This window comes from Pelodiscus sinensis, unplaced genomic scaffold (assembly GCF_049634645.1).
Source record: "Pelodiscus sinensis isolate JC-2024 unplaced genomic scaffold, ASM4963464v1 ctg34, whole genome shotgun sequence".
Classification (NCBI taxonomy): Eukaryota; Metazoa; Chordata; order Testudines; family Trionychidae; genus Pelodiscus; species Pelodiscus sinensis.
In genome coordinates this window covers 1,051,103-1,156,367 of record NW_027465849.1, presented here as the reverse complement: position 1 = coordinate 1,156,367, position 105,265 = coordinate 1,051,103, and the positions used below count along the sequence as shown (strand labels likewise).

The 105,265-nt window shown below is 46.8% G+C and overlaps 1 protein-coding gene across 1 annotated transcript; it reads left to right on the top strand.

The window, feature by feature from the left end:
- Window positions 1–7,535: 7,535 nt before the first annotated feature.
- LOC102457443 (uncharacterized) lies at window positions 7,536–94,714 on the top strand. The gene is made up of 31 exons (XM_075915351.1): window positions 7,536–7,655; window positions 19,963–20,053; window positions 20,716–21,063; window positions 23,031–23,315; window positions 29,751–29,852; window positions 30,397–30,438; window positions 32,161–32,184; window positions 35,880–35,906; window positions 36,613–36,639; window positions 37,205–37,231; window positions 38,040–38,075; window positions 41,001–41,027; window positions 41,824–41,859; window positions 44,386–44,412; window positions 45,119–45,145; window positions 45,711–45,737; window positions 46,546–46,578; window positions 49,505–49,531; window positions 50,327–50,362; window positions 52,886–52,912; window positions 53,619–53,645; window positions 54,212–54,238; window positions 55,048–55,080; window positions 56,203–56,229; window positions 59,832–59,858; window positions 66,003–66,029; window positions 66,686–66,721; window positions 82,734–82,769; window positions 83,990–84,013; window positions 93,400–93,426; window positions 94,053–94,714. Exons 2-31 carry the CDS (start codon window positions 19,984–19,986, stop codon window positions 94,097–94,099), a joined length of 1,593 nt encoding a protein of 530 aa, XP_075771466.1. The 5' UTR covers window positions 7,536–7,655; window positions 19,963–19,983; the 3' UTR covers window positions 94,100–94,714.
- Window positions 94,715–105,265: the final 10,551 nt, after the last annotated feature.

Here is a 105,265-nt window from a genome sequence, read left to right as displayed (position 1 = left end):
CCCACAGCTATTGAGATGCCCCTCATGTGATAATTGGGGTCCCCCCCTTCTCCCACAGGTAACAGTTGGGCTCCCCCCATTCTACCAGGTGGCAGTTAGGCACTCCAATCCTCCGTCAGGTGACAGTTGGGGTCTGTCCATCCCCCCAGGCAGCAGTTGGCCATTTCTCCCCTTGAGGGGCCTATCACGGACTGGGCTTGCCAGGCCCCTCTCCCAAATCACTGCCGGCGGCTCTGGCCCATCCCCCGCACTTGCCACATCCAGGGCTGGGGGGTTCGGCCCGTCCCAGCAGGGCTCCCCCAGTCTCCAGCCCACAGAGCAAAGGGCCACGGAGCCCCTGACTGTTTGCTTCCTTAGTGACATCCCTGTGCCCTGCAATGGCCAGACACCTGAGCAAGTGTGGAGATGAGATGGATGCCAGATTAACAGATCCTAACTCAGCTCTGTCAAGCACTCAGCTGCCCCCAGTCAGGGCTGGCCTTACCATGAGGTGAACTCAGGTGGCCACCTTAGGTGCCAGACTCTGGGGGGCATTACTAGGACCCAGAGTGTAGAAAATTGTGTCTGCTGCTGGTGCATATGTAGGTAGCAGAGCAGTCCCATGAGAGGAGTAGAACAGGAAGGAGGCATAATTGAGACCTTTCAAAGTGTTGGCCCAAGCAAGTGGGAATGGGCGCGTAATTTAAGCTCCCCGATCTGCCCCCAATCTGAGACAGCCCCCAATCTGAGACAGCCACTCCAACATTTACAACGCAGAGTATCAGCTGACAGTGGGTCCACACACCTTCTCACTGTGGTTCACTGTACCATGTAGTGGCACTTAGATCACTTTCAGAGAGAGAATGAATGTGTGCTACAGCCTTAGCGGTGAGCCAGCTGGCTTTGAGTTCAAGCAACAGAGGCTTATGCACTCATCTCCAAAGGCCCCCAGCTTCACTTCTACCTGTCAGTTACACTTGCACCAGCAGCCCCAGCTGCAAACCTGTGCTGGGCTCAAAACTTATGCTGTCAGCACAGGGGTGTGAGGGGTCCAGCTATCAGTGGGCTGACCAATAACAGGTGATGTAAGTAATATGCTGTCTACACAAACACTGGGTTGTCCTAACTGCATCAGAATAAGTGCTGTGCCTCTCCGGGAGGTAGAGCTCTTGTGCTGGTGAAGTTAGGGACTTAGAATAGCAGAAGCAGAATTCTAGCAAAGACACATAGGCTATGTCTACAGTATGCCGAAGTCTGGAAAGAGGATAAGAAAATTCTGTAGGATGTGGGTTTTTTTGGCAAGCTCTCCTTTTTCAAAAAGTCATTCTTCCTCAAAAAATGAGGCTTACGTGGCTTTTCGAAAAAGGGGTGGGGGTGCCAAAAAACCTGTGTCCCAACTACTTTCACTTTCACTCTGCTTTCAAGAGTGAGATCGGAAGAAGATATGCAAATTCCTGCAGAATTTGCACATCCTCTTTCGAAACTTCGGTGTAGGCAAGACAAGCCCTGACATAATTACATTGACATAAGCCATCTTGCATGGATATAACTGTGTTGTGTAGACCAGGCCCCAGATCTGTCATAATCCCTCCATAACCTGGCTGCACTGAAATAAGAGCCTGCTTCAGAGACATTGCACAGACCTCCTTGCCCTTTGGCAGGCAGAACTCCTCTTGCTCTGCACCCTGATGCTGCCCCATGACACAGCCCTGAGCATGGACCCTGCAAGCCCAAATGATCTGACACCAGCCAGCTGTGGGGTTTTGATTGCAATGCCAACATACTACTAGCAGCTGCAGGCTGCTTCCACAGCAACCAACTTGGACAAAATGCTCCCTGGTTTCCCCCTAAGGCAAAAGTGTCCAACAGTCCCGCTAAGGGTGCTGACTCCCTCCCAGGTGCTTTCCCTATCCCCACTCTCTATTTGAGCTAAAGGTCAGCCTGGCCAGGTGTTTCCATTCAGCTCCAGTGCTCCATGTTCTCCCATCTGCCTGCCACGGACATCATCTATAAGGATTAGAAAGTTTTCATCCTTGATGGGCTTGGAGGAGAAGGTTACTTCCAACCACGACCACAACATGTCCAGGAGCAGCACTGGGTATTATGCCTGTGAGTACAAAAAAAATCAAGGAAAGTGACAAACAGATGAACAAATCCCAGTCTGGCCTTTCCCAGTCAGACTGATGGAGCAAGGACAATCATCCAAGAAGTGGCAGAAAGGGATTCCAGTTGTGGGTAGCTCAGTGACAGGGGTACCAGACAAAATTAAATTTGTATGCTCCATATGTACCAGTCCCTAGATGGAGATGTGACCCACCATCACAGCAGGTTTCATATGGTTGTTAGTCTGCCAGAAGTGGGAGTTTCATTCCCAAGTTTTCTTCATGGCTTCTGGAGGAGACTGTAGGTTCAGCACTAAGGCTTTGTCTACCCTGCAGGGTTTTTGCACAAGAAGCACTTTGCAGAACAGTTCTTGCACAAAATCTTCTTGTGCAAAGGTGCATCCACACCTCAAAGTGCATCACAAAATTGATGCGATTTTGTGCAAGACAGCATTCACACTGCAAGGACATTCTTGTGCAAGAAAGCTCTGATGGCCATTCACGGAGTGGCCAACGGAGCACCTGTGCTTTTTTAGATAGTCTCTTATCGCACAAGAAACCCCTGCGAAGCATCCACACATGCCTTTTTGTGCAAGAGCTGTTGCACAAAAAGGAGTTATGCCTCGCAGAAGAAGGTATACCTACACCACAAAAAGCCCTGTTCTGTGATTAACTGTAGATTTTCTAGTGCAAAAACGAGCTTGAGGTGTGGATGCTCTGTGGGGTTTTGTGTAAAAACCTTGTAGTGTAGACATAGCCTAAGAGCTTGAATGTAGGCCAGGAGGTGCAGGTTATAACCAGCCTACTGACTTTAAAGGAGGCAGCATTGTGAAGGTGCATCTCTGCTCTGACTGGGGTCACAAGCAGGGCTTAGAATCTGGGCTTTTCAACACTACAGCATAGGCCTCTGCAATTTCAGCTAACAAATTCCATTCATTATGCTTCTTTTCTTCTGTGACGGACCGGGCCATGTCTGGGCACAGCTGAGGGCGTCCGCTCAGGGCGAATTGCTCAAATCCGGGGCTCCTTACAGCCCCCAAACTGGTGACCTCTCCAAACAGGCCATAAACCAGTCCCACAGAGTGCTTCAGCTGCCTGCCTGAAGCCTCACGAGCAAAACCCCTCCGACACCCCAGCAATATCTGTGCCCCAGATGGCCCTGGGCCTCATACACAGGTGGGGGGGTCCTAGCACCCAATCCCACCTACCCCGAACAAGTTCTGTCCGGTTCCAAGAAACCAGCCACAGATCCCTGGTCAATTTACCCTCTGGATCTTACCCACAAATCACGCTGGGCCAATCCTTTAGAATCTATATCTAAAGGTTTATTATTACAATAAAGAAAAGCATGAGAGTAAGGTTGTTAAAGAATAGTACGTTACATGCACCGAATCTCCCAGTCCTCGATGCAGGCTCTAGCAGAGATGTTACAGCTGCTGGTTTGAAAGTTCTTGTTGCACAGCCTATCATCAGGATGGGTTCACAGGTCTTCCAGGCTCTTCGATCCCTGCAGTGCTGCCTCTGGGATGAAGTGCTGAGCTGAGAACAAAACGGCATCGACCACATGGCCTCTTTATACCCCCTTCCTGGCCTCTTCTGGTCTCAGCCGGTCACCTGGTCCTCAGCCTCTCTCTGCTGGCAGCTCTTGGGTCTCCGCCCTCCTGCTTTAGGTGTGTGCTTGGGCCATCAAGTGCCATTGTTCCACAGGGCTTCGCTACTCAGCCTGTCCATAGCAATGCTTAACCACATTCAGAGAAATATTCAGCTTCCACACAGATTACAGATTCCTATCTACTCACACAGACATTATACACTCACATAAATAGCGTACACAGGATCAGCAAACAACAAGCTCCCATTAAATACCCCACATGGCTCCCTTTTATACCAATTTCTGGGGCCAACACCCCCACCTAGGGGTGCAGCAGCGATCTGGCTGCTTCCCTCCAATTCGGTAATGTGACATCTTCTCATTAGGGTAATCCTGGTAGGGTAGGTGTAGGGATCCAGAGTTAGGCCAGTGCACAGCCCAGAGACTAAGTGTCCTGCTGGAACCATGTACACCTGCCCCGATCCATATTTGACTCCAGGAAATTAATTTCAGGCTCTTCCAAGGTGTCACTGGGGATCACAGTCTCCTAGCCAGAGAGGAAAATGCTCATAGCCCATCACCACAATACTCATTAACCCTTAGGAGGCTGAAGGGGCAGGATGTCATGTCAGAAAAAGGGCAGGATGGAGGATTGGGAGATTCCACCAGTGAGGATTTAAACATGGAGAACTCTGGGGCAGCCAGAAGATAATTTTTTTTTTTTTTTTGGCCTGGGAAAAACTAAGTTGAATTTCCACTGAAACTTTCAACAAGAACATTTTCTAAAAAACTGAAAAATTGAAATGTAGGGGAAATTTCCAAATGTCCAAATAATGAAATATTTGGGAGGAAGGGAAAGGGAGGGGAGGGGTGGTTTTCCAGTGAACATTTGAACATATCCAAGGAAAAAAGACATTTTATATGCACACACACACAAGTGTTTAGTGAAATAGCTTGTTGTCTGTCAAAAATAGCCTTGATGTAAAACCACACTCAGATAGGGGGTTGCTTAGTGCAAGATACAGCTTTCACCAAATAGTGTCCCCAGATAATGAAATGTTTCAGATTTTACCTCAGGAAGAGGGGACCCTAATATCTGCACTGCTGGATACATATGACACCACAGCCAAACCCACCCCACACACATAAGGAGAATGAGGATCAAGTGCTCTTAGTGCTCATTGGAGGTAGGACAAGAAGCAATGGGCTTAATTTGCAGCAAGGGATGTTTAGCTGAGATGTTAGGAAAAACTTTACAGCAAGAAGGGGTATGTCTACACTAGCTCGTTAGTTTGTGAAATGAAAAGAGGCCTTGCAGGCTTCACTTGGTGGGGGACCATAACCCTAAGGTTGCCAAGTGTCCAGTATTGACCCAGATAGTCTGGTATTTTCGCCTCCAGTCCAGTAAAAAAAATCCAGAAAACACCAGACACCTAACATGTCCAGTATTTTCTGATTTGTTTTCCCCGTCCAAGAGGCAAAAATACCAGACACCTGGCCACCCTACGAAACACTCAGCACTCGGGCCCAGCCCCCGGACTGCCCCAGGCCCTGATGCCCCCTCCTCCATGCTTACCTGGTTTCACAGAGAAGCTAAGTTCTGGCTTGAACAAGAACACAAAATGGCCTCTGGCAAAAACCCTAAAGACCAAGGGGAAGCAGTGCCTTCCCTGGGTCTTAGTGCTCAACCGTTCCCCTGTTCCTATCCCTGTTCTGACTCTGCACTCACTGAAAGGGGCCATGTGGTTTTAATGCTGTTTTATTATTTCTTTTTTTTTTTTTTACTTAATAAGTCTCTGAGTCTTTTTGCTCAACAACTTTGGTCTCCCCCTCCCCCTTTTTTTTTTCTCAATAGAATTTTTCCCCCAGTGTTTTGTTGTTGTTTTTTTGCGGGGTGGGAGAGTGGAGGGTGGCGGGGGGAGGGGAGGGAGTGGAATCAGTACTTTTGCTTCAACCATCTAGAAACCATACATAATCCCGCTGCAGGGGAATGACACTGGGAAGAAGGACCCTGCACCCCTGAGTCTAAGGAAGTGTGGCCAGGGCAAGTGCCCAACTTGCAGCATCGCTACAGCACAGCCAAGGCCTGAGAGGGAGGCCGGGCCAGGCACTGTGAACCAACCTTACGTTTATGTGGTGTCTGTTTGTGCCAGTAAGGGAGGTTATCTGTTTTCCTTTAACCTTTCCCATTTTTCCTCACTTTTAAATCAATAGCTGTATAATCAATTGTATTTGCTTGAGCTGTATGTAATGACCAGTGCGTCAGGAATGTATTCAGTGCAGAGAGAGCATCCTGGAGTAGGGACGCCCTAGCCCGTGTCCTAAGTGACTACAACAGGAGTGGGGTTGAGCCTCCTTGGGACCAGCTTTAACAGGGTTACGAGGACTCTGCCATGCAGGAGAGTAGATGGGGAGCCCTCAGGTCAGAAAGGCCTCTGGGTAAAGGCAGTGGGAGCGAGGACTTAGAGATCCTTTCTCTAGCCAGTCGCATCAGGGCAGCGCATAGGGGGGACTATTCCTCCGCTTTCATACAGAGTCCTTGGGCCTCCTCCTTCCTCTCTCTGCAACTCAACTCTCATCTCTGAAATGGGGACAATAATTCTGCCTTGTCCAAGGGGAGAGTTCTCAAAGCCCTTAAGAGATTTAGGAGCATAAGAGTGTGACTGATCTATGCCCGGTGCCCTGTGACCCTAAACCCCTCAGGCATTTTCTGATATCTCCTCCTTCTGATATCTCTACCAGATAAGGCCTGTCTCTTACTAAGGGTTTGTCTGCACAGAGAAATCAGCCAGGAGAACTACACAGGTGAAATTAACCACAACAGTCTTCCTGTTATAATTGGTGATTTCCCCCCTACACACTAGCCATTAATGTTGGTGCAGCACCAGCACAAAGGGGCCTTAACCTTGGTCAGCATCTCTAGAGGGTCCAGTTATATAATTAATAATAGCAAAACAGTCGGGGCTTGGTGGCCTGGGTCTGGACAAGGGGCCAAGGAATAAAGTCTCTGTTCCTGTTTCAATATTCTGGATCCAAGTTGGGTGTTCTTCTGTCTCCAGTGGAGCTTTAGGATTCAGGTGTTAGACTGTGAGTGTCACCCATGTATATAAGAGGGAGCCATCGCTATAAAAGATTAAGAGAAGTGTTTCTTAAACTTTTTAGGACCAAAGAACACCAAACATTTTTTTTTTATGATGAACACCAAGGATTTTTTGTTGAGGAAAAAAAAAAGTTGGCGGGGGGGGGGGGGGAAGGGTCAGGAGAAAGTTATTAAGGGGAAAAAGGGAGGGTCAGGAAAAAGTTATTGATAAAAAAAAAGTCACCCCTTTAAGGGTGACCATTTTGAATTCTGTTGTTCTCCGTGGCACACACTTTCAACTGCCTTGCGGCACACTGGCATGCCCTAGAGCACAGTTTAAGAAACACTGATCTAGAGAAAAGCAAGGAGAGGAATAAGTTACGTAAGTGTCTTCAGCTAAGCGGCGGCTGCTTCAGGTCATGTCCTAGGGCCTCCCCCACCTGCAGTAACTGGACTTTTGGGGTCTGTTTAGTTGATCTGACCACACAGTTTTAGACTTCACTTTTTGACTTCACTTTCCTATGGAAAACCAGGCACCTGGCCACCCTTGGATGAGAGTGAGAAGTGGAGCCAGAGGAGGGTGTAACAGTGCTCAGAAGTGACCTGCCATGGGCCTCCTTAGAAATGGGAGGATAAATCGAAACCTATTAGTGTACAAACTCCTCCCTCCTCCCCATGTCTCCACAGGTAACTGAACACCATGCTGGCTCCTGGCTAGATTGCACCACTGCCAGGTTAATGTGTGACAAACACCCAGGTGCTTTCACTTTCCCCGATCAGAGTTCACACACAGCTCCGGGATCCATTTCCCCACCTGCCCCAGCACATCCATTGGGAGCTCTGGGTGGGGCTAGGACCCCTAGCTCTCTACATACTCTCTCCTGAGACATGCTGAGTCCTTAAGGTAGGTCCCTCCTTGTTATTACACTTTTTCTTTTGGTCTTGGGGGTTGCTCACTCTCCTGCCCCTTGAGAGCATGCCCCACTGTCATGACCCATTCCCAGCTCCCTCATGGTTAGGCAGCCCTTAATGGTGGGTGTGAGCCACTGCTCAGACCTTTATTCCTTCACTGCACAGTGTGGCCAGCAGGAGTTCCCAGTGGCCTTTCCCTGGAGGGTGGGATGGGGTGTACAGGCTGCACAGCTCTACTCTGCCCTGCTCCACTGATGCCTCTAGGAGGAGAGGCTACCAGGCCGGGTGTGGGGGATGTTTCACTTCACTGGGTGTTGTTATTATCTGTATACCTGTAACAACTACAGGCCCCAGCTAAGGGGCCCCCATTGTGCCAAGTGCTGCAGAGACCCCAGCAGCGATTAGCCTCCACTATTCTGGGCATTGCACAGACCCTGACAGAACTCTGGGACCCACTCTGCTGGGTGCGTCACATATTGACTCTGAGAGACCAACCCTGCCCCACAGACTCTCAGCCTGGCACTGGCTGGAGCTGAGCCTAAGCTGGGCTCAGACCTTCCATGCTGTGTCTGATGGGACATGATGCTGTGGTAGAGCAGGTGTGCACCCGGCACAGGCCTGGTCTGTGCAGGAGGGACGTGAGCGGTTAGATCCCGTATCGTCTGTCAGACCCAGCAGTGCCTCAAGCCGCCAGCTCTCGCTCTGCCAACCATGGCAGCCTGGAATATTGGCTTGTCCTCTTTCGTGCCCCCGCATTTTTCCATGCTCAGCTACAGGGTACAAGTGCTCTACCCACCCACTTACGAATTACACTGCAGGGCAACACCAACTTGTTCCAGTCCCAGACTTTCCCCCAGAAATGTATATCTTCAACTGTCGAGCACCCCTCTGTACTATACAAGGTCATATAAAGTCTGTCAGTTCATTAATAGGAAATGATATGCAGAAATCCTGTTATCTCCACTGGTGTTTCCCAAACGCTTCTATGCAAATGCACACTGCTCTAGATAAAGCACTAAACAAGTTTATAAGTACAGAAAAATAGATTTTAACTGATTCAAAGCATGCAAATCAGAATTGTCTACAAGAAAATGAAGGCTAACACACAATAATAGCTAGCCTTCAAACCTAAATGATTTTAAAGCAAAGGTTTCTCTCATCATATACTTCGGCATTTTACTGGCTGGAATCCTTCCAGACAAGACCTCTCCCCCATTAATTTCCTTGCCCTTCAGGTTTTTGCTTGTGCCATGGGGAGAAAGAAAGGGAAGAGTATTTTAGAGTCATCTGTTCTTTCTCATAGCTTTCTTTTCATCTGCATCAGGAGACAGAAGATGGGGCAGGAGGAGTGAGATGGGAATCTCCAGTTGTTTCTTTATTAAAATATGGATTTACCACTCCCACTGACCTTATCCAGCCCCCGTTCAGCCTGATACCTGCTGCACTCCTAATAAGGTAGAGATGGGTGCCCGGCAGCTCTTGGCCACTTTATCAGGTGATAGTCCCTTTAATTTTGGTAGACTCCTTGCTGAGGCATCAGTTTGCCTTTTGTCTTTGAGGAAATGGTTTTGCCTACTTGTCTAAACTTGGAACATGCCTCAATAATGACAAACTCGAATCCTTTAATTTTAAAACCATATTTTAACAGGACAATAATGATCAGCAAATTATGAGTCTGCAAATGATCCCTCACAAGACATACTTACCCCAAAATCCATTACATTTTGGTAAAAAGTGAGAACACTATGGGTGTGTCTAAACTACATGGCTTCATCGATGGAGCCATGTAGATTAGGCTGATCAGCAAAGGGAAATGAAGCCGTGATTTAAATAATCACAGCTTCATTTAAATTTAAATGGCTGCCGCGCTGAGCCGACAAACAGCTGATCAGCTGTTTGTTGGCTCAGCACGCTAGTCTGAATGCTCCCGCGCCAACTTGAAAGCCTTTTATCGACCTCCCCGTTATGCCTCGTAGGATGAGGTTTACCGGGGAGGTCGACAAAGGGCTTTCATGTTGGCAGGGGAGTGTCCAGAATGCCCCAATCTGCCGACAAACAGCTGATCGGTAGAGCGGGGCAGCCATTTAAATTTAAATGAAACTGCGATTATTTAAATCACAGCTTCATTCCCCTTTGCCAAACAAACAAATCTATATGGCTCTGTTGAGGGAGCCATGTAGTTTAGACGTACTTTCTGATACAAATCATAAAAAAGTCCTTCCGTAACTATTTAATTACTTTTGCAAAGTGGGACAGCTCCAACAGGATAGATTCGCTGCACAGCCTGTTACTAGGAGATTCACCCAGGATGAGAAAAGACATCCAATACCTACCCCAAACCAGGAGTGTAGGAGGAAATCAAACTTGGTTCTTCAATACCCCAATCAAGAGCTCCAGCCAAAGATATTAGGTATTTTGGCTACAGGTCCACATTCTCTGTCTCTAATTCTTGCCTCCAGCTATCCTTAAAGCAGGGCCTGAGCTGGTAGTCCCCGTCAGATCAGTGAGGCGTTGTTTATACTAATCCCAGACATTTATCTAATCTATATCACTTCAGCTATGCAAATAGCGCAGCTGAAGTCGATGTATTTACCACAGTGTCTTATGTGTAGTAAGGTGGGTGGGGGCTGCTCTCCCATTGATGCCAGCTACTCTTCTCCTCCTGGTGGAGTACCAGCATTAATGGGAGAACACTTAGATCTATTTATCGCATCCAAGCAGACATGATAAATCAATGACTGGTGGATTGGTTAGTGTTGCATCAATCCCCAGGAAAGTTGAGACAATCCCTCAGTCGTTAACCTTTCTATATGCTTTTTGTGGATCTGAGGGCTTGTCTCATAAGAACATAAGAACATAAGAACGGCCGTACTGGGTCAGACCAAAGGTCCTTCTAGCCCAGTACCCTGTCTGCCGACAGTGGCCAGCACCAGGTGCCCCAGAGAGGGTGGACCGAAGACAATGATCAAGCAATTTGTCTCCTGCCATCTCTCTCCAGCCTCTGACAAACAGAGGCCAAGGACACCATTTTATCGCCTGGCTAATAGCCTTTTATGGACCTAACCTCCAGGAAATTATCTAGCTTCTCTTTAAACTCTATTATAGTCCTAGCCTTCACAGCCTCCTCTGGCAAAGAGTTCCATAGGTTGACTACACGCTGTGTGAAGAAGAACTTTCTTTTATTAGTTTTAAATCTGCTCCCCATTAATTTCATTTGGTGTCCTCTAGTTCTTCTATTTAGGGAACTAATAAATAACTTTTCTTTATCGGCCCTCTCCACACCACTCATGATTTTATAGACCTCTATCATATCCCCCCTCAGTCGCCTCTTTTCTAAACTGAAAAGTCCCAGTCGCTTTAACCTCTCCTCGTATGGGACCCGTTCCAAACCCCTAATCATTTTTGTTGCCCTTTTCTGAACCCTTTCCAAGCCCAAAATATCTTTTTTGAGGTGAGGAGACCACATCTGAACACAGTATTCAACATGTGGGCGTACCATAGTTTTATACAGGGGCAGTAAGATATTCTGGGTCTTATTTTCTATCCCTTTCCTAATAATTCCTAGCATCCTATTTGCCCTTTTGACCGCCGCTGCACACTGTGTGGAAGTTTTCAGAGAACTGTCCACGATAACTCCAAGATCCCTTTCCTGATTTGTTGTAGCCAATTAGCCCCCATCATACTGTACTTATAGTTGGGGTTATTTTTCCCGATGTGCATTACTTTACACTTATCCACATTAAATTTCATTTGCCATTTTGTTGCCCAATCACTCAGTTTGGTGAGATCTTCTTGGAGTCCCTCACAGTATGCTTCTATCTTGACTATCCTAAACAGTTTGGTATCATCTGCAAACTTTACTACCTCACTGATTACCCCTTTCTCCAGATCATTTATGAATAAGTTGAAGAGGATTGGTCCCAGGACTGACCCTTGGGGGACACCACTAGTTACCCCTCTCCAATCTGAAAATTTACCATTTATTCCTACCCTTTGTTTCCTGTCTTTTAACCAGTTCTCAGTCCAAGAAAGGACCTTCCCTCTTATCCCATGGCCATGTAATTTACACAAGAGCCTTTGGTGAGGGACCTTGTCAAAGGCTTTCTGAAAATCCAAGTATACTATATCTACTGGATCCCCCTTGTCTGCATGTTTGTTAACCCCTTCAAAGAACTCTAATAGATTAGTAAGACAGGATTTCCCTTTACAGAAGCCATGTTGACTTTTGTCCAACAAATTATGTTCTTCTACATGCTTCACAATTTTATTCTTTACTATTGTTTCGACTAATTTGCCCGGTACTGAAGTTAGACTTACTGTTCTATAATTGCCAGGATCGCCTCTAGAGCCCTTTTTAAATATTGGTGTCACGTTGGCTACCTTCCAGTCATTAGGTATGGAAGCGGATTTAAAGGATAGGTTACAAACCACAGATAATAGCTCAGGAATTTCCCATTTGAGTTCTTTTAGAACCCTTGGATGAATGCCATCCGGTCCCAGAGATTTGTTAACATTAAGTTTTTCTATTTGTTCCAAAACCTCCTCTAATGACACTTCAATCCAGGACAGTTCCTCAGATTCATCACCCTTAAAGGACGGTGCAGATTCGGGAATCTCCCCAACGTCCTCAGCCGTGAAGACTGAAGCAAAGAAATCATTTAGTTTCTGTGCAATGGCTTTATCATCCATGTTTGCTCCTTTTATAGCTCGATCATCTAGGGGACCCACAGGTTTTTTAGCAGGCTTCCTGTTTCTAATGTACTTAAAAACATTTTGTTATTTCTTTTTGAGTTTTTGGCTAGCTGTTCCTCAAAATCTCTCTTTGCTTTTCTTATTACAGTTTTACACTTATTTGACAGTGTTTAAGTTCCTTTCTATTTATCTCACTAGGATTGGACTTCCACTTCTTAAAAGATGCCTTTTTGTCCCTCACTGCTTCTTTTACATGGTGGTTAAGCCACAGTGACACTTTTTTAGGTCTCTTGCTATGTTTTTTAATTTGGGGTATACATTTAAATTGGGCCTCTATTATGGTGTCTTTAAAAAGTTTCCATGCAGCTTTCAGAGATTTGGCTCTAGTCACGGTGCCTTTTAATTTTTGTTTAACTAACCTCCTCATTTTTGTGTAATTCCCCTTTTTGAAATTAAATGCCAGGGTGCTGGACTGCTGAGGTGTTCTTCCCACCACAGGAATATTGAATGTTATGATATCATGGTCACTATTCCCAAGCGGTCCTATAACGGTTATTTCCTGCACCTGATCCTGCACTCCACTCAGGACTAAATCGAGAATTGCCTCTCCCCTTGTGGGTTCCTGCACCAGCTGCTCAAAGAAGCAGTCATTTAAGCCATTGAGAAATTTTATCTCTGGTTCTCTTCCTGAGGTGACATGTATCCAGTCAATATGGGGGTAATTAAAATCCCCCATTATTATAGAGTTCTCTATTTTGGTAGCCTCTCTAATCTCCCTTAGCATTTCAATATCAGTATCGCTGTCCTGGTCAGGTGGTCGGTAATATATCCCTACTGCTAATTTCTTATTATTGGAGCATGGAATTACTATCCATAGCGATTCTATGGAACATCTTGATTCACTTAATATTTTTATTTCATTTGATTCTACATTATCTGTCACATATAGTGCCACTCAGCCACCCACTCGGCCTGCTCTATCCTTTCTATATATTTTATATCCCGATATGATTGTGTCCCACAGATTTTCCTCATTCCACCAGGTTTCAGTGATGCCTATTATGTTAATCTCCTCATTTAATACGAGGTACTCTAGTTCACCCATCTTATTAGTCAGACTCCTAGCATTTGTGTAGAAGCACTTTAAAAATGTGTGTCTGCTTATTTGTCTGCCCTTCCCTGATGCATGGGATTCCTTTGTATGCGGTTGTTTGTCTGCTCTGGCCCATGGTTTGCCCTCTCCCCTCCTCTCTTTCTGACTACAGCTTAAAGAATCTCTATCAATGGATTCTCCTCTAAGAGAAGTCTCCATCCGATTTACGTGCATCTCCGCACCAATCGGCTTTCCCCCATCTCTTAGTTTAAAAACTGCTCTACGGCCTTTTTAATGTTTAGTGCCAGCAGTCTGGTTCCACCCTGGTTTAGGTGGAGCCCATCCTTCCTGTATAGGCTCCCCCTCTCCCAAAAGTGTCCCCAGTTCCTAATAAATCTAAACCCCTCTTCCCTACACCATCGTCTCATCCACGCATTGAGACTCTGAAGCTCTGCCTGCCTACCTGACCCTGCACGCAGAACTGGAAGCATTTCCGAGAATGCCACCATAGAGGTCCTGGATTTCAGTCTCTTTCCTAGCAGCCTAAATTTGGCCTCCAGGACATCTCTTCTACCCTTCCCTATGTCATTGGTACCTACATGTACCACGACCACCGGCTCGTTGAGACAATCCCTCAGTCGTTAATCTTTCTATATGCTTTTTGTGGATCTGAGGGCTTGTCTCCACTATGCGGTGGAGCCATTGATTTATCGCATCTGCTTAGACATGATAAATTGATCTCTGAGTGCTCTCCCATCAGTCCCAGTGCTCCATCAGGACGAGAAGAGTAACTGGCATCGATGGGAAATCAGCCCCCACTTACCTTACTGCACACATGACACCACAGGAAGTAGAATGACTTCAGCTACACTATTTCTGTAGCTGAAGAGACATAGATTAGGTTGATGGCAGGCATTAGTATAGACAAGACCTTACTCTTCAAGCTTATTGAAAGCCATTTAGACTTAGGTGCTTTTTCCAATATTTTACTTTGTGGTATTAGAATGAACAAGAGCCCTGTAAATACCCTGGAAACTAGAACTGGTCAAGAACATTTCACCCATAAAGTTTCTAATGGAGAATGGTAATTTTATTTTCTTTAAAAGTTTCAAATGAAACAATTCACAACAAAAGGTTTCCTTTTGATTCCAGTCTAAGGGAATTAGAATGAAAAATGTGTGTAATTTAAAGAGGAAAAACTAAGATCTGAAATGTTTTAAAAAATATGATTGAATTTTCAATTTATTCTAAATCATTATTGCTGTATTTTGAGTTGTTTTCTCAGACTACTGGGAGATTGCAGGAAAATTTTTCAATGAAAAAAAATCCTTAAAAATTAATTTTAAAAAAATGTCACCAGTTTCCCAGAGCCTATTATATCCCAGCTCCGTGGTTCTCAAAGCCCTGCTTTTTACAGGGACATACACACAATAAAATAGCCTCAGAAACCTATGTTCACCCTTTGCTCTGGGGCTGGGCTGGAGATACACTGATAACAGAGAGCAGTTGGCTGTGGACCAAACTACAATCCTTCCTTCTCAGGCCAGTAGCAGTAGGGAGCTCTGCAAAGGGTGAGCCTAGATTCAGGCAATGTCCTGCCCTAGCTTCACCCCGTTATGAGGCACACCATAGATTTGCCCACTACTACTTGGAGTGAAAGAGTCCACCCTTTTCCTCTTCTGGAGAGACAGGCCTACAACTGGTCTCCCTCTCCTTGAGAAAAGTAAGGATTTTCCCCTTAGTTCCTACTTCTTCCTTCAGCAGCAGAGTGTCAATTTTAGAAATATATTTGTGCAAGCTTATAAACCAGACAGTCACCTTTGAAAGGGCAGTATTATGAAGATTGGAATTTTGAGCTACTCAGTTCACCACAGACACTCTCTAGTTTGGGTTGAATGAAAGTTTGATTCTTTTCTCACTCACTGGCTGTGTCTAGACTGGCAAGTTTTTCTGCAAAATCATCTGCTTTTGTGGAAAAACTTGCCAGCTGTCTACACTGGCCACTTGAATTTCCGCAAAAGCACTGATGATCTCATGTAAAATTGTCAGTGCTTTTGCGGAAATACTATGCTGCTCCCGTTCGGGCAAAAGTCTTTTTCCGAAAATGGCGATCGGGGCTTTTTTGCGGAAAAGCACGTCTAGATTGGCCACGGACGCTTTTCCGCAAAAAGTGCTTTTGCGGAAAAGCATCCTGCCAATCTAGATGTGCTTTTCTGAAAGTGCTTTTAACGGAAAACTTTTCCATTAAAAGCATTTCCGGAAAATCATGCCAGTGTAGACGTAGCCACTGAGTTGTTGTCTAATGAACTTCAAGAACATCCCATGGTGTCTCAATGGTTGAATGAGAAAGAGACTGACAAAATCATTTTGAGGTTAATTCCTGCGTTTGAAACTGAAAGCAGAGGCAAGGGGAGATGGTGCAGCAGCAACCCAGAGAACCCAACAAAAGCTTTCATTTGTGTTATGAGCACGATGATAGGTTAACTAGCTGAAGAAGGGAAGAACACCAAATATGGATGTGCCACATGTTGTTGCACAGAACTGGAAGAAATTCCAGCAAAGATCTGAACTGTATTTAGCAAATATGGAGCAAAAGAGAAAAATGAGAAAGTGAAATCATCCGTCTTTTTACAGATTGTTGAGAAGGAAGCATTGGATAATTATAACAACTTTAAATTTGAAGTAGGTGAAAACATGAAGTTATGTAAAATACTGAATAAATTTCAGAAACACTACATTGCAAAAAAGAATGAAACCTTTGAGAGAGAAAGTTTGTAGGTGTAAAGTCAACAGACCCAGGTTGTTAACAGTGGGATTGACTACATAACCTTATAGGCTAGCCAGGTGCCTCTATTGCACAAGCTACACACCCAGGCTACGGCTACACTACGAGCTTTGAGGGAAGAAGCAATGCAAATAAAGTGCGGATTAGCATTTTCTTGTGCTTCGTTTGCATAATCTCTTTCCGTCCATTTTTGCACAAGGGTTTTTTGTGCAAAAATAAGCAGTGTAGACATTTTTCCTTTTTGCACAAAACCCCCTTTTTGCACAAGATACTTATGCTTCTCAGGAACTAGCTTACAGCTTAGGCTATAGAGCACATGTCACTCTTCTGCTATGACTGTGTGGGGGTTATATATGCATGCAAAAACAGATGTCACCTGATAGGTCACCAAATTAGGTCAAATCAAAGAGGAGAACCATTCTTCATGAAAAGCACTGCTAGTGGGGCAACAGGCCACAGATAGCTTTATACAAGGTATGGATCATGCATGGCTGCAGTGTTTTGCCTTTGGGAAATTCTGACCAATATGTGGGGAAAAAAACATTTTGCAAAATGCTGCAGATCCTAATTGCACAAAAATGTCAAGTGCCTGCAGCTAAAGACAATCTGTTTGAAGAGATGGGCTAGGATCTATAAAATATGATGAGAAGGACTGGATACTGTCTATGAAAATGAATGAAACAATTACAGAGAGTACTCAGATTTATGTCACAAACCAATTGTAAAACTCCAATTGTCCGGCATCCAGTGGTCCGGCACTCCCAATAGTCCAGCACCAACTGGAACCCGGAAGTGCTCTGGCCAGCCGGACAATTGGAGCTGCCCTGCTGCTGGCTTGCAACCGGCGGCAGCGTAGAAGGGGTGAGAGGCAGGCAGCTGTTTAAGGCAGGTGGGCAGGCGGATGGCGGGGGGGGGCGGTGTCGGCAGAGAACGGTGCAGCGAGGAGCGAATCCTCTGCCGTGTTGCGGGGAGACAGTGGAAGCCCCATGCAGCCGGCTTGCAAGTGGGGAAAACCAGACGCCAGTTTGTAAGCTGCAGCGGCGGCGAAGAGGGGGTGAGAGACATGCCTGCCTTAAACAGCTGCCTGCCTCTCGCCCACTCTCCGCCACCGCTGCTTGCAAGCCGGCAGCTGGGTTTCCCCACTTGCAAGCCAGATGCGTAGGTCTTCCACCACTTCCCCGCAACACGGCGGAAGTTTCGCCCCTCGCTGCGCCGTTTCCTGCCAACCCACCCTATGCAGTGCGGGTCCCAGCAGACCCAGCATAGCACCCTGCCAAAGTACCTCCCAATACTCTGGCATATCCAATAATCCAGCACCTCCTGGGTCCCAAGGGTGTCGGATTATCGGAAGTCTACTGTATTTGATAAACAGTATTCAAATAAACATCTAAAATCACATATTTGATGTTCCAGAAGACAGCTGGAAGCAGATTCTTCGAGATAGCTTGTCTGATTGGGCTCCATGGCCAGGATAACTTGTTGATGGGTTGCCTTGCGACTTGTTTTTGATTGGCTCCCATCCCCAGAGTCAGCCAATCAGAAAGCCTGAACAATAAAATCAATGACTGACTGAGGCTCATCATGTGAATCTGTTGTTTTCCCTGCCGACTTTTATCATAAGGGTGAAACAACCATCATAGGGGCAAAACGGGCAGTCCACTGAAAAGCATTTTAAGTGGCATCTGATGTAAGTCAGGCACTGTGAATTTGAGGGCTCCCAGTGTTCAAGTCAAACTGGACGTTAGATCTCAGGTGAATATTCTGTCTTAACAAGAATATGTAAGACATAAATAAATAAATAAATAAAAGTCACTGGGTTTTTTTCTGGTATTAATATACCAATGAAGGTATAACACACATACCTGCTGAACTTGATTCACTGTCCCATGAGTGACCCTTAGACCACATGGGTATAGACACTACAGTCGTGGTTCCCAACACGGTACCCGCGGGCGCCATGGCGCCAGCGGGGGCATTTGCATGCGCCCGCCAGGTGCTCGGGGCTGGCCTGGCCCCGGGCACATGGTGCATGGTGAGCGCCGGCCCCGGGCGCGCGGTGCTTGGCAGGGGGGGCACCGGCCCCGGGTGCGTGGCGCTTGCGGGGGGGGTGCTGGCCCCGGGCACGCGGCGCTTGAGGGTGGGGGCGCCGGCCCCGGGCGTGCAGCCGTTGGAGGGGGCACCGGTCCCGGGCGCATGACTATGGGGGGGCCTCGCCCCCGGGCATGCGGCTATGGGGGGGGCTGCCCCCGGGCGCGCAAGTGTCCCCACCCCCTGGTGCCTGGCGGGCGAATGGCCACGCCCCCTGGCGCCCGACAACCTCAAAAGGTTGGGGACCACTGCACTACAGAGAAGTCCAGGGTTTGAATTATCAGGTCTAGTGAACATATAGGTCTAATTCAAACTGAGAGGGACACTCCAGTAATCCTGCTATCATGAGGAGTAAGGAAGTCAAAGAGAGAGTGTCCTTCCTTCAACTTCCTGCAGTGTGGACAAATTCAAATTAAGGTACTTCAACTTCAGCTACTCAATAAATGGCCAGACAGTGGGGCTACGTCTACACTGGCCCCTTTACCGAAAGGGGCATGTTAATTTCACAGGTCGTAATAAGGAAATCCGCGGGGGATTTAAATATCCCCAGCGGCATTTAAATAAAAATGTCCGCCGCTTTTTTCTGGCTTTTAGAAAAGCCGGAAAAGAGCGTCTACACTGGCCCCGATCCTCCGGAAAAAAAGCCCTTTTCCGGAGGATCATATTCCTACTTCAAAGTAGGAATAAGATCCTCCAGAAAAGAGCTTTTTTCCTGGAGGATCGGGGCCAGTGTAGACGCTCTTTTCCGGCTTTTCTAAAAGCCAGAAAAAAGCGGCGGACATTTTTATTTAAATGCCGCGGGGGATATTTAAATCCCCCGCGGATTTCCTTATTACGACCTGTGAAATTAACATGCCCCTTTCGGAAAAGGGGACAGTGTAGACGTAGCCTGGATGTTGAAATGGATCACAAGGCTCTGATGGTATTTTTTCACAAATCTCTAAATGACTGTATCCATCATTTAAAGAAGAAAGCTGATGAAGCATGATTTGATTGTGACCCACATGCCTGGTAAATTTATATTCACTGCAAATGCACTTTCAGAGCAATAATTCCCATTAAAAACTAGAGAAGACCTTAGAAGCAGAGATGAAAGCCTAAGTGGATCTAATGGTAAAGTCAATTTGTGGAGCTAACAAGGTAACAAGAGGAGACTGGAGAAAGATGAATTGTTGAGGATTCTAAAAGAAGTGATAATCAAAGGCTAGCCAGGGAAAATAACTCACTGCTGTCCAAGTATAATGGGAACTGTAGATATAAACTTAGGAGAGACAGATAATTGCAAAAGACATCATGGTTCTAACACAAATGAGCCTTCAGAAAAAATGCTACAGAATATCCACAAGGGTCACCATGCACTGAAATCTGGGGCACTTGCACCAATGAGCAGTCAGAGAACAGACAAAGGGAGGAAATGCGGGTAGATACACAGCACAGCCCAGAGGTATAAATTCCCAGGCCAGGCTAGGGGGCAGAGCAGCCTAGGAGGGGTGAATCCTTTCCTGTGCCTGGGGAGATGCTCTGCCTGGGAACAGAGCGAGTGGGGTCAGACAGATGTTCCCTGAATGGGGCATGTTCCCTGCACTGCCGGCCTCTCACTCAGGCTGTGGGGTATTAACCATCCCTGCTCTCTCCTGACAGGTCTCTGCCTGAAGTGATCCCATGGCAACACAATGGTGGCTCTGTGTGTGCAGCCTGGGGATCCTCCTCCTGGTGCCCTGTGCTCTCTCTGGTAATGTTTGAATCCCTGTTATTACTGTTCAAGTACCTTTGTATGAATGCTATTGTGCCTCCAGGGCTATGGCAACTCCTGCATGGCTGCTTGCAATACAGGTCCTCGCTCTTTCACAGTCATGGAAGACTGAGCTGTGCTACTCTGTTTGGGTATGACTAGACTGTGGGGGGAGGGAGGGGGCAGGTTTTGTGATACCAGAGGTATCCCCAAAAAACTTTGCCCCGTTCAGGGAACTTGTTTGCTTTCACACTTTTTTTTGGAGAAGAGCAGATGCGCTCTTTCAGAAGCCCTTTCTTCCTCCTTGTACAAGAGTTCTTCCGAAAGAGGGTTGTTTTTTTTTCAAAATTTGGCCCAGTGTAGACGGGTCAAATTTCAGAAAAGTCTCTTCCAAAAAAAGTGGGAAAAGGTATGCAAAATGTAGAGAGCATTTTGTGTATCTTTTTCAGGAAAAAAAAACCCCTTGTAATCTAAACATACCCTTTTATACTAAGTTAGGTTAAAGTTGGAGCATGCCCAGCAGGGGGCAAAAGGGTATGGCTACCTCTACCCACAGTATGGGGTTAACCTCTTCCCATCCTTTGTAGGGCAGATATACCCCAGGACAGATGCCCTCTCCTCTTTGCTCACACTGAATCTGTTTGTGACTTTGTCTGTTCCAGATAAGTTCTCCCTGGATGGGTCCCTGCACCCCGTGGTGGGGGTAGTTGGTCAGGATGTGGTCTTACCCTGCCAGCTCTCACCCCGGGCCCGACTGGCCAACATGGGCGTGTTGTGGAGGAAAATTGACACAGGATTTATCCCAGTTCATGAGTACTCAGATCAGGGTCCCAAGAATCAGCCAGGAGAGGGTTACCAGAGCCGGACAGAGCTGTTCCCACAGGAGTTCAGCAATGGGAACGTCTCCCTGAAGCTGAAACAGCTTCAAGAGTCAGATGCTGGGACATACCACTGCTTTGTGAGCGACCCAGATTGGAGCCAGGAAGCCACCACTGAGCTGCGGATTGCAGGTGAGAGAGACACACAGCACTAGGGGGCGCTGTGTCTTCCCAGCCAGAGTCTCCTGTCCCACTGAGAGGGCCCCAACACTGAGCCCAGCAGGGCAGCAGTGTCCTGTGCTCAGGGAGTGATGTGCAGGACTCAGTAGGGGGCATTCTTCTGTCACTCAGTGCTGACCCCCTTGGGGTGCTTACAGGGTCAATGCTGCATTAAACAGCCTCTTTTCAACAAAATGTAAAGCTACGTCCCTCAGCTTTCAAGCTCAGGTCAGTGTTGTGTGAGAGAGTAGGACCTTATCCCATTTTCTGCCCAAATTCCAGCTGGGGTGATAATTATATTTATGTTCCCTGGAACTCCCCTGCAGGGTCCCAGAGCTGGGATATCCTTTGTTATTCCCTGGGTGCTAACTCCATATCCAGTGCTACACAAGGGCAGTGAAAGGGGCAGTTTCTGCTCATTGAACTCACTGAGTAACCCAGTCCCAGACAATGCAATCATCTCCGATGTTCAGTGGCTCCTAGTCCAAAGGCCCTGCCGGGGACATGTGCTTTGGGGAGTGATTTAAATGAAAGCAGGGTGGTTGCATGCTGCACAGGAGAAATCCAAGCATGGAGGAGGAGGGGCATGGCCAGACGCATCATTACCAGAGTGGGAGAAGAACACCAGAGGGGACAATATTCAGGAGGGTAGCTGAGGAGGAGTAACAGGAGTGCTATAGGCAGTCACAATCCCTCACCTCCTGCTTTGTACTGAAGTGCCATGATCCTGACAGCTGCTGAGCTCCACCCCAGAAGTGACTGCATTTCAGCAGCAGTTTCAGTGATCTGTGTAGCAGTTTCATTCTATGGGTGTGTCTAGACTACATGGCTTCCTCGATGGAGCCATGTAGATGAGTTTACTAGACATAACAAAATGAAGTGGTGATTTAAATAATCACCGGTTCATTTATATCAAATGGCTGCCACACTGTGCCGGTCAGCTGATTGTCGGCACAGCGCGGCAGTCTAGATGGGATCAGCTGACTCCAGAACCCTTTGTCGTCAGATCCTTTATGTCTTGTGAAATGAGGCTTACAGGATCTGAAGGCAAAGGGTTCTGGGGTTGGCTGATCGCTGTCTAGTCTACCGCGCTGTGCTGACAATCAGCTGATCGACACAATGCGGGGGCCATTTTTATGTAAATGAAGCAGAGATTATTTGAATCGCCGCTTCATTTTGCTATGTCTAGTAAACTCATCTACATGGCTCCATCAACAGAGCCATATAGTCTAGACACACCCTTAGCATTCCCCATTGAGCCTGCAGGCTGAAGTGCTCTGTAGAAATACAAGCAGGTATTATTTAATATACCCAGCTGTCAAGATGAGGGATCCCAAGGAAGCTGCACTCAAAGGAATGGAGCTTTATAGTCATAGCCTCCTATACTCCAGGGGTAGCTGGTATATCTGAGCCCTGGTCTACACTAGGGAGTTATTTCCAAATTAGGGTACATCTACACTTGCTCCCTATCTCAAGATAGGGATCAAGTGTAGACATAACCTAAGAAAATAACTCCCCTTATTTTGAATTAACAAATGGGGCATCCACACTACCAAGTCCATTATTTCAAAATAATAGGCTGGTTATTTTGAAATAATAACTCCCATTTTCCTTGAGGAATAACGCATATTTTGAAATAGTGTTAGTGGGAATGCTCCATTGCTGCTATTTAGAAATAACTACTCCCCAGAGTCATTGAAAGTAATTACTCCCCAGTGCTTCTTGGGCTCTATATCAAGGTAGCACATTCACAATAAGGCAGCCTACCTCAGACTAATTTCAAGGCTTCCCTGTAATGTGGAAGCTACTTCAAAATAGTTATTTTGGAAGTTATTATTTAAATGAGTTATTTTGAAATAGTTTCCTAGTGTAGATATGCCTACATGGTGCTACTGAAGAACTGATTCCCTGACACACATGCCCTATGTCTCTCTCTGCAGCTGTGGCTCCAGTGTTCATAGATGTGCTGGGCCCCCAGGGCCAGGGAATTGGGTTAGCCTGTAAATCCTCAGGTTGGTTCCCCAAACCCGAAGTGCAGTGGGTTGGGAAGAATCGGCAGAACCTTGCAACAGAGATTGTGACTGACATGACTCAGGATGGGGAGAACCTGTACAGTGTTGTGAGTCAAGTCACTGTCACTGAAGGAAAAGACACTGGATACATCATCTGCATCCTGCGGAATAGCATCCTGGAGAAGGAGCAACAATCGGCCATTCACCTCTCCGGTGAGTGCCCTAGAACAGAAGAGGGTCACTGTGGGACTGGAGGGTAGAAGAGTCACTTGGGAGTTTCACTGAGCTAGACCCTGTACTGAGACAGGAAATATCCTTCTTGTGTGATTTGTGGGGATGTTAGTAGTGGAGATTTCAGTGATCTAAAAAAATTGCTGGTCAGGAGCTGTGCTGAATCTTGTGAAATGAACTTGACATTGATATTTGAGGAGATGAAGTGTTTGATTGATAAAAGTAATTGTACTAAAGTATTACACTCAGGCTGTGTCTACACTGACATGATTTAGTGCAAATACTTTTAATGAAAAAATTTTTCCGTTAAAAGTATTTGCGCAAGAGAGCATCTATACTGGCATGTGCCTTTGCACAAAAGATTTGCTTTTGAGCAAAAGCATCCATGCCAGTGTAGATGCTCTCTTGTGCAAGAAAGCTCCAATGACCATTTTAGCCATCAGGCTTTCCTGCGCAAGAAATTAACTTGCTGTCTACACTGGCCCTCTTGCACAAGAATACTTGCGCAAGAGGGCTTATCCCTGAGCGGGAGCATCAGAGTATTTGTGCAAGAAGCACTGATTTTGTACGTTACAATGTCAGTGTTCTTGCGCAAATACTCGCGGCCAGTGTAGACAGGTAGCAAGATTTTGTACAAAAGTGGCTGCATTTGCACAAAATCTTGCCAATGTAGACAAAGCCTCAGGTTTTATATACAACAGAAAGGCTACAGCAGCAACACTATAGTGACAGAAATGGTTCTTCTTTGAGGTAATAAATTCACCTCTCAACAGGCAGTAGTTAGGTTGATGGAAGAAAAGTTACATTGCCTAAGTGGTGTCTAACATAAGAACATAAGAACAGTCATATTGAGTCAGACCAAAGGCTGATCTATCTCAGTATCCTGTCTGCTGACAATGGCCAATACAGGATGCCCCAAAGGGAATGGTCACAACAGGTAATTATCATGTGTCAGGGAAACAGAGGCTAGGAACACCATTCCTACTCATCCTGGCTCATAGCTATTTATGGACCTAACCTCCATGAATCTGTCTAGCTCTTTTTTTAACCCTGTTAAAGTCCTATCCTTCACTACATCTTCTGGCAAGGAGTTCCAGAGGTTGACTGTGTGCTGAGTGAAGAAAAACTTCCTTTTGTTTGTTTTAAACATAGAATCATAGAATAATAGGACTGGAAGGGACCTCGAGAGGTCATCGAGTCCAGCCCCCCGCCCTCAAGGCAGGATCAAGCTCCGTCTACACCATCCCTGACAGATGTCTATCTAACCTGTTCTTAAATATCTCCAGAGAGGGAGATTCCACCACCTCCCTTGGCAATTTATTCCAATATTTGACCACCCTGACAGTTAGGAATTTTTTCCTAATGTCCAATCTAAACCTCCCCTGCTGCACTTTAAGCCCATTACTCCTTGTCCTGTCCTCAGAAACCAAGAGGAACAAATTTTCGCCTTCCTCCTTGTGACACCCTTTTAGATATTTGAAAACCGCTATCATGTCCCCCCTTAATCTTCTTTTTTCCAAACTAAACAAGCCCAGTTCATGAAGCCTGGCTTCATAGGTCATGTTCTCTAAACCTTTAATCATTCTTGTCGCTCTTCTCTGTACCCTTTCCAATTTCTCCACATCTTTCTTGAAATGTGGCGCCCAGAACTGGACACAGTACTCCAGCTGAGGCCTAACTAGTGCAGAATAGAGCGGCAGAATGACTTCACGAGTTTTGCTTACAACACACCTGTTGATACAACCTAGAATCATATTTGCTTTTTTGGCAACAGCATCACACTGTTGACTCATATTCAACTTGTGGTCCACTATGACCCCTAGATCCCTTTCCGCCATGCTCCTTCCTAGACAGTCGCTTCCCATCTTGTATGTATGGAACTGATTGTTCCTTCCTAAGTGGAGCACTTTGCATTTCTCTTTATTAAACCTCATCCTGTTTACCTCTGACCATTTCTCTAACTTGCTAAGGTCATTTTGAATTATGTCCCTATCCTCCAAAGAAGTCGCAACCCCACCCAGTTTGGTATCATCTGCAAACTTAATAAGAGTACTCTCTATCCCAATGCTGCCTATTGATTTTATTTGATGACCCCTAGTTCTTCTGTTGTGGGAGTAAGTAAATAACTTTTCCTTATTCACTTTTTCCATACCAGTCATGATTTTATAGACCACTAAATGGTCTACATGAAAATTAGATTGGCTTAAATACATTCCTTATCCACCTCTCAATTTCCATATTAATCCCTATCTTTTCCAATTTAACCAATAATTCCCCATGTGGTACTGTATCAAATGCCTTACTGAAATCGAGGTATATTAGATCCACTGCATTTCCTTTATCTAAAAAATCTGTTACTTTCTCAAAAAAGGAGATCAGGTTGGTTTGGCCCCATAAGATGGGGACACATCAGTTGAATGTAATGGAAGACGAGAAGGACCTCGGAGTACTGGTTGATCACAGGATGACTATGAGCCGTCAATGTGACAAGGCCATAAAAAAGGCTAATATGGTTTTGGGATGTATTAGGCGAGGTATTTCCAGTAGAGATAAGGAGGTGTTAGTGCCGTTATATAAGGCATTGGTGAGACCTCATTTGGAATACTGTGTGCAGTTCAGGTCTCCCATGTTTAAGACAGAAGAATTCAAACTGGAACAGGTACAAAGAAGGGCCACTGGGATGATCCGAGGAATGGAAAATCTGCTTTATGAAAGGAGACTCAAGGAACTTGGCTTGTTTACCTTAACCAAAAGAAGGCTGAGGGGGGACATGATTGCTCTTTTAAAATATATTAGAGGGATAAATACCAGGGAGGGAGAGGAATTATTTAAGCTCAATACCAGTGTGGACACAAGAACAAATGGATATAAGCTGGCTAGTAGGAAGTTTAGACTTGAGATTAGACGAAGGTTTCTAACCATCAGAGGAGTGAAGTTCTGGAACAGCCTTCCAAGGGAAGCAGTGGGGGCAAAAGACCTATCTGACTTCAAGATTAAGCTAGATGGATTTATGAAGGGAATGCTTTGATGGGATAACATGATCTTGGCAATTAATTGACCTTTCAGTGGTAAATAGGTCAATGTTGGGATGATAGGAGTTACTATAGAGAACTTTTTTCAAGGTGTCTGGCTGGTGAGTCTTGCCCACATGCTCAGGGTTTAGCTGATTTCCATATTTGGGGTCGGGAAGGAATTTTCCTCCAGGGTAGATTGGCAGAGGTGCTGGAGGTTTTTTGCCTTCCTCTATAGCATTGGGCATGGGTCACTTGCCGGAGGATTCTCTGCATTTTGGGGTCTTTAAACCATCGTTTGAGGACTTCAATATCTGAGATATAGGTGAGAGAATTATTCCAGGAGTGGGTGAGTGAGATTATGTAGCCTGCATTGTGCAGGGGGTCAGACTAGATGATCATAATGGTCCCTTCTGACCTTGGAGTCTATGAATCTATGAGTCTATGAGGTCCCATTTTTCTCCAAGGAAGCCTCACAGCATCACCACCTTATTAGATTGGACCTCTGGTCCTTCAGCCTCCCTGTTTTACATCATAAGCTTCCCTGAATGAGTCTTACTGAGACAGATCCCTGATGGGACTGATACAGTCTAGAAGGTCTGTGCATCTCCTTCCTCAGCATTTGCAGTGATACTCAGGATATGTCTAGACTACGGAGTTTTGTCGGAAAAATGGCTGTTTTGCCAACAAAATCTGAGTTACATCCACACAGCAAGTGCATTCTTTCAACAGTAAAACAAAAGAACAGAGGGAGTTTTGAGGCATCAATAATCCTGTTTTTACAAGGAAGAAGCCTTTTTGCAAAAGAGCTCTTTAGCAAAAAGATGTGTGAAGACAGGGAAGAGGGAGTTCTTTCAGAAGAAGAGGAAAGAGAAAAAAGCACAGGTGCTCTGGTGGCCATTCCACCCATAGTAATCAATTCTTACATTCAGTCTGGATGCTCTTTTGAAAAAGCTCATTGCTTTTTCGATGCACTTTTGCAGTGTGAATGTTCTCTTTTGGAAGATTTTTCAGAAGAGCTCTTCCAAAAAAGGTGTCTTGCTCAAGAAGCCTGCAGTCTAGATGTAGTCCAGCCAGTGTTGTAAAACAAAAGAGGTTATTAGTTGACTGACACTCAGCACAGGAAGATTACAGAAAATTGTCCATCTTGGTCCACGTTGAGATCAGTGCCCTGTCCCTGTGACCTCACTGTCCCGGTTCAGGTGGACACCAGCTGCTTCCTGTAGCCCACACTTAGCTTTCACCTCACACCTCTCAATCTTTTGTTCCCCAGCAGGGAAAATGCTGACTGGCTTTTTGATGAAAGGTGGCCATTCTTGGTCATTGTTTGCTAAGTATCAAAGCCCCCGTGACTGGATTGGCCATTGTCTTCTCAAAGACCTGGGACCCCAGACAGCCAGGCATCATCCACAACTATGTTCTAGCCTGCCCAGAAAGCATATGGGACTCCCCTACCTGGAAGGAAACAATGCAGCACATAGGGGAAACTGAGGCACTCATAATCTTCATAAAATATTGCAACATTTTTTATGAAGATTAAAAAGGGGGGAGGGAGGGCAGTCAGTTGGAATCAAGGCTGGTCGGAGGGGGGGTCATGAGCAGCGTGTCTGGCCAGAGGTTATGGGAGGGGGCAGCTGGCGGGAAGCAGGACTGGTTGGGGAGGGGAGGTCGGGAGCAGCAGGTCTGGCTGGGTGAGATGGGGGGAGTGTGGGTGGTGGGAAGCAGAGCTGGGTGGAGGGATGTCGGGGGCAGTGGGGCTGGCCGGGGGAGATTGGGGGAGGGGTTGGGGGAGTACGACTAGCCGGGGGAGATCGGGAGGAGGAAAACCGGCCAGCAGGAAGCAGGACTGGCTGAGAGAGGGTCAGGGGGAGCAGGGCTGGCCATAGGAGGGAGTGTGGGGGGGGGGAGGGAGAGAATCGGCCGAGGAGTGGGACTGACCCAGGCACATACAGATCCCAGGGCACTGCCTGTGCTGTGCATGGTCCCGGCAAAGCACAAGTGAGTCCAGCTATGGCTCCATGACGTGCTTGAACAGCGCTTGGGAGCATGGACAGGACTTCTCCTCCTCCCCAAGGTGCCGCTCCTGCATCAGACGCAACTAGAGGCTCCCAGCACTGATCACGCCCCACCTCCCAGCCACCCCCCTGCCCCCGCCAGGCTTCGGTTGGGTGCCCAGCCGGAAAAGCAGAAAATACCAGACAGTGCACATGTCCGGTATTTTCTGAATTTTTTACCAGGCAGGACCCAAAAACTGGACTGGCCGGCTTCTTTTCCAAATATGATTTGTACAAACTGGTAATGTTATGAACAAGAAATAGGTTATAAAAATTAAAAGTTTATTAACTGCAAATGGTAGATTTGAAGTGATTATAAGGGACAGCAAATAGGACAAAGCATATTATCGACCAAATAAAACAAAACATGAACCAAGTTTATACACTAAAGAAACTTGTTACAAAATGTAATTTCCCACCCTAAATGTTGTTTTAGGCACATTGCATTCCCCCCCGCCCCCAATCTTTCCTTCCAGGAATCTTTAGAAGTCTCTTTTTTGGGGCAGAGAGGCAATGGGGAGCCCAGACTGCCTTGCTTCCCAGCCTTAAATAGAATTTACATAAAATGGAAACCCTTTCATTCCAGTGGAATATTAACTGCATTATCAAAGATGGTGATATGAGGTGACCCTCCAGTGTCAAAGCAGCATCCCAAGAAGCTCCTGAGGATGGTGGGAGATCAGTATCTTCAAAGTTCTATTGTCCTTCTTAAGTGACTCATTTGGGCTGATTGACCAGTATGTACTGGGCATTCCCCCCAATACACACAAAAAGTGTAATTGCTACAATGTCAGTATTCCTAATTTCAGATACAGCAATGATATACACATACAGATTGGATAAGCATATTAAGTAGATCATAACCTTTCCAATGAAATCTCACATAACCCATCTTTCACAAAACATTTCTTAGTTATGCCATATTCATTTCAACACAATAGTTCTATGACAAATACAGGTGTAATGTTACTGGTAGTCAGACTAGATAATCATAATAACATCTATTAATCCATTAACTCGTAACACAATGGGACCATCTTTAAAAACAATAACTGGATTTAAAGGTGCAAGCAGGACTGGGCTCTGAGCCACTGGCTGTTGGCTTATAATGGAAAGAGAGATTTGGGTAGGGTAGAGTCTTGGTTCTTGTGCCTGATGATGCACCAGCTTTTCTGGTGTCAATGGCTCCCATTTGTGGCTGTGATTAGAGCCCAGAGGAGATGTTCCCTTCATTACCATGAACTACTGGGGATCTCTGAGTCAGGGCTCAGTTGTCAACCTAAGAGGCAAACCCCATTCTCCAGCTCCAGGATGTGCTGTGCTCCTCACACCCTGAGCTCTTTGTTTTCCAGGTGATGTTTTCCCCCGGGTGTCTCCCTGGTTGGCTGCATTCTGGGCATTGCTTGCTGTGGTTATCATTGCTGCTGGAGTTTATGCATATTGTAAATACACAGGTAAGGAGCTGTGTTATTGGCATGTTTAGATCCCGACCCTAGGCCTAGACTATGGGGTTTTACTGGAAAAAGGTATGCAAATTGTGTTCCGCAATTTGCATACCTTTTTCCAATAGTTTTGTCAGAAGGGGCTATTCTAAAATTTGGCCTGTCTACACAGGGCCAAATTTTGAAAAAACCTCCTCTTTTGGAAGAGCCCTTCTTCCTCGTAGAAGTAGGAAGACAGAGTTTCTGAAAGAGTGCATATGCTCTTCTGCAAAAAAAAAAAAGCGGAATGGCAGATGCTTTCCCTGGACATGGCAGAGTTTTTCCAGGATATCTCCAGTATTCCGGAAAAACCCCGTAGTCTAGACATAGCCCTGGAGGGCACCGGGCTAGGGCAAGGAAGCCTCTTATTGTTCAGTTATTGACCTTGGGTTGCTTTTAGAAAATAAACCAAATTAGCAAACACACTGAGGTCCCAGCCCCATCTGAATTAGTGAATAGCTCAGTGCATCCCCTTCCTTCCCTCACTCACAACAATGTCTGATTCTCTGTCCCACAGCGAAACAAAAGAAGAAACGCACCGAAGAAGAAGCTCCACTTAGTAGGTCTCCTGCTCTGAGTGTTGAGATGTGTGAGCTCTGTGACTGCCTTGTGCTATATGTGGGGCTCAGTGCAATGAATGGGATGGTGCCAGCATGTCTCTGCCTAGTGACTCCCTGCTTCTCAAATATTCCCACACATTCCTATGATAACAGGTTGGCACATGTGTGTTTTGCAATGGATACCAAAGGATCCGTGCATGTGAGATTCCCTGCATGTGGGTGCAGCAGGCAGGTGGTCAGGCAGTTACAACTCTGGGTCAGATTCTGTCCCATTAGCACTGGGCAATTGCTCTGTGGCTCCTTAAAGAAAATGCCATGGCAATGCCAGTGATGCTCTGTGAGGTGATTCCATTCCTGTGACTCTCAAATGCCCAGGGCACAAGGGTTACCAGCCATTGGCACATATTCCCAGGGCTGTGGTGAATTCACCATCTCCTGATGGTGTCAGATCCAAACTGGGCACCTTTCTGGGAGCTGCTGCAATCCAGCCTGAGTTACTGGGCTCGGTGCAGGGGGAATGGGGTAAGATTATCTGGCCTGTATGACATAGATGGTCAAAGCAGATGATCAAATGTTCCTTTCTGGACTGAAACTCTGTGAATCTGTGACCTTCGCTCTCTTGAGATGTGCTCATCGACACAGCAGAGGCATATTTTTTTAAGTCCACGTGTCTAATTTATTTCATTGTGAGTGTTTCTACATTTAAGAGCAGTGCAGCTTTGTCTTGTGATGGTACTGAGTGGTTCTGACCATTCTGCTGGGCACTGCGCACACATGCAGGGAAATAAAGATGAAAGGCAGAGAGAATGGATACAACATGCCAGTGTAGTGACTGGGGTTCACACAGCAAACAGAAACCAGAAGGGCCGTGGGGTTCCCCCTCTTTCCTCTCCTTTGCTTTCTGAGGTGCTCCCTTGCAACCACCATTCCTCCAGCTGGGGAAGCTCTAGATGGGGCTCCCCTAGCAATCTGTGCAGTTCTGTAATTAGCCAGAAGGGGTGCTGTGGAGTAACTGACTCTGTCCCATGACTCTACTAGCTCTGCTGCATATGACCAGGCCTGCTCCACACATGCCCCTGCCCCAGTTCATGATTTGTAATCAAATTAGATAAACTGATTCAGGTGGACAAAGGCTAAGGAGTGAGACACTCCCTGGATACGTCTAGACTGGCAAGATTTTGCGCTTTTCACAAAAACTTGCCAGCTGTCTACACTGGCTGCTTGAATTTGCGCAAGAACACTGACGTTCTAATGTAAGAATTCAGTGCTTCTTGCGCAAATACTTTGATGCTCCCGCTCAGGTAGGCCAGTGTAGACAGGCACCTTAATTTTTTGTGCAAGAAAGCCCGATGGCTAAAATGGCCTTTCGGAGCTTTCTTGTGCAAAAGTGCATCTATACTGGGCATGGATGCTTTTGCGCAAAAGCACTTTTTGCGCAAAAGCATCTGTGCCAATCTAAACGCTCTTTTGCAGAAATACTTTTAATGGAAAAACTTTTCTGTTAAAAGTATTTCCGCAAAATCATGCCAGTCTAGATGCAGCCCCTGGGTTTAGTGTATTTTGGTGCATGTCACTAACCACCAGCCCAGCTTCTGACAAACCTGTTGGCTCCTGCACTGGGGGAGGGAGTGGGTTTTTAACAAATCCCAGCCATAAGGGAGTGCATTGCTCCACACAGTGTGCATCTCTAAATCTAACTCTTTTTCTTTTCCTCATTTCAGAGGATCAGAAGACTTTGGAAGCAGGTACTTGGTAAAACCCCTAGTAAACATGTTTTTCTGTTGTCACATTAGAATGTCAGAAAAATCAATATACACACTGTATGGACATCAGTCACCTTCATGACCATCTCCTCTTACTCTGGAAATAAACAAACATGACAGTGTTTGCATAATGTAATTCACATGTAATGGCAGGACTCAGGCTAGCTCTATCCTGTCCAATGGTTCCCATGAGAAGGGTGTGAAATGTGATACAAGTGCTACATTGTAACAAACTTGTGTGGACGCTATGGGAGTAAACTAAAAAGTTCCTATAAAAAACAACTTTAAAAAAAAACAACAAGTGGTCCAGTGTGACCTTAGGGTATGTCTACACAGCAGCATTATTTTGCAATAACTTATGTTATTGCAAAACTATGTAGTGTATGTCTACAGTGCAAGCAGTTATTTCGACATAATGTTGAGCTAGAGGACTCCTTACTCTGAATCCTGTGACCCTCATTTCATGAACAAGTGTTCTTCCTTTGACTTCCTGCTGTGCAGGCAGCACCCAAAGCCAAGTTCAGCTATTTAGACGGTAGCTAAATAGCTGAAGTTGTGTAGCTTATTTTGGCTTTTGCCCTGCAGTGTGGACATGCCTTTACAGACTAAGGCAAATATATGTATAGTATCAGGAGCTCTTGTGGGCACAATCTAGTCCTTCAGAGGAGATGATTTTGAGTGCAAAGAAAAGGGAGGGGGCTCAGAATAAGAAAGGAGAGGAAAAAATAACTGTCAATTGTAGTCCCAGTGCCAATGAGGCTAATTGAATGGGCTGGAAGTGTCCCATACAAGCTTTTGATGTCAATAGGGTGTTGAATGTATGGAGATCAGGTGTTATATTATGTTAACCAGTTCAGGTCTTTGATCAAACCATGTGAGAAAGTGTCTAATTTGCACATGAAAGTCAATTCTGCACTATTTCTATGTAAAAATTTAAAAAACAATAAATAGTCTAGCAACACCTTAAAACTAACAAAACACTAAGATGGGATCATGATATTTCGGGGGCACAACCTACTTCTTCAGATGACTGGCATATTAGAAGTCCAGATCCAAGAATAAATATGGGAAGAGGGGAGGAGGAAAAAAGAGAGGTGGTGAGTAGATAGTTCAAGTAGTTACAAGAGGTTGATAAGAACAATTAGCACATCCATTTGGTTGGTTGGTTGGTTGGTTGGTTGGTTGGTTGGTTGGTTGGCTAAGTCATTAGGATGTCTTAGGATAAGAAGTGGGCGGAAAGCTCATCATATCCTCTATATGATTTGTTAGTCTTTAAGGTGATACTAGTTTATTTGTTGTTTTTGATGTTTTTCCTGTTACAGATTAACATGGCTACCCCCTCTGAAACTTTTAAAAGGTTCCTAGTTTAGAGTTACATAGTCACACTTGAAGAAATATCACAGGGGTAGCCATGTTACTCTGAATCTGCAAAAGCGGCGAGGAGTCGTGTGGCACCTTATAGACTAACAGAAGTGTTGGAGCATAAGCTTTCGTGGACAAAGACCTACTACGTCAGATACATACATGCATCTGACGAAGTAGGTCTTTGTCCATGAAAGCTTATGCTCCTACACTTCAGTTAGTCTATAAGGAGCTACAGGACTCCTCACCAACACTTGAAAAAGACTCTGTCAATGTGATCAAGGTACCATTTAATGTGCACTAACAGCATCCACTCAGGCCTGCTACACCTGTTCCTGCCAAACCAGGTACCATGTAGTGGGTAGTTACAGAGCAGCACTTTGGTATCTGTAGCAAATCGCAGCCGTGTAGGCTGAATTACAGAGCTGCTCAGACAAACCCTGAGCCAGGACTGGGCTAACTTCCACTACGCAGCTCCGTGGACACAACTCCATTCTTGCCTGCAAAATGGAGGTCACACCAGTGCTGGAGTCCCCACTAGTACAGAGCTGTGCATGCACGATCACTGCCCTCTGTCGTACTACCCTAAGTTCTCCAGAGCACCACCAGTGTCCCACAATCCTCACCCACTGCCTCCCTGTTATGCAGAGCTGAGCTCCACAGTCCTGTCCAGTCCTGTTTCATTCCATGCCCCATCTTCTCACACACCACACATGCGAGGTCTCTGGAAGAAGCCAGTTATGCAGAGGGCTGCAGAGGGACAAACACCTCCACTGCTCATAGCCCTTCCTATCCCAGCCCTGGGCTTCTTACCCCCAGTCCCATCTCTGTTGGCTTCCTTCAGTCCCCACCCTCAGCTTCCCTGCCATCCCAGCCCTCAGCTCCTCACTTGTGTTCTGTCCCCCTCCTCCTAATGTAGACCTGACTCAGCTGAACAGAGCCTACTTTGCTTTGTGTGGGATCTCTGCAGTGCACTATGGTGGAATCCATTTTTTGACATCATTCTCAAAAGTGCAAAAATTGCAGGACCCCACATTGCTAGGGATGGATGGTAACTCGAAAGCGATCCAGCCCCACAGAGCCCTTCCCAAGCTAAGTTCCTGCCATCACAGACCGTAGAGCTACACACTTGTGCAAGTCAGCACCACACAGGGATTGCACGGCACAGAAATAGGAGGCCTGAGGCAGGGTGACAGGCTACAGCAGTGCAGGCATCTCTCTGAGGGACACAGGTCCTGGTGTGATGCACCCATCCCCCACTCCTGGCAATGGCATCAACTGGGGGTGCTACCCTGCCTCCAGAGCAATCTGTGAGCTCTATGTAGGGATTGCTCTGGGATCTTTCTCACAGAGGTAGCTGAGTTAGTCTGTGTCTACAAAAACAACAAGGAGACCTGTGGCACCTGAAAGACATAGGCTATGTCCATACCATATCGGTTTTCCACAAGAAATATGCAAATGAGATGAAGCATAGAATATTGCCATGCCTCACTGGCATAATTAATGAAGCTCTGTTTTTGTATAAGCAGCTTATGTGCAAAAAGTAGCTGTGTAAACGGTTCCTTTTTGTGCAAAAATCCCATCTTGTGGAAGAGCCTAATTAATTATGCAAATGAGGCATGGTGATATTCCATGCTTCACATCATTTGCATATTGTTTTGTGCAAGAGGGGGCAGTATAGACATAGGCATTGGGTTTGTCTACATCCCTAGTGGGAGTGAGCTTCCCAGCTCAGGTAGGCAGACTCACCAAGTCGACAGAATCAAGGTGCTGAGAATAACAGTGTGACTGGGTGTAACAAGGGCAGCAGCTCAGCGAATTTTCTGGAGTATGTACCCAGAGAGTCTGGGCACATTTGTTCTCGAGCTGCCAGCCTAAGCAGCTGCGCATGCTGCACACGGCTACCCTGCTGCTCTTGATGCACTGGTTCCAGCAGACCAAGCCTGTGTCTGCTGCCCAGAGTGGGAAACTCACTCCCAGGCACAGTGTGGATGTACCCAGTGTCGGGGGTGGGAGAGGGCACAATGGCTAGACCTCTGGGCAAGGTGGAAGTACAGGCCTGGCGCCCTACTCATTGGTGGGGCAGGCCCTCAGGCAGAAGGAGCAGGTCTGGGGCTGCCAGCCCTCAGCACTGGCCAGACCTGTAGCAGCAACTGTCTGGAGCCCCAGCCCCTTGTGAATCACTGGGTGCCAGAGCAGTTGCCCCTTTTGCTACTCCCTTGTGGGCAGATCTGCCCAGAGTTCGAAATAGCCCCACATCACCGTGTGGAGAACACCACAGAACTCATGCTGGTCTCCTTTTCTTCTCTCCCCAGAATGCCAGGACCTGCAAGAGAAGCTGAGTAAGATCATCCACCATCATACAGCCCCTGGGAAGAAGCTCCCAGCCACACATGGTGCTGAGCACCCACACCACATGACAGGGCAGAGGGGATAATTTGGGTCAAAATCTGAGTCACCTGAAGCCCACAGCAGCACTGACAGCACTCAGCAGCCAACGCAGGATTACCTGCTCTCTTGTCTGGTTGTGCCAATCACATTGTGCTAATGCGGGCAAAGGCAGTGGGGAGCCACTTTCCATAGCTGACTGCTGCAGTGCACTGCCGGATCTGCTGGGCCATTTCTAAGAATGTGAAGATGAGCTTGAGATCAGAGTCAGGTTCCCGTTTCCACGCTTTGTTGGCCAAGGCCAGATCCCACACACAAGACCCAGTCTTCCGTACGCCCACCCCCCCAGTCACACCTGGAGTGCAGAGCTCTGATGTGCCAGAGGGTTGTTAGTAACATCAAACGGATTTTCCCTGAGAAGGAAGGACTGAGAATGTCAGCGCTGTATCAGAATTTGAACTCACCTCTTCTGTCAGTCTGAGTTTTGCTAATCCCAGGGCTTCTGCGTGTTGATATGTATCATTCCTACCAAAGCTGAAGTATCCAAAATGGTAGTAGGGAGTGTGGCTGTGGGTGTCTGTAACTAACTCAGTTACTATGGGGCACAAGGCATCATACAGAGCAACTCTGTGTCTAACTCTTCTATCCTCCCATTTTCAGAAATGAAGGACAAGGCCCGTGACACAGGTACTTGTTTGATCCTGTAGTAAATGTGAATCTGTGCTTTTACACTGAGTGAGACAGAAAAATCCTCACGTACAGTTTATGTGTTAGCATCTTCTTCGCCATGATCTCATCCTGCCCTGGAAATGAGCAAACATGGCAGCATTGACAGCTCACATCTCAGTGTTGTCCTTAATAACAGAGAGTGAATTTCATGCATATGGAATGGCAGGACTCAGGGTAGATCGACATTGAAAGGGCTTCACATTACAGGGGTTTGAATAGCAGCAGAGACCAAAATGCTGCCCTGTAACTCTCTGTGGGTATTTCTACACTGCCACCCTAGTTCGAACTAGGGTGGCTAATGTAGGCATTCGAACTTGCAAATGAAGCCCGGGATTTAAATATCCTGTACTTTATTTGCAAGTTCCCGTGCGCCGCCATTTTAAAATGCCCCATAGCTCTCACACTCTGACCGCGGATACACATGGCACGGACTAGGTTGTCGACTGAAAGCTCCTGATTCGAACTACCATTAAATCTCCTGCAAGGACCAACTCATGCTGGTCTCCTTTTCTTCTCTCACCAGAATGCCAGGAGCTGCGAGAAAAGCAGGGTAAGATCATCCACCATCATACAGCCCCTGGGAAAAAGCTCCCAGCCACACATGGTGCTGAGCACCAACACCACATGACAGGGTAGAGGAGACAATTTGGGTCAAAATCTGAGTCACCAGAGGCCCACGGCAGCACTGGTTTACCCGCTCTTGTGTCCGGTTACACAGCTGGGTGTCACCTGCCTTTGGCCATCCAGTACCAAGCATCTTGTGCTGATACAGGAGAAGGAGAGTGGGGAGCCGCTTTCTATAGATGAGTGCTGCATCAGAGAACATCAAAGCTATATCGGAATCCAGACCTGCATCTTCCATGAACACAGGATACTTTGCATATCCCAGGGATGTTGCATGTTCAGGCCCATAAGCAGGAGTTTCTGTGGAGAGTGGGTGCTTTTTTTGTTCATGTAGACTGCAAGAGAGTGAATGCACCCTCATGGTCCCCTTATTGTCATTGAAAGAACGAAGGGATTTACAAAGAAGAGTGAAAAGAATCATTCTCCTTAACCTCTGAGAAAAAGACAAGAAACAATGGACTTAAATTGCATCAAAGGCATTTTAGGTTGGACATTAGAAAAAACTTCCTAAGTATCAGGGTAGTTAAGGCCTGCAATAAATTTCCTCAGGAAGTGATAGAAACTTCCATCATTGGAGACTTCTAAGACTATATTAGAAAAACACCTGTCAGGAATGGTTTATATAATATTTAGTTCTGACTTGAGCACAGGTGATGGGATTAGATGATCTCTTGACATTCCATGAAATCCTACATTTCTATGATTCTAGTATTCTTTTCTCTTCCCCATTTCAGAGGCTGTGGAGAAGGAGAAGAAGGTCCTGAAGTCAGGTAATTGGAAAAATGATTTTAAACTGTGTCTGTTCTTTCGCACTTATAACAAGTCATTAGGATATCTTAACCAACCAACCAACCAATGGAGGTTGTAATTGTTCTTATCTGCTGCTTGTAACTACTTGAACCATCTACCCTGTGTCTGTCTGTCTTTCTCTCTCTCTGTTTTTTTCTCCTCCTCTCCTCCCTTATTTATTTTTGGCTCTTGTCTTCTAATAGGGTATGTCTACACTACCACCCTTGTTCGAACTAGGGTGGTTAATGTAGGCAACCGAAGTTGCAAATGAAGCCCGGGATTTGATTTTCCCGGGCTTCATTTGCATCTTGCCGGGCGCCGCCATTTTTAAATCCCCGCTAGTTCGGACTCCGTGCCCGCGGCTACACGCGGCACGGACTAGGTAGTTCCGCGGAACGAGGAGTAACAGTAGTTCGGAATAGGAAGCCTACTCTGAACTACCTACTCCGTGCCGCGTGTAGCCGCGGGCATGGACGCCGAAGTAGTGGGGATTTAAAAATGGCGGCGCCCGGCAAGATGCAAATGAAGCCCAGGAAATTCAAATCCCGGGCTTCATTTGCAACTTCGGTTGCCTACATTAACCACCCTAGTTCGAACTAGGATGGTAGTGTAGACATACCCATACTCCAGTCACATAAAGAAGTGGGCTTTTCCCATGAAAGCTCATCATACCATCTACATGATTTGTTAGTCTTTAAGGTGATACTAGACTATTTGTTGTTTTGACATTTTCCCTGTTACAGATTAACACAGCTAACCCTCTGAAACTTTTAAAAGGTTCCTAGTTTATAGTTACATGGTCACACTTGAAGAAGGCTGTCAGAGTGATCAAGGTACCATTTAGCATGCATTAACAGCATCCACTCAGGCCTGTTACACCCCGCCCTGCCAAACAGGTACCATGTAGTGGGTAGTTACAGAGCAGCATTTTGGTATCTGTAGCAAATCGCAGCCCTGTAGGCCGAATTGCAGAGCTGCTCAGACGAACCCTGAGTGAGGGCTGGGCTAACTTCCACTACGCAGCTCCGTGGACACAACTCCATTCTTGCCTGCAAAATGGCTGTTACACTAATGCTGGAGTCCCCACTAGTACAGAGCTGTGCATGCACCCTCACTGCCCTCTGTTGTACTACCCTAAATTCTCCAGAGCACCACCAGTGTCCCACAATCCTCACCCTGTTATGCAGAGCTGAGCTCCACAGTCCTGTCCAGTCCCGTTTCATTCCATGCCCCATCTTCTCACTCACCACACATGCGAGGTCTCTGGTAAAAGCCAGTTATGCAGAGGGCTGCAGAGGGACAAGCACCTCCACTGCCCATAACCCTTCCTATCCCAGCCCTGGGCTTCTTACCCCCAGTCCCAGCTCTGTTGGCTTCCTTCAGTCCCCACCCTCAGCTTCCCTGCCATCCCAGCCCTCAGCTCCTCACTCGTGTTCTGTCCCCCTCCTCCTAATGTAGACCTGACTCAGCTGAACAGAGCCTACTTTGCTTTGTGTGGGATCTCTGCAGTGCACTATGGTGGAATCCATTATTTGACATCATTCTCAAAAGTGCCAAAATTGCAGGACCCCACATTGCTAGGGATGGATGGTAACTCGAAAGCGATCCAGCCCCACAGAGCCCTTCCCAAGCTAAGTTCCTGCCATCACAGACCGTAGAGCTACACACTTGTGCAAGTCAGCACCACACAGGGATTGCACGGCACAGAAATAGGAGGCCTGAGGCAGGATGACAGGCTACAGCAGTGCAGGCATCTCTCTGAGGGACACAGGTCCTGGTGTGATGCACCCATCCCTCACTCCTGGCAATGGCATCAACTGGGGGTGCTACCCTGCCTCCAGAGCAATCTGTGAGCTCTATTTAGGGATTGCTCTGGGACCTTTCTCACAGAGGTAGCTGAGTTAGTCTGTGTCTACAAAAACAACAAGGAGACCTGTGGCACCTGAAAGACATAGGCTATGTCCATACCATATCGGTTTTCCACAAGAAATATGCAAATGAGATGAAGCATAGAATATTGCCATGCCTCACTGGCATAATTAATGAAGCTCTGTTTTTGTATAAGCAGCTTATGTGCAAAAGTAGCTGTGTAAACGGTTCCTTTTTGTGCAAAAATCCCATCTTGTGGAAGAGCCTAATTAATTATGCAAATGAGGCATGGTGATATTCCATGCTTCACATCATTTGCATATTGTTTTGTGCAAGAGGGGGCAGTATAGACATAGGCATTGTGTTTGTCTACATCCCTGGTGGGAGTGAGCTTCCCAGCTCAGGTAGGCAAACACACCAGGTCGACAGAATCAAGGTGCTGAGAATAACAGTGTGACTGGGTGTAACAAGGGCAGCAGCTCAGGGAATTGGCTGGAGTATGTACCCAGGGAGTCTGGGCAAGTTTGTACTTGAGCCGCCGGCCCAAGCTGCTGCGCATGCTGCACACGGCTGCCCTGCTGCTCTTGGTGCACTGGCTCCAGCAGACCAAGCCTGTGTCTGCTGCCCAGAGTGGGAAACTCACTCCCAGGCATAGTGTGGATGTACCCAGTGTCGGGGGTGGGAGAGGGCACAATGGCTAGACCTCTGGGCAAGGTGGAAGTACAGGCCTGGCGCCCTACTCATTGGTGGGGCAGGCCCTCAGGCAGAAGGAGCAGGTCTGGGGCTGCCAGCCTTCAGCACGGCCCAGAACCAGCCACCTCTCCCCACATCACCCTTCAGCCAGCCCTCAGCACTGGCCAGACCTGTAGCAGCAACTGTCTGGAGCCCCAGCCCCTTGTGAATCACTGGGTGCCAGAGCAGTTGCCCCTTTTGCTATTCCCTTGTGGGCAGACCTGCCCAGAGTTCGAAATAGCCCCACATCACCGTGTGGAGAACACCACAGAACTCATGCTGGTCTCCTTTTCTTCTCTCCCCAGAATGCCAGGACCTGCAAGAGAAGTGGGGTAAGATCATCCACCATCATACAGCCCCTGGGAAGAAGCTCCCAGCCACACATAGTGCTGAGCATCCACACCACACAGCAGGGCAGAGGGGACAATTTGGGTCAAAATCTGAGTCACCAGAGGCCTCAGGCAGCACTGGCTTAACCGCTCTTGTGTCTGGTTAAACAGCTGGGTGTCACCTGCCTTTGGCCATCCAGTACCAAGCACATTGTGCTGATGCAGGAGAAGGAGAGTGGGGAGCCACTTTATATAGGTGACTGCTGCATTAGAGAAAATAAAAACTATATCGGGATCCAGACCTGCATCTTCCATGAACACAGGATACTTTGCATATCCCAGGGATGTTGCATGTTCAGGCCCATAAGCAGGAGTTTCTGTGGAGAGTGGGTGCTTTTTTTGTTCATGTAGTGAATGCACCCTCATGGTCCCCTTATTGTCGTTGAAAGTACAAAGGGATTTACAAAGAAGAGTAAAAGGAATCATTCTCCTTAACCTCTGAGAAAAATACAAGAAACAATGGACTTACATTTCATCAAAGGCATTTTAGGTTGGACATTAGAAAAAACTTCCTTAGTATCAGGATAGTTAAGTCCTGCAATACATTTCCTCGGGAAGTGATAGAAACTTCCATCATTGGAGACTTCTAAGACTAGATTAGAAAAACACCTGTCAGGAATGGTTTATATAATATTTAGTTCTGACTTGAGCACAGGTGATGGGATTAGATGATCTCTTGACATTCCATGAAATCCTACATTTCTATGATTCTAGTATTCTTTTCTCTTCCCCATTTCAGAGGCTGTGCAGAAGGAGAAGGAGGCCCTGAAGTCAGGTAATTGGAAAAATGATTTTAAACTGTGTCTGTTCTTTCGCACTTATAACAAGTCATTAGGATATCTTAACCAACCAATCAACCAATGGAGGTTGTAATTGTTCTTATCTGCTGCTTGTAACTACTTGAACCATCTACCCCGTGTCTGTCTGTCTTTCTCTCTCTCTTTCTCTCTCTCTGTTTTTTTCTCCTCCTCTCCTCCCTTATTTATTTTTGGCTCTTGTCTTCTAATACTCCAGTCCTGTAAAGAAGTGGGCTTTGCCCATGAAAGCTCATCATACCATCTACATGATTTGTTAGTCTTTAAGGTGATACTGGACTTTTTGTTGTTTTGACATTTTCCCTGTTACAGATTAACACAGCTACCCCTCTGAAACTTTTAAAAGGTTCCTAGTTTAGAGTTACATGGTCACACTTGAAGAAGGCTGTCAGAGTGATCAAGGTACCATTTAGCATGCATTAACAGCATCCACTCAGGCCTGCTACACCCCGTCCTGCCAAAAAGGTACCATGTAGTGGGTAGTTACAGAGCAGCATTTTGGTATCTGTAGCAAATCGCAGCCGTGTAGGCCGAATTGCCGAGCTGTTCAGAGAAACCCTGAGTGAGGGCTGGGCTAACTTCCACTACACAGCTCCGTGGATACAACTCCATTCTTGCCTGCAAAATGGCTGTCACACCAATACTGGAGTCCCCAGTAGTACAGAGCTGTGCATGCGCCCTCACTGCCCTCTGTCGTACTACCCTAAGATCTCCAGAGCACCACCAGTGTCCCACAATCCTCACCCACTGCCTCCCTGTTATGCAGAGCTGAGCTCCACAGTCCTGTCCAGTCCTGTTTCATTCCATGCCCCATCTTCTCACACACCACAAATGCGAGGTCTCTGGAAGAAGCCAGTTATGCAGGGGACCGCAGAGGGACAAATACCTGCACTGCCCATAACCCTTCCTATCCTAGCCCTGGGCTTCTTACCCCCAGTCCCAGCTCTGTTGGCTTCCTTCAGTCCCCACCCTCAGCTTCCCTGCCATCCCAGCCCTCAGCTCCTCACTTGTGTTCTGTCCCCCTCCTCCTAATGTAGACCTGACTCAGCTGAACAGAGCCTACTTTGCTTTGTGTGGGATCTCTGCAGTGCACTATGGTGGAATCCATTATTTGACATCATTCTCAAAAGTGCCAAAATTGCAGGACCCCACATTGCTAGGGATGGATGGTAACTCGAAAGCGATCCAGCCCCACAGAGCCCTTCCCAAGCTAAGTTCCTGCCATCACAGACCGTAGAGCTACACACTTGTGCAAGTCAGCACCACACAGGGATTGCACGGCACAGAAATAGGAGGCCTAAGGCAGGGTGACAGGCTACAGCAGTGCAGGCATCTCTCTGAGGGACACAGGCCCTGGTGTGATGCACCCATCCCCCACTCCTGGCAATGGCATCAACTGGGGGTGCTACTCTGCCTCCAGAGCAATCTGTGAGCTCTATTTAGGGATTGCTCTGGGATCTTTCTTACAGAGGTAGCTGAGTTAGTCTGTGTCTACAAAAACAACAAGGAGACCTGTGGCACCTGAAAGACATAGGCTATGTCTATACCATATCGGTTTTCCACAAGAAATATGCAAATGAGATGAAGCATAGAATATTGCCATGCCTCACTGGCATAATTAATGAAGCTCTGTTTTTGTATAAGCAGCTTATGTGCAAAAAGTAGCTGTGTAAACGGTTCCTTTTTGTGCAAAAATCCCATCTTGTGGAAGAGCCTAATTAATTATGCAAATGAGGCATGGTGATATTCCATGCTTCACATCATTTGCATATTATTTTGTGCAAGAGGGGGCAATATAGACATAGGCATTGGGTTTGTCTACATCCCTGGTGGGAGTGAGCTTCCCAGCTCAGGTAGGCAGACTCACCAAGTCGACAGAATCAAGGTGCTGAGAATAACAGTGTGACTGGGTGTAACAAGGGCAGCAGCTCAGGGAATTGGCTGGAGTATGTACCCAGGGAGTCTGGGCACATTTGTACTTGAGCCGCCGGCCCAAGCTGCTGCGCATGCTGCACACGGCTGCCCTGCTGCTCTTGGTGCACTGGCTCCAGCAGACCAAGCCTGTGTCTGCTGCCCAGAGTGGGAAACTCACTCCCAGGCACAGTGTGGATGTACCCAGTGTCGGGGGTGGGAGAGGGCACAATGGCTAGACCTCTGGGCAAGGTGGAAGTACAGGCCTGGCGCCCTACTCATTGGTGGGGCAGGCCCTCAGGCAGAAGGAGCAGGTCTGGGGCTGCCAGCCTTCAGCACGGCCCAGAACCAGCCACCTCTCCCCACATCACCCTGCAGCCAGCCCTCAGCACTGGCCAGACCTGTAGCAGCAACTGTCTGGAGCCCCAGCCCCTTGTGAATCACTGAGTGCCAGAGCAGTTGCCCCTTTTGCTACTCCCTTGTGGGCAGACCTGCCCAGAGTTCGAAATAGCCCCACATCACCGTGTGGAGAACACCACAGAACTCATGCTGGTCTCCTTTTCTTCTCTCCCCAGAATGCCAGGACCTGCAAGAGAAGCTGAGTAAGATCATCCACCATCATACAGCCCCTGGGAAGAAGCTCCCAGCCACACATGGTGCTGAGCACCCACACCACATGACAGGGCAGAGGGGATAATTTGGGTCAAAATCTGAGTCACCTGAAGCCCACAGCAGCACTGACAGCACTCAGCAGCCAACGCAGGATTACCTGCTCTCTTGTCTGGTTGTGCCAATCACATTGTGCTAATGCGGGCAAAGGCAGTGGGGAGCCACTTTCCATAGCTGACTGCTGCAGTGCACTGCCGGATCTGCTGGGCCATTTCTAAGAATGTGAAGATGAGCTTGAGATCAGAGTCAGGTTCCCGTTTCCACGCTTTGTTGGCCAAGGCCAGATCCCACACACAAGACCCAGTCTTCCGTACGCCCACCCCCCCAGTCACACCTGGAGTGCAGAGCTCTGATGTGCCAGAGGGTTGTTAGTAACATCAAACGGATTTTCCCTGAGAAGGAAGGACTGAGAATGTCAGCGCTGTATCAGAATTTGAACTCAGCTCTTCTGTCAGTCTGAGTTTTGCTAATCCCAGGGCTTCTGCGTGTTGATATGTATCATTCCTACCAAAGCTGAAGTATCCAAAATGGTAGTAGGGAGTGTGGCTGTGGGTGTCTGTAACTAACTCAGTTACTATGGGGCACAAGGCATCATACAGAGCAACTCTGTGTCTAACTCTTCTATCCTCCCATTTTCAGAAATGAAGGACAAGGCCCGTGACACAGGTACTTGTTTGATCCTGTAGTAAATGTGAATCTGTGCTTTTACACTGAGTGAGACAGAAAAATCCTCACGTACAGTTTATGTGTTAGCATCTTCTTCGCCATGATCTCATCCTGCCCTGGAAATGAGCAAACATGGCAGCATTGACAGCTCACATCTCAGTGTTGTCCTTAATAACAGAGAGTGAATTTCATGCATATGGAATGGCAGGACTCAGGGTAGATCGACATTGAAAGGGCTTCACATTACAGGGGTTTGAATAGCAGCAGAGACCAAAATGCTGCCCTGTAACTCTCTGTGGGTATTTCTACACTGCCACCCTAGTTCGAACTAGGGTGGCTAATGTAGGCATTCGAACTTGCAAATGAAGCCCGGGATTTAAATATCCTGTACTTTATTTGCAAGTTCCCGTGCGCCGCCATTTTAAAATGCCCCATAGCTCTCACACTCTGACCGCGGATACACATGGCACGGACTAGGTTGTCGACTGAAAGCTCCTGATTCGAACTACCATTAAATCTCCTGCAAGGACCAACTCATGCTGGTCTCCTTTTCTTCTCTCACCAGAATGCCAGGAGCTGCGAGAAAAGCAGGGTAAGATCATCCACCATCATACAGCCCCTGGGAAAAAGCTCCCAGCCACACATGGTGCTGAGCACCAACACCACATGACAGGGTAGAGGAGACAATTTGGGTCAAAATCTGAGTCACCAGAGGCCCACGGCAGCACTGGTTTACCCGCTCTTGTGTCCGGTTACACAGCTGGGTGTCACCTGCCTTTGGCCATCCAGTACCAAGCATCTTGTGCTGATACAGGAGAAGGAGAGTGGGGAGCCGCTTTCTATAGATGAGTGCTGCATCAGAGAACATCAAAGCTATATCGGAATCCAGACCTGCATCTTCCATGAACACAGGATACTTTGCATATCCCAGGGATGTTGCATGTTCAGGCCCATAAGCAGGAGTTTCTGTGGAGAGTGGGTGCTTTTTTTGTTCATGTAGACTGCAAGGGAGTGAATGCACCCTCATGGTCCCCTTATTGTCATTGAAAGTACGAAGGGATTTACAAAGAAGAGTGAAAAGAATCATTCTCCTTAACCTCTGAGAAAAAGACAAGAAACAATGGACTTAAATTGAATCAAAGGCATTTTAGGTTGGACATTAGAAAAAACTTCCTAAGTATCAGGGTAGTTAAGTCCTGCAATACATTTCCTCAGGAAGTAATGGAATCTTCTATCATTGGAGACTTCTAAGAGTACGTTAGATAAACACCTGTCAGGAATGGTTTATATAATATATAGTTCTGACTTGAGCACAGGTGATGGGACTAGATGATCTCTTCACATTCCTTGAAATCCTACAATTCTATAATTCTAGTATTCTTTTCTCTTCTCCATTTCAGATGTTGTGAAGGAGAAGGAGGCCCTGCAGTCAGGTAATTGGAATTATGATTTTAAACTGTGTCTGTTCTTTCGCACTTATAACAAGTCATTAGGATATCTTAACCAACCAACCAACCAATGGAGGTTGTAATTGTTCTTATCTGCTGCTTGTAACTACTTGAACCATCTACCCCGTGTCTGTCTGTCTTTCTCTCTCTCTGTTTTTTTCTCCTCCTCTCCTCGCTTATTTATTTTTGGCTCTTGTCTTCTAATAGGGTATGTCTACACTACCACCCTAGTTCGAACTAGGGTGGTTAATGTAGGCAACCGAAGTTACAAATGAAGCCCGGGATTTGATTTTCCCGGGCTTTATTTGCATCTTGCCGGGCGCCGCCATTTTTAAATCCCCGCTAGTTCGGACTCCGTGCCCGCGGCTACACGCGGCACGGACTAGGTAGTTCCGCGGAACGAGGAGTAACGGTAGTTCAGAATAGGAAGCCTACTCCGAACTACCTACTCCGTGCCGCGTGTAGCCGCGGGCATGGACGCCGAAGTAGTGGGGATTTAAAAATGGCGGCGCCCGGCAAGATGCAAATGAAGCCCGGGAAATTCAAATCCCGGGCTTCATTTGCAACTTCGGTTGCCTACATTAACCACCCTAGTTCGAACTAGGATGGTAGTGTAGACATACCCATACTCCAGTCACGTAAAGAAGTGGGCTTTTCCCATGAAAGCTCATCATACCATCTACATGATTTGTTAGTCTTTAAGGTGATACTGGACTTTTTGTTGTTTTGACATTTTCCCTGTTACAGATTAACACAGCTAACCCTCTGAAACTTTTAAAAGGTTCCTAGTTTAGAGTTACATGGTCACACTTGAAGAAGGCTGTCAGAGTGATCAAGGTACCATTTAGCATGCATTAACAGCATCCACTCAGGCCTGTTACACCCCGCCCTGCCAAACAGGTACCATGTAGTGGGTAGTTACAGAGCAGCATTTTGGTATCTGTAGCAAATCGCAGCCCTGTAGGCCGAATTGCAGAGCTGCTCAGACGAACCCTGAGTGAGGGCTGGGCTAACTTCCACTACGCAGCTCCGTGGACACAACTCCATTCTTGCCTGCAAAATGGCTGTTACACTAATGCTGGAGTCCCCACTAGTACAGAGCTGTGCATGCACCCTCACTGCCCTCTGTTGTACTACCCTAAATTCTCCAGAGCACCACCAGTGTCCCACAATCCTCACCCTGTTATGCAGAGCTGAGCTCCACAGTCCTGTCCAGTCCCGTTTCATTCCATGCCCCATCTTCTCACTCACCACACATGCGAGGTCTCTGGTAAAAGCCAGTTATGCAGAGGGCTGCAGAGGGACAAGCACCTCCACTGCCCATAGCCCTTCCTATCCCAGCCCTGGGCTTCTTACCCCCAGTCCCAGCTCTGTTGGCTTTCTTCAGTCCCCACCCTCAGCTTCCCTGCCATCCCAGCCCTCAGCTCCTCACTCGTGTTCTGTCCCCCTCCTCCTAATGTAGACCTGACTCAGCTGAACAGAGCCTACTTTGCTTTGTGTGGGATCTCTGCAGTGCACTATGGTGGAATCCATTATTTGACATCATTCTCAAAAGTGCCAAAATTGCAGGACCCCACATTGCTAGGGATGGATGGTAACTCGAAAGCGATCCAGCCCCACAGAGCCCTTCCCAAGCTAAGTTCCTGCCATCACAGACCGTAGAGCTACACACTTGTGCAAGTCAGCACCACACAGGGATTGCACGGCACAGAAATAGGAGGCCTGAGGCAGGATGACAGGCTACAGTAGTGCAGGCATCTCTCTGAGGGACACAGGTCCTGGTGTGATGCACCCATCCCTCACTCCTGGCAAGGGCATCAACTGGGGGTGCTACCCTGCCTCCAGAGCAATCTGTGAGCTCTATTTAGGGATTGCTCTGGGATCTTTCTCACAGAGGTAGCTGAGTTAGTCTGTGTCTACAAAAACAACAAGGAGACCTGTGGCACCTGAAAGACATAGGCTATGTCTATACCATATCGGTTTTCCACAAGAAATATGCAAACGATGTGAAGCAGGGAATATTGCCATGCCTCACTGGCATAATTAATGAAGCTCTGTTTTTGTATAAGCAGCTTATGTGCAAAAAGTAGCTGTGTAAACGGTTCCTTTTTGTGCAAAAATCCCATCTTGTGGAAGAGCCTAATTAATTATGCAAATGAGGCATGGTGATATTCCATGCTTCACATCATTTGCATATTGTTTTGTGGAAGAGGGGGCAATATAGACATAGGCATTGGGTTTGTCTACATCCCTGGTGGGAGTGAGCTTCCCAGCTCAGGTAGGCAGACACACGAAGTCGACAGAATCAAGGTGCTGAGAATAACAGTGTGACTGGGTGTAACAAGGGCAGCAGCTCAGGGAATTGGCTGGAGTATGTACCCAGGGAGTCTGGGCAAGTTTGTACTTGAGCCGCCGGCCCAAGCTGCTGCGCATGCTGCACACGGCTGCCCTGCTGCTCTTGGTGCACTGGCTCCAGCAGACCAAGCCTGTGTCTGCTGCCCAGAGTGGGAAACTCACTCCCAGGCATAGTGTGGATGTACCCAGTGTCGGGGGTGGGAGAGGGCACAATGGCTAGACCTCTGGGCAAGGTGGAAGTACAGGCCTGGCGCCCTACTCATTGGTGGGGCAGGCCCTCAGGCAGAAGGAGCAGGTCTGGGGCTGCCAGCCTTCAGCATGGCCCAGAACCAGCCACCTCTCCCCACATCACCCTGCAGCCAGCCCTCAGCACTGGCCAGACCAGTAGCAGCAACTGTCTGGAGCCCCAGCCCCTTGTGAATCACTGGGTGCCAGAGCAGTTGCCCCTTTTGCTACTCCCTTGTGGGCAGACCTGCCCAGAGTTCGAAATAGCCCCACATCACCGTGTGGAGAACACCACAGAACTCATGCTGGTCTCCTTTTCTTCTCTCCCCAGAATGCCAGGACCTGCAAGAGAAGCTGAGTAAGATCATCCACCATCATACAGCCCCTGGGAAGAAGCTCCCAGCCACACATGGTGCTGAGCACCCACAGCACGTGACAGGGCAGAGGGGATAATTTGGGTCAAAATCTGAGTCACCAGAGGCCCCAGGCAGCACTGGCTTACCCGCTCTTGTGTCTGGTTAAACAGCTGGGTGTCACCTGCCTTTGGCCATCCAGTACCAAGCACATTGTGCTGATGCAGAAGAAGGAGAGTGGGGAGCCACTTTATATAGGTGACTGCTGAATTAGAGAACATAAAAACTATGTCGGGATCCAGACCTGCATCTTCCATGAACACAGGATACTTTGCATATCCCAGGGATGTTGCATGTTCAGGCCCATAAGCAGGAGTTTCTGTGGAGAGTGGGTGCTTTTTTTGTTCATGTACTGAATGCACCCTCATGGTCCCCTTATTGTCGTTGAAATTACAAAGGGATTTACAAAGAAGAGTAAATGGAATCATTCTCCTTAACCTCTGAGAAAAATACAAGAAACAATGGACTTACATTTCATCAAAGGCATTTTAGGTTGGACATTAGAAAAAACTTCCTTAGTGTCAGGATAGTTAAGTCCTGCAATACATTTCCTCGGAAGTGATAGAAACTTCCATAATTGGAGACTTCTAAGACTAGATTAGAAAAACACCTGTCAGGAATGGTTTATATAATATTTAGTTCTGACTTGAGCACAGGTGATGGGATTAGATGATCTCTTGACATTCCATGAAATCCTACATTTCTATGATTCTAGTATTCTTTTCTCTTCCCCATTTCAGAGGCTGTGGAGAAGGAGAAGAAGGTCCTGAAGTCAGGTAATTGGAAAAATGATTTTAAACTGTGTCTGTTCTTTCGCACTTATAACAAGTCATTAGGATATCTTAACCAACCAACCAACCAATGGAGGTTGTAATTGTTCTTATCTGCTGCTTGTAACTACTTGAACCATCTATACAGTCTCTGTCTGTCTTTCTCTGTCTCTTTCTCTCTCTCTGTTTTTTCTCCTCCTCTCCTCCCTTATTTATTTTTGGCTCTTGTCTTCTAATACTCCAGTCCTGTAAAGAAGTGGGCTTTGCCCATGAAAGCTCATCATACCATCTACATGATTTGTTAGTCTTTAAGGTGATACTGGACTTTTTGTTGTTTTGACATTTTCCCTGTTACAGATTAACACAGCTACCCCTGTGAAACTTTTAAAAGGTTCCTAGTTTAGAGTTACATGGTCACACTTGAAGAAGGCTGTCAGAGTGATCATTACCATTTAGCATGCATTAACAGCATCCACTCAGGCCTGCTACACCCCGTCCTGCCAAAAAGGTACCATGTAGTGGGTAGTTACAGAGCAGCATTTTGGTATCTGTAGCAAATCGCAGCCGTGTAGGCCGAATTGCCGAGCAGTTCAGACAAACCCTGAGAGAGGGCTGGGCTAACTTCCACTACACAGCTCCGTGGATACAACTCCATTCTTGCCTGCAAAATGGCTGTCACACCAATACTGGAGTCCCCACTAGTACAGAGCTGTGCATGCACCCTCACTGCCCTCTGTCGTACTACCCTAAATTCTCCAGAGCACCACCAGTGTCCCACAGTCCTCACCCACTGCCTCCCTGTTATGCAGAGCTGAGCTCCACAGTCCTGTCCAGTCCTGTTTCATTCCATGCCCCATCTTCTCACACACCACAAATGCGAGGTCTCTGGAAGAAGCCAGTTATGCAGGGGACCGCAGAGGGACAAATACCTCCACTGCCCATAACCCTTCCTATCCCAGCCCTGGGCTTCTTACCCCCAGTCCCAGCTCTGTTGGCTTCCTTCAGTCCCCACCCTCAGCTTCCCTGCCATCCCAGCCCTCAGCTCCTCACTCGTGTTCTGTCCCCCTCCTCCTAATGTAGTCCTGACTCAGCTGAACAGAGCCTACTTTGCTTTGTGTGGGATCTCTGCAGTGCACTATGGTGGAATCCATTATTTGACATCATTCTCAAAAGTGCCAAAATTGCAGGACCCCACATTGCTAGGGATGGATGGTAACTTGAAAGCGATCCAGCCCCACAGAGCCCTTCCCAAGCTAAGTTCCTGCCATCACAGACCGTAGAGCTACACACTTGTGCAAGTCAGCACCACACAGGGATTGCACGGCACAGAAATAGGAGGCCTGAGGCAGGGTGACAGGCTACAGCAGTGCAGGCATCTCTCTGAGGGACACAGGTCCTGGTGTGATGCACCCATCCCCCACTCCAGGCAATGGCATCAACTGGGGGTGCTACCCTGCCTCCAGAGCAATCTGTGAGCTCTATGTAGGGGTTGCTCTGGGACCTTTCTCACAGAGGTAGCTGAGTTAGTCTCGGTCTACAAAAACAACAAGGAGACCTGTGGCACCTGAAAGACATAGGCTATGTCTATACCATATCGGTTTTCCACAAGAAATATGAAAATGAGATGAAGCATAGAATATTGCCATGCCTCACTGGCATAATTAATGAAGCTCTGTTTTTGTATAAGCAGCTTATGTGCAAAAAGTAGCTGTGTAAACGGTTCCTTTTTGTGCAAAAATCCCATCTTGTGGAAGAGCCTAATTAATTATGCAAATGAGGCATGGTGATATTCCATGCTTCACATCATTTGCATATTATTTTGTGCAAGAGGGGGCAATATAGACATAGGCATTGGGTTTGTCTACATCCCTAGTGGGAGTGAGCTTCCCAGCTCAGGTAGGCAGACTCACCAAGTCGACAGAATCAAGGTGCTGAGAATAACAGTGTGACTGGGTGTAACAAGGGCAGCAGCTCAGGGAATTGGCTGGAGTATGTACCCAGGGAGTCTGGGCACATTTGTACTTGAGCCGCCGGCCCAAGCTGCTGCGCATGCTGCACACGGCTGCCCTGCTGCTCTTGATGCACTGGCTCCAGCAGACCAAGCCTGTGTCTGCTGCCCAGAGTGGGAAACTCACTCCCAGGCACAGTGTGGATGTACCCAGTGTCGGGGGTGGGAGAGGGCACAATGGCTAGACCTCTGGGCAAGGTGGAAGTACAGGCCTGGCGCCCTACTCATTGGTGGGGCAGGCCCTCAGGCAGAAGGAGCAGGTCTGGGGCTGCCAGCCTTCAGCATGGCCCAGAACCAGCCACCTCTCCCCACATCACCCTGCAGCCAGCCCTCAGCACTGGCCAGACCTGTAGTAGCAACTGTCTGGAGCCCCAGCCCCTTGTGAATCACTGGGTGCCAGAGCAGTTGCCCCTTTTGCTACTCCCTTGTGGGCAGGCCTGCCCAGAGTTCGAAATAGCCCCACATCACCGTGTGGAGAACACCACAGAACTCATGCTGGTCTCCTTTTCTTCTCTCCCCAGAATGCCAGGAGCTGCGAGAGAAGCTGGGTAAGATCATCTACCATCATACAGCCCCTGGGAAGAAGCTCCCAGCCACACATAGTGCTGAGCATCCACACCACACAGCAGGGCAGAGGGGATAATTTGGGTCAAAATCTGATTCACCTGAAGTCCACAGCAGCACTGAGAGCACTCTGCAGCCAACGCAGGATTACCTGCTCTCTTGTCTGGTTGTGCCAATCACATTGTGCTAATGCGGGCAAAGGCAGTGGGGAGCCACTTTCCATAGCTGACTGCTGCAGTGCACTGCCGGATCTGCTGGGCCATTTCTAAGAATGTGAAGATGAGCTTGAGATCAGAGTCAGGTTCCTGTTTCCACGCTTTGTTGGCCAAGGCCAGATCCCACACACAAGACCCAGTCTTCTGTTCGCCCACCCCCCCAGTCACACCTGGAGTGCAGAGCTCTGATGTGCCAGAGGGTTGTTAGTAACATCAAACGGATTTTCCCTGAGAAGGAAGGACTGAGAATGTCAGCGCTGTATCAGAATTTGAACTCACCTCTTCTGTCAGTCTGAGTTTTGCTAATCCCAGGGCTTCTGCGTGTTGATATGTATCATTCCTTCCAAAGCTGAAGGATCCAACATGGTAGTAGGGAGTGTGGCTGTGGGTGTCTGTAACTAACTCAGTTACTATGGTGCACAAGGCATCATACAGAGCAACTCTGTGTCTAACTCTTCTATCCTCCCATTTTCAGAAATGAAGGACAAGGCCCGTGACACAGGTATTTGTTTGATCCTGTAGTAAATGTGAATCTGTAGTTTTACACTGAGTGAGACAGAAAAATCCTCACGTACAGTTTATGTGTTAACATCTTCTTCGCCGTGATCTCATCCTGCCCTGGAAATGAGCAAACATGGCAGCATTGACAGCTCACATCTCAGTGTTGTCCTTAATAACAGAAAGTGAATTTCATGCATATGGAATGGCAGGACTCAGGGTAGGTCGACATTGAAAGGGCTTCACATTACAGGGGTTTGAATAGCAGCAGAGACCAAAATGCTGCCCTGTAACTCTCTGTGGGTATTTCTACACTGCCACCCTAGTTCGAACTAGGGTGGCTAATGTAGGCATTCAAACTTGCAAATGAAGCCCGGGATTTAAATATCCCGGGCTTTATTTGCAACTTCCCGTGCGCCGCCATTTTAAAATGCCCCATAGCTCTAACACTCTGCCCGTGGATACATGTGGTATGGACAAGGGAGTTTGAATGAAAGCTCCTAATTCGAACTACCATTAAACCTCCTGCAAGGACCAACTCATGCTTGTCTCCTTTTCTTCTTTCACCAGAATGCCAGGAGCTGCGAGAAAAGCAGGGTAAGATCATCCACCATCATACAGCCCCTGGGAAAAAGCTCCCAGCCACACATGGTGCTGAGCACCAACACCACATGACAGGGTAGAGGAGACAATTTGGGTCAAAATCTGAGTCACCAGAGGCCCACGGCAGCACTGGTTTACCCGCTTTTGTGTCCGGTTACACAGCTGGATGTCACCTGCCTTTGGCCATCGATTACCAAGCATCTTGTGCTGATACAGGAGAAGGAGAGTGGGGAGCCGCTTTCTATAGATGAGTGCTGCATCAGAGAACATCAAAGCTATATCAGAATCCAGACCTGCATCTTCCATGAACACAGGATACTTTGCACATCCCATGGATGTTGCATGTTCAGGCCCATAAGCAGGAGTTGCTGTGGAGAGTGGGTGCTTTTTTTGTTCATGTAGACTGCAAGGGAGTGAATGCACCCTCATGGTCCCCTTATTGTCGTTGAAAGTACAAAGGGATTTACAAAGAAGAGTGAAAAGAATCATTCTCCTTAACCTCTGAGAAAAAGACAAGAAACAATGGACTTAAATTGCATCAAAGGCATTTTAGGTTGGACATTAGAAAAAACTTCCTAAGTATCAGGGTAGTTAAGTCCTGCAATACATTTCCTCAGGAAGTGATGGAATCTTCTATCATTGGAGACTTCTAAGAGTACGTTAGATAAACACCTGTCAGGAATGGTTTATATAATATATAGTTCTGACTTTAAGCACAGGTGATGGGACTAGATGATCTCTTCACATTCCTTGAAATCCTACAATTCTATAATTCTAGTATTCTTTTCTCTTCTCCATTTCAGATGTTGTGAAGGAGAAGGAGGCCCTGCAGTCAGGTAATTGGAATAATGATTTTAAACTGTGTGTTCTTTTGCCCTTATAACAAGTCATAAGGGTATCTTAACCAACTAACCAATGCACCAACCAACCAATGGAGGTGGTAATTGTTCTTACCTTCCTCTTGGAACTACTTGTGCTATCTACTCAGTGTCTCTCTCTCTTTTTTTTATTTATCTTTTTTCCTTCTCCTCCCATCCCTTACTTATTATTGGATCTGTACTCCAAATTCTCCAGTCATTATTCAGGTGCCTGACTAGGGGGAGAAAGGGAAGGTCCACTAGGACCAGAGTTTGGAAAATTCTGTCTGTTGATGTTGCATATGCAGGTAGCAGACCAGAACCATGAGAAGAGTAGAAGAGGAAGAAGGAACAATTGAGACCTATCACAGTTTTGGCCCAAGTGATGGGGCATCCGGGCGGGCGGGGGGGGCGGCGGGGGGAGATTTGAGCTTCCCTCCTCAGGTGCCAAATATTGTGGGCTGGCCCTAGTCATCTGAATAAGTGGGCTGTGGCCATGAAAGCTCATCATACCATCTACATAATTTGTTAGTCTTTAAGACGATACTAGACTATTTGTTGTTTTTGATGGTTTTCCTGGTACAAATTAAGATTCCAAGTTTACAGTTACACAGTCACATTTGAAGAAGACTCCGGGTAAAGACTCTAACAAAGACTCTAATTATCTTACCCATTACAAAGATAGCTTCCCCGGTTATCATCTCTAATATCATTAACTCACAGACATTTACCTTCCCCCCTCCGCCCCCATCCCCCTTCTGTTCTGAAATTTGATTTGTCCTTTTCATGTGTGTTCATTTTTTTAATTGTATCCTTTGGTATATATGGTTGTGACTATTTTCTTCCATTATTTGATCTGAGGAAGTGGGTCTGGCCCACGAAAGCTCATCATCTAATAAACCATCTTGTTAGTCTTTAAAGTGCTACATAGTCCTGTTTTTTGTTTCAGCTACACCAGACTAACACGGCTACATTTCTATCACTATTCTACATGGGGAAGAGGGGCATTCCCAGCTGCAATTTAAATGTATACAAAATGTGTAACTGCCCCATGTTACCCCATGCTGATCCTATGCTGGTCTCCTTTTCTTCTCTCCTTAGGAAATCAAGAACTGCAAAAAAAGCTTGGTAAGTTCTTCCATCTCCCCCATTAGAGCCCTTGGGCAGAGGCTCCCAGCCACACATACTGCTGAGCTGATCCAGAAGCACTGAAACCCCAGGGCAGGGCTGAGTGAACAGATCTAGCCTGAAATCAGTCACGTTAGAGTTACCCCAGTCCCACTATAGTTCTGAGTACTCTGCAGTAGCTTGGGTTCTTTAATTGCTTCCATGGCTACATTCCACTCCTGATGTGTGTGTGTTTCCCTGTCTACACTTGTCTTCCCAGAAATGGTACTGTTTGGGTCAGCTCAAGTGCTACATGTGGCCACATGCCAGTAATGCCATTATAGAGTGCCCAAACAACCCCACAGCCTCTCAGTTCTTTCTTACAGCCTTCAACCATTATTAACATGGCTCTTCTTGCATTCACAATCATTCATCATAGACTTAGTTTTCTATATATTGTCAATAGTAAAATTATTAGTGTTTAGCTAGCTAGTTAGCTGTTTGGTTCTGTGTTAATCTGCTTTTCCATCCATCCATCCCTCGTACTGAGATATGATTTGGTCACTGGGTTACAAGCTCTGTGGGTCTAGTTCTAAGGCTCTGCCCCAAGGCTACATCTAGACTGCAGGCTTCTTGTGCAAGGAGTTTTATCAGAAGAAATCTTCAGCAAAAATTTCTTGCACACTGCATGGACTCTCTCTCTAAAGTAAGATGTGATTGCTATGCATAGAATGGCCACCAGGACACATGTGCTTTTTCCTCTTTCCAAGAGAAAAAACCCTCTTCCCCGTCCACACACACCTTTTTGCAAAGGAGCTCTTTCACAAACAGGCTTCTTCCTTGTAGAATGAGGAATACCTATACCGGAAAAACCCCTCTGCTCTTTCAATATTTTTGCTCAAAAATGTGCTTGAGGTGTGGCTCTTTTTCTGAAAAAAAATTCTATAGTGTAGACATACCTTGAGTGACCTGCATTCATGTTGGTTGGCAGGCCTCAAGGAAGCTCGTATCAGGTACAGTTGCCAAATTTACAAGAACTTTAAGTATTGCAGGAATAAAGATCAGGCAGCTCAGCTATAATTTTTGCTCATGGAGGTGGTCCTGAGACTTCCATGTGAACCAGGTCAGTCAGAGTCAGACCCGAGAACCCTGACAAAACTAAGAAATGCTCCTCCTACTGTGCCAGAGTCCTGGCACCAATCACTATCCCTTATGCTGAGGGAAGAACATAAACGACTGTGAAAGGGGGAGATCCCTGGCACAGAGGTCTTCCAGGTATGGGATCAGAACAGAGCACAGCCTAAACTCAAACACTTCTCTGCCTCAGTACCTCAGAACTTGGCACTATTCACTCTAGTAGCTTTGTAGGTGCCATTGAGTCTTGAAACAGAATTGGAACTTCAGCATACTGACACTATCTCAGTACCTACTATACCGGAGTCATCTGTAGCTGCCAGATATCTCCCTTTGCTGTTGGTACCAATATTTCCAGCATTACAATGAGGCCATTATGGACCCAGTTAAGGGGCTGTAGCAGACCATTGCATCTCTTACCCCCACTTCATAAAAGGTTAAAGGAAAGTACTATGTACCTGTGGGAGGTTAGGAGCTCCTTTGTACCTCCTCTTCTCCCTCCCCTCAGGTCCCTAGGAGTATCTGCCTCTGATGTGAGAGAAAAGCAGGGACTTTTCTTGCCACTAGTAACAAATGACTGCATTATGGGACACCTCTGTGGACACCAAAGGAATGAGATATTAATTGTTGACTCTTAACGCTTCTCAAGAAAAATCTTGGCATAGTTGCAGGGCCACACCTGTTGCTGCAGCTGGAGATGGGGTACAAAGATGCCTTCTCAAACCTGCTTGACCCTTCCTGAGAGTTCTGCAGTTCTTTGTTGATAATGACTTGTTCCACAAGCTGTGCTAAGAATATTATGGGAAAGGACATCAGCCTTACTGGGGGTATGTCTACCCTAACCCCCTAGATCGATCTAGGGAGGCTAATGAGGGTGACCGAAATTGCAAATGAAGCGCAGGATTTAAACATCCCATGCTTGATTTGCATGTTCCCGGCCGATCGCTGTTTTAGAAATTGACTAGCCCGAAGTAACTGCCCGCGTCTACACGCGGCAGTGAAACGGGATTCTGAATTAAAGCCCTAAATTGAATTAGATGGTATTCCTCCTGCAACGAGGTTTAGCAGATAATTTGATTTAGGGCTTTAATTTGGAATCTTGTTTCACTGCTGCGTGTAGACATGGGCAGTTACTTTGGGCTAGTCAATTTCTAAAATGGCGACCGGCTGGGAACATGCAAATCAAGCATGGGATATTTAAATCCCATGCTTCATTTGCAATTTTGGTTGCCCTTATAAGCCTCCCTAGATCGATCTAGGGGGCTAGTGTAGACATACTCTCGCAGGTGGTTTAAAACTTTTTCCCATAAAAAATACTCCAGGTTTTTATGATCAGTGCATTCTCCATTCAAACCAGCCCTAGTGGGAGCTTTCTTAGGACAGACTCTGCCATTTCAACTCTGTGCCGATAATCAAATAGAACTGATATGACTTGGAAGAAAACCTCCGTGTCTTACAGCATTGGGCTGTCTCACTCTGGAAAGGGGACACCCAGCCTCAAGATTCTCCTGACAGCAGGCTGATAACCAGATTCACCTTTGCACAATGTGTAGGAGAGGCTGAGGATGCATCATGAACAGAAGGCCACACTGGTTATTGAATCTCAGAAACATTGGTAGTTGCTGTCAAACTGTTCAGGCAGATGAACTGGAGAACAAGACTCTGTGGGCCATGCTGGTGAGCCTCCTTTTCTGCACTCAAATGTCTTACCTCCGCCTGAAATAACTGGTTCTCTGAGGTCAGCTGAACAGCCTGGGTCTGTGCTGCTCGACTGTCTGCCTCAAAGCAGGCTGCTGATTCAGGCATTTCTGGTGCTCCAGAGAGCAGCAGTCTGGCAGATCAAGCTACCAAGAATCAGAGGCCTAGATTGTGCCAAAGGGCAGAGGCAGAGTGAGGAGTGAGAAGGCAGCAGGTCAAGTTACTAGGAGATTGGAATCAGGCAGCAGGAGCAGGTAGCACAGGGGAGCCAGCACTAAGCAGAGGAAATCCAGTTGCACAGGTGACTTCCTTGTTGGTTTCCTGCATTTATTGAAAATAATCAGGACTCTCGGACTCCACCAATCAGATGCCAGGGGTGGAATCTTCTGTAAGAGCTAAACTTCACATTATGAAGAGTGTGTGTGTGCAATAGACTGGCTCCTTTCAGTCCAGCTGTGTGATGATTAATCAATATTCAAGGGCCCTGCTATTGACTTAGCATGCCACAAATACGAATATAACTCAGAGTAGCATGGACACTGGCTCAGGGTAGTTTTTTTTATTATATACAAGAGTTCCAAATGGGATTGTATTTGACCAGCCAACCCAAGCTACCTCACATACAACCTTGTAACTTTCAGCACACTAAATTGGGCAGATCTAGCACCTGACTGCCCTCCCAAACTGGGAAACTCCCTCATAGCACAGTGTAGATGTACACAAGTCTGGAGCAGCCCCATGTCACTCATCCCACACTGAACTCTAATGGTCTCTTTTTCCTCTCTCCCCAGAACGCCAGAAACAACTCATTGGTGAAGGTAAGTTCATGCAACTCTCCAGGAGAGCCCATGGGCAGATGCTGCCAGCCACCCACGGTGCTATGCAAGGACAGAAGCAACCAACACCACAGGACAGGGCTGAGAGAACAGTCTGGGGCTGAAATCAGTCCCATTATTTAGCCCAGTCCCATGGCAGCACTGTGAGGTCTGCAACAGACACAGGGTTACCAGCTCTCCTAGAGCGTGTAGCTTTGATACTCCAAAGGGTTGTTAGTAACACACACAAAAAATTCTTAGATGGATGGGCAGAGAATGTCAGAATTGTATCAGGAACCAGACCCATGTCTGCCATCATGGTGAGATGCTTTCAAATCCCTGGGCTTCTGCTTGTTGGTGCACATCACTAACCATCACCCCTACTGCTATCCAACCTGCTGTTTTTTGCACTGGGGCTGGGAGTGTGGCTATGGTTGTCTGTAAGTAACCCCAGTCATTATAGGGTACAGGGTATCACACCTACATTCTGTCATATCCAGAAAAGTGTCAACTGTTTTCTCTTATTGGTTGGTGTCCCCTGGAAACCGATGGGACCCCAATTTTCTATAGGCTATGTAAGATCTCTTTATTCTCCTTAGCATTGACATACAATGTATATCCTATGATTAAGACACATGTCTGACATGGATATGCCTTTACAATATTTTTATGATCTAATATTAATCTTTTGGCTACTTTTGTATAATATTGGTACCTCTTTTGCCATAATCTTAAGGCATTGCATTAGTTTCTGGTCATTGGTTTATGTCAACATTTCTTTCTCCAAAGCATAAATTAGCAAAACTAAAATCTTTCCAGCCTGTGTTCTTGGTTTTCTTACTTGTATCAAATAGATAATTCTCCTAAATACTGATCAGTCTTATATTTATATAATCATTCAAATTAATCTTAATTAATTCATAATGAACATGATATAACATTGATTAATCATAATATCATATAATAAACACAATAAATAAACTAGCATGATTGGCTACATGAAACTGGGGTTGCCTTGCCATTTTCTGTTTCTGGAGCAATATCTGAGAATATCATCAAAGCTTGAGAAAAACAGGTCTCACCTCAGCTGCATTTGTTTTTTTGTTTGCCCTCCTTAGAAACTCCACATATTTATGATCAGTGAAAGCCTCATTTCAATTGGTATTCTGCCAGGAGGCCGTAGAAATGCATTGCATAGAAAGGTGTGGTGCCTTGCCCCATTATATCTGTCTTAGTACTGCCTCTGCTAATCAAGCTTCATGTAGATCATTAAGGGATCATTAAAACTACATGGTTTTGTCGATAAAAGTGGACTTTTGTCGACAAAACTATAGCTGCATCTACATTACTACCGAGTTCTGTCGACAGCGGTAAACCTCATTCTACAAGGAATAATGCCTTTTGTCAACAGAGTTGCATCTACACTGTCCTTTGCGTCTACACTCTCATGTCAACAAAGCAGCTTGCTTTGTCGACAGAACTGGATGTAGTCTAGATGCTCTTTGTTGACAAAGCCTCTGTCGACAAAAGCCTGTAGTCTAGACGTAACCTCAATGAAAGTGACATGGCTTGAAGTCCAGTAACTAGGCTCACCTTTGCATGAACAATAGGACGGGACTGAGGACACATTATAAACAGGAGGTGACACTGGTTATAAATGCCAGAATGTTTGAATTACAGTCAAACATTTCAGGCAACTGTATCGGAGAATAGGGCTCCTTGGGCCATGTCTATTGAATGGCATTTTCTGTAAGCATCTGCCTCATCTTGAAATAGCTGGTTCTCCGGGGTAAGCTGTATGACCCGGGGCTGTAGAGCTTGATTGTGTTATATGAATTTGTGTGGCCCACTCAAGCATGTTGCAGTGTTCCAAATGGCAGCAGTGGAGTAGTTGGGTACATTCTCCCAGCAACAGCCCCAATCCTAGGGCCTATGTGGGGCATGCATTGTTGTAAGCAGGACAGAGGTGGTATTGGCTCATGGTCAGAACAGCAGTCCAAAACCAGGAGCAGGCCAGGAGGTCAGAGTCCCAGAGAGTACTAAAGGACAGATGGAGATTCATATGTCAGAAGGCAGCAGTTCATGTTACAAGAAAATCAGAATCAGGCAGCAGACAGCAGGAGCAGATAGCACAAGGGAGGCAGGGAAAACCTTGTCACACAGGTGACTTCCTTGTTCTTTGATTAGTTTAAATAGAAGCAGGAACTCCCAGAGCTCCATAAATCGGATCCCAGGAGTGGAATCCTCTATTAGAGCTGAGCATTTCTCCCAATCAGGGAGGAACTAATAGGGGGTATGTCTAGACTACCCTCCTAACTCAAACTAGGAGGGTAATGTAGGCATACCGCACTTGCAAATGAAGCCCGGGATTTGAATTTCCCGGGCTTCATTTGCATAAGCCGGGCGCCGCCATTTTTAAATCCCGGCTGGTTCGAACCCCGTGCCGCGCGGCTACATGCGGCACGAACTAGGTAGTTCGAACTAGGCTTCCTAGTTCGAACTACCGTTACTCCTCGTGGAATGAGTTCGAACCAGCGGGGTACTGTAGACATACCCAGGGGAAGTAGAGGTGGGTGACAACCTGGGAAGCAGTGATCATGAGATGGTAGATTTCAGGATCCTGACCAAAGGAAGAAAAGCGAGTAGTAAAATACCTTGGAAATCAGATTTTGACTCCCTCAGAGACCTGATGGGCAGAATCCCCTGGGATGTTAACATGAAGGGGAAAGGAGTCCAGGACAGCTGGCAGTATTTTAAAGAATCCTTATTGAAGGCACAGAAAAAAAATCCCAATGTGTAGCAAGTGAGGCAAACATGGTAAGAGACCGGATTGGCTTACGGGGGAAATCCTTGGTGAACTTAAGCACAAAAAGGAAGCTTAAAAAAAGTGGAAACTTGGACAAATGACCAGGGAGGGGTTTAAATGTATAGCTCGAAAATGGCGGGAGGTTATCAAGAAGGCAAAAGCACAATTGGAATTGTGACTAGCAAAGTATGTGAAGGATAACAAGAAAGGTTTCTACAGGCATGTTAACGAGAAGAAGGTGATCAGAGAGAATGTGGGGTCCCTACTTGATGAAGGAGGTAACCTAGTGACAGATGATGTGGGGAAAGCTGAAGTACTCAATGCTTTCTTTTTCTCTATATTCACGGACAAGTTGGGCTCCCGGACTAATACGCTAAGTGACACAAGGTGGGATGAAGATTGACAGCTCTTGGGTAAAGAACAGGTTAGGAACTATTTAGAAAAGCTAAACGTACACAAATCCATGGGTCCGGACTTAATGCATCCGAGGGTTCTGAGGGAGCTGGCATTGAGGAGCCTTTGGCCATGATCTTTGAAAAGTCATGGAGATCGGGAGAGATCCCGGATGATTGGAAAAAGGCAAATGTAGTGCCCATTTTCACAAAAGGGAAGAAGGACGATCCAGGGAACTATAGGCCGCTCAGTCTTACCTCTGTTCCTGGAAAAATCATGGAAGGGATCCTTAAGGAATCCATTTTGAGGCACTTGGAAGAGAGGAAAGTAATTAGGAATAGTCAGCATGGGATTCACAAAGGGCAAGTCGTGCCTGACCAATCTCATTAGCTTCTATGATGAGGTAACTGGCTCAGTGGACATGGGAAAGTCAGCGGATGTGATATACCTTGACTTTAGCAAAGCTTTTGATACAGTCTCCCACAGTATTCTTTCCAGCAAGCTAAGGGAATACGGATTGGATAAATGAATGATAAGATGTATAGAAAGCTGGCTAGAAGGCTAATGGCATATTAGGTTGCATTAGGAGGAGCATTGCCAGCAGATACAGAGATGTCATTATTCCCCTTTATTCGGCTCTGGTGAGGCCACATGTGGACTTTTGTGACCAGTTCTGGGCTCCCGCTACAAAAGGATGTGGACGCATTGGAGAGGGTCCAGTGGAGGGCAACCAAAATGATTAGGGGGCTGGAGCATATGACCTATGAGGAGAGGCTGAGGGAGTTGGGTCTGTTTAGTCTGCAGAAGTGAAGATTGAGGGGGGATTTGTTAGCAGCCTTCAACTTCCTGAAGGGAGGTTCCAAAGAGGATGGAGAGAGGCTGTTCTCAGTAGCGATGGATGCAGAACAAGGAACAATGGTCTCTAGTTGTGATGGGAGAGGTCCAGGTTGGATATTAGGAAAAACTATTTCACTAGGGCTGTGTCCAGACTCAGGGGTTTTTTCGGGAAAAGTAGCCTTTTCCCGAAAAAACTTCCCCTGCGTCCAGACGCAAGCCGCGTTCTTTCGAAATTATTTCGAAAGAACGCGGCTTTTCTTTCGATGGCGGTAAACCTCGTTTCACGAGGAAGAACGCCTTCTTTCGAAAGTTCCTCTTTCGAAAGAAGGCGTTCTTCAATGTAAATAGGGCTTCCTCGAAAGAGAGCATCCAGACTCGCTGGGTGCTCTCTTTCGAAAAAGCGGATTGCTCTTTCGAAAGATCCGCCTGCAGTCTAGACGCGATCTTTCGAAAGATGCTTTCGAAAGAGCCTCTTTCGAAAGAAGCCTGCAGTCTAGACATAGCCTAGGAGAATGGTGAAGCACTGGAATGGGTTACCTAGAGAAGTAGTGGAGTCTCCATCCCTAGAGGTATTTATGTCTCGGCTTGACAAAGCGCTGGCCGGGTTGGTCCTGCCTAGAGCAGGGGGCTGGACTAGATGACCTTCTGAGGTCTCTTCCAGTTCTATGATTCTATGATTCTCATTCTGGGGACTGGTCTGTGATGGGGTGAGGTCCCAGAAGAACCCTTGGGGAGTTTCCTAGAGTGCTAACGAAGCCACTGACACTTACCTTCCTGATCTCTGGGGCTCCTCTCTGCCTTGTCCTGCTGGGCCAGCTCCCTGGTCTTGCCCAGCCAAGGCTCAGCACTGAGTTCTCTCTCCCCACTACCTCCGAGGAGCAGTACAGATATTGAAACTCTTCAGGTCCAAGGAGAGTGCAGTTTAGGGCCCAGCTTCCTGGCATACCACACCCCAAAGGGGATCAAACCCCAAATGAATTATTTAGGTAAGCCTACATTAACATTGAAGGGGGAATGTGCACACTGCTTGCTCCCCCAGGTAACAGTTATTTACATTTGGCTTTATTTACACAGTAGGATTTAAGTGGCTGTAAGTGAGACTAGGCAGAACAAAGTAAATTACAAAATTAAAATAACAAAAAAAATGCAGAGCTAATTCTAAAACTAAAACCTCAGTACAAACTTACCCTAAATACCCTAAAACTATTCTTTTTCCAGCTAGCCTTCAAATCAGGGAAGTTTCCTCTCACTGAGGTCTGTAGTTCATTTTTTTGGAAGTGCCATGCCAGCCAAACGTGAAGAAACTGCTAGCTTCCCATTGTTTTCCCACTTTGGGCAGGAATTCTGTTTCTACATTCCACTCTTACATGAAAAATCACCGCTGGTCAGACCCCCTAACAGTTGGGATTAGGGGGTGTCACATGACTTTTTAGGACCAACCACTGCTAAGTCTTAAAGGACAAAGGCTGTTTACAGGTGATTTAGACATTGAAGGTAACAGCTTTCATTTGCATATTTTAAACCATAGAGCATTCCATGCTGCATAGAGCTAACTTTACATATACCAAAATAAGATACATACACCAAATGATACATACACCAAAATAAGATATACAGACCCAACAAATTATATTAAGATTGATAGGTTAATTGAGCTATTTTGACCAAATCATCTTCAAGTTATGCATATTTGTGCCCATAAATCCATTTCATAAAGCATGGGGGGTGATGGCTCATCACGTGGTCAAAAGTGTTGGAAGATGTTGGCTCCTGAGGATGTGTCTTTTATATGCAAGGGACATCCTATTTATGTAGTGTACCAATGATAGCAGTGTGGCTGGAGGTAGCATAGACAATGAGTCAGAGTAGTCATCCAACTACAGACCCAGAAGAACCCAACAGGTTTGCACTTGAATGACTAGCCCAAGCTATCCCCCGCCCCATTTCTCTGGCCACACTACTACATTTTGCACACTAGCTTAGGCAGAACTATCGCTTGTCTACCTGCCCAAACTAGGAAGCTCATTCTATCCCCAAAATCTGAAACAGCTTCATATTACTCTGCTTCAGCACTCTGAACTCATGATGATCTTCTTTTCTTCTGTCCCTAGGATGCCAGGAGCTGCCCCAAGAGAATGGTGAGTTCCTCCACCCCCTAATAGAGACTTCTAAGCACAAGCAAGGACATCACAGGGCAGGGCTGAATGAACAGTTCGGCTGAAATCACAGTCACATGGGAGTCACTCCAGTCCCACTGCAGCACTGTGAACTCTGTGCAGGAGACACAGACTTAGATGTTTTGTGCCTATTTAACAGTCAGGTGTCACCTACTGTTTCACAATCCAATGCTAATCATATTGTTTTGATGAAAGATTAGGGGGCATATTTTTCTGGGCCACTTCCCAGAATGTGGCTCATGTTTCCATGCTTCATTACCAAGGCCAGAGCCCAGATTTGAATCCGAGTTATCAGCATGTCCATGTCTTAGTTATATCTGGAGTGAGTAGCTTTGATACTCCTAAGGAGTGTTAGTAAAACAGAAAAAGGAATTCTCCTTAGATAGAAGGAGAGAATGTCAGAAGCATATCAGGATCCACACCCACATCTTCCCTCATGGTTAGATGCTTTGCAAATGCCTAATTGGCTGCATGGTGGTCCATATCAAAGCTGCTGACTCCCGCACTGGGGCTGGAAATGTGTTTGTGGGTGTCTGTAACTAACCCCAGTCATTATGGGGCAGATGGCATCATACAGTATGTCTCTGTGTCCAACTCTTTTCTCTTTCCCATTTCAGAGACTGAGAAGAAAGAGAAGAAGCAGTGGTCACTAGGTAATTGGATAATGCCTAGTAAATGTGTTTCTGCACTTTCATACTATAATGAGAAAGGAAAAGCAACCAAACACTATGTGGATTTCAGTAACCTTTGTGATCATCTGTCTCTCCCCTGAAAGTAACCAAAATACTGCAGTGTATCTGTTAGTATGATCCTTAATGATGGAGAGTGAATTTAGGTCATATGGATTAGTGGGACTTTATCAGGAGTCAGGCAAATATTCTTCCTGCCATTTCATGATTATATCTACATTCTGACCTGTAAAATCCTTTTTATCCAAGTCAAGAGCTCATCAGTTCAATCAGTTGCTCTTCCCCTACTGGCCACCTTCCAGGGCCTTAAATGAAAATATTCTAAATCCTGCTATACTCTGTCTGTAAGGGTATGTATATCTACACTAGCTCATTAATTCGAGTGAGGTAGGAAAAGCAGGCAACCAGAGTTGCAAGTGAAGCCCAGGATTTAAATATTCTGGGCTTTATTTGCATGTTCCCATCTGGTCGCCATTTTTAAATTCCACTAGTCCGAAGTAACTGCTGCGCGGCTACGTGCAGCGGTGAAATGGCAATTCGAGCTAAGTCCTTAGCTCAAATTAACTTTTACTACTCAGGAGGAATTTAAAAATGGCGACCGGATGGGATCATGGAAATAAAGCCCAGGATATTTAAATCCCGGGCTTCATTTGCAACTCCTTTGCCTACCTAGCTCAAAATAACAAGCTAGTGTAGAGATACCCTAAGGGAAAATGTCATAAGAACAGCCAGACTGGGTCACACCAAAGGTCCATCTAGCCCAGGGCCCTGTCTGCCCACAGTGGCCGATACCAGGTGCCCCCGAGGGAATGAACAGAAACAGGGATCCCTCCCCTGTCATCCATTCCCTGCTTCTGACAAATATATAGGTATAACATACAATTAACTATTAGGTGTATAGGCAATAAGGCTTCCCTTATATATTTATATATGTTCTAATTTAAAGGCCTACAATTATGAGAGTGCCTATGGCCTATGAAGATCTTAATCTGCCCATGATGGCAAGGAGTTCTACAGGTTGAAAGTGCATTGGATGAAATAAAATGCAGGACAATGTAGCACTTTAAAGACTAACAAGATGGTTTATTAGATGATGAGCTTTCGTGGGCCAGACCCACTTCCTCAGATCAAATAGTGGAAGAAAATAGTCACAACCATATATACCAAAGGATACAATTAAAAAAATGAACAAATATGAAAAGGACAAATCACATTTCAGAACAGGAGGGGGATGCGGGGGTGAGGGGAAGGAAGGAAGGTAAGTGTCTGTGAATTGATGATATTAGAGGTGGGGAGAGTGGGATGTTTGTGAGTTAATGGTATTAGAGGTGATAATTGGGGAAGCTGTCTTGGTAATGGGTAAGATAGCTTGAGTGTTTGTTCATTTCTTTTTGGAGAGTGTCGAATTTTAAGATGAATGACAGTTCAGAGGATTCCCTTTCAAGTGCAGATGTAAAAGGTCTTTGTAGCAGAATGCAGGTGGTTAAGTCATTGAGAGAGTGTCCTTTATGGTTAAAATGGCAAGAAACTGTTTTTTCTTTGTGATCTTGTCTGATATCTGTTTTGTGGGCATTAATCCTTTGGCGAAGTGTCTGAGATGTTTGTCCAATGTACATAGCAGACGGACACTTTCGGCACATGATAGCATAGATTATATTTCTGGATGCGCAGGAATATGTGTTCTTGATCTTATAACTCACTTGGTTAGGTCCAATAATGGTATCAGCAGAATGAATATGTGGACAAAGCTGGCAACGGGGTTTGTTGCAAGGGAAGGTACCAGGGTTGGTATTAGTGTGGTATGTCCTGTGGTTGTTGGTAAGAATCATCTTGAGGTTAGGTGGTTATCTATAGGAGACTCTGGGTCTGTCTCCCAGAGCCTCTTGGAGTATGGTATCCTGTTCCAGTATAGGCTGTAGTTTATTGATAATGTGTTGGACAGGTTTAAGTTGGGGGTTGTAGGTGATGACAAGTGGTGTTCTATTGTTGGTTTTCTTGGGTCTGTCTTGAAGTAGATGGTTTCTAGGTATTCGTCTGGCTCTTTCAATTTGCTTTTTTATTTCTCCGGGTGGGTAGTTGAGGTTTACGAGGAGTAATGGTAGTTCGAACTAGGAAGCCTAGTTCGAACTACCTAGTTCGTGCCCCGTGTAGCCGCGCTGCACGGGGTACGAACCAGCGGGGTTTTAAAAATGGCGGCTCCCTGCTTATGCAAATGAAGCCCGGGAAATTCAAATCCCGGGCTTCATTTGCAAGTGCGGTATGCCTACATTACCCCGCTAGTTCGAACTAGAGGAGTAGTGTAGACATACCCTTAGTAGTTCCCTTTGCACGACATCTATGCACTCTGCACTGCAGGCTTCATGCGCGAGGTACTGTTTTGTGCAAGAGTTCTTGTGCAAAAGGGCTTCCACAAGAGCACATCCACACTGCCAAGAGATGTGCTTTTGCGCAACAGCGTCCGTGGCAGTGTGGACGCTCTTTGGTGCAAGAAAGCTCTGATGGCCATTTTAGCCATAGGAGTTTCTTACACAAGAAATTCATGTTGCCTGTCTACACTCCCTTCTTGTGGAAGAGCTCTTGCGCAAGAGGGCTTATTCCTTGTGGGGAGAGGACTAACTCTTCTGGAAGAAGCCCTGTTTTCCAACGCTGTACTGCAAATTTACTTGCACAAGAACACATGTGCAGCTGTTCTTGCACAAAGAGCCTGCAGTGTAGATGTAGCCTCAGTGTCTCAAACTGCTGTTGTCTGAATGCTGCGTGCCCAGAGCAAACCTCCCTCAGTTCCTTTTCTACCATCCTTGGCTGAAGATGGAGTCATATCTCTGCTCTCCTTTCTGACAGAAAACAAACAAATAGTATAGTTTAAAAGTAGTTTATAAGTTTAGTTAGTTCATAACAGTTTTCAACGATTCCTTCAGTTAAAAAATAATGCTGCTGCAGCTTTTTTTCCTTTTTCAACATGCCGAGCTCTCCTGGCTTTAAGAAATGCAATTCATGCCAGGATTCAATGCTAGTTTCAGACAGACACGAGTCCTGAATGAAATGTCTGGGAGACAGTAACACAGCACACAAGTGCCTAAATTATTTAAACATGACAACCAGAGTGAGAAAAGACCACAAAATGCGGATCAAAAACCTCCTATGAAAGAAATCCTTCAACCATCGGGGGATAAGTCCCAGGAGACATGGGGGCAATTGAAGCCCGATAACAAGGCTAGCTCATTGCCCCATAGGGGATCACAAGTGTCATATGCTTCCCTGGCACGATTGCTGCCTGCGCTACCCCAAGCCTCCCATTCCCTGGTGCTGTCAGTCTCTGGCACCGTGGACAAATGTAAATCTGCATCAGTCAGGAGAATTGAGTTAGAGCCTAAGTGCTCAGTATCCACTGGTGCTGCTAATTCAACGGTGCCAACAAAGTTGCACATGCCACCACTGCTGGCTCCCACAGGCACCTCAGCACTACCTGTAAAAGCTGCTCCCAGACAGTCGGAAACCAAATGTACTCCTGCACCAGAGAACAAGAAAGAATTTAGGGAAATGTGCCATTTACAAAAATCCCCGGGTACACTTCTGATACAAGGAGCCTGTTTACCACACTCCCCAGTTTCATCTCATGCTAGTCCATACATGCAAATGGTGGGAAGGGTTCTCCACGCTCCTACACCATTGTCACCACAAACAGAACAGGGTAGTGGGCAGCAGAGTAGATTCTCATCTTGCCATTCATCCCCATTGGGATCAGTGGCTTCCTGGCATTCATATTGAGATCATCCTCTTCAACAACTGCCACAACTTCCATGGCTTAACTAACCATGGTTGTATCCTCCACAACACTTTCAGCCTCAGTGGCCTCCCTGGGAACAATAGCACAGTTATCAACCATGCTCCTCTCATACCTACTGCTCAAGAAACACATCACCTGCTATACCACAACACACATCTACATGCTCCCTGGATACATTGGGGCATTCCTCACAATCTTACCCACTCTCAGTAATAACATGGTCATATTCAGCAAATTACAATAACAATTTACCTCACTCCAACTCAGAAAGTTCTTCACACACTCCTGGGTTGGCTAAATTAGTTGAAGAAGTTTTCCAGGAATCAACCTCTCCGCCAGCAGATGACCTAAAACAATTCCAAGAATTATTTAAATGAGTGGCTCAATAGATGGACATTACACTTCAAGAGGTGCAAGACAAACAATACAAATTACTCATGATACTGCAACCGATGGCATCCTCAAACATAGAATTTCCAATCAATGAAGCAATCTTGGAACCATCTGATGTGCTTTGGCAAATCCCAGCCTCTATCGCCTCCCTCCCCACCAACCAACCAACCAACCAACCATAGATCAGATAGAAAATATTTTGTCCCAGCAAAAGGCATGGACTTTCTCTTTTCACATCCCCACCCAAACTCACTAGTTGCAGATTCTGTTAATCACAAATCTAAACACCCTCAATTCAAGAGGACAAAGAACATACATAGCTAGATATCTTCAGCTAGAAAGTATACTCCTCTGCCACTCTCCAGTTTGGGTTATCGAATTATACAGCCCTCCTGGCTAACTACAGTCATCCCAACTACGCTAGACTACAAGATCTGGCACAGGATCTTCCTGAGAATTAGAGACCACATCTTCAGTCCATTATTAAGGAGAGCCAATCCATACCAAAATTGGTCTCTAGGCTTCAATGGATGTGGCAGATATAGCAGCTAGGGCCACAGCTACAGCAATAGTAATGTGCAGGGCATCATGGCTACAATCATCGGGAATTCCAAGAGTCCCAAAAGAATTACAATCTAAAGTGGATGGCCTCCCCTTTGATAAAAACCAACTGTTCACCACAAAGATGGATGAGGTGCTGCACTCAATGAAGGACTCTTATATTACACTCTGTACTTTGAGGATATATACCCCATCTAACAAAAGATGCAAATATATACCCTACCAAAGACCGAGGGACTTGAACTACTACAGGGAACAGCAGAGGCCATATGATAATAGGCAAAAACAATATTCCAGTCCTCTAATACTCAACCAGCTTCACACAAACAGCAGATTTGAAAGTTTGGTCAGGGGTCAGGGGTCTGAGCAACCACCCCATAGATCCAGTGCTTCTAAATGTCACCTTCCATCACTGCCGGAAACCCTTTTACCAAGAAAAGGCCCTCGTTACTATGGACAGGTGGGTCCTCGATATCATCAAAGTGGGCTACACAATCCCACTATACCCCCTACCCATCCCCCTACCTCATCCCTCTTCAAGGACCCTTCTCATGAGCCCCTGTTACAAGAAGAAGTACAAAAGCTACCCAGCCTAGGGGCAATATTTCAGTTTCCACAAAATATTGGGGAAGAGGGTTCTATTCCAGCTATTTCCTAAAGATCAAGAAAATGGGTGGCTGGAGACCAGTTTGGGATCTCAGGAAACTCAACAAGTTTCTCCACAACACGAAGTTCAGAATGGTAATTCTTGCAACTGGACCTGCACTGAACAAGGGGGGCTGGTTCTCAACCCTTGACCTTCAAGATGCATATTTTCATTTAACCATTAATCCTGCCCACAGGAGATGTCTCAGATTCATGGTACATCAAGATCACTACTGATCCTGAGTCTTCCCTTTTGGTCTCTCCATGGCCCCTTGATTTTTTTTCAAAAATGGTCATGTGGTCATGGCCTTTCTCAGAAGACAAAACGTCATTATTTTTCCCAAATTGGCAATTGCCTAATCAAAGGGCCCAAGTGTCAATGAACTATAGCCATGACGAACACTACCAGAGAAAGCTTCTCTTGACTTGGCCTCCTCATAAACAAGTCCACTCTGCAGTCTACCCAAAAGACAGAATTTATGAGGGTACTTCTAGATGCAGTGACAGGAAAAGCCTACCTGCCACCGCAAAGATTCAAAACACTATGTGACCATATTTTAGGAGTCAGGCATACTCCCTTCATCACAGCTCACAGGTGTCTCCAAATACTGAGACACATAGTAGCTACAACCTTTGTTGTCTTATTCACAAGACCACATATGTGCTATCTCCAGTACTGGCTTGTGACCATCTACATCCCGAACTGACACAGCCTTGCAAAGTGTTTTACACTTACACTACCGGTTCTACAATCTCTCAACTGGTAGACAACCCTTCCATCACCCAGATCCATCAGTTGTGATCACGACGGATGCATAACTTCCGGACCGGAACATCAACTGTGGCACAAGAGCTCTACAAGGCAGATGGTCTCAATGAGAGAAGCACCTTCATATCAACATCCTGGCACTCATAGCCATTCACAAAGCATGCACTCACTACCTCCCTCTGATAAAGGGCAGAACCATTTGTGTCCTCCTGGACAATACACCCTCTGTGTTTTATATCAGTAGACAGGTGAGAACTTAACCACACTCACTAGATACAGAAGCAATCAAATTTTGGAAATGGTGTATCAAAAACCACATAACTCCAACTGCCACTTACATACCAGGACAGCAGAATACCATGGCCAACAAATTGAGCAGACATTTCTCAGAGCAACACAAGTAGATCAATATCAATGTTCTCCTTCCAATTTTTTGCAAATGGAGATTCCCAGTTATAAATCTCTTTGCAACAGTAGCCAAATGCAAATACCACAGATTGTACTCCTAAGCAGGTCATGGAAAGAGATCGGAGGGGGATGTCTTCACCATTTGCTGTACAGTTCCCCTATGCTACACCTTCCCACCAGACAACTCTGGTTCCCCATCTACATTACCTTTCAGTAAGTCAACCAATCCCTCTCCTAATGGTTCCACACCTGCTAACTCAACACCAGGGCAAGACCCATCACCCAAACATCAAAAACTCTGAAATTCACAGCATGGCTTCTCCATGGTTCCAAAATGAGGAACTTACCTGCTCAGAGAGTCAAACACATCCTATTTAACAGTCTATGTCCTTTCACAAGATATACCTACCAGAACAAATGGAAACACTCTCAGCAGTGGTATACCACTTGACATTTACACTTGAACACCGCCCCCATACCTACTGTAGTTGATGGATCTCAGTAATGCAGATCTCTCCATTAGCTCTATTCAGGTCCATCTTGCAGTGGTCATGACTTACCATGAACTAATCGATGATTTCTCCCTCTTTGCACATCCGATGACAAAGCGATTCCTCACAGGCTTGCAGAAAATGTGTCCTAACTTCCTCCCTGAGGTGCCACCTTGGGACTTAAACCTTGCTCTTGACATGCTCACCAGGCCACCCTTTGAACCACTAGCCACTGAATCACCAAAATACTTATCCATGAAATACTTATCTATAGTGGCAATAACATCTGCAAGACAAGTGGGCAAAATTGTAGCCCTCATGGCTGAACCACCATTCACTACTTTTACTAAGGACAAGATCATACTCAGACCTCATCCCAAGCTTCTCCCCAACGTTATATTGGACTTCCACCTAAATGAACTTACTTACCCTCATAGTTTCCTAAACCTCATACTTCCTTGAGAGAATCCATCTTGCACACCCTGGATGCAAGATGAGCCATCGCGTTCTGCTTAGATAGACCGGGATGTCAGATAGACTCTTCATCTCTTGGTCCAGTCCTCAAAAGGGAACAGCCATCTCGACACAACATATTTCCAAATGGATTGCAAGCTGCATATATACTGCTTATGAACTTCTTGGAAAATAGCCACCACAGATTATCAAGGCTCACCCCACACGTGCAATGGCCAAAACAACGGCTTTCCTATATAATGTGCCACTAGCAGACATTTGTAGAGAAGAGGCATGGTCCTCCCATCACATTTTCACACAACATTATGCCCTACAGAGAGAACCCATACCTGCCACCTCTCTGGCTGATGCAGTCCTTCCTCCTCTACATAAATTACCCAAATGCCCACCACCACCTGGAGGGTATGGCTACTAAGTCACCTGAATGGAGCAACCCCAGGGACACCACTCGATGGAGAAGAAGAAGTTACTCACGCTGTGTAGTAACTATGGTTACTCCCTTCCTTCCCTCTGCTTGGAGTCCTTTTCTAATGTAGAAAAGGAACAGAGGGAGGTTCATGCTGCATATGCATCTAACAGATAACAGCAACTCAAGACATTGAGTGTGAAGATGCAACATGATGGGCACTGTTAAAAATCTCCAGTCAGTGACATGAGGATGCACTGAGACCTGAGTGGAGTACCCACAGGGACACACATCTCAAAGAACAGTTGTTATTTCACAGGGTGTGTAACTTCTTACTGTATCCCCTCTTGCCCATCCCTCTTCAGGGACACCTCTCATGAACATGTGCTCATACAAGAGGTGGAACACCTTCTCAGGCTAGACACCATAGTAGTGGTATCAAAAGAGCACAGAGGCAAGGGTTTCTACTTCCATTACTTACTCACCACCAAGAAGTCCAGGGGGATGAAGGCTAATATTGGACCTACATAAGAACATAAGAATGGCCATACTGGGTCAGACCAAAGGTCCATCTAGACCAGCATCCTGTCGTCCAACAGCGGCCAGTGCCAGGTGCCCCAGAGAAGGTGAACAGAAGACAATGATCAAGTGATTTGTCTCCTGCCATCCATCTCCAGCCCTTGACTAAAGGGTAGGGCACCATACTTTACCCCAGGCTAATAGCCATTTATGGACCTAACCTCCAAAAATTTATCAAGCTCTTTTTTAAACTCTATTAGAGTCCTGGCCTTCACAGCCACCTCCAGCAAGGAGTTCCACAGGTTGACGGTGCACTGCGTGAAAAAAAATTATTAGTTTTGAACCTACTACTCATCAATTTCATTTGGTTTCCTCTAGTTCTTATTTTATGGGAAAAAGTAAATAACTTTTCTATATTCAATTTCTCCACTCCATTTATGATTTTATATATCTCTATCATATCGTCCCTTAATCTCCTCTTTTCCAGTCTGAAAAGTCTCAGTCTTTCTAGCCTCTCCCCATATGGGACCCATTCCAAGCCCTTAATCATTCTAGTTGCCCTTTTCTGAACCTTTTCTAATGCCAATATATCTTTTTTGAGGTGAGGAGACCACATCTGCACGCAGTACTCAAGATGTGGGCGTACCATAGTTTTATATAGGGGAAGTATGATATTTTTTGTCATATTATTTATCCCTTTTTTATTAATTCCTAACATCCTATTTGCTTTACTGACTGCCGCTGCACACTGTGTGGATGTTTTCAGAGAACTATCCACTATAACTCCAAGATCCCTTTCCTGATCTGTCGTAGCTAAATTTGCCCCCATCATGTTGTATGTGTAATTTGGGTTATTTTTTCCAATGTGCATTACCCTACACTTACCCACATTAAATTACATTTCATTTGCCAATTTGTTGCCCAATCACTCAGTTTGCTGAGATCTTTTTGAAGTTCTTCACAATCTGTTATGGTTTTGACTATCCTGAACAACTTGGTATCATCCGCAAACTTTGCCACCTCACTGCTTACCCCATTTTCTAGATCATTGATGAACAAGTTGAACAGTATCGGTCCCAGGACTGACCCCTGGGGAACACCACTAGTTACCCCCCTCCATTGCAAAAATTTACCATTTATTCCAACTCTTTGTTTTCTGTCTTTTAACCAGTTCCTAATCCATAAAAGGATCTTTCCTCCTATCCCATGACCGCCTAATTTACATAAAAGCCTTTGGTGTGGGACCATGTCAAAGGCTTTCTGGAAATCTAGGTATATTATGTCCACTGGATCCTCCTTGTCCGCATGTTTATTAGCCCCTTCAAAGAACTCTAATAGATTAGTTAGACACGACTTCCATCTACAGAAACCATGCTGACTTTTGCTCAACCATTTATGTTCTTCTATGTGCCTCAGAATTTTATTCTTTACTATTGTTTCTACTAATTTGCCTGGTACTGACGTTAGACTTATTGGTCTATAATTGCCAGGGTCTCCTCTAGAACCTTTTTAAAATATTGGCGTTATATTAGCTGTCTTCCAGTCATTAGATACCGAAGCGGATTTAAAGGATAGGTTACAAACCACAGTTAATAGCTCCGCAATTTTACATTTGAGTTCTTTCAGAACTCTTGGGTGAATACCATCTGGTCCTGGAGACTTGTTACTATTAGCTTATCAATTAATTCCCAAACCTCCTCTAATGTCACTTCAATCTGGGACAGTTCCTCAGATTTGTCACCTAAAATGGTTGGCTCAGATTTAGGAATCTCTGTAACATCCTCAGCCATGAAGACTGAAGCAAAGAAATCATTTAATCTCTCCACGATGGCACTATCTTCCTTGATTGCTCCGTTTATATCTCTATCGTCCAGGGGCCCCACTGCTTTTTTAGGCCCATTGACCTTTGCAATCTCAATTGCTTTGTCCATTACCAGCAATTCAAGATGGTAACCCTCCCCATAATTATTCCTGCCATGGCAAAAGGATCATGATTGGCTACCCTTGACCTCCAAGATGCTTATTTTTCTATATCGATAACATCCATCACACAGACATTTCCTACATTTATAATATGGGACTTATACTTCCAATACAGAGTGCTACTGTTCGAAATCTCAACAGACCAATGATCATTCTCAAAGGTTTTTGCAGTGGTAGGTGCACACTTATGCAAAATGGGTATCACAATATTCCCATAGTTAGATGACTGCCTAGTAAAGGGTACCACAGCATGTGACGCAGAACAAGCAGACACCCATTCGACAGACTGGAACTCCAGATAAACCTACCAAAGTGCACACTGACCCCCAATTCAGACATTTATAGGAGCACACTTAGATTGCAGAACAGTGATGGCCTCTTTACCAGAGCACGGAATTGCAACAATCAAAGACTTCCTATCAATAGCACAGACTAGTCCAGTCATAATGGTCCAGCACTGCCTACAAATACTAGGGCATATCATAGAATCCCCATTTGTGGTGCCACATTCCCACCTACACATGAGTCCTCTCCAGGCATGGTTACATAGGGTACGTCTAAACTACATGCCTCTGTCGACGGAGGCATGTAGATTAGCCAGATCGGCAGAGGGAAATGAAGCCGCGATTAAAATAATCGCGGCTTCATTTAAATTTAAATGGCTGCCCCGCTCTGCCGATCAGCTGTTTGTCGGGAGATCGGGGCAGTCTGGACGCGCCGCGCCGACAAAGAAACCTGGTTTCATGAGGCATACCTGTGCCGATCAAGAAAGGCTTCTTTGTCGGCGCGGTGCGTCCAGACTGCCCCGATCTCCCGACAAACAGCTGATCGTCAGAGCGGGGCAGCCATTTAAATTTAAATGAAGCCACAATTGTTTTAATCGCGGCTTCATTTCCCTCTGCCGATCTGGCTAATCTACATGCCTCCGTCGACGGAGGCATGTAGTCTAGACACACCCATACAGTATACTGGCCACAGATCCATTATATATATAAATGACTTGTCATGCCAGCCAAGATAAAAACCTCGCTCAAATGGTGGACTCTGCACGACATTGTATGTGTAGAGGTCCCCTTCCAATGAACCCCATCATCAACTACCTCAGATGCTTCACTACTAGGCTAGGGTGCAGAACTGGACTATCATATGGTACAGGCACAATGAAGCCAGGATGAGACCAGACAGCACATCAACCTACTCAAACTCAGGGCAGTGCGAAACACCTATGTACACTTTTTTCCCCGATCCAGAACAGAACAATGCAAATTCTTATGGACAATGTCACTATAATGTACTATATCAGCCGACAGGAAGGAATCCGGTCATACCAACTCTGCTGAGTGGTGGTCCATTTGTGGGAATGGTGCATCCCACAAAACATACCACTGGTCACAACCTACCTCCCTGGCAAGGACAATGTACTTGCAGACAATCTAACCTGATACTTCACACAAAACCACGAACTGGAAATAAATCCATCAGTACTGACTTACCTTTGCAGAAAGTGCGGTTTTACAACAATGGACCTATTTGCAACACACAAAAATTCTGTGTCCACACTATTATTCCAGAGCAGGCATATGCACCTACTCCCTCGGGGATGACTTCAGCATATAATGGAAGGCACCTCTGTCCTATGTATTTCCCCCATGCCCAGTAATCCAACGGGTGATCATCAAGATCAAACAGTACAGGGCCAGGGTAATCCTTATCGCCCTCATCGGGCCCAGACAAATGTGGTACCCATACCTCTTACAGATGAGCATCCGACCACCGTATCATTTTCCACCAGTCCGATCTCTGCTCACACAAAGTAACAGACACACCTGCCAGTCACATGCTACACTTCTAAGCTTGAATGCTGGCTGGCTGAACCCCATGGAAAAGGCTTTTCCAGAACCAGTGCCATTTATCCTCAAAAATTCCAGAAGACCTACATACAGATAGAAATGGAATTGCTTCAGAGTCTGGTGATCGACCCACAATTATGCGCCAGCACACATAGAAATATCACAAATACTATAATATCTACTGGACCTGTGCAACGCTGGTCTCTCCCTGAGCTCTATAAGAGTACTCCTGGTCTCCATCTCAGCTCTCCATCCTCCATTTCAAGGATAGTCTGTTTTTACTCTCCCTTCCATCAAATGATTCCTATGAGAACTACATAACATGTTTCTGCCACTGAAAGATCCACCACCAGCATGGAATCTGAACCTAGTATTAAAAACACCCATGGGCAAGCCATTTGAACCCTTATCCACAAACTCCCTATTAAATTTATCTATGAAGGCTGCCTTTCTAGTCGCAAATACCTCTTCAAGAAGAATAGAGAAGCTGGGAGCCCTCATGGCAGACAATATCCCATAAAGACAAAGTGATCTTAAGAACACACCCCAAATTCCTCCCAAAGATACTTAGCTCGTTCCACTGCAATGACCAATATACTTACCCGTCTTCCCAAAACCGCATAAGGACCACAGGAAGTGGCACTCCATATCTTGGATGTCTACAGGGCACTCGCTTTCTACTTACAGTACACAAAAGCATTCCACAAAACTCCACAGCTATTCATATCATCTACAGAAAGATCACAGGGATTATCCATATCAAAACAAAGAGTATCCTAATGGGTATCTAGCTACATACACTTAGCATATACCTTATCCCTTAAAGAAGCCCCCACCTAATGTAAAGGCTCACGTTACAAGAGCTGTGGCAGCTACAGTGATGATCCTGCAAGACGTCCCAATGGAACATATTTGCAAGGCCACCATATGGGCATCAATGCACACATTCAGCAGCATTATTCCATTCAGACTTTCACAGATTCTGAAATGCAGTTTGGTTGAACAATATTCTTGGTCACAGACTCACACCTCCAAACACGATTACTGCTTCGCAATCATCTAAGGAGAAGCACCCACAGGGACACGACTCGAAGAAGGGAAAGTTACTCACTAGGGGTGTGTCTAGACTACATGCCTCCGTCGATGGAGGCATGTAGATTAGCCAGATCGGCAGAGGGAAATGAAGCCGCGATTAAAATAATCGCAGCTTCATTTAAATTTAAATGGCTGCCCCGCTCTGCCGATCAGCTGTTTGTCGGCAGATCGGGGCAGTCTGGACGCGACGCGCCGACAAAGAAGCCTTTCTTGATTGGCACAGGTATGCCTCGTGAAACCAGGTTTACCTGTGCCGATCAAGAAAGGCTTCTTTGTCGGCGTGTCGCGTCCAGACTGCCCCGATCTCCCGACAAACAGCTGATCAGCAGAGCGGGGCAGCCATTTAAATTTAAATGAAGCCGCGATTATTTTAATCGCGGCTTCATTTCCCTCTGCCGATCTGTCTAATCTACATGCCTCCGTTGACGGAGGCATGTAGTTTAGACGTACCCTCGGTGTAGTAACTGGAGTTCTTTAGTTGGTTGCCCCCACGAGTCCTCCAGCACCCTTCCTACCCTCTGCTTCACATTTATATATATATATGGGTCAGAGAAGGAACTGAGGAAGCGTTTGGCTGCACATGCAGAGTAGTTGCTTCAGATTTCATGCACCAGATTTATGGGAACAAGTAAATAACATTTCCTCATTCTCTTTCTCCATACCTGTCATGATTTTATAGACCTCTATCATATCTCCCCTTTGTCTCCTCTTTTCTCAGATGAAAAGTCCAAATCTTTTAAATTTCTTTTCACAGGGGACCCATTCCAAACCTCTAATAATTTTTGTTGCCCTTTTTTGAACCTTTTCCAATACCAATATATCTGTATGGAATATTCAAAATGTGGGTGTACCATAGTTTTATATAGAGGCAATGAGATATTCTGTGTTTTATTCTCTATCCCTTTTTTAGCAATACCTAATATTCTGCTTTCTTTTGACTGCCACTGCACATTGAATGGATGTTTCAGGGAACTATCCACAATGACTCCAAGATCTCTCTCTTGAGTGGTAATAGCTAATTTAGTCCCCATCATTTTGTAAACATATTTGGCATAATTTTTTCCAATGTTTATTACTTCACATTTATCAACTTTAAAATTCATTTGTCATTTTGTTGCCCAGTTGCCTAGTTTTGTGACCTATCTTTCACCAATTCTGCTCCATTCACCAATTCTGCTGCCTTCAAGGCTGCAATCTAGGTTTTGTCATGGATGCCTTCCTGATATCTTGGAGAGAATATTCTTATTATGTTTTTCTCCCAATCCTACTCCTACAGAGTGCTTGTAAGATCTTTGAAGCTCTTCACAGTCTGCTTTGGTCTTAACTGTCTTTAGCAGTTTGATATCATCTGCAAATTTTGCCACCTCACTGTTTACCTGTTTCTCCAGATCATTCATGAATATGTTGAATAGGATTGGTCCTATTACAGGCCCCTGAGGGACACCACTAGTTACTTTCCATTCTGAAAACTGACAATTTATTCCTACTCTTTTTTTCCTATCTTTCACCAATCTGCTCCATTCACCAATTCTGCTGCCTTCAAGGCTACAATTTAAGTTCTGTCATGGATGCCTTCCTGATATCTTGGACAGAATATTCTTATTATGTTTTCCACCCAATCCTATTCCTACAGAGTGCTCATAAGATCAAGTGAGATGAGGATGCAAGGTGAGCACTAGCATTCTAGCATTCTACCAGACAGCTTGTGGCTGTTGCAGATAGAATGGAAGGTTTCCAAATCTCCTCACACAGTATTATATCTTGTATAATTTTATGTATCCACATGTTACGAATAGATAAATGTTTTGCCACCAAGAAATCTGATGGTTCACCCCAAAGGATCATAAAAGTCCTAAACAGTGTTTTGAGCACAAATTCCTATCCAGGAAATGTATAAACCAGAAACCATATTATGGGTGCATAGTTTCTCCTCCCATTCCACAATCACTCATTATTCTAGGGATGATGTCAGATGTTGTTCACCTGTACTACTGTCTACTCATACCTGAACTCCAATTCCTACATCTTTAGTACCACTTTGGTATCACCAAGAATGCAATGTATATGTGAAAAGCAATCAAAGAAGAGAAAAAGGATAATGACCTTTCACAAGTGTTCTTCTTTGAGATGTGCAGCACATATCCATTTTGTGACCCATCTTCCTTCCTCTCTACATTGAAGATTGCACTAAGAAGGAACTGTGATGGCTTGATGTTGGCTGAGTGAGAAGCATGTGGCAAGAGAGATTGTTTGAGTTGTCCCAATGGATATCATTGAGGAAGAACTTTCAAGATCTGCACAGGGCATACACATACCAAGACTAACAAATTTTGAGTAACAGTCATGAAAAGATAGTAAACATGTTTTTACATTGCTCTGGTACAATAGAAGGGATCAGCTGCTTTTTATAGATGATTGAGACAGGGCAGACTCATCTGGGCCACTCTCCAGAACATAGAGATGAGCACAGACAAAACTTAGCCTCGTGTTTTTATGCTTTTTTTGCCAAGGACCAATCTGAGCTCTGATTATCTGCACATTCATCTCCTAGTGTATGTCTCTGTGTCTAACTCTTTCCCTCCCCCTCCATTTCAGGTTCTGTGCAGAAGAAGAAGATGCCAGAGGAATCAGGTACTTGACTAAACCCCTAGTAAATGTGTGTGTCTGCTTTCACACTATAATGAGATAAGAAAATCACCACAAACAAAATCTGGGCTTCAGTCTCTGTTGAGGTCATCTACCCCCTCCTAGAAATGTGCAAACACTATATTGTTTGCAGCTCACATTTCAGTGTCATTCCTAAGGATACAGAGGGAGTTTAGTGTGAATTTGTGGGACTCGGTCAGGGGTTGGGCAAATTTCCTCCATGTTATTCTGTGGATAGATCTCATTTCTGATCTGTAAAATCCCTGCTACCGAACACAGTCCTGCCCATTGCTCTTTCCACACTGGCCAGTCTCCTATCTTAGACCTGGGCCCTGAATGAACAGATTCCACTGCTACACTTTGCATGTGATGTGTGAGCCACACTCTGATGGGTCCCACCAGTCACATTGTTCTCATAAGAGCCCAGACAGCACCTGACCCCACATCTCAGTAAGTGGACAGTAAATTGAGGCCCACACAGCCCTATGGAGACTTTTTCCAACTAAACTCTTGCCAATCTCTGACTCTAAAATTACACCCTAGTTCAGATTAGCACCACACGGGAGACTGCACAGCACAGAAATAGGATGTCTGAGGCCCAGTGACAAGCTGCAGCAGGGCAGGCCTCCCTGTATATGATACACGCTCCCTATGCTGATTCCCTGCAGTGCCATCACCAGAGGGGATTGGAGGTGGTGTGAGTGATTGTGTTATGCTGCCTCACCCTCCTCCCTCCCATGGGCAATTTGTGGACTCTCTTTAAGCATTGATCAAGAACCTTGTCCTTTAAGAGCAGTTGTGTGGGACATATACTATAAGTCCTAAGACCTTTGGCTCATCAAGTACATCTGTGCTGCTTCCCAACTCCAGTGACCAGACACATGCTAGCCTGCAGCTGCACGCTTACAGTAGCAGTGTGGCTGGAGCATCAGGGGCAGCATCTCCAAAGCCATCCAATCATGTACATACAGTGCTTGGTCTTGTACTTGAGCCACTACCCCAAGCTGCTGCACATGCTACTCCCTGCTACCTCTGGTGGGCTAGCTCAGGCAAAGCCACCCCTTGTCTATGCCCAAAGTGTGTGTGTGTGGGGGGGGGAGAGATGTGACACACCCAGTTGCAGTGTAGCTATACCCAACATTAATAACTGCCCATGTCACTGTACTCAGAAACCCCCCACATTGACCCTTTTCCTCTCTCCCCAGAACAAGAGCTGCAAAAGAAGCTCGGTAAGTTCATCCACCTCCCCATTAGAACCCCTGGGCAGAGGCTCCCAGTCACACATGATGCTGATCAGGGACAGAAACACCAACAGCTCAAGGCAGGGCTGAGTGAACAAATTTAAGCTGAAATCAGTTACATTAGAACTAAGCCAGCCCCCCTGTGAAATGTTTGCACTTTGTGAACTGCTTGCAGCACTGTGAACTGTTTGCAGTAGCACAATGTTCTTTGCTTCCTGCCCTGCCCACACTTACTTTGCTAGAAATTTTTCACTCAGGGACACTTTTTGGGGGGCTCAAGGACCATCTGCAGCCACACGCCAGTATAGCCAGTTGTGACGGACCGGGCCGTGTCTGGGCACAGCTTAGGGCGTCCGCTCAGGGCGGATTGCTCAAATCCGGGGCTCTTTACAGTCCCCCTGACTGGCGACCTCTCCAAACAGGCCACAAACCAGTCTCACAGAGCGCTTCAGCAGCCTGCCTGAAGCCTCCCGAGCAAATCCCCTCCGACACCCCAGCAATATCCGTGCCCCAGATGGCCCCGGGCCTATACACAGGTGGGGGGTCCTAGCACCCAATCCCACCTACCCCGAACAAGTTCTGTCCGGTTCCAAGAAACCAGCCACAGATCTCTGGTCAATTTACCCTCTGGACCTTACCACAAATCACGCTGGGCCAATCCTTTAGAATCTATATCTAAAGGTTTATTGTTACAAGAAAGAAAAGCTTGAGAGTAAGGTTATTAAAGTACAGTACGTTACATGCACCGAATCTCCCAGTTCTCGATGCAGGCGCTAGCAGAGATGTTGCAGCTGCTGGTTAAAAGTCCTTATTGCACATCCTACGATCAGGATGGGTTCCCAGGTCTTCCGGGCTCTTCAATCCCTGCAGTGCTGCCTCTGGGATGAAGTGCTGAGCTGAGAACCAAAATGGCCTCGACCACATGGCCTATTTATCTCCTTCCTGGCCTCTTCTGGTCTCAGCCGGTCACCTGGTCCTCAGCCTCTCTCTGCTGGCAGCCCTTGGGTCTCCGCCCTCCTGCTTTAGGTGTGTCTTTGGGCCATCAAGGGCCATTGTTCCACAGGGCTTTGCTACCCAGCCTGTCCATAGCAATGCTCAACCACATCCACAGAAATATTCAGCTTCCACACATATTACAGATTCCTACCTACACACATAGACATTATACATTCACATAAATAGCGTACATAAGATCAACAAACAATTCAATCCCCATTCAATCCCCCCATACCAATTTCTGGGGCCAACACCCCCACCCAGGGGTGCAGCAGCGATCTGGCTGCTTCCCTCCAATTCAGCAACGTGACACCCCCAACGCAAAATTGATGCAGGAAGTGGTGCCAGTAACATCACTGAGGGCATCACATGGGTTCCCCCGCCCTGGACAAGGCGTCCGCCACAATGTTCTCCTTCCCCCTTATGTGGACTATGTCCATGTCGTATTCCTGCAGGGCCAGGCTCCAGCGCAGCAACCTGGAGTTGGTCCCCTTGGCCTTGTGCAACCAGACCAGAGGGGCATGGTCACTCAGCACAGTGAACCGCCTGTTGTACAGATAGGGTTTGAGCTGCTTGACAGCCCACACGATGGCATAACACTCCTTCTCAATTGTAGCGTAATTCTGCTCCGCGGGGGACAGCTTTTTGCTGAGGTACGCCACAGGGTGTCTCCTGTCCCCCGCCCCGTCCTGCATCAGCACTGCCCCCAACCCAATGTTAGAGGCGTCGGTGCACAACCAAAAGGGCTTGTTGAAATCCGGGCTGGCCAGCACGGGTTCCTGGGCCAAGGCATTCTTTATGCTCTGGAACCCCTCCTCACAGGCCGCTGACCACACCACCCGGTCCGGCCTCTCCTTCTTGGTGAGGTCCGTGATCGGGGCTACAACCTCACTGAACCCCTTCACAAACCTCCTGTAGTAGTTGGCCAGGCCCACAAATGCCTGGACCTGCTTCTTTGTTTGGGGAACCGGCCAATTCTTAATGGCCTCCACCTTCAGGGGCTCGGGGCGCACCGCCCCACTGCCGACCCTGTGCCCCAGATAGGTCACTTCGGCAGCCCCCATCCTGCATTTGGACACCTTGACAGTCAGGTTGGCCTCCCCGAGACGCCGCAGCACTGCCCCCACGTGATTGAGGTGGTCCCGCCAGGAGTCACTGAAAATGGCCAGGTCGTCAATATAGGCCATGGCGAAACCCCCCAGCCCTTGCAGGATCTCGTTGATCAGCCTCATAAAGGTGGCCCCGGAATTCCGCATGCCGAAGGGCAGCACCTTAAACTCATACAGGCCAGACTCCACTATGAATGCAGATTTCTCCTGCGCATCCGCATCCAGGGGGATCTGCCAGTACCCCCTAGTCAGGTCCAGAGTACTTATAAACCTTGCCCCCCCCAGTGTATCTAACAGATCCTCTATCCTGGGGGTGGGGAAGGGGTCAGGCTGCGTGATAGCATTTAACTTCCTGTAGTCTACGCAAAACCTCATGGTCCTGTCCTTTTTAGGTACCATCACAATAGGGGATGCCCAGGGGCTCCGGGACCTGGTGATTATGCCCATGGCCAGCATGCTCTCCACCTCCTCCTGAATCTGCCTCTGCATCTCCCCCTTGGCCCTATAAGCTCTGCTGGGTGCTGGCCGGGGCCCTGTCGTGTGGATAGAATGTGATATCCTGTCTGTGAGCCCCGGCCTGTTGGAGAACGTTCGCCGGTGGTGCTTCAGTAGCGCCAGCAACTCCCCCCTCTGCAGGGAGGTCAAACCCTCCCCCATCTCTATGCTCTCGAGGGGCGTCTCTTCCTGACTCTCCGCCACCATATCCACCAAAGGGATGGACATGGCTTCCTCCTCAGCACAACAGATCATGTTCACATTCACCCCCCTCTCCATGTACGCCTTCATCCTGTTCACGTGCACCGTTTGCACCCCACCCCGGCCACTGGCCTTCCTCACGTCATAGGTCACTTCGTTCACCCTCTCCACTACCTCATAGGGCCCGCTCCAAACATCCTGCATCTTATTCCTCCTCACCGGGTCCAGCACCAACACCAAGTCCCCTATTTCGAATGCCCTCTCCACGGCATCTCTGTCATACCAGGCCTTCTGGGCCCCTTGGCTGTCACTCAAGTTCTCCCGAACTAACTCCATCATTTCCTCCAGCCTGTCCTTGAACTGTGTCACATACTCAGTCACCGGCTGCTCTGCCACTTCTACATTGCCCTCCCAGGCATCCCGGATCAAGTCCAGGGGCCCCCGGACCTGCCTCCCATAGAGCAGCTCGAAGGGAGCAAACCCCGTGGAGTCCTGGGCCACACTCCTGTAGGCATACAACAGGTAAGGCAGCAGCACATCCCAGTCGTTCTGGCGCCTGTCCACATACATCTTCAGCATGGACTTCAGAGTCCCATTGAACCTCTCTACTAGCCCATTCGTCTGTGGATGATAGGGGGCAGCCTTCAGGTGCTTGACCCCACACAATTCCCACAACTGCCTGAACACCACGGACATGAAGTTCGACCCGCGGTCAGACAGCACCTCCCTGGGGAAACCCACCCTGCTGAACACAGTGAACAAGGCTGTTGCCACCGTCTCTGCCTCCACGTTGGACAGAGCCACGGCCTCTGGGTACCTCGTAGCAAAGTCTACCACTACCAGAATGTACTTCTTCCCATTCCTAGAGGGCCTCGGAAGCGGGCCCACAATATCCATTGACACTCGGGCAAAGGCTTCCCCAATAATGGGCAGAGGCTGCAGGGGCGCCTTGCGGGGCCCCCTGGATCCCTTCCGCTTCTGGCACAACTCGCAGCTTCGGCAATATTCCCTCACCGACCCGAACATGCGCGGCCAGTAGAAGTTCTGCTCCAGCCTGTCACAAGTCTTGCCCACTCCCAGATGCCCTGCAAATGGACCGTCATGGGCCACCCTCAATAATTCCTCCCTGTACGCCTCCGGCACCACCAGCTGCCTATGCGTCGCTGCCTGGGAACCCTTCTTCCCCAGGGGGGGCTCCCTGTATAGCAGCCCCTCTTGTATGAGAAATCTGCCCCTCTCCTCCGTAGCTGGGGTCTGGTTCTGGGCCTCCTCCCTGGCTCTCTCCAGGGACTCATCGCTCTGCTGGGCCGCCTGGAACTCCTGCTGTGTGCCCCTCAGCGCTGGAGCAGCATCCGCCCCCTCGGGCGCCCTCTCAACCTCCCCCGCCTGGGGCACACTCTGGGCCTGATCTCCCTCTGCCCCACTGCTACCTGCCGGGGCATCGGCTTCACCCCCATATTCCTTCTGTGACCTGGTCACCACGTTAATCTGGCTGGGCATATCCGCTAGGTCGTTCCCCACCAAGACATCCGCGGGAATCAAGTCCCGGACAGCCACCAACACCTGCCCCCTGAAGTCCCCCCACTCAAGATGGACTCTAGCTACAGGCAGGCTCACCGAGTACTCCGACAAGGCCACTATGGTTATACTGTCCCCGGGCACCATGTCCTCCGGTCTCACCAGGTGCCCCTTGACTATTGTGATGTCCGAGCCAGTGTCTCGCCAGCCACTGCATCTAATTCCATTGACCTTCGCCTCCCCCATAAACTTCTCACTGCCCTTCCACGCCTCCGTCCTGACATACCGGGTGAGCTCGCTGCCCCCCCTCACTCCTCCGCAGGTTACATTGTTAACATTAGCTACTGCATCACTCACATCTGGACTCAGGGCGGTGTCAGGGGCCTCGCTGGGGTCCAAGAGCCCAGCCTGCGTGCACACTGTAATTGAATTGGTGCTTATAGAACGGCTGGGAGCCCCCGGCCTGGGGCCGCTCCTTAGGTCTGGACAGTCAGGCCTTATATGGCCAGATCGGCCACAGTGATAGCACTTGGCTTGCCTATCCCTGAGGAGGGCACCCCTGCTCTCGGGGCTCCTCTGCATCCCCTCGATGGATTCTGGGCCGGGTCTGCTCCTGAACCCCTCCCTCCGTTTAGACTGGGGGGATAGGAGCCGAGTCTTCCCCCCGGGTCTGTGCCCATCCCGCGCCCTGTTCTGGGTGTGGGCATCTGCAATCTCTGCAGCCCGTAGGACCGATTCGGGCTCTCGATCACACACAGCCGCCCTGACCTCGTCAGGCACCACATTCAGAAACTGCTCCAGGGTGACCAAATCCAGCAGTTTCTCATAATCCCCGTTTACTTTTGCCCCCATCACCCACCTTTTAACAAAGCCCATCAGCTTATGGGCACATTCCACATAAGAACAATCATTGGACATCCTAAAACTCCTGAACTTAACCCGGTGGGATTCAGGGGTAACCCTGAACCGCCTCAGTGCATAGTCCTTAAACCGCCCGTAGTCCAATGCTTCCTCCTCCCCCATGTCATTGAATACCTCCCTGGCCTTGCCAGTCAGTTTGGTCATCAGGACAGGCATGCGCTGCTCGTCTGGGATCCGGTTCACGTTGCAGATGCGCTCGAAGGTGGCCAAAAACTCCTCGATATTGTCATTATCGCTGTAGACGGGACAGATCCTCTCCCAGCTCTTGTTGGCAAGCGGGGCTGGGCTCGCAGGTTGCTGGACCCTTTGTTGTGCCTCCAGTATCTGGAGTTGGCGCCGCTGGGAACTCTCCTCCGCCGCCCTCTCCTCCATGCGCCGTGCGTGGGCCGCTCTCTCCGCCTCTGCCGAAACCTCTCTCTCCTTTGCGCGTATCTCTGCCAGGGCCCTCTCGTGTTCTAGCTCCCTTTCTCTCGCTGCCTGTTGCCTCTTGATTTCCTCCGTAACCGCATCTGTAGCCTCGGGTGGGGGCTGCTCCTTGGCCCGCAGGTCGTCCTGCAGCAGCAAAATTGTCAGCTGCTGCTTAGTAGTCTTCTGTAGGAAGCCAATGCCCCTCTGTGAGCACAAATCCTTCAGAGCCTCTCTGCTCAGGCTCTCATATGGGCGCTGCTGACTCATTTCGGCTGCCCTTTAACCAACCGCACTCTCAGTATTAAAAATCAAATTTAGACAGCGTGGGGTCTTGATCCCAAAGCTCAATTGACCAAGATCTGTGGATCCTGCCGACTACGCCACTGTGACGGACCGGGCCGTGTCTGGGCACAGCTTAGGGCGTCCGCTCAGGGCGGATTGCTCAAATCCGGGGCTCTTTACAGTCCCCCTGACTGGCGACCTCTCCAAACAGGCCACAAACCAGTCTCACAGAGCGCTTCAGCAGCCTGCCTGAAGCCTCCCGAGCAAATCCCCTCCGACACCCCAGCAATATCCGTGCCCCAGATGGCCCCGGGCCTATACACAGGTGGGGGGTCCTAGCACCCAATCCCACCTACCCCGAACAAGTTCTGTCCGGTTCCAAGAAACCAGCCACAGATCTCTGGTCAATTTACCCTCTGGACCTTACCACAAATCACGCTGGGCCAATCCTTTAGAATCTATATCTAAAGGTTTATTGTTACAAGAAAGAAAAGCTTGAGAGTAAGGTTATTAAAGTACAGTACGTTACATGCACCGAATCTCCCAGTTCTCGATGCAGGCGCTAGCAGAGATGTTGCAGCTGCTGGTTAAAAGTCCTTATTGCACATCCTACGATCAGGATGGGTTCCCAGGTCTTCCGGGCTCTTCAATCCCTGCAGTGCTGCCTCTGGGATGAAGTGCTGAGCTGAGAACCAAAATGGCCTCGACCACATGGCCTATTTATCTCCTTCCTGGCCTCTTCTGGTCTCAGCCGGTCACCTGGTCCTCAGCCTCTCTCTGCTGGCAGCCCTTGGGTCTCCGCCCTCCTGCTTTAGGTGTGTCTTTGGGCCATCAAGGGCCATTGTTCCACAGGGCTTTGCTACCCAGCCTGTCCATAGCAATGCTCAACCACATCCACAGAAATATTCAGCTTCCACACATATTACAGATTCCTACCTACACACATAGACATTATACATTCACATAAATAGCGTACATAAGATCAACAAACAATTCAATCCCCATTCAATCCCCCCATACCAATTTCTGGGGCCAACACCCCCACCCAGGGGTGCAGCAGCGATCTGGCTGCTTCCCTCCAATTCAGCAACGTGACACCAGTATAGAGTGCCCAGCTGATCCTGCACCTGCTCAATTCCTTCATGCAGCCTGTGACCATCACTAAAACAGCTCTTCTTGCATTCCCAAGTATTCTCCATGGACTTAATTCTTCATGCATTGTAAATAGTAAAATGATTAGTTAAATTAGCTAGTTAGTTAACTATTTCATTATTTAGATTTTCTGAGTTTATCAGATTTTCCATCCATCCCTCGTACTGAGATATGCTTTGGTCACTAGACTTCAAGCTCTGCATGTCCATTCAAAGGTTCTGCCCCAAACAACCTGCACAGTAGGTTTTGGGAAAACTCATATCAGGGATAGTTGCCCAGTTTGCAAGGACTCTAAGTGTTGCATGAATAAAGATCAGGCAGTCAAGCTACAGTCTCTGCACAAGGAGGCAGCCATGTGACCTCCAGGCTGAGTCAGTTCCTAGTGCCCTAGCACCAGGGAGGAGTGCTCCTCCTACCATGTCAGAGTCCTGGCACCATCGCCATACCCTGAGCCCAGGAAGGGGCATAAAGAGCAGGCTGCCAAACAGGGTCACCCCTGCCACCAAAGACTTCCAGGGAAGCCTCAGCATCACAGAAATCAACACGGACTCCAGCAGCCATTCAGGTACCATTGAGTCTGGAGCCAGAAGAGGTACTGCACCGCACTGACCCTGTTTCAGTACTGTCCATACATCATCTCCCTGTCTGCACCACCATTTTCAGCACTATAAGAGTAATTGCTATCAGTGCTGGTGGGCATGGGCAAACTGGCTGCATGGTTAAAACACTTGGTACCAGACCAGCTTCCCATACATATCAGCTCACTCATCAGTAGTGTTAAAGGGAAAACCCACAGTGCTTGCCTTGTAGTGTACCACTCCTTGACGTGTTTGGTTCAGAGGTAGAGTGTGATGGTGAAATAAAAACTTATGACAAACAGGGCCCAGTGGGGTAGCAGGTGGTTTAAGGCTTTTGCCCTTCATACTCCAGTACTCCAGGTATTGGCAGCACTCTGGTGGAAATGAGCTGCAGAGAAGCTTGTGGTGCCCTTCCCTTGTGAGATCTTTCCTAAGACATACTCTGCCATTCCAGCTTGATGCCAATAGTCAAATAAGAGCTGATGTGACTAAGAGGAAACCCAGTTTGACAGCTTTGGGCTGTCTCACTCTGGAAGGGGAACCCAGCCTCAGGCTTCCCCGGACAGCTGATTCACCTTTGCATAATCAGTAAGGAAGGGCTGAGGATGCATCATGAACAGAAGGCCACACTGGTTATTAAATCTTGGAAACCTTGGCAGTTGCCATCAGATTGTTTAAAAGGAAGAACTGGGGAACAAGACTCTGTGGGCTGTGCCTGGAGATCCGCCTTTTCAGTACTCAAATGTCTTACCTCATCCTGCACTAACTTGTCCTCTAAGGTCAACTAAGTGACTTGGGCCTCCACTGCTTGACTGTCTGCCTCAAAGTGGGCCACCCACTCAGGCATCTCTGGTACTCCACAAGGCAGCAGTTTGTTAGCATCAAGCTTTTTAATGCAGCATATGTGGTGCATGCAGAGTGCCATAAACAGGATGTGAATGGTCAGGCCGAGTCTATAAAAGTCAGGAGCCAGGTCAGGCTACCAGGAGATCAGAGCCCTGGATAGTGCCAAAAGGCAGAGGAAGAGTGAGGTGTGAAGAGGCAGCAGGTCAGATTACTAGGAGATCAGAGTCCAGCAACAGGAGCAGGTACATAGGGGAGGCAGCAATAAGCAGGAGCAACCCAGTTCCACAGGTGACTTCCTTGTTTTGTGATTCATTGGTTCCCTGCTTCTATTTAAGCCAATCAGGATTCTCTGAACTCCACCAATCAGATTGCAGGGGTGCAGTCCTCTGTCAGAGATGAGCTTCAAATTCTGCAGACTGTTCACGAGCCACTGGATGCACGCACGTATGTGTGTGTGTGTGTGTGTGTGTGTGTGTGTGTGTGTGTGTGTGTGTGTGTGTGTAAAATAGACTGGCTTCTATCAGTCCAGATGCATGATGAGTGATAAATGTTCAAGGGCCTTGCTATTGACTTAGCATGCCACAAATAGCAGTATAACCCAGAGTGGCATGGACACTGGCTCAGTATAGTTATCCGACTACATACCAAGGAGGATCAAACAGGATTGTATTTGAGCAACCAACCCAAGCTACCTCACATACAACCTTGTAACTTTCAGCACACTAAATTGGGCAGATCTAGCACCTGACTGCCCTCCCAAACTGGGAAACTCCCTCATAGCACAGTGTAGATGTACACAAGTCTGGAGCAAACCCATGTCACTCATCCCACACTGAACTCTAATGGTCTCTTTTTCCTCTCTCCCCAGAACGCCAGAAACAACTCATTGGTGAAGGTAAGTTCATGCAACTCTCCAGGAGAGTCTGTGAGCTGATGCTGCCAGCCACACACACTGCTACCTAGAGACAGAAGCACCAACACCAAAGGGCAGGGCTGAGAGAACAGTCTGGGGCTGAAATCAGTTCCATTACTTAGCCCAGTCCCATGGCAGCACTGTGAGGTCTGCAGCAGACACAGGGTTACCAGCTCTCCTGGAGCGTGTAGCTTTGATACTCCAAAGGGCTGTTAGTAACACAAAAAAGAAATTCTTAGAGTATGGGCAGAGAATGTTAGAATTGTATCAGAAAACAGACCCATGTCTGCCATCAAGGTGAGATACTTTGCAAATCCCTGGGCTCCTACTTGTTAGTGAGCCTGACTAACTACCAGCTCTGTTCGTATCCAAGCTCCAACTATATAGAGACAGAAATGAAATGGGAAAAGTCCACATATGGACCAAATGGACATTGCTATCAAAAATCTCTGATCTGAGATTCAGAGACACAAACTCCTAAAGTGGATCACACACTGGGACACATATTGCAGAACCTAATTTAGTACACAACATGAGTAAAGTCTTCTTTATCACAGACACATCTGTCTATGCATTTGCCTCATTCTATAACCACATTTCTTTCCCAGCACCAGATACAGCACAACAGCCAGAACCAGGAGGGCAGGGATCATAATTCTCAACAGGAGCTTTAGATCCAGCCCTAGGAAAGAACCTCGCTGTGAATGGTCTCTCCAAGCAACCTCCTGCAAGTCCCAACAGATTGGAGCTGGCAGAGTCCTGTGGGAAATGACCCCATTGTCCTCATGAACACACCTGTGTAGCTCACCGTGCTGTTACCTGCAGAGTGACATTATGGGCTGTTCTGTGTAGATAGCTGATTGAAGTTTTTCTCCAATATTTTTACCAACGTCTTTTAATGCAAAAACAGCTTAATTTAAATTAAATCTTTTCCCCCAAACAGTTCACGTGCAATTATCTTCTTGGGTATCCCACAAAATAATTTAGAGATGAACAGAGATCTTTTCTTGTGCTTTGAAGTGACAATTTTGATTCGAGTGTCAAAGTCAAAAAATGGAAAGAAAATGTCTATTTGAAACTAAACCTAACAAAAGCCATTTGTGTTTCTAACTGACCGTTCTGTCTCAGGGTTCCCTGCTTACTTGTCTAACTCGATGAGGGACAGCAAAGCAGTCCTGTCTTGGAGTGCCCTGAATGCCCACACTCGGCACATCCCAGCACTCGGCCATCAGCCCGGCTGCACTTGCCACAGGCTGCCCTCGGGGGGGGAGGGGGGGGCAATTGGAGGGCTGTCAGGATCCAGGAGGCCCTGCAGGAGAGCTTCCACCCCGAGAAACCCACAGAGCCACCCCAGTCCTCCCTATTGGGGGCTCGTGCCCCATTCCTCCCTCACCTCCTTCCACTTACTCCTCCCTAGCCCCCCTTCCTGATGTAAAAAATAAAGGACACGTGTGTTCAAAAATAGAAACATTCTTTATTTAACAAAACTGGGGGGAGGGGTTAGCCTCTGGGGAGTCTGGGGAAAGGAGGTGGGAGAAGGAAAGAGAGAGAGTGGGTGAGGGGAGGGGGAAACCTGGGAGGAGGGAGCTGGAAGGGAGAAGCCAGGGGAAGAAGGAGGAGGGAAAGTAAAAAACTATGGTATGTCATATCTTCAATACTGTGTACAAATGTGGTCTCCTCACCTCAAAAAAGATGTTTTGGCCTTAGAAAGGGTTCAGGAAAGGGCAACTAAAATGATTAGGGCTTTGGAACAGGTCCCATATGAAGAGAGGCTAAAGAGACTGGGACTTTTCTGCTTAGAAAAGAGGAGACTGAGGGGGGATATGATAGAGGTCTATAAAATCATGAGTGGTATAGAGAGGGTGCATGGAGAAAAGATCTTCATTAGTTCCCATAATATAAGGACTAGAGGACACCAAATTAAATGAATGGGTAGTAGGCTTCAAACTAATAAAAGAAAGTTCTTCACAAAGCAAATTGTCAACCTGTGGAACTCCTTGTCGCAGGAAGCTGTGAAGGCTAGAACTATAACAGAGTTTAAAGAGAAGTTAGATAAAGTCATGGAGGTTGGGTCCATGGAGTGCAATTAGCCAGGGGGTAGGAATGGTGTCCCTGGCCTCTGTGGAAGGCTGGAGATGGATGGCATGAGACAAATGGCTTGGTCATTGTCTTCAGTCCATCCCCTTCGGGGTAGCTGGTGTTGACCTCTGTCAGCAGACCAGGCTAGAAAGGCTAGATGGACCTTTGGTCTGACCCAGTACGGCCATTCTTATGTTCTTATGTTCTAAACTCAGGGCTCAGGGTCGGGGGTCTCACTGGACCAACTTGATTTTCATGCAAAGCTGCTCCTGGGTTTGCATGTGACCTTGGGTGGCCAGGCTGGCAACTATCCTTCCCTAGACGGTCACTTTCCTGGGCCTAGTGCGGAGATTGTGGACATTGGAGGCCTCCCCGCAAACCTGGATGAGGTCAATGATCTCCGTACTAGACTAGGCGGGCGCCTGCCTCTTGCGGCCCCGGTTAGGGTCCTGGGAGCTGCCAGCCTGGTCCTGGGAAGAGGCAGAGGGCTGGGTGGCAGCGGGTGGCTGGCTCATGCCGTGCCAGGAGCAGGGTCTGCTGGCTGGGTGCTGGCAGGCTTGCACCTGGCACGGGCACCGTAGCCAGACTGCAGCCCTTTAAGGGCTCTGAGGCCAGGAGTGGGGCAGAAGAATTTCCCTGGCTTGGCCCAGAGTGGCCACCAGGGCAGGCTGGGAAGGGCTAGCCTCCAACTAGTTCGAATTAAGTGGCTACACAGCCCTTAATTAGAACTACTTTATTCAAACTAGGCGTTACTCCTCGTAGAATGAGGTTTACCTAGTTCGAATTAAGCAGTCCGCTAGTTCGAATTAAGTTCGAACTAGCGGTTTGTATGTGTAGCACCTATGAAAGTTAATTCGAACTAACAGCTGTTAGTTTGAATTAATTTTGTAGTGTAGACATACCCTCAGTCTCTCCCCATAGGTCATGTGCTCCAGACCCCTAATCATTTTGGTTGCCCTCCACTGGATGCTTTCCACATCCTTTGTATAGTGAGGATCCCAGAACTGGACACAATACTCCAGGGCTATGTCTACACTGGTAGCTTCTTGCTCAAGAACAACTGTTCTTGCACAAAAACTTGCCTGCTGTCTTCACTGCACGCGTGTTTTTATGCAAGTAGATTTACAGTACAGCGTCAAAAAATAGGACTTCTTCTGGAAGAGTTATTCCTCTCTCCAGGAGGAATAAGCCCTCTTGTGCAAGAACTCTTCTACAAGAGGGCAGTGTAGACAGGCAACACGAATTTCTTGCTCAAGAAGCCTCTATGGTTAAAATGGCCATCAGAGCTTTCTTGCACAAGAGAGCGTCCACACTGCCATGGATGCTCTTGTGCAAAAGCACATAGAATCATAGAATCATAGAATACTAGGACTGAAAATGACCTCGAGAGGTCATCGAGTCCAGTCCCCTGCCCTCATGGCAGGACCAAATACTGTCTAGACCATCCCTGATAGACATTTATCTAACCTACTCTTAAATATTTCCACAAATGGAGATTCCACAACCTCCCTGGGCAATTTATTCTAGTGTTTGACTACCCTGACAGTTAGGAATTTTTTCCTAATGTCCAACTTAAACCTCCCTTAGTGCAATTTAAGCCCATTGCTTCTTGTTCTATCCTCAGAGGCCAAGATGAACAAGTTTTCTCCCTCCTCCTTATGACACCTCTTTAGATATTTGAAAACTGCTATCATGTCCCCCCTCAGTCTTCTCTTTTCTAAACTGAACAAACCCAATTCTTTCAGCCTTCCTTCATAGGTCATGTTCTCCAGACCTGTGGCTCTTCTCTTGATCCTTTCCAATTTCTCCATATCTTTCTTGAAATGTGGTGCCCAGAACTGGACACAATACTCCAACTGAGGCCTAACCAGCGCAGAGTAGAGCGGAAGAATGATTTCTCGTCTCTTGCTCACAACATACCTGTTAATGCATCCCAGACTCATGTTTGCTTTTTTTGCGACATCACGCTGCTGACTCATATTCAGTTTGTGGTCTACTATAACCCCTAGATCCCTTTCTGCCGTACTCCTTTCAAGACAGTCGCTTCCCATTCTGTATGTGTGAAACTGATTGTTCCTTCCTAAGTGGAGCACTTTGTTTTTGTCTTTATTAAACTTTATCCTGTTTACCTCAACCATTTCTCCAATTTGTCCAGATCATTTTGAATTATGATGCTGTCCTCCAGAGCAGTCACAACCCCTCCCAGCTTGGTATCATCTGCAAACTTAATAAGCATACTCTCTATACCAATATCTAAATCATTGATGAAGATATTGAACAGAGCCAGTCCCAAAACAGACCCCTGTGGAACCCCTCTTGTTATACCTTTCCAGCAGGATTGTGAACCATTAATAACTACTCTCTGAGTACGGTTATCCAGCCAGTTATGCACCCACCTTATAGTAGCCCCATCTAAGTTGTATTTGCCTAGTTTATTGATAATAATATCATTTAAAACCATATTAAATGCCTTACTAAAGTCTAGGTTTATCACATCCACCGCTTCTCCCTTATCCACAAGACTCTTTATCCTATCAAAGAAAGCTATCAGTTTGGTTTGACATGATTTGTTCTTTAGAAATCCATACTGGCTGTTCCCTATCATCTTGCCACCTTCCAAGTGTTTACAGATGATTTCCTTAATTACTTGCTCCATTATCTTCCCTGGCACAGAAGTTAAACTAACTGGTCTGTAGTTTCCTGGGTTCTTCTTATTTCCCTTTTCTCCTGTCTCCCATGATTTTCCAAAGATGATAGCCAGAGGCTCAGATGCCTCCTCTATCAGCTCCTTGAGTATTATAGGATGCATTTCATCAGTCCCTGATGACTTGCAGGCATCTAACTTTTCTAGGTGATTTTTAACTTATTCTTTTTTTATTTTATCTTCTAAACCTACCCCTTTCCCACTAGCATTCACTATGTTAGGCATTCCTTCAGACTTCTCAGTGAAGACCGAAACAAAGAAGATTTTACACATCTCTGCCATTTCCAAGTTTCCTGTTACTGTTTCTCCCTCCTCACTGACCAGTGGGCCTATCCTGTCCTTGGTTTTCCTCTTGCTTCTAATGTATTTATAAAAAGTCTTCTTGTTTCCCTTTATTCCCATAGCTAGTTTGAGCTAATTTTGTGCCTTTGCCTTTCTAATCTTGCCCTTGCATTCCTGTATTGTTTGCCTATATTCATCCTTTGTAATTTGTCCTTCTTTCCATTTTTTATAGGACTCCTTTTTTATTTTTAGATCATGCAAGATCTCGTGGTTAAGCCCCATCTCTTGCGCAAAAGCACATGGCAGTGTGGATACGCTCTGGTGGAAGATTTTTTGCACAGGAGCTCTTCCGCAAAAGAGTTCTTGTGCAAGAAACTGCCAGTGTAGATGTAGAACCAGGTGTGGCCTCATCAGAGCCAAATAAAGAGGAATAAATAACTTCTCTAGATCTGCTGGCAATGCTCCTCATAATGCATCCTAATATGCCATTAGCTTTCTTGGCTAGAAGGGCACACTGTTGACTCATATTCAGCTTCTCATCCACTGTAACCTCCAGGTTCTTTTCTGCAGAACTGCTATTTAGCCAGTCGGTCCCCAGCCTGTAACAACGCTTAGGATTCTTCCTTCTCAAGTGCAGGACTCTTTGCTCTGCAAAGATGTTTCCAGGCTCAGCCATGCTGGGCAAAGCCTGGGAGAAGAGAAGGAAGAGAGAGCACCTCATTGGACGAGCTCGTCTCTCTGTTGTGTCATATTTCCTGTGAGATCCATTGCCATGGTGATCACAGTGAGATGGGGGGGGGATCCAGCTCAGGAACCACCTTTCCCCTAATAGAGTCCTCAGAACAGAGAAACACTCCAGGAACAGTTCCCTGGGGGGAGGACACAGCTGCTGCTGGAGTCACCATCTTGGCCATAAATACACAAGAAACCAGAGGAGACACAGGCCTGCCTCAGGCCCATAAAGAAACCAGGGATCCCTGATTCTCCATGTCCACTCAAGGCAGAACAAGAAGTGAGAGACCTTAATCTGAAGCAAAGAAATGTAGCTGAGATGTTGGGGAAAACTTTTTAATGAGAAATCTAGTTAAGCTCTGCAATAACTTCCAGGAAAGGTTCTGGTCTCCCTATCTTCAGAGGTTGTTATGAGTAGGTTGAACAAATCCCTGTCAGAGATGATCCTGGTTTACTTGGTCCTGCCCCAGAGCTAAGGGCTGGACCTGATGACAAGTAGAGGCCACTTCCAGACTGTGCCTGGGGAATCCTGTGCCAAAAAATTAAAACTTCTGCAGGCAATGTTTGAAGATTCTGCATATTTTATTTGTCATCTTAACACAGTATAATCATGCCACTTACTGTGATTTTGGTAAACTATTTCTTACGTTACAGCCAAGCTGTACTCCAATATAAACCAATAAACCTATTATAATAAACCCCATAGATAGGCCAACAAAAGCAGTTCTAGCCTTAGCTGTATCTCATAGAATCATAGAACCATAGAGCTGGAAGAGACCTCAGAAGGTCATCAAGTCTAGCCCCCTGCTCTAGGCAGGACCAATCCCAACTAAATCAACCCGGCCAGGGCCTTGTCAAGCCGAGACTTAAACACCTCTAGGAATAGAGACTCCACTACTTCCCTAGGGGTGTGTCTAGACTACATGCCTCCTTCGACGGAGGCATGTAGATTAGCCAGATCGGAAGAGGGAAATGAAGCCGCGATTAAAATAATCACGGCTTCATTTAAATTTAAATGGCTGCCCCGATCTGCCGATCAGCTGTTTGTCGGCAGATCGGGGCAGTCTGGACGCGATGCGCCGACAAAGAAGCCTTTCTTCATCGGCACAGGTAAGCCTCGTTTCCCTCTTCCGATCTGGCTAATCTACATGCCTCCGTCGAAGGAGGCATGTAGTCTAGACACACCCTAGGTAACCCATTCCAGTACTTCACTACCCTCCTAGTGAAATAGTTTTTCCTAATATCCAAACTGGACCTCTCCCACCACAACTTGAGACCATTGCTCCTTATTCTGCTATCTGTCACTACTGAGAACAGCCTCTCTCCCTCCTCTTTGGAACATCCCTTCAGGAAGTTGAAGGCTGCTATCAAATCCCCCCTCACTCTTCACTACTGCAGACTAAACAGACCCAACTCCCTCAGCCTCTCCTCATAAATCATATGCTCCAGTCCCTAATCATTTTGGTTGCCCTCCACTGGACCCTCTCCAATGCGTCCACATCCTTTTTGTAGTGTGGGGCCCAGAACTGGATACAATACTCAAGATGTGGCCTCACCAGAGCCGAATAAAGGGTAATAATGACATCTCTGGATCTGCTGGCAATGCTCCTCTTAATGCAACCTAATATGCCATTAGCCTTCTTGGCTACAAGGGCACACTGTTGATTAATAGCCAGTTTCTCATTCACTGTAACCCCAAGGTCCTTTTCTGCAGAACTACTACTTAACTGGTTGGTCCCCAGCTTGTAACTATGCTTGTGATTCTTCCGTCCTAAGTGCAGGAGTTGTCCTTGTTGAACCTCATCAGATTTCTTGTGGCCCAATCCTCCAGTTTTTCTAAGTCACTCTGGACCCTATCTCTGCCCTCAAGCATATCGACCTCTCCCCCTAGCTTAGTGTCATCCGCAAACTGGCTGAGGGTGCAATCCATCCCCTCATCCAGGTCATTAATAAAGATATTGAACAAAACTGGTCCTAGAACCAAACCTTGGGGCACTCTTCTAGAAACCGACCGCCATTCTGACATCGAGCCATTGATCACTACCCGCTGGGCCTAGCCTTCTAGCCATCTTTCTATCCCTCTTACTGTCCATTTATCCAATCCACATTCCCTTAACTTGCTGGAAAGAATATTGTGGGAGACCGTATCAAAAGCCTTGCTAAAGTCAAGGTATATCACATCTACTGACTTTCCCACATCCACAGAGCCAGTTACCTCATCATAGAAGCTAGTCAGATTGGTCAGGCACGACTTGCCCTTTGTGAATCCATGCTGACTATTACTAATCACTTTCCTCTCGTCAAGTGCCTCAAAATGGATTCCTTAAGGATCCCTTCCATGATTTTTCCAGGAACCGAGGTAAGACTGACCGGCCTATAGTTCCCTGGATCATCCTTTTTCCCTTTTTTGAAGATGGGCACTACATTTGCGTTTTTCCAGTCATCCGGGATTTCTCCCGATCTCCACGACTTTTCAAAGATAATAGCCAAAGGCTCCTCAATGACATTTGCCAACTCCCTCAGTACCCTTGGATCCATCTGGACCCATGGATTTGTGTTCTTTTCTAAATAGTTCCTAACCTGTTCTTTACCCACCATGGGTTGTCCATCTTCATCCCATCTTGCGTCACTTAGCGCACAAGTCCAGGAGCCGACCTTGTCCGTGAATACAGAGGCAAAGAAAGCATTGAGTATTTCAGCTTTCCCCACATCATCTGTCACTAGGTGTGTGTCTAAACTACATGGCTCCATCGATGGAGCCATGTAGATTAGGCTGATTGGCAAAGGGAAATGAAGCCGCAATTTAAATAATCGCGGCTTCATTTAAATTTAAATGTCTGCCGCGCTGAAACGACAAACAGCTGATCAGCTGTTTGTCGGCTCAGCGCGCTAGTCTGGACAGTCCCGCACCGACCTGAAAGCCCTTTATCGGCCTCCCCATTATGGCTTGTAGGATGAGGTTTACCGGGAAGGTCGATAAAGGGCTTTCATGTTGGCAGGGGAGCATCCAGACTGCCCCGATCTGCCGACAAACAGCTGATCAGCAGAGCGGGGCAGCCATTTAAATTTAAATGAAGCTGCAATTATTTAAATTGTGGCTTCATTTCCCTTTGCTGAACAAACAAATCTACATGCCGAACAAACAAATCATTTCCCTTTGCTGAACAAACAAATCTCCGTTGACGGAGCCATGTAGTTTAGACGTACCCTAGGTTACCTCCTTCATCCATTAGTGGCCGCATTGAGTACTTCAGCTTTCCCCACATTATCTGTCATTAGGTTACCTCTTTCATCCAGTAGGGGCCCCAAACGCTCTTTGATCACCTTCTTCTTAACATGCCTGTAGAAACCTTTCTTGTTATCCTTCACATCCTTAGTCAGTCGCAGTTCCATTTGCACTTTTGCCTTCCTGATAGCCTCCCGGCATTCTCGAGCTATACATTTAAACCCCTCCCTGGTCATTTGTCCAAGTTTCCACGTTTTGTAAGCTTCCTTTTTGTGCTTAAGTTCACCAAGCATTTCCCCTGTAAGACAATCCTGTCTCCTACCATGTTTGTCTCTCTTGCTACACGTCAGGATGGTTTCTTTCTGTGCCTTCCGTAAGGCTTCTGTAAAATACTGCCAGCTGTCCTGGACTCCTTTCCCCTTCATGTTAGCATCCCTGGGGATTCTGCCCATCAGATCTCTGAGGGAGTCAAAATCTGATTTCCAAGGTGTGTATTTTACTACTCTCTTTTCTTCCTTTGGTCAGGATCCTGAAATCTACCATCTCATGATCACTGCTTCCCAGGTTGTCACCCACCTCCACTTCCCCTATTAGTTCCTCCCTGTTTGTGAGCAGAAAGTCAAGCTGTGTACGACCCCTGGTCGGATCCTTCAGCACTTGTGTCAAGAAGTTATCCTCAACATTCTCCAAAAACTTCCTGGATTGCCTGTGTACTGCCATATTGGTTTCCCAACAGATGTCAGGGTGCTTAAAGTCCCCCATGAGAACCAGGGCCCGGGATCTGGAAGCTTCACTCAGTTGTCCGAAGAAGCCTCATCTACCTCATTCACCTGATTCGGTGGCCTGTAGCAGACACCAACCACAACATCACTGCTGTTTTTTGCGCCTTTAAACTTAACCCATAGTCTCTCAACAGGTTTTTCTCCCTCTTTATACTGGAGTTCAGAGCAATCGTAGTGCTCTCTTACATATAGTGCAACTCCTCCTCCTTTTCTCCCCTGCCTGTTCTTCCTGAACGGTCTATACCCTTCCATGACAGCACTCCAGTCATGCGAGTCACCCCACCAAGTCTCTGTTATCCCAATTAAATCATATTTCTTGGACTGGGCCAGGGCCTCCAGTTCTTCCTGTTTGTTGCCCATGCTTCTCGTATTAGTGTAGAAATACCTCAGGTAACCAGTTGAGCGCCCTATCTTCTCCATTTGAAACAGGGGTCCTCCTTTCTTGTTCGTTCCTCTCTGCATTTCTTCCCGGTATCTGACTTTCCCACTCCCCTCAGGGTTTTGGTCATCGTCCCCGATGAACCTAGTTTAAAGCCCTCCTCACTAGGTTTGCAAGCCTGCCTGCGAAGATGCTCCTTCCTCTCTTCGTTAGGTAGATACCATCTCTTCCTAACAATCCTTGTGCCCAGAACAGAGTCCTGTGGTCGAAGAAATCAAAGCCCTCTCTGCGACACCACCTGCGCAACCGTGCATTTACGTCCTCAATTCAACGATCCCTGCCCAGTCCTTTCCCTTCAACAGGGAAGATGGACGAGAACGCCACTTGCGCTCCGAATTCTTGGATCTTTCTTCCCATCGCTACATAAACCGCAGTAACCCGCTCAAGGTCATTCTTGGCCATATCATTAGTTCCCACGTGGAGAAGCAGGAAGGGGTAGCGATCCGAAGGTTTGATCAGTTTGGTAAGACTCTCAGTCACATCATGAATGCAAGCTCCTGGTAAGCAGCACACCTCTCGAGATTCCAGGTCTGGATGGCAGAGGGATGGCTCAGTCCCTCATAGGAGGGAGTCCCCGATCACCACCATGCGTCATTTTCTTTTGTTTCTCATGAGCCTTTATGTATGTCAGTTTGTTGCCTGAATGTGTCTGTGGTTGACGTATATTTGTGGTCAGAACTTCTCCTTAAGCACTATTTTCACCTCCCCAGACACTTGGGGTTTTCTTTTGGTCCATTTATTTGTGCAATGTTCAGAAGCCTCAGGCCTTATGCAAACTTGATATTCATTCAGAAGGAGAAGGAATTTGACTTCATAGTTCCTACCACCCAGGTGAACCCCTTGATTCCCAGCCTGTAGAGTTATTCTCACTTGCTTGCTCTTTGGCCCAATTAATATGTAAATAAGTAGTTCTACAAATCAGAATAGTCTTCCCAGGAGAGCAGCCCACCCAGAATGGCCTGTGCCTTGGGGTTAGGATGCTCACACTGAGGTGAATACCTTGCTCCAAAATAGGGATGTAAATGTGGGTATCCGACATCCCAAGTAAGGGTATGTCTACACTACCCTCCTAATTCGAAATAGGAGGGTAATGTAGGCATACCGCAATTGCAAATGAAGCCTGGGATTTGAATTTCCCGGGCTTCATTTGCATAAGCGGGGCGCTGCCATTTTTAAATCCCCGCTGGTTCGAACCCCGTGCAGCGCGGCTACACGGGGCACGAACTAGGTAGTTCGAACTAGGTTTCCTAGTTTGAACTACCGTTACTCCTCATTCCACGATTGGAATTGCGGTATGCCTACATTACCCTCCTATTTCGAATTAGGAGGGTAGTGTAGACATATGTGTCTTGACCCCAGGCTGGTACTTTTAAGAAGGTGACCTAAATGAAACACTTCCTGCTACCTAGACCAGACTTTTCCAATTTGCTGAGGAATTTCAAACACATTTGGAGATGACCACCTGCTCTGAGTTTTCAAGTTGCTGTCAGATTGAAATTTCAACTAGTCACCCAGCTCTGCCACAAGTGACCTGCAATAACACAGAGACATGGCAGAACCTTTCAACACAGAGTCAA

Coding starts and splice junctions, on each gene's coding strand:
- LOC102457443 (XM_075915351.1), top strand. CDS start 19,984: ATGGCAACACAATGGTGGCTCTGTGTGTGCAGCCTGGGGATCCTCCTC. Junction 30,439..32,160: donor CGAAGAAGAAGCTCCACTTA/GTAGGTCTCCTG, acceptor TCCTCATTTCAG/AGGATCAGAAGACTTTGGAA. Junction 41,860..44,385: donor GAAGGAGGCCCTGAAGTCAG/GTAATTGGAAAA, acceptor TTCTCTCCCCAG/AATGCCAGGACCTGCAAGAG.